Source organism: Uloborus diversus, chromosome 8 (assembly GCF_026930045.1).
Source record: "Uloborus diversus isolate 005 chromosome 8, Udiv.v.3.1, whole genome shotgun sequence".
NCBI lineage: Eukaryota > Metazoa > Arthropoda > Arachnida > Araneae > Uloboridae > Uloborus > Uloborus diversus.
Window position 1 is genome coordinate 1,937,738 of NC_072738.1, and position 121,896 is coordinate 2,059,633.

At 33.5% G+C, this 121,896-nt stretch overlaps 1 long non-coding RNA gene across 1 annotated transcript; it reads right to left on the reverse strand.

The window, feature by feature from the left end:
• Positions 1 to 63,550: 63,550 nt before the first annotated feature.
• LOC129227385 (uncharacterized) lies at positions 63,551 to 114,441 on the reverse strand. Its single transcript, XR_008580833.1, has 3 exons — positions 114,223 to 114,441; positions 96,819 to 96,936; positions 63,551 to 63,833 (listed from the first exon to the last, which is right to left on the reverse strand). It is a non-coding gene; the product is annotated as an uncharacterized LOC129227385 (long non-coding RNA).
• Positions 114,442 to 121,896: the final 7,455 nt, after the last annotated feature.

Sequence of the window (121,896 nt, forward strand, 5' to 3'; positions counted from 1 at the left end):
CCTTAGGCGCTAATGTTAAGAGATTTGAACTGTTCAAAATTGATCGAAAACTTGTTCAAATCGAAAAGATATTTTCGATACATGTTTTTCATCAAAAGCTTTTCCCTACAAAGTTGGTTTGGAGCCACTTCGCTTCTAAGTTCAAGATTTATTTTTGATTTGAATTTCCCCATAGGCGCTAATGTTAAGTTTTTTGAACTGTTCAAAATTGAATGAAAAATTGTTCAAATCAAAAAATGAATTATGGGAATGAGAAGTCCTCGCCGAGATCTTTCTAATTTTTAATTTTTCAATATTTATCTAACTATTTTATTTCTTTTTGATTTTTCTTTTGTTTTTCGGGATATTTTTAAGATGTATTAAGCTTTCTGTCATGCTTTTTTCTTCTTTCTCTGACTTTTACTGGGAAAGTAGGCTAAAAAAGGAATTTGAGCAATATGTTTTTCTTCATGCAAAACTTATTGCTCAAATTTCAACATAAACTTACCCTTTAATTGCGTCTAAACGAATTATAATTTTAGTTTTTCAGGATATCAGCCCGTATTTATGTGCTCAGTTTTAAGCAACCAAAACATCACTTTGACTGCACCTGTTACCATATTGATGAGTTGTCTGTATCTATCAGAGTGTGTATGTACAAGGTGTATCTTGCATAACACAAAAACGGTTAGTCGTGAAAATTTTCCTTTTTGAAACTCATGTTGCATCGAGTTGTGCAGCTACTTTTTTATTGCAATAAGATACTCCAAACGGGATGTTAACACGTTCTTTGTCAAAAAAGATTGTCAATTTTGCGTATCAAGTTATTATCTCCAAGGCATCTTTGAATACATATCTTGTAGTCGTAATACATATCTTAAAGTCAAATATTTCGTGTCTCTTTGAGAGTTGTTGAAACAAACTTCTCAATGTCTTTTCCTCATTACCTGTTGGAAGTTAATTAGTTTTACAGAAGCAAAGTTTCTGTTTTCATATTTTAGTGAAAATATTTTTTGAGCTACTAAAACTTAAATTTAAAATATGAATGAAGCACCACGGATTAAGCAGAACCTCAAATACCCTTGATTTGACTAAGACTGAAATAAAGTTCTCTTAAATTGTATGTATAATTTGACATTGAGGGAAAAAAAGAAAACACAAATTTTTGCTTTATTGAATCACTAGTGGCACCCGCACGGCTTCGCCCGTAATAGAAAAATGAAAGGTCTTTCGGTTCGCTTGTATATTTACAAATAATGTATGGTGAATTTTCTCGCCAATTGGCTTGTACCGACGTTACAGTTCCACGTTATGATAATTTCGTATCTCGCCAATTGGCTTGTGCCCATGTTACGGTTCCACGTTACGATAATTTCGTAATTTATAATAGTTTTTTTTCTTAAAATTGGAATAAAAAAAGAACCACATCGAATTTTCGAAAAATCGCTTCGAGGTGCACACCCCCATGCTACATACTAACTTTGTGCCAAATTTCATGAAAATCGGCCGAACGGTTTAGGCGCTATGCGCGTCACAGACATCCTACAGACATCCAGACATCCTCCGGACAGAGAGACTTTCTGCTTTATTATTAGTAAAGAAAACTGTTTGAAACAAACATGATTCAAATAAACGGTGGTCACTATACTTGATACATATTATTTTAAGCATTTATCTTGTTTTAAGATTTTACTTCAGAGAAAGTAAGAGAAAGATCAGAGAAAACATCAAGGTATATTTTGACCATTGTAAATGTTAACAATGAAAGATCACATACATGCAGTAAACCAAGAAATAACTTGTTGTTACTAACCTGCCAGCTACGATCAGCTAATTTAAAATATGCATAACGTGCTGCTATATATTTACAAATTTCTGAAGGAGTCATTTCCATATTTTCAACCGATGAAAGTGCTTGCACAATCAATTGTGAATACTGAAAGCGGGGTTTTGTCGCTTCATCAGGAGAAAACTTAGCAACTAACTCTTTAGCATAAGCTTCTTCTTCCCCAACATGAAACAACTTTGAGAAAGGTTCTTCTTTGGGATCACTGGAAAAAAAAAAGTTGTGGAGACTAAATAACAAAATAATAGAACCACAAAATGTCTTTTTTAAACAAACGCAAATGAAATAAAGATAGATGAAAAGGAGTAACCGAGGATAGATAATTGAAAAAAAAAAAAAAAAAAAATGCTAGATAGTCTACACTGCAGATTTATATTTAAGATAAAATAAGCATTATCATTTTGGAAACAACTGTCGTCATTTTGCAGCATATTTTGGAATGGAAATTCCCATTTTATCTTTGTTTTGGACAAGAAACTTTTCTACGGTGAGGAGGTTTAACATTAGCACATTAGCTAAGAATGCTACTTTCCTAATATGTTAGCAAAATTAAAAATTAACACACTTGAAGTTTGATTTTACTAACAGTTCACTAGTCCCAAAAAAATTTTGATTGAAAAATTGTAATATTTCAGTCCTTCTTGACATGTCTTTGAAAATGGCTAAAATATCTTTTTTACGAACTCAAAGTAAGGTTAAAGTAGTCTTCCTTAAATTTCTAGCACCAAGTACTAGAAATTTCAGGGAAGAAAATAGTTCATTTAAATTGCAGTTTCATCTTTCTCAGCCTTTACTTTCATTTCCATAAAGAAATTATTTTAAAAGAGGTCCACAGACCTTAATCTTACAGTCTAAATTTCTAGGTTTAAGTGCTTTTTTTGTATGATGCAAAACTAAAAAAAAAATATCCATAACTATTGACAGAACTTGGCATGGAAATATGTATACCATGCATAGTACATAGTATTAAGAATTTTAAGATACAAATCTCTTTATCTCAAACTTATTGAAGTATTATCTCCTATTTTTTTTTCCTCATCATTACTGATTAGCATTGAAACAAACTATTCAACCTATTATTATTCATTAAAAGCTTTTCGTGACAGTTGGAAGTGTTAAAATACAAATGTGACTCACACTACATGCAAAAGGAAGTGATATTTTTGTGATGTTTATATCTTTGGATATCTTCCTCTTTAGCAAAATTAAAAATAAACCATTTATGTATCCAGAAAGTTCAAAATTAAGAAAAATATGCAATATTTATTAATATTATCTATTTTAAAGTACTAGGGGGCTTTTCCATATGTGACTCTCAAAAATAAAAAAATCTTTTCCCAGGGGAAAAGTTTTTATGACAAACATTACTGATGTGGGCAGATGAACGGCAGTATTTGCAAAAATAAGTTTTCGAGAAACAACTTTTGAATTCAATATTAACAATAGGAAAATTCTGGAATTAGATTTTTTTTTTTTTTTTTTGCACTTTTTTCAGCTGAAATCAAATACAATGGCTTGTACAATAAAGCTAACGTACAATAGGTGATAAAAATGCAAAAAGAATAAAAAATTTGCAGTTACGACTTTTACCTACCCGTGGCTGATTAGTCTTAGTTAAGTAATACACAAACCTTGGAACAGGCTTTACAATATACTGTTGAAATGAAAATTTGGTATTCATCAAAATCTCTTTGTATTGAATAAAATTATTCAAAGTGTGTTTAATGGAAGAAGGATCATCAGAGGTGGTTGAGTCCATCATTTCTTTCGGACCTAAAAGAAAAAAAAAAAAGGATAGAGTAAGGATTTGTTCCATCGGTTAATTTCTTTTCAGGAGTAAAGTGTTAACCAAAGATGATCAAAGAAAAATGTTACAACTGATTGGATCACATTTCTTGAGTCACGTTGCACTTGCACTATTCTGGTTCCGCAAAGATATTACAGCTACCACGTACTTTAGTCGACAAATATAATCACAATTATAATAACTTACAAATTAGTTTGTTGAACATGCTTATCTATTGACGAAAGGTATCAGGAAAGGAAAAATATTTAGAAAGTATTAAAGGAATGGTAGTACTTAAAATTATGAAAAATATTTTAAATGTACTACCATACTATTAGTGACAAAATATTCGAAGTGTCCAAAATTCGAACTTTGTCCACATGAAAGTTTCAACAGTAACAAAAGAGGAATCAAGCACATGCGCACACACACACACACACACACAGACACATTGTTGCCTCAAAGCAAGAGTAGGATATTTTACTGTTATTCCTGGAATAAAATTCTTCACTGTTGTAGTGAGACAACAATATATATACCAGGGCATGCTGTCTATGGACCAGAAGGACTAGGCTAGTCCCTTGAATAATTATCCAGTCAAAAAGTTCAAAAAAAATTTCTTTAAATTTTTTTTGAAAAAAAGAACACAAGTAAAAAAGTGGGTGGGATAGTTTTCAATCAAATTCTTTTAAAGCTTTTCTGATTGCTCTTTTCCTTTTTTGCCCCACATTATTAGCTGGACTTGCTCAAGGGACTAGTTCACAGAAGCCTGTTCCTACGAACTCAATTGCAAATCAAGACAGCTTGAAAGATCCTTGGCACTTGCTTTGAAACTTATAATTGATCAAATCATCCAGGCAATCTTCGCTTTAGTACCTTTTGTACTGGTTTCAAAGTCAGTTTTAAAACCTGCAAACCAACTTCGAAAAGACATTTTCTCTCTTCATTCTACCCTTCATTTTAATTTATGGAAGGGGACTTGCTTGTAGAATCAAGGCCTCTGCCCCAAGTCAATGACAAGCATGCGCAGTACAATACCAGGAGTTTTGGCGAAACTTGCAGTGTTGTGAAACAAAGCTGTGAAAACTTTCTCTTTCCTTTCTTTCTTTTTTGAATTTCCACGTTTTGGACTCCAAAAAGAAGGCAGACAATTTAGACTCTTGATCAAGAAACGTCAATTGAATTGACAATTTCAATTGTCGAATTGGCATTTTAAACAGATTACATAAAATTGTTAAAAACTTTACTACTTGTAGCACAAATCGTTGTGATCTGTATTTTTGAATTTCTACATGACTATGGCACCTCTCCCCTCATCCTGTTTCCTTTGCTTTTTTTTCTTTATTGCGTGTAAATAAAAGACCTCAGAATTATTAATTTTGTTATTACATGAGCAAATAATGGTAATAATAATAATAATACTTTAAGTTTATTTTCACCTCATTTAAGACGAAACATTTTTAAATCCAGCTCAAACTGCATTTGATATTCAATTATAAATTTATTCAAAAATAAATAATGTATGGGGGTTTTGTTTGTATCTTGATTCATCAAGTATTTTGAATTTTTTGTTCAGTCCCAACATAATAAGTAATAGGATAATTTAAAACTGTTTAAATTTACTAACTTCTAATTCTAGTATGTGCTCCAATTTTTTTTTTTTTTTTTTTTTTTTTTCAATCCTCTGAAGAAGTTTTAATCAGCATGCAAAAATATATTACATGAAATAAATAATTTTTTCCCGGTTAAATGGTGTCTGAATTTCTTTTCCTTGGTTTTTAATAAAATTGCACTTTTGGTGAATAATAAATGCAATGTTGCAATGTAACTACGAGGGCAAATCAAAGTCTTTGCACCTGTATTTTTTATAGCCAAAATACGGCTGTGAATACGTAGTGAACATATACATTGTCAGGAGTGACCGTTCCTTGAATCGTACCAGCTGTATCTGCCTTTTGCTTTGATGAGCGGAGCTGCTATCAGTCATTTAAGATGGCAGTTGTTCTTTAGACACCCACAGCTTATGAGCAGCAAAGCGTTATTCGTTTTGTATGAAACAAGGTTTGTATGAAAAAAACCAATTAATCAATTATTAAATAAAAATTAAAATAAGTTAAACTTTAGCAAGATACATTGAAAAAACTTTCCATTGGTTGAAATGACATAATGTTTACAATTACAAGATGCAAAAGTATTGAATTCTCAAACCCAGGAATGTGTTCAATGCTCGAAAAATGATATAATTTGGAATGACAATGAAACAGAAAAATTGTTTGAAAAGGATCTAAGAAAAATAAAACAATTTATACACTTTTTTCTTAATTTAGTTTTTTTTTTTTTTTTTTTGTATAATTACAACCAATGCTTAGTTTTTGCTTCAAGATGCGCAGTAGGGTGGAACGAAAAAAAAAGTTTTTGATTTTCAATTTGCCGTAGTGCGGAAAAGTTGCCTTTTCATGCAAACAAGATGTAAAAAAAATATGAAAAATATTGAAGCACGTCTTGAGGTGCCGCAAAGAGCATAAAGTTTTGCAAAATTGCAATTTTTGCTACATTTTAAATTTAAAAAAAAAAAATTTCAGATTTATATTTATGCTTCAAATGCTGTCGAAAAGCAATTTTTATGCTCAACAGGTCTCACAATAACTTTTTTTTGTTGTTCGGACTATGTATTGAGGTGCCGCAAGAGCAAAGTAAGTTTCGCAAAAACGCACTTTTTGCCGAATGCACTGGCATCTGGGAGCTTGAGTCATTGCAGCAGCGGATGTTTAAATGGGTGGGGCTGGTCAGCAGTGATTTGTGTGAGCGTGGCCAAGCTCAGATCAGGTGTCGAATTCTTTGTCGAGTTGAGTTAGTGAGTAGCATAAAATTTCGTTAGTTGAAAAATACTTCATTGTTGTGATTTGCAATGGCTCAGTCTAAACAAGTGCAGACGAGACAAACGTCAGAATGTCCTATTTTTGGAATATTCAGCGATTTCAATGAAGTTTTACTACCCACTTACGAAGATGTAATGAAATGCTACTGTTTTATTAGACATGGCCTAAAAAGTGCGGCTGGAAAAGATCTTTCTGTAAGTGAAATATATATGACTTTTCAGTTTCCAGAATAGATTACATTTGGTCAAGAGCTTCTTTGAGACAACAGGAATAGAAGCCTAATGGATTCTTAGATGTAAAACAAAAGAATCAAACGAATTTAAAGACAAACTAAGTCAACAGCTGGAAACCTGTTCTAATCTTCCTGTGGTTACTTCCTTACCCATTGAAAATAACCTTCTTTTTGAGAACATACAGGACATAAGTACCGATCACAAATATGTATTGGATATGTGTTTCACTATATCAAGTGGGACTTGCTCACTAGATTTATCTTCAAGGAACCTGGGAAAACTTCCCCACTCCAGATGACTTACATTTGCAAACCGTATATTTCGATTATACGTGGCATCTAAAAATCTGACTGAAAATCTCAAGACTCTGACTCAGTACATTGTTAAAGTGTAGTAAAGTATAGTTTCCTTTATATGGGCGTGGCATTTCGCTAAAATTGTTTAAAACAAATAATAATACTGAAATATATTAATAGTAATCATTATTCATTCATACATTTTCAAGAAAGGATCCCTTTCTTGTACGGATCAAGTGGGCAATGCGTATGCTCCTGTGTGGTTTAACATCAAGTTAAAACCTACTCGTACTTACGGCTCTAAACATTTATTTGAACGTATCTTACATTCACGATATCTCTCTCATGATTTTAAGAACATTATAGACCAGGTTACATAAAGAAATGTGTATTTTGATGCAACAGAAAATCTCCATTTGGCTATGTTATGCAAAGAGCGTAGAAATGTAAGAGAACTTGGATTACGACGTGTGTTGAATGCAAGAACAAAAAGTAGAGGCGGGACTAAGAAGTTTAAAGTTTAACAAATTAATTTTTGCTGCCAAAGATTACATCGATTTGATTTTATGGGGTGAAAATGAAATAACCGAACCCCCCTTGGTAAAACATTTGTCTAGTGAATCCCTCAAAGTGAAACTTGTAACCCGTAAGCGGCTCTTAAAAAGTATGGTTCAGTCGCAGGAGACGAAAAATTGACTCAAGAGTTATTTGGAAGAAAGAGTTATTTGGTACAGAAAAAAAAACACTTTAATGTGTCAAAGAAGTAGACACAAACATCATACAGGTTTAACCATTTATTTACAATCATTAAGAATACTTTGAATGGTAAAAATGGAATTGTTAATGTCTTTTATAGTATATTAGTGATACCCGCACGGCTTTGCCCGTTGTAGAAAAATTAAAAGTTCATTTGGTTTGCTTGTATATTTACAAATAATGCAAGAAGAATTTCTCGCCAATTGCCTTGCACATGTTACGGTTCCACGTTATAACAACTAGGTAATTTACTCGCCCATCTTATAATTTTTCACGGGTAAATATGATTAAAATTGGAATAGAAAAAGAACAAAATCGAATTTTCGAAAAATCGCTTTGAGATGCACCCCCCCCCCCCCCATGCTACAAACTAACTTTTTGCCAAATTTCATGAAAATCGCCCGAACGGTCTAGGCGCTATGCGCGTCACAGAGATCCAGACATAGATCTAGATCCCAGACAGACTTTCAGCTTTATTATTAGTAAAGATTGTGATTTTTTTTTAAACTGTATTTTTTAATTAGTATTTTTTTCCTAATGTAATGCTTAAAAAATATATTCACTGCCATATTTTGTGCCGTTATATACAGTAGGAAAGCATAAAAAGGAATTTCATTGTTAAATGGAAATTTCGGTAATTATCGAACTTTAAGCTCGTTGCGGCACCTAAAGATGTTGTAGTAAAGAAATGAAATTTCTTCTGCTTCTTTTTAAACGTAAATGACAACTTTTCTCCCCTACGGCAAACCAAAAAAATTGAAAAAAAAATTTAAGGTCATTTTCGTTCCACCCTAATGCGCAGTGCATAATAAGCTAGATAAATATAGTTTCTATGCAAAATAAGTACTAATTGGCAGCCCTGACTATCCCACGACCATATTCGTTTTCATTAAAATGGTTTAATGTTCTCTTAATTTAAGTAACTCTTACCTTCTACAGAAACATTTTTATCCACATGAAAGTTGAAGTAAGTATATAGTTGCAACAAAACAGAACTTTTTATTTGCTGATGCTGAAAAATAAAACAAAATTAGAAAACTAAGTAAACACTACATTAAATTTGAAATAAACATTATCATTCTTTTCAACCTTTTATCAAAACACTAACTTTTCATCAAGTGCACATAAGTCATTTGTTCTTACTTGAGCCACCAAACACCTAAATTAAATCAATAATAATATTTAGGCCTTTGTTTCTGCTGTTATTTTAACCTTTACTTATACCAGTAGCGTCACTATGGGGGGTAAAAATGCTAAAAAGCTCTTATATAAATGGTTTTTTTTCTTATATTAAACCAATTGAAGATTAATACATTTGCACAGGCCTACCTCTTAGGCAATCAGAACTGGAATTTTAGAGCCCTTCATTCACTACAAAGCTGAAAGGAGCTTTTAGAAAGTTGAAGAACCATGAGTGCAGGAATTTACAAAAATTGCTTTTAAGCAGTTTATAATTTTTTTTTATTAAAGGTGGGTATATTTAATTTCTCTCGTGTTCAACGATATTAATAGGATGAGAAAAATGAATGATCGAATTCTCAAACCAAAAGTTGGTTTTGATCAGCACCGAAAACTTGGGAATTCAAGGGTTTTTTTTTTTTTTCAAAACACTCAACAAAAAAATGTCCTCTTAGAAATTAATATTAATTAGTCATAAATGGTCTGTAGGAAGATGCCAAAAAGGAATTCGCTGCGTAAACCTGCAAACTTTGCACCCTGAGCCCAAAAACAATCGAGAAAACTCAACATGCCTGTGTAAACAAACGAACGAGAGAGGTAGGTTTAAAAACATTTTTAAGCGCTTTTTGGCATTTTTTCCCCATTTCGGGGCGGTCCTTCTCGGGTTTCACTCATCTAAGGGGTGAAACCCGAAGTGGATGATCCACAAATGGAGTTGTTTATGAAAACTGGATGAAAATTTCATGTTTTTATGAAATTTTATTATTTTTTTTCTTTTGCGTTTGTGTGTGTGTGTGTGGGGGGGGGGGGGTGACACCACAAATTACCGCCCTAGGTGCCACCCATGCTAGGTATGCCACCGAATATACTAAATGTTTATATGCCCTTTACTTACCTTTTAGTAATGAGTTCTGACAGCTGAATGGGAAAAAGCATTTGTTGACAGTTGGACTAGGTTGAATGACAGTGGTTCAAGTGAGAAAATTAAAATGATTTGAATCAACATACATTTTTGTTCCTTTTTAGACCCTGTAATAAGTGTAACAATGGCTAGTACGAGAGTAAAAATTGAGCACTAACCTGAACTGCTGTTGAGAATAGCACAGGTGTATTTTCCAGACTCTGGTGGGTATTTACTAATAAGTATATTTACCATTAGCATCCCTTTAATGTTTTGTTTGTGAGGTTTTTTCCCCCATTACTGGAAATTTATTATGGTAATTATGCCTAAAAACGCTAGTTTCATTCATTTAATCTGCAATAAAGTTAATTATGCACTACACTACTAATGTTATGAGCTTTATGACCTAATAGAGCATATAACATTAATATAAGTTACTACATCTGAAGAAATAGCCCCCGCCCCCCTTTTTTTTGCATAATGAACTAGAATCAAAGAAAAACTACTAATTACACAACCCTGCAAATTTAAACTTTTGGAAAAATACAAAATAAGTTTTTGCTCATCTTTACATTATTTGGGGTGCTGATTTCGAAAATGACCTCCATTTTCTACATCATGTCAAGATTTTTTGTAAAATGGATTTTTATTTTTGCTCAAATCTTCCACCAAAAAGTAATCCCTTAAACAATCTATCGGGCAAAAGTGGGTTTTTTGCCAATTAAATGTATAGAAAATATCCTATTGGTGAGACATATTGATTCTTCAGCAATCACTTACTTTTTATTGGTCTAAATGGAAGAAAAAAGGATGAAAAATTGCCAAATTTTACTCATGCACGGAGCAAAAAATGGCTATATCAGAGAAATAAAATTTTTTCAAGGAATTTTTGGGGTGGGGGGCGGGGCTGCGGAATACAGAATACTGATTCAGATTGACTACAAAATTTCATCAAAATCAAAAATGGTACAGCAAAAAAATTTTTTTTTATTTTGTTGATTTTGTATGGAATGGATCCTGTAGCCAGATTGCACTAACCTCCTCTGGAAGAGAAAAAACTCTAAGTTCTCTTGAGTTTAAACAACAGTTGGCTTTCTGTTTAATGATGCTCTACTTAACGACTATCTCTACTGAAAGACGGCTTTTTGCGGTCCCAGATGGTCCAATATAGTTTTTAAAGCATTCTATTTAAAGACACTTTCTACTTCAGGATGATATTTTGTGGTCCCTTGAAAGTCGTTAAACAGAGAGCCAACTGTATTTACATTGCATTATGGTGCAGATTCTTTTAAAAAACCACCAACATGCTATTGTAATTTGTTTTTATTAGGGTGTAACACACATAAAATGGACCAAGAGGAGCAAATATTGTGCATTAAAGTTTGGAACAAATTTGAAACAGCAAAAATTAAAACAAAAAAGTTTCTATTTACATATATTTCTATTTATATACATAACTTGATGTAAAATTTTTATACTCAAAAGAACTTTGAGTTTATCTCTCTGAGCGGAGATTCGTGCAATCTGGCTACAAGGTCACTTCCATATAAAATCAGCAAATTTTTAGAAAATTTCGTGCCATACCATTTTTGATTTTGTTGAAATTTAGTAGGCACTGTATGAACATTCTGCACTCCCAAATGGTTTCATTTTTTTGGTGAAAATTTTTTTTTCCAGATATATAGCCAATTTTCCGATTTGTGGAAAAGTCAAGTTTGGCTTTTTTTATCCTTTTTCTTCCATTTTGACAAATAACAAAAAAATGTTTTAGAAAATGCTTTTTGATGGAAAATTTCAGCAAAAAAAAAAAAATAAATTTAGCAAAAAATCCTGACGAGATAGAACTGTTTCCATTATTTTTCCTGGAATCAGCCCCAAAAAGTACATAATATTCAGCCATTACTTTTTGTGTATATTTTTCATTGCAGGCCTGTGTTATTATAACTGATGCTCAGGATATAATCATCTCTTCATTTTGGTGCTGAACAAGATGTTGAACAGAACAGAAACTGATTTATGGTAGTGAATCTGGTAACTATAACCAGTGGTGTTCCCATCAATTTTTCTGAGGGTATATTCCCGGTAATCCATTACGAACAATTTGTGTATGTGTTACATAAAATGCTGTATTATGTTTCTCACTTCTTACTGTTCAATCTGCATTGTATAAATCTAGTATCAGTACTTTCCTACATCGTATTTTTCACAGATTCCTAATCAGAAATTTATGAGATGTTATCTTGCTCCCTTTTCACCGGCACGTGTGAAGGTCAATGAAGGGTGTGGCATGAGTGTGGTGCTGTAGAGGTGTGGCTTATCTCCTCATAGCTGACTCGAGCCAATTGCATTAGACATGTGTAATGGGCGTTGGCATCTGGTCTTACATGGCTTTAGTGAATGATATAGTAATTAGGTGGAAGATAAAAGAATCTTCTCTTAGGTTTTTGGCCACTTGCACTCAGCGACCTGATACACGATGTTTGTGTAGTCAGAAGACTACTCTTTTCCCCTCACAATGGGATTGTATTAAAAACTAGTTTAACAGAGCTAGTCTATTAAATAATAGGAAATGATTCTTACCGGTGATATTCATTTTATCCAGGCAACTTGTATAAATAGTGCAATAGTTTTTATAAAGCTTTTTACTTCAGATTAAGAGAAGAAACAGGTTGATCATAGTAGAAATATTTATTTAAAATGATTATGTTTTTATTTTAAGTGTTGATAGCAAATAAAGCTATTTCTTCCTTTAAAAAGTTTAAAGTCATTTAGTATACTATGCTAATTTACAAAATTATTAAAAATGGGTTTCATCCCATCATCAGTATGTGATCATACACATAGTATGTCATAATATGAAAATTTATGAAGCTTGAGGATATACGCTATATGTATAAGAAATATTTGAGAGTATACGGCATATATGGAGTATACCCTATGGGAACACCACTGACTATGACTATATTTCTACTTTATAAAAGGCTACAAATTTGAAAGTGTTTATTAACCATTTTGTCTCTTGCTCTCTTTTTTAAATAATTATAGAACTGGTAAAAAGAAAAGGTAAAAGTTATAGAACTGGCAAAAAGAAAAGGTAAAAGTTGAAAACAGGGAAGTTATTTAAAAAAAAAAAAAACTAATTTCAAGGGGGGAAAAAAGCTACTTTGAGATGTGTCTCTTCAGCATTAGAAATCTCAAAGCATCAAGCTCTACTAAGTTACATTAAAGAAATAATTATGCCAAAGCACTGAAAACCACTTTAGAGAGACAGCTAAAATTTTGAAAATAAAAAGAAAAGAAATTATTTATTTAAGTAATTTTAGCTGTCTCTTCAAAGTTTACATTCTTTGGATTTTCAGTGCATAAGTTTAATTATTTATTTGATGTAGCTCAGTAGATCTGGTACTTGTTACTTTGTGATTTCCAATGCTGAAGAGTTCAATCTCAAAGCACCTTGTCCTTTTATTTATTTTTTTTTTTTTAATTTTTCGGTTTTCAACTTTTATTTTTTTTTTGGTAGTTTTATTATAAGTTTACCATCATTTATATATACACACAGTGAACTCACCTATAACAGTTTCTCTTAAGTGAAATGGATAATGTATACGAATGTTTCACATGGAGCATATCTCAGAAATTATAAATTAATCTGAGGAAAGTCTAAAGTCAGAAGTTTACTTACGTACACAAAAAATGAAAAATCAACACTAGAAAAGTTAATTCACATACTTACTGTCAGAAAAGATACTAATGCTTCCATCGACTCAGGAGTAAATGAAAACATTTTTTTTAGCCTAAATATACAAATAAAATGTTAACAAGCAAATTTTCAACATTTTAAAATACTTTAGACAATTGATGCATAATAAACTGAACTTCAAATGAGCTGATTATGATGATAACATGTAATGAAGTAGAATGTACAGTTAAACTAATTACTTTAAGACAAATTACAGGAAAAACTTCTAATGATTAAAACACAAATGCCTTAAGTAAAAAACACTAGCTTTGCATAACTTCAGTAATGCATGCACAAATTGTATAATAATGAAAAGTAAATATAAGCAACATAAAGGTTCATTAAATAGAAAATTTTTTTTGAATAAATGAAATCTAAAATGCATATATTAACAGTAACACTGTATAGATTTCAAACTAACAGCTGCTTCCAAATATGACCACTGGAATCACTAGTTAGTGTAAAATTATACTGTGCGGCAAAAAAAAAAAAACTCTCAAAATTTGTTAAGGTTTCTGACAACATTTTTGTGAATTCTTACATGAAATGACTACTTGAGTTCAAACATGATCACTGTTTTTCCATTAAATGCCACTTTTTGGGGATCCCCCCCCCCTTTCCAGTTTCAGAGTCATTGTTTTTACTTGGAGAGGAAGGGAGCATTTACTTAATTGAAAACATTTTTCTGGGGGAAAATTTGTAGAAAAGAAGGAAACTCATTGGAGTATGTCAATCCCAAAAAAAAAAAAGTTTAAAAAAAATCATCAAAAACGTTTTTTATAGATCCTCCACCCCTCTTATTTTATTTTTTATTTATTTATTTATTTTTTTTTTAAGTAAAATCAAAGTATTGGTCTCACTCCTATGAGCCCCATGTCTGAAAACATTGTAACATTATTATTATTTTTTTTAATTAAATGTTAGGAGCATTGCACCTTGCATACAAGTATCTTCAGTAAAGAACCTTTCTGCATTTTTATATTAATTCAAATTACATTCCCAGACATAATTAAGATTAAAAATGAACTTGCTCAGAATGTAGCATTAATATATATTTATATTTTGGGGGATGCATCGCCCCCTCGCTTATTACTTTTCAATTATATCAAGAAATGATAAAAAATCAAGACAAAAGCATGATCCCAGCTAAAATGCATAAATTGTGTAGGATTTTGCAGATTTCAGGCCATACACAAACTAACTTTAAGTGCTATCTTAAAATTGAAGAAATAAAACAATGAAAATTTCAAAGTATTTATGAATTGCCTCATAAGACTATTAAATAGTTTATAATCATTTTAAAAAATTAATTTTAACTAATTATTTCAGCTGTTACTTAAAAAACTTTTAAATACAAAAGTAATAATTGTTCTTGAAGCAACCACCACCACCACCACAAAGAACCAAAAACCAATAAACGGCGCCAATTTGGTATGATTTTCAATAGTTAGCTAAGTCTTGTTTCCTATTAAAATGTCCGAAATCATCCGCATTTGGTTTTTACAAGCTGAAAAGTTTGTATTTTTGTGTTTCTATGACGCCACGTGCCAAGCGAAATGTAAGCATTTTGCACTAACACTGCAGCAATCTTTCAGTATTTGCTTTCAGTTTACGATATTTCTTATTATTTCTTCAGTAGTATACAGTATCAAGCATATTCAGCAAAAATACAAATGGGTCATTCCATATCAAGTGATCCAAAGTTTTTTCCCTCACCTTTTTGTATTTCTTTGAAATTTGGCTCATCAATTGTACCCTTTGAGGTAATCAAAAGTTCAAATTTTTAGATTTTTATCCCTATTATTTTTTTATTTATGACACTTTGATTTTTCGAAAAACCCTCTTTTTTTCATGGATGTTTGAACATAAAATGGACGATAACTCAGCGCCAAATATAGATAGAAAGATTTGGTAAAAAGCATTTTAAAGTACATTAGTTGCTGTTTAATTGGATATGCAACATGACTAATTTCAGAAAATTTTTAATTTTTAAAAAATGAAATTTAAATTTTAAATTTAAATTTCTCATAAAAGGTATAATGAATTTTTTTAAAAAAATTCTCAAAAATTTGCATGTATTTTATCTTCATTTGTGCAAAGTTTCAAGTTGGGATCTCAATGGGATCATATTTTTATGCATTTTTAAATAAAATTTGACTTATGAAATAATGACATTTTTCAGATTCTAACTAGTTAAATATAGGGTTCTCTTATTAAGGATGGTCTAGTAAGTAGTAATTGATCATGACTATGCTTGAAATGAGCTGACATGAATTTGTGGATTGGTACCCCCCCCCCCCCCTGCCACACAACCACTTTTTATCTTTTTTTTTTCAAAACTGTATTTAAAAAAAAAAAAAAGCTGGCACGTAAGAGTTATAATCATAATAAACTGGGATGCACGCTGCTAAACATCAGCAGTGACTAAGGCTTATAAATGGTGGGGGGGGGGGGGGGTCATAAAACTAAAAGTCAGAAAAACGTTAACAGACAAATAGAACCACTCATTTGCAGCTTTTTTTTTTCTTTCGAAAAGTGGGACGATGGGGGGAGGGGGAAAGGGAGGGGGGAGAGCAATCTGGAATGAAGCTTAACAACATGGAAGGTTATGCTCAAACTAGCAAAATTTGTTTGATCTATAACTGCTTATAACATATGCATAAATAGAACTCGCTGCATTGCTCTCCTTTACAACTGAAACTAAAAAGAAAACTAGCATTAAAGAAAAGAAGACCGCCGCACTCCAAATGTTGTAGAAAGACAGTTTTATGCGGAGATACATATATGCTCTCTTTTACAACTGAAATTAAAAGAAAGCTAGCATTAAAGCAAAGAAAAAAAACAGCTGCACTCTAAATGTGTGGGAAGACGTTTAGTTTTATGCGGACAGACATATGATCTGATATTTAGATTGATTTTTAGTTTAGTGTGAAAAGAATGAAATAAAATGGGGGGAAACACTCCTATTTTGCTATGATCTTGGGGCAAACTATTTCTTTCCTCCCTCCAAAATTGAAAGTTGGCGCAGGGGTAGGGGATGAAATGAATCATAACTTTCCTTATCAGATAGTGAATTAATCAAGTAAATTTTGTGAAGTTCGGATTGAAAAAGAAACACTTGGTCCGAAAAAAAAAAAGCGTCAGGTGAGGCGTGATACTATTATAGTGTTAATCGTATGTGTGGGTGGGGGGGGGGGGGAATGTACTTCGTCTTGCTTTAAAGGAGAACATTTACCAACTTTTATATGCTTTCTATTCATTTTGTTTTATTTTATTAATTTATTTATTTTTTGCGTTTTGAAAATAGTTTTGAAAAAAAAAAAGTGGTGGTGCTGAGGGGAGGGGACTTTTTCTTGCTTTAAAGAAGATTATTTACCAACGTTTAATAAGTTTACCATTTATTTTGTTTTATTTATTATTTTGTTATTTATTATTTTGTTTTATTTATTTATTAATTTTCGAAATGTTTTGAAAAAAAAAATAAAAACGGTGGGGGGGGGGGGGGGGGCTTACCAATCTACAAATTCATGTTAGCTCATTTCAAGCATAATCATGATCAATTACTACTTACTAGACCATCCTCAGTAAGAAAACCCCATATTTAACTAGTTAGAATCTGAAAAATGTCATTATTTCATAAGTCAAATTTTATTTAAAAATTCATAAAAATATGATCCCATTGAGATCCCAACTTAAAACTTTGCACAAATAAAGATAAAATACACACAAATTTTTGAGAATTTTTTAAAAAAAATTCATTATACCTTTTCTGAGAAATTTAAATTCAAAATTTAAATTTCATTTTTCAAAAATTAAAAATTTTCTGAAATTAGTCATGTTGCATATCCAATTAAACAGCAACTAATGTACATTAAAACGCTTTTTACCAAATCTTTCTATCTATATTTGGTGCTGAGTTATCGTCCATTTTATGTTCAAACAGCCATGAAAAAAAGAGGGTTTTTCGAAAAATCAAAGTGTTATAAATAAAAAAATAATAGAGATAAAAATCTAAAAATTTGGACTTTTGATTACCTCGAAGTGTACAATCGATGAGCCAAATTTCAAAGAAATACAAAAGGGTGAGGGAAAAAATTTCCCAAATTTTGGATCACTTGACATGGAATGACCCAAATGTATTTTTCGCATAAATGTCTTTCTATTTTATTCCATCACTCAGCATGCATAATAATAAAACAGAACAATTTATCTGCAAATTATGTGTAAAAACAATTGTTTGACCACTGTATCGCAATTTGGATTATTATAAACTGAAATAAAACAAGAATGGAAAATAAATTTGTAGTGTCAATAAAAATTGGAAAAAAAAATCAGGAAAAATCGATGCGGATTTTGAACGTTGGTGGATTTGTGGCGCTCCACCGCATTTAATATATTTAACAAGAGTACCTTTGATATTTTCATTGTATGAATCCACATTTCGTACTATGTATGATTATAAAAACCATGTTATCCATGGATCATACGCAGCTCTAAATTGCCCTCAAATTCATTTTTTTGCACTGTATGCTATTAAGTGTTATATTCCGGAAAATATGGCTTAAAAAAATTTTTGTTTTCCTTCACAGAATTCCAGCAGAATTATGCAATCTGCAGACTGTCTCACGAATGTTAGTCAGTCATCGCAGCATCACCCCCGTTTAGCTTAACCAAAATGAACTCGAACGATAACACACAACTTCCTAGGATTGAATACTTTACCTATATACGGGCAAGGATGGCTCTCTTTATAATTAGCTCATTTACTCAGTTGACTCTTGTGATAACTCTTGCCATCAAATAATGTTATGATGATTGTTCTCAGTGTCTTCCATTGTATTTGAAATTTACACAGATAATTATATCAGATTTCAATGGGTTAAGAAACATACTTGAATACCCAAATTTATCATTCCAACACTCATTATTCACGATACAAATACGATACTGTAACCAGCAAGTATATAAATGAATTTAATGAGAAATAAATGGCTATTGATAAAGAACAAAGATTTACTTTATCAAGTACCTAACAGAAATTAGCATCCAGAATTCTTTTTCGGAACTTAACTTAGAACATAAATACATTGAGAAACAAAATATTCTTAATATTATACCTAATATACTCTAATATACAAGTACAATGAAACCTGTGAATAACAATATCATCAATAACAATAAACCTGTCTATAAGAATATCATCCTTGGTCCCAGCAAAATTTTAGCATAAATAATCAAACTGTCTATAACGACTAGCTGCATCGCCCGGCTTTGCACGGTCCATCTTGAAAATAAAAGTTATGCCAAGTGACGCAAGTTCAACACTCAGGCTTGAACCAAAAAAAAAGTCAGTGACATTTTGCGGCAGGTTGCGGAAAACCCCCAAAAAGTAAACATTTTAAATCCCCTGATTACAGGAAAAGCCTCAAAACAAAAACAAGAATTTTACCCGTTCATATTCGAGAAAAAAAAATGGCAACAGATCTTTCATCTCAATGATTTTCTTCACCCGCTATACATTTTAATAAAAGCGTTGTTGCGGAAAGTTGAGATGAAGCACTGAATAATAATTTGAATGGAAGAAAGCCTTCGAAAAATAGTGATTTGATTTTGAAATCTAACAGTCATAATCAATAGTTTTTAATTGATATCTCCACTAATTATTATCGGAGGATTATGTTAAATAACCAAACATGAAGACGGGAAGATTACACATCCATCGATACCTGGTTCGATGGTCAGTTCACTGTCGTTCGGAAGGAGAAGCTTGGACATACATAGATGCATAGATACACTCAGTGTTTAATTATATAAGAGATAACCTATATCAATATTTTTTTAGGTCCCAAAAGTATCGTTGTAGACAGGTTTTACTATATTTGGATTATAATTGATTAGTTAAATTTAAGGCAAGATTCTTAATTATGAACAGAATTTTTAGTTGCTGTTACAAAAAAAAAAAGGCTTGTATTCACTTGCCTGAGGATGATCTTTAGCAGTCATCACAGAAATCAGTCCTTTTTGAAACTTTCAAAAAGTAAATACATACAAACCAGTTCCACAATGCGCTCTTTATTTCTTTATTTTCCTCAAAAGCACTTACCTTGTAATGTATTTTCTTAATAGTATGCATGAGTTGATTCTTTAAGCAAGGTTCTTCAATGACCAGAGACCCACCCAATAAATGAAAAGCACTCACACATGCATCTTAACCATGGATGTAAAAAACAACTCATTATGTTCTTAGATACAGGAGAAGACATTGGGTTTGTGGGAATTTGAGGTTGAAATGTGTATGTTTTCTCTTTTTGCAACAAACAATACAATTCAAATTTAAAACACCATTTGAAGGAAATAGATAACAAAACCCAAATCTCTTAATAAATTTTTTTGACGAACTTTCTTGATGTGTTTTGCAAAGAGCCCAAAAAAAGGATCTTGATCTTGGCTTTTCAAGGTTCAAATTAGGGATGCACTGATTAATCGGGCATAATCAGTCAGCCGGCACCTAGCCCATTATTTAAAATTGGACAATATTTAGCAATTAATTAGCTGAAAATTTATGAGAATTTAGAACAAGAAACTGCTGAATGAATTTATTACATCTACTAACCAGGCTGCAGAGTTGGAGTCTGATTGATTTTGGAGTAAAGGAGTCAGAGTCGGAGTCAAAGGCTCAAAAATTCCCCAAGGTTAGTCATTTTCCTCCAACTTTGCAGCCCTGCCTACCAATAGATTCCAATTCTTGCTGTTGTGCCCGAATTTGATCTAAATTTAGGAATAATCATGAAGGAGTGTGAATAACACATTTCTTTTCTTTTCGTTTTTTTTTTTTTTTGGAGAGGGGGGGGGGGGAGAAATACAAATATATAAAACATATTTCTGGGAAAAGCGAAAATGAAACCAAAATTGTAAAGGGAAAAAATGAATCTAATTTTGAAAAACCAGACTTTCAGCAACTTAAAACAAAAAAAAAAAATCTCTTAGGGGAAAAAAGGGACCAGTTGCGACCCCTGACATATATAATAAATTCCACTAGCAGCATAACTTTAACAGTAAAATTCATATTTTTCCTGGAAAAATTGAGATCAAATATTTCAACCTTTAATAGTGTTTGACATATTTAGGGAAAGTAATAATTTAAAATTCAGCCTATATGTAAAAGTTGTTTTGGGCATTACTTTAAAGATATGCTTCACACCATACATTCTCTTTTGAGTTATTTGTCTTTTAACTTAGTAGCTACTTTCCAAAATTTAAAATTTGCCTTTTAGGAATACAGAATGGGGATGTTTCCATCAGTCAAAAGTACTATTTTTGGTAACTGAAGTTGATAGAATGAGCAAAAAAAAAAAAAAAAAAAAAAAACATGGAACAAGAAAATCTTTTATTTTCAAAAGGTTTAATTTTTAATTATTTTTTTGAATGTCCAATTTTTCAAATAAGGCGTGATCTTTATGACGTCACAAGTGATGAACTTTGGTGCACTACTCCACTGGCCCACAGAATGCTGATGCTTGCCATCTACAGCATTTTCAGATGATGATAATAAAGAAGTGAATTAATATTGCACTCAATGCTTGCTATCAACCATATCGTTGCCAGTACATGCAAGTAAAGAAGTGAATTAAACATTGCGCTCTGCACTAATAGCATCAGTGAATAACATTTCATCACTTGTGATGTCATGTGCATAAAAAAGGAAATTGAATCTGAGCACCGATTAAAATAATTTTTTTTTAAATATTAAACTTTGTCAAATTACTTAAAAAATGGTCAACTCCTAAGTTTTTAAGCATGCTCTTTCAGAAAAAAAAATACTTTTAAAATTTCGGAAACAACCTCATTGTTTTTGCATTAAAACTTGATTACATTAGCATATTTTTGGAATGAAATATTAATTTAAAAAATGTATATGTATACCTAAGTTTTTTCAAAAAGTGCTGCTGTTGAAGGATATCATATGGTTCATTTTGTTTCGACTTAATTTCACAAACAGATGCAATCAGTTCTTCAAAGGCAGATTTTATGCCTGTAATTTTCTTGTCTTTTTTACCATGGAATTTTTTTAACTGTTTGAACACTATTGCTACAGATTTATATACTTCTTTCATTCTTGGAAATATTTTCTCCAAGTAATCCAAAGATCGTAAACCTACAAAGAAAGTACAAATATTTAAAAAATGGTTAAACTGATTATATGAACTTTTTTCATTGATTAATTGCCAGCATCGTTAACATATTCTGAATCTGTACATATTTTAAAAAATATATTCTAATACATTTTTAAGTCATTTCATAAACATGCAAATGATTTAATAAAATCAGCAGTTTCACAAAACTAATTTTGGAAATTGACACAGTCACAAAAACAATATTAAAAAATCGGAAGCATCACAAAAATCTGCAATTTAAAATAGAAAATTTGTTTCTGTGTTTAAAATAAAATTTACAGATAAAATAAAATGCTAAGCTCAATCACAAGAACAATCACTTAAGTAGCAACTTTTATGCTATTTTTTACCATATTGCATTTTCTAAATTTTATTGCAATCGTTTAGCATCTGTTTTGAGGGGCACTTTTCTGACAATATCCTGAATTGTCCGGAACACCAAGCCTATTGAGCTGAAGTACGATGAAATTTTCCATACCTCTTTAAGTTTTTAGCTTCTCATCCCCTCTTCCCTTGCATCTCCAAAAATAAATCTATTAGAAATAATAGTAGATGATACTTACACTTTTCAAACTAAAATTAAGTTGCTGTAATTTTCTGTAACAAAAATTAGAATGTGCCTTTAAAAAATCACTAAAACAATGCCAATAGAAAACAAGAAACAATGTCGATGCAATGCTTTCACAAAAATAGGTAGTGCGAAAAAAAATTCTGTATTGGCTCCTGCTAACAAGAGTTTAAATTTACAAGTAACGTCAACAGCCCAGGCAAACACAGAATTGCAAACAAATACCAAACATGTCATTACAGCACACAGAGACTGCAGTTTTTCTCTTTTTTTTGGGGGGGGGGGGGATCACCAGTCTGGAATACCGTAAGAGAGCTGAAAACGAAAAATGTCTTAAAGGAAGTTGAGAATATTTTCACATTGATAGCTAAAAAATATTTCAACACAAGGCCTGATGCTAAGGTGTGGGTCTTTAGTGATAGACGTCGGTAAACAATATTCAACCGCATTCTCATTCCTAATGTAATGTAACATCAGCTTTATTCAAATGAGATTGACTTCTCAACTCTTTCGGCACATGTAAAGTCGCAGTTTTAGGTTGGCATCCTCTGATGCCCAATCATATGCTAATGAGGCATTAAAGTACAAATAGTGAATGATTCCAATCATTCTCTTTCTTTTTTGCTCAGCCTCTTAGGTTTTAGGTCTGGTACTCTGGTAGGTGTTGGGGAGTTATCGAACTCCGCCTCCACTCAGGGCCGGATTTGGAAGTGTGGAGGCCTTGGGGCAACGAAGGAGTGGAGGCCCCTAATCAGAGTTTGAAAAGATAATCATATTTTCGAAAATATCCGATACTTTGATATATATTTGGATATTTTTATATATATGTATATACAGTAGAAGACCGTTATAACGCCGACCTATATAACGCAATTCTCTATAAGAAGCACAACTTCTCAGAAGTAAACAATATGTTTTGAAGTTTAAAAAATCCCTCTGTTTTGCTTTGCAAGCATTAAAATTGTAAGGCAAATCAAATTTTTAAATAGTTTCTTATACTTCCATCTTAATTCAAAGCTTTTAAAGGAAAATTAGTACTTACAGTAAATAGAAAATACCAGATGGCTCTTGAAAATGCAGTTGTTATGCAAACCATGAAGCTAGCAGAAGTGCAGGATTTTGATCGTGAAACATATTTATTTGTGAATAACTAATTTTAATATTGGTGCTTTAATACTCATTGCAGATAAAACTCATTCTGAAGTGTTAATATATAGATATATTCTGGATATTAATTTCAAAATTTGTGAAATGATCTATATAATGCAAAAACCTGTATAACGCAAAAGCTCTGGTCCCAAGGCGTGCGTTATAATGGTCTTCTACTGTATCCGATATTTACAACCCGTAAAAGTTAGGATATTTTATTAAAAAAATCTGGTGTGGGGGCCCCTTTGTTGTGGAGGCCCCGGGGCAGTAGCCCCGCCTGCCCTCCCCTAAATCCGGCCCTGCCTCCACTTATGGCCAGGGTTAATTCTTATTAGTTTATTTGTTCGCTTATTTATTTTAGTTTCGGATGGACCAATAAATCTTTGGTAATCTTTTAAACAAGTTTCTAATGTTCATTTCTTCACACTGACATTAATTCTTTATCTTCTACTGTGTTTTATCATCTCTGCTTGAATAAGCATGCAATATTGTTGACTGACTTCGGCTTTCCGGTTAAACGTAAGTTATCGTTTAGGGTTCAAACCCTCTTTAAAATTTTTCGATATTGTTCCAAAAATTTCGTTTCATCGCACTTTTTCTTTTCTTTTCCTTTCTGCTGAAAAATGAAACTGTTATTGTTGAAGAATTATTTAACCTCAGTGCTTTATCTGCAATATTTATTTTTTATGTATTTAATGCGAAAATCATTTCTTACAAAACAATTCAATGTTTTCCTTCAGGTTTTGAACACCTAACGCCAATAAAATATTCAAATTCTTTGAGTTTGAAAGTACCAAACTCTCATATGACATTTTAAAGGTATCAAATATTAATTCATATCAATATTAATTTAAGAGGTCTGAATATCTGAATGTGCATGCATGAGTACACATTAACATTTTTTTAGTGAGAAAAAGACATCAAATATTTAGCAGGGGTTATGTGCTGTAACCATCAGATTTTTTTTCTCGACTTTTACATTTGCTCACGTTGATGCCTTAAAGCGGCCCTCCTCATTTAAATAAACAATTGCAACAAAAATCATTAGAATATACGAATGAAATAGAATTTTAATTGTTCATACAGATTTTCTAAGAAATGTGGTTAAATAAAACCCTCCCCGAAACAAAATTCTGGTTACGGCCTGGTTTCAGCATATAATCAGTGATGATCATTTTAATAAAATGTTATGACTATTATTGTACAAAACATTATTCTGAATAAATTAATGTATATTTTAGTTTGTCTACATTATTCTGGATAAATTAATGCATTCAGTGGCGTAGCTAGGGTGGGGAGAAGGGGGCGGTCCGCCTCAGCAGCATATTTTTAGGAGCGGGAATTCAGCAATTTGATGTGGGGAAAAAAATCGAAATGAGGAAATCATACTTTTAATCTATTACTGGAGGCAAAGAAAAAATCCCTTTAAAATGTAAGGTATTGTTGTGACTACAACTACGCTTCTCAGCGTTCAAAGTTGAAATATTTCCATAGTGAGCTCCTGAACGTTCCTCATTCCCTTAACGTCCACTAAGGCAGACTTGAATTGCATTTTTAAAACGTAAATTTTGGAAAATACTTGAGAAAAGACCCTGACGTCACCAAAAGCTAAAACTGACTTCACTTTGATGAAGATTCAGGAGAGAACTCCATCCCCCTAAATAATACTCTTAACTGCGATTTTTGATGAAAATTTAAAATATTTCTCCGGGATAGATGCCTGACATCCCCCTCCTCCTTTTTTTTAAAGGAAGAATACGGATTGAATCAGTTTCCCTTTTCTTCCTTAAATGAAGTTTTCAATGTGTTCAATAAATTTGACAGTTTAATAAATTAGAGGTGTCTCAATAAAAGGGCGGCAAATAGAGGAACTGCCTTGGGCGGCAGAAACTAGCTACGCCACTGATTATTATATGCCTTTAGTACAGTGGTGGACATAATTATACAATGCCTATCCAATTTGACAGATACTGGAAGAAAATATTCAGAGCTTAAAAATGTTTTATCAAATATGTCAAAAACATCAATTTATTCTGTTGTCATACATGTTAATATTATATTAATGATATTTTCATACAATTTAACAAAAAAAAATTAAAAACATAATGGACAAAATTATAAGACACCGAAATTTTTTCCAAATACTGTTTCAACATAATTAACAAACATAATGGTCATCATCTAACATGGTTATTTAATATTTGCTAAGAGCTGCTGTTGTTTTTTATAACATGAAAGATGCGATTTGGCATCAAATCTATCAATTTTAACGAAATATCGCAAGATAGTTCTTCCCAAGCACATTTTACAGCATTCTTTAGTCTTCGACACATATAAACTGCCTCCCATTTCGGTAAGCAGCACAAGCTAAATTCCCCCTGAGATTTTGATGTGATTTAAGTCTGGCGAGCGAGAAGGCCACTGGAGAATATTGATACTTCGCGCTGAAAGCCACTTTTTTGTTTCGTGTGATACATGAATTGGCGTCTTATCGTGCTGGTTTTCTTTAATCTTTTATGTTTTACATTTGAAGCATTGTGCAACACACTGAGAATAATTCTCCTTGAACAAATCAGTTTCAATGCATTTTTAATGCCTGTTGTAGTCTGTGTATTCTGTGTAGCGAGTGAAACCACTTGGCGTTTGTCTCCCTAAGACAAGCAAGGAGTACGTCCAGATCTTTTACTCATTGATCCATTAACTTCTTTATTCAAAACATTTCTAATTGCACATCCAGAGCGTTAAATAACTTTTGAAATATTACTACAGTATACTCCCGATTACCCGTGTGCGGATTATTCGGTTTGCGGATTATCCGTGCATCATTTCGGAATCACACTTTTCTAAAGCTTTGATGATGTTATCGATAATATCGATAACATCATTGAGGAAGTTAAAGAAATCGAAGGTTTCGAATCAGTTGACGCTGAAAATGTCAAAGAGTGGTTTAAAAGCGACGAGTGTGAATCAGGATTTCAATGTCTATCTGACGAAAATATCATTGAGTTTGTTACTGAATCAAACGCAAGTGATGCTACTGAAAACGAAGATGAAGAACATGAAGATTATACAATTTCACATTCTACTGCTCTAAAATCTGTGGAACATTTACTGGATTACATGAGGGAAAGAAGTTATTATTACGGAGAAATAATTGCAGTAAGAAAAATTCGTACGGACATACGCAACAATTTAAACAAATAAAGAAAACAAAAATGTATCACCCATTTTTTTAAGCAATAAATTTCGAAGAAAAGTTCGTGGTTTGTGTGAGTATTTAGGTTTTTCTAATTTCCCCTTAAAAAGTTACCCTGCATATTCCTTAAATGATTTTTTGGATTATCCGTGTTTTTCGATTATCCGTGCTACGCCGCCCGGTGATTAGCACGGATAATCGGGAGTATACTGTAATTGAAGCATGGTTGCATTAGATCTCCGAATTTCACTTTCTTTTAAATCTGCACCTTGTGGAACGTTTGTAATTCGGTTATCATCTGCTTTATTTAACTGCTGACGCCACAACAGTGTGCAGAAAATTAGAATAATGCACAGTATTTTAGAAAAAAAAAGCAGTTGTTTTAATTAAAATGTTAAGGTGTCTTATAATTTTGTTGCATGGTATTCTTATTTATTTTTATTGAACTCCATCAAAATATTATTTCCGTGAAACAATTACGTGTGATAACAGAATAAATTTATGTTTTTGAATTATTTGAATAAACATTTTTAAGCTCTGAATATTTTCTTTCACCATTCACCAAATTAGATAGGTGTCTTATAATTGTGTCCACCACTGTACAAATAGTACTCAAACAAGCAGAAGTTTTTTTTTTTTCCTTGTCAGGAAAGTACCTTAATTTTTCCAGACCCATTGCATTTTCCATCTTCAGATCGCATCACATATGGTTTTGACCTTTTATGATGTAGACATGCACATCAGCATGTGATTTTGGCTTTAACTTTTACATAATACATAATAACAAAAAAGCTTTATATAACTCAACTGAAAACTTGCAGAAATGAAAACGAACATTATCTAGAGACTTACCATCAGATATACATCCATTTTTCAGGAAATGGTAAATTATACAAGTGAACAAAGGGAGCAATAGCACAGCTAAGTTCTTTTTTGAAGGGTCATTTGACTCAACGAAGCTCGAAAACCTTGAAAACAATAATAAACAATCATATAACCAACTGTGTGCATGAACATTTAAGATTAATGCATAAAAGATATAGATTGCAAACAAAATACTTTACCTTTCATACTCAAAGATAGCGTAATCATAACTAATTGGTGTTAATAAAGACTTGATTTTGTCGTTTATGGAAAGAGGGAAGAAGCCCTGGGAGTAGAATGAAAATTCAGTGGCGTTCCATTTAAGGGTCGTTGAAAATTTGTCATTTCGAAGGTTCAAAAGTTCCTCCAAGGACAATTCAAAACGATCTTCACCAGATGTTTTAGTATCCTGGAAAAAAAAATTATACTTTAGAAAAAGAAGTTCTAAATCTCTCCTTTTCATACAGATTGAAGTTAATACTGGAACATCTTTATCAAACATTTACACCAAGGATGTGAAATCAGAATATGAGGTAAACTTGTGGAGTTTGGGGGGAAAAAATTGGAGCTGTTGAATTTAAAAAATACATCAACTCCAAATCCTGTTTTTGTTGGACAGTTTGAAATGAAAATTAAGTAAATTGGAAAAAATATCTATTAAATTTACAAAGTTAAATGTTTTCATTTATTGACTATATACATTAATAAATATTTATTTATTTTCTAGTTTATTGATAGGTTAATAAATAAATATAAGGGAGACTTTTTAAATATAATTTTGAGCATTGTTTCTCGACTTCATAATGTTCAAAAAATGAATTCTTGAATGATGAAATGAATCACTTCGTAATATTCATTTTTTTACATTTATGTATTTATTTCAAATGTTTAATTCCCCAAAAGTATCATTTGAGAAAGCTTCTTTTTTTTAATATGTGAACACTGGATTTTCAAACTTATTGCTTCTACTCAAGTCAACTACTCAACTTCTACACAGATAAAATAAATAATATTGTATACATATTTATGCCTCTATTTATTTATTTCTTTTTTAAAGTTTCTTATACCTATATTATGTTTGAAAAAGTAAATAAATATATAAAGTTGTATCCCCCCTCCCTTTACTTGTAATTAGTTTTTTCCAACAGTTTGTTCCCTGTTTGCAGTTACTATATTCAGAGTCCAACGCTTCACTGCAGGGTACTTTAAAGGTTAACTCTTTAATTGTTTCTTTATGACAGGGATGCACAACCTATGGCTCAATAGCCAAAAGTGGCCCTTGAAGCCTGTCGAATTGGCCTGCGGCCAATTCTGAAAAAAATATTTAAAAAAAATGTTTTTCAAATTTTTTTTCATTAAAAAAAAATAATAATAATTTTAGAAATGCTACACTCTCATTTAGAAATGTTCATCGCTGTAATTTACAATTTCAAAGTCCGATATAAGTTGATTTTACTCCCATTCATAACTACTACTTTCCCAAAACGGAGATTGGGTCAAAGTTACAAGGGAGAAAAAGGGGAGACTTTTAACACCGTTGTTTGAGGAAAATACATGGTTTCATCAAGTATTTCTAGTTTAATATACTAGATAAATTTTATACTATCTTCGGGTTCTAAAAAAATCCTTGCAAAATAACAAATACAATTTATATCAAGGTCAGTAATAAGAAAAATTACAACTTCAGTAAGGTTGTGGGTACTTAGAACAGCTTACTGGAAGAGACTGTAGTAAGCAAGGGGGTAGATAGCCTTTTAAAGGGCCAATGATCTTCATTGGAGACTAATAAATTGATTAGGACAGAAGTTCCCAAATCTCCGCGAACCCTCTCCGTAAAAATTGATTGTTCTGTATATTTTTCGGAGCTCTTGTCTGGTTTTCATTTCTTACATTATAATTATTTTGAGTTATGGAAGTAAAATTCTAATTGAAATTCAATTAGGAATAAAAATGTTTAATTTGAAATATAATATTCCAGCTGTAAAAATGTGCCTCAATGTTTGCATTTTACTTAATATAGTTTTGCAACAATATGAACTTCGTCATGTACATAAAATTAATTAATGTGCTGTGTGTTTACAGCCAAGAATTCCGACAGGGGGGGGGGAGGGGCTTCCTGCATAAGGAAGAACTTCTTTATTTTTCATAAATGTGCTTTCTTTTTGAGTTAAAATATCGTTACTCGTCCTTTAATCTCAATTATATTTAATTTAGCTGGATAGCACCGCAGACGTTTTGGCATGGCCTTGCGGACCCCCGGGGGTCCTCGGACCACTTTGGGAAACTCTGGATTAGGATCAGCGTAGCTGGGCCCAGAGCCTGTTGCTGATCACATTTGTATTTGTATCATATTTAGCATTACTGAGACACTCCCTTTGATGCTGATACAGTTAAAAGGTGTTATACAAATTACAAAAAAAAAAAATATATATATATATATAAAGTAAATGCTCAAAGAAGAAAAAAGTCAAAGAATATTCTACAGCATTTGAAGTAGAGTATTGAAAAAAGGGGGGGGGGGGCGAATCACCCAAGAACAGGGAATGCAAGAAACACCTTTGTATTTCAACTCAATAGGCTTTGCAATGCATACAATTCAAGAAATTATCATGAAAAGTGCAAATCAGAAACAAATGCTAAAAGATTGCAGTCCAATTACATGCAATGCGCTAAAATTGTGTAAACTTATTTTCCACATGCATACAATTAACTGTTCAGATCAGTAGTGTTCTCATGCCTTGGAAGGGTCTATAAGGCTTAGAGGTATTATTTTCTTTGTACAAACAATTCTCAATAAATTTTCAAGAAAAAAAATAATAGTATAATTTTAAAATCTAGTGAAAGACAGGAGAAAGTGATACTTAAATGAAGCCTGGGAGAAACGGGCAACAAACGGAAGAGCTGGCCATACATGGGGCAGGCCTGCTGCATGGGGGAAGAGTTAGGAGGATTGCAACAGCCAGGGTTCGAAAATATCATATTTTCAAAAGTATCCGACATTTTGATATATGTGTCGTGTAGTTGCAAAACCGGCCAACTCCTCAATGTTGGGAAATATGTTTTTTCAGTGTTTTGGGTACTAAGATACATGTTCCACCTATAGGATACCTAAAGTCACTGCAAAACCAGCAAAATCCTCATTTAACATGCATTTGAAAGTCATGATGTGCTGCAAACCCGGCCAAATCCTCTCCTCTGTGAGTTTCAAAACCGGCCATGTCCACATCCGCTAGATCTGGAATGTTCCTTTTCAGCTCGCATCAGTTTCTTTACCTTTCCCTGTGCTTTATAGTCGTCGTACTTAATATTGGTCAGTGGTGCGCGTTGCTTGACGGCTGGGGTGGCCAAAAAAAAAAAAAACCAACAATGATGTTCATGCTTCAATACTGGATGACTCGTTAAGCCCCAACCCATCAAAAAAAGTGGAAGTCATTTTCCCCATTCCTGGTCATTCTTTCATTCCTCCAGATTGTGTTTTCGCCCAAATTGAGAAGAAGTTGAAAAAAAATGAGACCCTCATTCAGCCTTCAGGATTTGACGACATTCTCTCGAAAAGTGGAACAGTGCACAAGCCAGGAAGATATTACACTGATCTTGATTGGAAGAGAACCAGCAGTACCATCCTAAAACCCACAGCACAATGGCATTTCTAATTCGCACCGATGAAGAGATTTTTCATAACCAAGCAGAATAATAAGGTGCTGGTTCAAGGAGCGATTTTCTATAGATCCTTGGTTGGAGCAAAAAAAGTCTGTATTTCCAGGTTTAGTGGTGAAGCCTCAGAAAGTGCGCAATGTCCAAAACTTACTGACCAAACATTTTGGGTCAAACTGGGAGACTGACTTTTTACAAAAACATCTTGATGGCATCATCTGCTCAAGGTGATGAAAGCACAGGCGAAAAGGAAGAAAACAGTAGTTATAAAGAACATCAGGAAGAAATGTGTGAGCCTGTTGAAGACTATAATGCTGCAAGAGTATAAGACTGTAATTCTTAAATGTTGATATTATTTTATTTTTTATATTATTTTATTATACTTCAAAATAATTCTGGTCAGCTGTTCTGGTCTGTTTGATTTTTCAAATTATATTGTCTTACTCTTGAGCAGCAATTTTTAAGTACAAATTAGTAGCAAAACCGGCCAACTCCAAAATGAGTTGAAAAAGCGGCCAAATCCAAAATGAAAATATGAATAAATACCCCCCTCCACATACCACCATCATTTACATAAACGTTTTCCAACACCCTTCCCTAATATCACTAAAAACCAAAGAGATTTAGTTTTGACCTCGATCACGCTTGATGTAATAATAAAATGGCTTTCCCCAAAAATTTAGCTTTTTGGAGGTGGCCGGTTTTGCAACTGCACGACACATATATCGGATAGTTTGATATACATCCAAAATTTTCAATCAGCACAAACTAAAGTCTTCAAAATAGTAAATATATCTTCAAATTACTCTTGATTTTCTTACATTCTAATTGCAATATGAAGACTTAAAATTAATGTTTCTTTCATTATTTATATCTAATATTTCATTTTACATTTCTATCAATTTTAATGGAGTTCATTTAGCATTAGCTGTTTTGTTCATTTTTCTTCTGTTAGCTACTTTTACAGTTATATAGTTCAGAAATAACTAATATGCATTAGTCAGTGCACAGTCATAAGACATTTTCCTTTTTTCTGAGCAACGTCTAAAATTTAATTAAGCACTTTCAATATGAATTGAAGTTGTTACATTGCTAATAATTTTATGAATATAAAATACAAGTTAAAAAGGAATATCATATTACTTTGTTATATTGATGATGTGATTATACATTGTAAAAATATAGTACATAACTTTTCGGTTGTTTTTAATAATAAATGAACAATTTTACTATGATTAATGTGCTTTTTAAATTGAAAATACCATAGTGGAAAATATAAATATCCAAAATATCAAAATATCATGATATTTTCAAAATAAATATTGTATACTAGCAAAAATACCCGGCGTTGCCTGGGTCAGTAATAATTATTAGAAAAAATCGTTACTTGCTTTTGTTTTCTGTTTTAAGTAAAAGAATTTAAAACACATCTTTTTGACGTGATTAAAAATCGAGTTTCTTCCTTACCCATAAAATAAAATAGCAGTAAGTATAAAGAACAAAGTAGTATTGATTTAGAAACGAAAGCACTATATTTAAGCATATGCAAATTTAAAAAACATGAAATTAATCTTCTCATGTTTAAAAAGATTAATCTGTTGATACTTTTTTTTAACATGGAGTCTAAAACCTTCTCTGTATGGCTAATGAAGTACGAAGTGCTTAAAAAAAAGTAGCTGCGCTCGTAATCCCCTTATACTTGCTTTAGTTATTTCGGGAAATTTCAATCATTGTGGCTCTTGGTGCGATTTTACCGAATTTGCGAAAGTCGTTTCGAGGTACCTTCGATGATGCTCCCCCATTCTTTCCTTACTTTGTAAAACGATATGATATTAATTTTCGTTACAGAGATATCGTCGCCAGATGCTGAGATATTTTTGGTCACCATAAAATGGCGCTAAACAGTTTCATCCGAAATGTTACCAAAATAAGTAATAAAATTTGGTGATTGTTTGAAATTGTGCAAAAAGGAAAATTAATGGAAGTTTTTGTGATGTTTATGGATTTGCCTAATTTAGTTGCTGGATTATTTAACACAGTAAAAAAAGTCTTTTGAAAATTATTTGATTGGCGATATTTTGTTTACATGGTGAAAACTGAGAAACATTATGACGTAGTCTTCGGCTTCAAAAACAGCAACGTTGAAAAAACTGCCAAATGCATCAGCTACGGAAATCTTTCTGCAAAAATTTTGGCGATCTGCTGGTTGTTTGGATAATGAGTAAGTGTTCAATTAGCATAAATAATAATAAAAACCATTAATTACACTAAAGTTCCGTTTAAATGGAAAATCATCAGCCAAATCATGTATTATTTGCCAATCTTGTGCAAAAATCTTACTTTAAGATTTGACTTGAGAAAAGCCTTGAACAATCACGAAAAGCAAAGAAAGTCAACAATACAACAATTGTCGCTATCGACAGGGAGTTGAGATGATGCACTAAATACTGTATTGAGTTGAGGAAAGCCTTCGAACATGGATCTAAAAAGCTCATAACTCGTTTTTTATTCTACTTAGAAATTTCGAACAGGTGCCATCTTCAGCAGAAAAATCAGAGCTTTCGATGGACATATAATGTAAATATGTGCAAGTATTTTTCATCCCAATATTAGAGAATTTATACAAAAATTGTGTTTTATTACCCCCCTAAGGGGGTTTTCCCCCCCCATAACGGGACGAAAACTACCCTATGTGTTATTCTGATGCATAAGCTATATTATTGTAAAGTTTCATCAAAATCCGTTCAGTAGTTTTTGCGTGAAAGAGTAACAAACATCCATACATCCATCCATACATCCATACATCCATACAGACAAACTTTCGCATATATAATATTAGTAAGATATATCGTGATATATATATCGGTGAATCCTGGCGACACCTGTGTTCTCGTCTAATTAAAAACAAAAAATTATTTCTAGCTTTTGTAGTAGATGTAGCTACTTTTAGACAATTGTTTGATTCTAATTGTTGCACCAACAACAAGATTGCTTGTGTTTAATACAGAAAACCTTATTTTATACTTCAGAAGTAAATATAAATTCTGATTTCCAAATGATTTTTTTTTTGCAGTCAAATTATTTGTAAAACAATATCATGGATGTATAATTAACTCGATGGTATTTGTAAACAAACTGTCAAATAAGCCTGAATTTGGCATACTTTAAGTGATAAGCATTTTTAAAAAAATAACCTGCAGCGTGTTGTATGGGACAACATAAAATGAGGACTTAAAAGATTGACGAAAGCCATAGCTAGGAGCAGTTAATTTACTGACATAAAGAGCTTTTTTTAGAAACTTTATAAATGTTGCTATAAAACATACCAACAAAGTTTTTGCATAATAAATTCTTGTAATCAAGAGAAGATAGTACAGTGAAGCCTGTGCAAGTTGAACCTTGTGGTGCACTACTTTAGTGGTCAACTTAAGCAGGTGATCAACTTATAGAGGATGAATTACAAGATCTAATTCTGCGCCTGAAAATAGCAGTCAACTTAGACAGGTGGTCACTTTTACAGGTTTTACTGTATAACCAGGGGTGATTGTGAGTTCCTCAAAAAATCCCTGAAAGTTTCAAAGCGAGAACGGGGGGGGGGGGGGGTAATCTTTGGCCCCTATTACTTAAGTGCACCTTTGCCATAGTATTAAATAGTTCTGAGTCAAAATATTGTGTGTACATTTGATTAAATTTTTACTGGATTACAAAGTTACTTTTGAGCTGGTGTTATGCAAATTATCTTGACATTTGTCCATCTTAAGGGATAGGTGTCCATCTTAAGGCTCTTGCAGGTATATTTGATGAGTATTATATAATTTTAAAAAATTGCGGAGATAGGGAGATAAAAAGCATAAGTTAAAAAAAAGGAAACATAATTCCGGTATTTTCGGACATAAAAATACCGGAAATACGTCCAAAAATACCGGAAATTCGGTAAAATACCGGAACACAATCACCTCTGTGTATAACCATCCTGCATGTGTAAACCATATCGATAGCTTTTTTGTGATTTTGCAATTATCATATGGATAATACTGCAGAATCTTTAATTTAAAAAAAAATAAATTTTAAAAAAATGAGCTAAAAAACGAAGAGCTATCTCATAGCAAGAAAATTTTCAGGAAAACTAAAATATTTGAAAGCAGCAAATGTATCTTTTTTCTTTCTTTTAAATAGAAAGAACTTTATCAAAAAAAAGGTAAATAAAAAACTTTGAAACTCAGCTATTTATGCACAGTCAATACAGAAATATTGCTCTTTCAAACCATTGCAGATAAAATTTGTTTCAATTGAACAAAATATGAAAATGAGATTGAATAAATTTATACTAAAACTGAGCAAAAAATATAAAATGAACTATTAATCAATATTGATCACTTCAACTTTCTTTACAACACTTCTAATAACTTTACTATATTTGCAATAGGCAAGACATGATAAAAGAAACTCTAAATTCCTAAAACTTAAAATTCTTTTTTTCCATAATACTTACTACAAACAGTGAACATGAGGCCCCATTAATATCATAATCATTTTCCTCAGGAGATGATTCTGAACTGGAACATAACTCCTCCTCAGGCAACTGAAATATTTCTCTTGTAAAATATATGCACATTAAGTTCTTTGAAACAAACGATAAAAAAATAGCAACAAAAGTGAATTTTTAACGAAATATGAAAAAACTGGAATAATGCATTATGTCTACAATACTAGTATACAGTCGGATCCCGACTTACGCGAGGGTTGCGTTCCAAGACAGCTCGCACAAGTCAGAATTTCGCGTTGTGGAACAACGTATGTTTAGAAAATTTTTATAAGCATACCCAATTATTTCAGACATGTGTTAACACCCCTCAAATTGTTTCAAATCATTTCTTAACTATATATTACTGTATCTTTTAGTTTTAAAAAAAACTGACTTTTTACTGTATTTTAGAAAAAGCGTTATGATTTAACATGATTACTGTTATAAAGCACAAAATCTATGATCAATAAGATACATGTACTCAAACAGTAGGGTACTTACATTAAGTACATTACTGCATTATAATAGCACTGAACAGTAGATATCGCAATTTTAATTATATTTTTCAAAATTATGAGGATGATGGTTTATGCAGTGTGGGAACACCCCCTTTTCTGGCCTCGCTTCCATTTTCATGTTTGCATTTTGCTCAGACACTACTCTGCGAGCTTCACTATTAAGATGAAAGTGCTCGTTTGGGAGCCATTCTGTTTTATCAACGTTCATATGTAGAAGGGGGGAAAAAAATGTTAAGAATTGGAGCGGTTATTTGTATAAACTAAAGCAAGCGTTGTTTAGACTAATACAGTGTGTAAACTTCAGCTTTCAGTCATGCTAAATTAATGAAAGTCCATTCACGAAACCAATATTTAGTGTCAACGAAATCCATCCTAACGCTCCTCAAAAAAATTTCATGTTGCAAGCGAGCAATAAAAAATTCATTACTCATGAAAAACTCGTGTTATAGCCATTTCGCGCGAGTCGGATCGCATTGTAGCGGGATCCGACTGTACCCCAAAGCAGAATACTTGATGATGTTCTGCAACGTAAAAATATTTGACTAAAATTGTACTGCAATGCTTCAATACACAAGCAACCAACGTGACCTTTCCCACAAATCGGGAGCCCTAAATCAAGATCGTTTCAGACAGCAGGGTCCCCCCCCCCCCCCCCCAGTTTTTAAAACTTCACTGTTCTATGCATTTCCGTGGAACCTAATCCGATTGAGATTCTCTAAAAATATCTTATATGCTTTCTAAAAAGCTTTTTCAAAAGAGCAAACATACAAAATATTATAAAAATCCAAACCCAGTTTTCAAACTATGTTAATTTTACATGGCATGAAGGAGCAATTAAAATAAGCTTAATAAATGAATATAAATTACTTAAAAATGAAAATAAATAAAATGAGTCAAGTTAGGGTAGCACACAATAAAACACTTCAAAACTTTCTAAAATGAGAGTAAAGTTTTTAAAAAACTTTAATCACTAAACTATTTTACGTTCACTACTTTATGTTCTAAAGTCTGTCAAATTTCTGCAGAAATTTCAAAGAAATCTGTAGAATTTCTGCAGAAATTTTGTCTGCGTTTTCCTCTCCCATTTGAACAGAATTGTTCTGCAGTTCAGGCATCTGTTCTGCGACATACGTCGTAAATTTGGTTGTATTCTACTCTGGGGGTAGTATATAGTATTACTAATGTATGTACTATACTTATGTGCTAGTTATCCGTTCTCAAACAGCTTGTTTCTTCACCAATCAAAACTATTTTTGCACAATCTCTATCAACGGATCTTTTCAGAAAAATATTAGTACAGGGTTTTCCAATAAGTAGACTTGTTATGTAAAGTAAGCCAAAACAACGTTAGAAGAAGCACAAATTTGCAAATCAGACTTGTTATGGTTATGAAATTGGGGTGTTATTTCCAAAAAGTAGGGGCTGATGGGGGAAAACGTCAGTCACATTTGGATTCAGGGGGTTATTTCACATGAGAATCAGCAAGATGAGCGTCCAAAGCATTTTGAAGGGGGAGAGGGGTTGCTGTGCAGTGTTATTATTTTGTTCTATTGGTTTTCCTTAAAGAAATTCCCGATCTAGTAGCCTTATATTTGACACGGATTTATTACCATAATAAAGACAAAATTTGAAATATTTATGAGTAGTCCACAAAATAAATAAATACTTTAATAATTGTACCAAAAAAGTTTAAAAATGACCATTTCATTAAAAAAAATCCCATTAAGTGACCCAGAAAGGGGGGAAACTACTTTTTTCTAATAATAGCAACCACTAAAAAAACCTAAAAACTGGTGCAGGCATGTGCACAGTATTGGCTAGTGTTCAGATGAAAAAAGAAAGAAGAGTTTTAAAAAACAATAAATAGGAATATCAGGACAAAAGGCTGAAAATCAAAACAAAATATTTTTCATTACAAAAATCAACAATATCAGGACAACTACACATTTGCCACTGCAACTCTGACTAAATTCTCTTGGATCTGGATACATTGAACAAAACAGACAAGCATTTTTTTTTACTGAACCGAAAGCAATACAGTACAGCACCGTTTATATGTTTCTCTTTTATAAGTTTTTATCAATTATACGTTTTTTCATTTATATGCTCTTTTCATACAGTCCGTTCAAAAACGTATAAACAGTACTTCACTGTAACTGCATATCAATCAATGAGGACACATTTCTCTAACAGGGTTCGTACTCAATTTCAGTAAGAAAATGAAAGAGTTTTGGAGGAGTTTTGAAGGAGTACTTTTGGGCTGTCCTTAATGATGTCACGCCTTTTTTCAACACATTTGACCCCCTTTCCCCTTTGTCAAAGTATCACACTTCACCTTACTCCCCATGCCACATGTCATATTGTTCATAAATATATTGTAATAATAACTGCGTGATTTCGCTTTTTGTAACCCTCTCTTAGCCTCTTGTCACAATTTCATGAACTTGTCTCCCCCTCAAGGCACGACATCACTTGTAGATGACCCTTTTTAAAAGTCAAAACTTTGATTTACAAAGCAATTGTTCTTTTTCAATCTATTTATGTATTTTTAAATATTTAAAATAACTAGAGAAATTGAGTTTTGCTGCTGAGGTGGAAGGAAAAGCAAAAATCATAAAACTTAAAAACATAGGTAAGCACAATTAAAGCATGTTTTACTTCACTTATGAAATGTCTTAGTCACCTAATACTATTTTCACCTTCAACTTTTATGACTTCTATGATCAATTCGCAAATAAAAAATCTACGAAATTACTACATTAAAATTGTCTTTTTACCTTGGCCCTTGTGACGAAATTAAGTTGTCAATCGAAGGATTTTAAATTACTGTCATAGAGGAAGCTGTAAAAGAAGGAGTTAAAACCAAAATGAAGGAGTTTGAAGGGCCCTTCAAAAAAATTTCCTGAATGAAGGAGTATTGGAGGAGTTTTGAAGGAGCGTACGAACGCTGTCTAACAGTGCTGTAGCTTTTAACATGAAACCTTAGGGTTGCCACACAGCGCGGACGTTCTTCCCAAACCGGAAATTGAGACCAGGTCATCTGGTGAAATACATCAGCTCACTAAATCCACAGAGGAATCAAGCAGAAAATTTCAGCTTTTTCCCTTACACTTTTACCAGACTTATGCAAAGTATTTGGTCATTCTGTATGAAGAATGAGGAGCATATGTCATAGACAGTTTATCTCCAAATTGAAAATTTTCAGAGATAGCCCAGGTACAGGTAGAAAATGAATAGTCAATGTGGTCAGAAGGAGAGCAGCTCTCTTTTATCCAGATGACCCAGGCTTCATTTCCACAAGGGAGAAATCTACCACGTCCCTCACCTCATGGCAATTTTAAAGCATCATGCTAAAAGGCGCGGAGTTAACAGAGAAAAGTAGAAAATAATAAATTTAGACTACATCATGGGCACCCATATGCAAAATTTTAAGGGGGGGGCTCAGATATTTTCCCCATGGTTTAGCAGGATATTTTTCCCATAGAAACCGATTTCAGTACAGATAAGAGTTATTAAAACCAATAACTTATTCATTAATGGATGGAGAATAAATGTTTTTACATTTTTGCAGAGAAAAGAGTATTAAAAGCAAGGAAGTTCTAATTTCTAGGAAGGCGGGGCTTGAGCCTCCACTCCCCCCCTCCCTATATGGGCACCCATGGACTACATGCGATATACTGACAGCCAAGTCATCCCTTCCAGAGACTGCAGTTTTGTCCTTGTTTATGTACTCATCAGTTTGGAATCTTTACTAATAATAAAGCTGAAATTCTTTCTGTCTGGATATCTGGATCCCTGTGACGCTCATAGCGCATAACCGTTAGGCCGATTTTCAAGAAATTTGGCACAAAATTAGTTTGTAGCATTGGGGTGCGCACCTTGAAGTGATTTGAAAGAAAATTCGATTTTGTTCTTATTCATTTCATTTTTAAGAACATTTTTCCTCTCAAATGATCATAACCTGGACGAGTAAATTACCAAATTATCACAACGTGGAACCGTAACATGGGCCAGCAAATTGGCGAGAAATTCACCATCCATTATTTTTGTAAATATACAGGTGAAACAAATGACCTTTTAATTTTCTACTACAGGCAAAGCTGTGCAGGTACCACTAGTAAGGAATAACAAAGCTGGAGGCAGCTTTGTCAATAACTTACTACTTATAAATAGACTTGAAATTAAAATCCAGTGGTCGACATCCAATGGAATCTACTTTTAATTTTCTTTAAATCCTAACCTTTGTCGGACAAATTTCACAACGCAAAAACATTATTCAGTTAGATGTCTTGTAGTTCTAAGAAATAAAGGTTACTTAGATGCATATTCTTCAATTAAGAGTTTTTCTCATTAGGTTTATTAATGCATAAAACTAGAGACATACCGAGTACTCGGTAACTACTCAGTACTCGGCCTACTCGGCCAAATTCTGATCAGATACTCGGCCAATACCGAGTAGTTGCAAAAAATTGAATATTGTTCAAGACAGATACTAAAATTTATATAAAAAAAAGAGCAAGCATTATATTCTGCAATCATTTACAATTGAAATTTATAAGTCAAATTTAAATTTTGAGAATAATGAAGTTTGTAATGCTTCAATGAAATAAATCTTTATTTTAATGTCCCCAAAGTTAATAAAACTTATTTATTAAAAATTATGCAAAAAAGTTAAGTATAGAAAAAATGGAATTTTTATATTAAAAATGGATTTTTGCTTACAAACAAAAATTAGTTATAAAAAATATAAAAATACCGCTGCTTAAAAAATAAAAGGAAATAAAACAACTATAAAAGCACAGTGCAGACACGTGTTTTGGCGTTAGAAGGAATTCCTTTTGCAATGCACAAAATGGGAGCTCGTGGATTTAAAAGCATCCGACAAAAGTTGGATTTTTTTGTTGAATGTCTTTACATTCTTTAGCTCACATGTTATGCACTGAAAAAGAGGTTCCTTGTAAAGGGGGGGGGCAGAAACACGTGTCGGCAGTGTTCCTGCACATTCGTTTTATCTGCTTTTAAAAATTATTTATGTTTGGCGGACTAGAACTATAATTGATGTAATTTGCTTTAATTCCAACTTGATTAATCATACCTTTTATTTATTTATTTTTAATTTTAAAAACAATTCTTTTGTAAAATTTTTGACACAAACAAACTTGTTTATATAATGCGTAATTAAATTTCAGCAGGAATTTAGTTTTAAAAACTAATATATGGACAAGGAGGTCTATACTACTATTAGGGCTCGACCGATGGCCTTTTTTGGCCGATGGGCCGATGGCGATTGTTCAAAGATGACCGATGGCCGATTGTTTTACTCTAAATGGCCGATTGCCGATGGCCGATGCCGTTGGCCAATGGCAAAAAAAAAATCTAACGGTAATAAATTGATAACATTGTCAGGGAGTTAAAGGATCATTTATTCATTTCACTTTACTTCCTTTCTACGAATAAGGACTTGTAATCAAAAAAAAAAAAATCAAATTTTGACCTAATTTCTATTTTACGATCCCCCAATTTAAACTTCAAAGTTTTTTCGGCACATCTGTACACGCATATGTACCGAGAGAGATATATAGAGAACCAAATTATCCATTTTGAACACCTCCTCAGTTAACTATCGCAAGTTCTCTTGTGATGTTTTCATACGCGTAAACTTGCGTCACTTAAAAACGTTATGAAATAGTAAGTTGAAAACTCATATGTACGTAGTATGATCTAAAAGCTCGAGGACAAGTTGTATGAAACCTTACCCTGAATAGTTCACATTACCGAAGCACATCTATCTACAAAATAATCACCTTGAAGGACTACGCACTTCTGCCAACGTTCGTATAGCTTTTCGAAGCACTCCTGGCAGCCATTTTTCGCAACCTCCGGTAAGATTTCTTGCGCTGTTGCTTTAATTTCATCGTGGGGAAGAAGGCGACTTTCATGTTGAGGATGCACGGTTTGATTGATCAATGTTCTGATATGACAAACAAATAACATAATGTTTCGTCGGATTTAGCTCCGTGTGACTCTTACCTGTTTCAAGCAAAAAACATTTGCATGGACGTCGCTTTCTTCCGTCACGAGAAGATAAAGCTGCATCATAGTAGATTACGATAAAGGCTTCCAGGGAGTGTTTCCAAAAGTTATATGAACACTGGCAGAAGTACATAGTCCCTCAAGGTGACCCTTTGAAGGTGGACGTGCTTCGGTAATGTGAACTATTCTGAGTAAAGTTTTATACAGCTTGTCCCCGAAATTTTGGATCGTACTACGTACAATCTATATAGGGTGCAGTTATGCTTCTCGTTTTTGACTGTTGTATGATGATAGAGAAAGAACAACAGCCAAAAAAAAAGGAAGAAAAACAAAGAGACAGTTTAATAATCAACTGATTTGTTTTTTTTAATTGAACATATAACTAAGATTTCAGCAATATTGTTATTAATGTATGGATTATGTACACTATATATAGTTAAAACACTTTAAACTATGTTGTTTAATCATTAAAAAAAAAAAAAAAGAATAAAAATATGAAACCGTCAACAAATTAAGCAATTAAAGTGGAAAGATTGCACGTAGACATTTTTTAGTCATGAAATTAAACTAAAAAAGTAACAGATTACAATATTAAATCATAATAGGAACATTTTTATACTTATTTAAAATTTTTGAATAGAAAAAATTGCATTTTTCATAAAAGCTATAACAGTGACATAATTTTTTTTCTGAAAAAAGAAATAGCCATGAAAAGAGTGAGGTTCTTATGACGCAGCTATAATAAAAAAAACTCGATATTTACTCCAAGTTAATAATAACTGAATGCAAATACTACTTGATATGATGTTAGCACACCTAATATTGAACAATTTGATTGGTTAAAATCTTTTATGAAGCACTACAAACAAGTTAAAATTAAATTTTTCAGTTTAACAATAATTTGCTGAAATTAAAATCGCTTAATAGAAAATCCTTGAAACTTTCCTATAACATATTATTAAAAATATGATGAAAACGAAAATAACTCGTTCATTGATTTTATAAAAATACATGAAAATAGTTACTTACAATAGAAAAAAAATCGATCGCTATAAATGATGCAAAAAAGATGGCGCATTACGAAATAAAGATGAAACAAAAATGAGAAATACGCAAAATGATATTTCTTGAGCAAAATAAATAATCGCTAAATATTTAAGAAGTGCTTGAAACGACGAGGAGGGCGGGGGAAGGGGGGGGTCACCCGCTGATTTTGGAGTAAATCACAACATTAAACTTCTTTCCCTACTTCGGCCTCATTTGTTTAGTACAGAACTGCTATCACCAACGTCTCGGAAGAGTTTCTGAGTCGACTTCAGCACTTCCGAAGAAAAAATTTCAAAAGTCCCTTTGATTTCCGAATTATGTCACCATTCAAAACGTCTTTAGTCAATTTCTTACATTAATGCTTTAAATTCTGCCTAAACAATAGATTAAGTTTGAAAAAAAAATCTCTAATTTTATGAATGGTGTTAGTTTTAAACAACTTGGATGTGCAACTAGAGTTTAATTTCAGAAATACAGAGAGGGGGAGGGGGGGCATGCAAGAGTTCTAAAAATTACCGTCGGTTCAACGAAAATCTAACAAAATGACACAAAAACCGGTTTTGCCATCTCATATTTGTTTCCATGGTATCCAATTCAGCAATATACACTCTATAACAAAAAAATCCACGCATCAAGAAGCAATCATCCGATTGCTTTGAAATTTTGTATGCATGATTGTTTTGACCAGATCTGCAAATGATTAAAATTTGGTGTCCGATGAATGAATAGTTTGATCTCCAGGGCATCGAAACTGTGCTTCCAGCAGATGTATATAAAGAGCAGTTCTTGAACAGTTGTTAAAACTTTCAGTTTGATTGCAATTCAGATTACCTTTCCACAACTTAAAAATGTCTCGCCTCATGGTTCGTACTCATTACGAGCAACTGTCAGAGTTTAGACGAGGTCATATCATTGGATTGAAAGAGGCCGGTTGATCAAATTGGAGAATCGCTCGTCATTTGAGTCGAAGTGATGCGACGATTCGAAGATGCTGGCAAGGATGGGTAGAAAATGGCAGAGTTCAGCGTCAGGATGTTAGCGCTCGACCTAGGGTCACGACAGATCGTGATGACAGTGATTGTCCGATCAGCTGTCACAGAGCTTTCTTCATCTCTATGAACCATCAGACGTTAAACCTAAACACCAATGTCCATCATGACCATTTACAGACGACGGACAACGAAATTTACGCTCGCGCCGACCATTACACCACCTGCCACTGACGTGTTGGATATAATTTTAGATATTATAGAGCTAATAGCCTACAGCTAAGCTGAAAATTAGGCAACTCATTTCCAACTGAAAATTTGAGGGAGTGGTCTGCCCGAAGAAAATAAAACATGAATCATTCTTTACACAGAAAAACATTTATTTAACATATATTATAAAATGGTTACAATACAATAATTTGGTCCTCCGAAGAAAATTAAATTATGTTAAATCAAAAGATCTTACAATAAGTCCATGCAGGTGTCAAAAAGTCCTGTCGATGTTCCATAGTGAATCCCCACAGGTAGAAGGACGGCATCGCAATCTCCCCAGAATTGCACGCTGGTCAGTTCACACCTTAGGAGCCAAGTTCACCATATCAAGGAAAAATATCGAAGATGGACACGATCCTTTTTCTTTGGAGACCAAACGACCCACTTAAATTTAACTATAACTTTTCACTTTTATGGACGTCATGGCAGCACGCGCTTCCAAAACTGAAGACATCAATAGCGAATCATTCAGAAAAAATCAGACCTCACCTGAGAGGCCAGTAGCAAAAACTTATGATGACATGAACGAACACATTTACAAACACAAACAACACAAAACGAGGAGACAAGTGAGAGAAAAAGTAGCCGTCGAGCTACGGCCGGTCCAAGTATTTATAGCCAGATCCGACCTTGCTCGTAACAATGTGACGTTACCTTATTTGCATATTGCAAGAACAACTCAACCTGAGAAAAACGCAGCTTGCAGGTTGCACAATTCTTATTTAATTTGACATTCAGCACCCAACACCTCAACATGGTTACCTCATGTGATCGACATGTGCTTTGTCGGAAGTTTACCGACATCTGCCGAATGACGGCAACCAATCATAGCGTGCCACATATTTTTCCGAACACTTCCGATTCAAACTCGGACATTTGAGTGTCGGTGGCAGGTGGATGGGATTTCCCGTGCAAGGTTTTTCCTGGAATGGCAAAAGGTAAGTTACAATTTTTTTTTTTTAAACAATATTGGTGAAATCCTTCAAGAAACAAAAATAAAGGCATTTAGCCCAACATGACGCCTCCACACTGCCGAGCTAGATTACAGTGGTGCATGACTCGATCAGGTTGGAATGGTGCCGACTGGGGATGTATAGTTTTTAGCGACGAATCCTGCTTCCATCTGTGTCATGACGATCATCGAAGACACCCAGGGCAGAGGACGGATCCTGGTTTCACTTTTGCACGCCGCACTGGCCCTCAACAAAGCATTATGGTCTGGGGTGCCATTTCCTTTGATAACTGGGCCCCTTTGGTCGAAATTAGAGGTACACTTACTGCACAGTGGTACGTCGAGGACATCCTAAGACTTGTTTTGTTGCCGTTCCTTTTGCAGTACCCTCGGCTGGTTTTCAGCAGGACAATGCAAGATAACGCGCGGCATGTGTTGCTATGAATTGTCTGCAAGCTTGTCAAACTCTTCCGTGGCCTGCCACATCGTCAGATCTTTCTCCCATCCAGCATGTCTAAGATATGATGGGATGGCGATAGCATCTGGCAAGGAATGTTGGTAACCTCGTCCGACAATTAGAGCGAATTTGGCCGGAAATACCGCGGGAGAACTTCCGCGAGCTTTATCGGTGTTTCCCACGTCGTGCTTCAGCTTGTATCTAGGCTAGAGGCGGGTCAATACCTTATTGAACTTGTTACTGTAACTCTAACATAAATTATTCAATTTTTCTAAGAATTTAATCATTTACTATTCTGTGCATTGTCTTCCTATCCACCAATTTTCGTCTCAATCTAATCACTCCTTTTTGGTGCGTCGATTTTTTTCTTATAGAGTGTATCACCAAATGATCGTTAGTCTAAGAGGCTATATTAGTTTTGTATTGAAATAAGTAATTAATAGACACAAAAAATGAGCAAATAGGCTTTTTAGAACACCCGATCGAAAACAAAAAATGAAGTGCACAACTGGAACGTACGCGCACCCCACATGCGAAATTTTAACCTTCTACAGCTTACCATTTTTGAGTTATGACTTATGAGAGATACATACGTACATCCAGCCGCAAGAAACAACGCAATAATTAACTTGTTTGCTACCTGAATGCAGTATTAAAAACTCTTTCAGGGGTGGATAAAATAGAAATTCATACTGAAGTTTAAGTAAAAAATTTTATATGAAAACAATAACTCCGTTTACTTTGCATTAAAAAGTAAAACAGCAAAAGTCTTTTTTTTTTTCGAAAAATTGGCTAATTCCATCGGCTTTACGACGTTTTTAAGGCCGATGGGCTGATGTTTCCTGCAAGTTAGCATCGGCCGCCGATGCCGATGGCTAAATCGTTGAGCCATCGGGGTCGATGCATCGGTCGAGTCCTAACTACTATTCCAATAAGATCAAAATTCATCACATGTGTGTCGGTGGTCCTTCTTAAAACATAATTGGTACTTGATAACTCGGTCGAGTAGTGAAAGGCCGAGTACACAGTACTCGGTCAAAGTGCTACTCGGTACGTCTCTGCATATAACAGTATGGAACAGAAAAGTTTAGCTATTTTATTAGAAAAATCCTCAAAATACTTACTATAATAGATTCATCTTCACTCATACTTTCAGGTTTATCTGTAATCGGAGATATTTTTGGTATTTTTCTCAAGCAATGGTTGAAATCCTGCAAAAACACAAAATTGAAATGAGATCATCTAATAAATGTTCATTTTCACATTTTTGCACACTGAATCAAAGAAAAATTTCGAAACCTATTTATTAAAAAAATATAACATTCAAACACTCAACTTTTCCTTAAAAAGCTCAAATCAATTTTTAACTTTTAAAAACTATGTCGGACTTTAAATGGAAACATAAAATGAATATCAAAAAATAATAATAATAACTTAGTTCTAATGGGTTATCAGAAAGTGAGTATACATTTGAAAAATTAATAATACATGGAGTAATGTATTTAGACGGGCAAAAATTGATACACATGTTTGAAATGACATAGGGTGTTTTTGCAACCACGAAAAAAAAATATGTTGAGACATTGGTGTTGGATGTTATCTGTTAACATCTTTATTGATGTTGGTCTATCAATGTAGACTATAGACTTAAGGCCTCCTCAGAACTAATAATTGCACAAAGAGAGATATGGGGACCTGGTTCCCATATGGCAGCCGCTGCCTGTTCCCAACCTTTTTTCTCTTGCGAATCAATTTAAATATCCGAAGGATTTTGGCGAACCCCTTGAGTAATAATTAATAAGTAACAAGCAAAAAAAACTCTCTCTTTCAATAACGTTTGCGAGCATTTTTTACTTTAATGCTGCTCTATAGTTCATAACAATTACGAAAACATAACTGCAAAATAAAAAAGTACAAAAATTGCTGCAAACTAAAATTATACCTAGAAAATGAATGCATAACAAATTCAACGAAAAACAAACCCAGTGATTATTTTTCATTCGGCACTGCATATAAGTTGAGCCCCTAACTTTGAACCTCATTTTCTGCAATAAATTTCTCAACTTATATGTGAGTACCTCTACCTATATATGGTAAGTGAAAAATTAAAAAAAAAATTCAAAGATGGGAGTCCTAATCATCCCATTTAGCCATCCAAATAGCATTGTAGTGTCCACTGTACTGTTTTTATCCTCAGCCAGGTGGCTCCAAAATTCACAGCATAATATTAATATTACTTAATGAACACAACATAATGTAAAATTAGGTAACAAAACACTAATCATAATAACATCCAAGTTCAATTATGAACTCACCACTGATAAATCAGATCTTTTCTTGCTGCGTGCTTTCCAAAATTTAAGGGATTCACTAATTGGATCCTCTGATTTCTCCTGATAAAAAATAAGGAAAAAAAATTAAGGATACATTATAAAAATGAAAATAATGTAATTTTGGCAAATATTTAAGAAACACAAAGCAGATAGGAAAGATAAAACTTACAGGACGTTCAGTCATTTTTTCAACTTCAACAGATTCATCCTAATAAAAAAATTTAAAAAAAAGAAAGGAAGAAATTGTTTAATATGTCTAACTAAACAGCATAATGAGGTCTTACCAAACTTCTATATAAAAGCATGGAAGAACCTTCTAACATTCGTTTGAAATAGATCTACTGATAAACCCATAAGACATAACATCCAGTTAAGACGAGTCTATCTGAATGAAGGGGAAAAGTAAAAATTTGATGTGCCTGCTCCGCTCGTTTGAATATGCCTCTGCTTAATTTAAAGGCTAACATACAATCTGCAAAAGCTGAAATCCCTGAAAACTAATAGACCTATCCATTTCTGCTTGTACACTATTTAATTGGTGATCAGACTGTTTATGGCGATATTGTGGTTGTCCAAATTGGTATTAAAAAATAATACAGTAGAAGACCGTTATAACGCACACCTTGGGACCAGAGCTTTTGCGTTATACAGGTTTTTGCGTTATATAGGGGAGATTAGGGATGGATGGGACAGTTTTCACAAAAATATTTCTTATAAATTATTTTCTACTGATATAACACTGAAAGTTTCAGAATAACAAATTGAAACATTTTAATATATTTAAAAAATATAAATTTCACGGTAATTATTAAAATGGTCATTTCTGAAGACAATTACAATAGCAGTAAAAATGTCCCATCCCTCCCTCATGTAAGGGAGGGATGGGACATTTTTGGAAGTTAAAATGCATATACATAGTTTTCAAAAATATTATGAAAAATGACAAAGACAGCATGTCATTTATTTATGTAAGGTTTATTGAACATTGGGAACATCTATTTTATCTAACATTATACTTTAATGAATCAGCATCAAATGAAAAATTTCTGTGCTCGACTAGTTCCACCAACCATATTTGGTGGGGGCAACTTGGCAATAATGTCTGTTTTATCAATCACAGAACTATCTGTTGTTTGTGGAAAGATAAAGTTTCCTTTTTCATTTTTCCTCATAAAGAGTACTTGAAAGGTCTCATCATTATCCTTGCTTTTAACTCTTCCAACATAATTGAAATTCCTAGATTTCTATTATCAGGGCCCGATTCAATTCATAAAATACCTTCATCAATTATTTTTATTTATTAATGTTTTAAAATGTCTAATCAGAAAAACAAAATTAATTAGTCTGAAACTTTAACACAAGTTATTAAAAAGGTACCTATTAATTTTATGGTTTATATTTGAGTAACTGGATGTTATTTTCCAATATAAAATTTCATTTTACAAAAATCTACTACATTTTCGTAAACAATACGTTTTTTCTTCGCATAATGTGCTTCATGAGAAAACAACCTGTAATGAAACCACTGTTATACCTCTTACAAAGAAGTACAGCTAACCAATTGATTGAAAGTATATTATATAGTACATAAAAGTAATAATTACATTGATAAATATTACAGGAGTAAGGAAAACTTAGTCATACTGCTGTAAACTTTCAATGTAAAGAAATTAGTTTCGAAAAAAAATCATAGAAGTTGATACAATTGTTATACATCAAGTTGATAACTTCAATGGCTTTTTATTCTGCAATTCAATTACAAAACAAGATAGTATGCCAAAAATAAAATATTAAAAAATTTGGACAATCAGTATAATTATTTAGCTGCAGATATTAAAAGGGAGGGATGGGACATGTCCCATCCCTCCCTAAACCATCCTGTCCCATCCCTCCCTTTACACAACATTTCAGTAAAATAGCTTGTTACTAGAAGCATGCTACTTTTAGGTTTAACTTAACTATTACTTTATAAAAGCTGTATTATTAGGTGCATAAAACAGCAAAAAGAATTATGTTAACATCAATAAATAAGATTGAAAACTTACCTTGAAAACAAAGTAGTTATTTACTTTTGGTGTTGTAAAATAGCTTTTTTCTGGTATACATTCATAGAACTCTGCAACTAAAATGATTTATAGCAACAAACATTGTTTTATGGTTGCTCCATTTAGTGGAAGAGTCAGAAATTGAAAACAATGTTTATTTTAAGAATAATTGAAGGAGTCCCATCCATCCCAGTGTCCCATCCATCCCTAATCTCCCCTAGATCATTTCACAAATTTTGAAACTAATATTCAGGATATATCTATATATTAGCACTTCAGAATGAGTTTTTTCTGCAATGAGTATTAAAGCACTAATATTACAGTTAGCCATTCACAAAAAAATATGTTTCACAATCGAAAGAAAGTGCATTATCCTGCACTTCTGCTAACTTCATGGTTTGCATAACAGCTGTATTTTCAAGAGCCATCTGGTATTTTCTGTTTACTATGAGTACTAATTTTCAATTTAAAAGCTTTGAATTAAGATGAAAAGATGAAAAACTTTCAACATTTAATTTGCCTAACAATATTTATGCTTGCAAAGCAAAACAGAGGGATTTTTTCAACTTAAAAATCTATTGTTTACTTCTGAAAAGTCGTGCGGTTTATAGAGAATTGCGTTATATAGGTCGGCGTTATAACGGTCTTCTACTGTAATTAAAAACACTAATCTCCACATTGCTGCCCTTATTCTACTAAGCAAAATAAATTACCAAATCAAAACTTTGATGAGTTATTGTCTGTTTAAGAGTCGTGACAAATTGAAAGTTTTAAACCTTTATTGCTTGTTTAAAAGCTCAGTTTACCAGGACCTGATCAAGCCAAAGTGATGTCCAGGTCCTGGTAAAATTTTGGTGCCCCTCTCACAAGAAAATTCACTCATATTCAAAGTGGCTGTTTCTAAAAGAGGGAACAAATGAAATGTTAAACTGTGAGCTTTTAAAAAGTGCTCAGCTTATTAACTTTAAGTGGAAGCTCAACCAGGACGTATGATACTTCTTGAAAAGACATATTTATCTTGTGCAACACCATGAAGAGCCAAATTTAAAAAGTAACTTGTTTGTTATGGCTATGATATATACAATGACATGTTAAAGGAAATATTGAGAATACGCTCTTTACAATATTAAATAGCTCATAATACTTTAAATGACTTCTGAATCTAACATTCTAAGTCAAAGTATGAAACGTTATTTTTAACATATAGAGCTATGATATTCATGTCAAGAGCAGTAAGCCGAAACTATAGGCAAAAACGGACAGACTCAACTGAGCTGCCGAATAAACAACCAAGTCTGACTTGGGTTGCAAATTGAAAAGGGAAGAGAATGAAGCAAAGTGCCGGGAGCTTAAATGCTACCGGCAATTTGCATATTCTACTGACGCGATCTTGTTGCAAGAAGGAATGAACGAATGAGAAAAAACCTAATGCAAATTAAGGTTGCCAACACTTTTGGAAAATAATTTACTTCCTTTCGTAACATGAAATTTACCCCGTTTTGGTGCCCCTCTCATAAGAAAATTCACTCATTTTCAAAGTATCTGTTTCTAAACGAGAGAACAAATGAAAATTACCCCGTTCTGGTACTATTAAAATTGTATTGCCGAGGTCCAGGGACCTGTAGGACGTGCGTTAATAAGGCTTGCAGTTTGCGGGTTACTTTGCAACAAATCCATTAACCATTACAATTCACCAATTTGAAATGAACAATAGCACACTGACCTAGGACCACAAAAACATCCATCGCATCACTAGAATACAAATTTTATTGGTCCTTGATGCCAGTGAAGTTTTATTTCCATTTTAATTTTAAGCATCATCATTTTTTGAAACTGTCAAGGAAAAGTTTGCATCTTTATTTAAAAATTATCGATTTTTTTCACTAGAAAAATAGATTAAGAAATTTCTGCAGTATTATAGCATACTGTTTTTGCTACCCAACAGACTTTCTCCTGCAATATCAACTCAGATAAGATTTTATTCACTAATGCCTCCGCCAGTATTGGAATAAAAAATATGCTTGTTGTTGATTTCTTTCCCAGTAGATGTCTATTGAAAATAGCTAATTGATTCTATTAGTTAATTTTGTTTTGTTTGTTTTCTTTAATTTGTCATCATTTTAAAGCAGGATGCAAGACTGGACCATTAAAAGTATGTACGGACCAGTGAAATTTTGCAATTACTGGTATATACTGGACCAGTGACTTATTTTCTAAATTTCTACTTCTGAAATTCCCTAAAATTTCAAAGAGATGTCTTGTGAACACCTTCCTCAATTATTTTTACCACACTGAAAAAAAAAAATTCAACTCCCAAGAAGTTGACGCTAAGGGCTGATCAGATTTGCTTAAACATTAACTTCAGAAACCTGTAATATGATGCTTGCAAATATAAAATACCTCTTCCACAATAGTTCTGTGGTTAATTCATACCCAATAATAAAAATTATTCACCAAAACATCGGTACTTTTGTAAAAACCTCACTTTTTCCGCGCTAAACTAACATCTTTAAATGTTAAAACTTTGTAATCTCTAAATATTGACCAATTCACCTGTTTTTTTCTTCTTTAATCTATAACACCATATGGAACAAGGGCAGGCTTGTGGAGTATAAGATTTCCAAAATTTTTATTTTTGGACAACCCTAGGCGACATTTACGATGAAATTATTTTTAAAATTTTATATTAAACTCTATTTAGAGTTTAATATAAAATTTTATTGCAATATTGCAACAAAATTAACCTACAGTTCCTTGAAATTTGTTTCAAAAATGAAATTATACTGTTTAGCCATGAACTGTTTTATAATCGACCCAAGAACACCTTATCAATAAAAATTAATTTCACTTACTTTTTGTTTCTTTACTTTTTTGTCATCCTCATTTACAGCAGTGTGTGATGAAATTTGAAGCGAAGACACGTTTGTCTTAACAGGAATATGACTTTCGACCCCTTTATCTTTTGAAGGTCCCGCATGTGACAATAAAGAATCTATGTTTTTACTTAAGGATATACTGAGTGCTTTCTTTTCACGATATACAGGAATAATGTCCCCTGATTCTTTTTTTTCACAAGCATGATCAGAAATATCATTGGATGGAAAGGGAACAAAATCAGTTTTTTCAGATCCTGAATTCAATTTTAGAACACAATCTTCTTTGGCTGATTTTGGCAATGCTATCTCAGTTTCTGAACCTTTAGTCGATTTTGACAACCCTGTCTCATTTTTTGAAATGCTCGGTTCTTCCTCTACTGTTTTATTCCTTTTCTTTAAATGGTACTTTTCCTCCTCATCAGAGTTTTCACTTTCACCCGAAATACACTCAGATGTACTTGAACTCCCAGGTGCAAGTTTCGGCCTTTTCTTACTCTGCTTTTCTCTTAAAGGTTCAGCAGATTCCTTAACTTTTGAGGTTGTATCATCTGTTTGCTGCTGTGGGAGACAAGAAGCAGGCAGTAACATAGAAGGAGCCGGAGCGTCTGGTGCAGTAATACTTGAGATACTCGATACTTTATTTTCACCGGAAATAAGTGGGACAGGTGTATGAATAGAGAAAGCCTTTTCTTTTAAAGGCTCTGAAACAAGGCTGGAACTGGCAGTTTCCCTTGAATCACTCAATGTAGCAGAATCTTTGATACCTACTTCCAAAATGGATGCTACATCGAAGTGCTTCTGCTCATTTTCAAGAGGAATCACTGCCATTGGTTCCAATTCATTGACTTTTTGTGTTGTAATACTTGTTGGTTGTCGTTCAAGACCAGGGGCAGGCAGTAACGTAGAAGAAAGAGTCGAAGGGTCCGGTACGGAAGTGCTTGGTTCTTTATTTTTACTCAAGAAAGGGGAAACAGGTGCGAGAAAAGAATGAGCAAAATTTGTTTGATTGACACAGTCCGGTTCAGAGGAAGGCTCTTGTAGAAATTGTTTATCCGATACACATGACTGGCTTTTGTCGGCAAGGGTATTAGCATTCTTCTCTGAAGAATTTGATCTTTTCTTACAATACTTTCCTCTTAAACGCTCTGAAAGCTTAGAACCACTTTCAGCTGAATCGATCTGATCTGGTATAATTTCAATAGTAGCACTTAAAATCCCTGATTTTTTATTTTTCCATGAAAAATGTAAAACCGGAGGGTCTGGCATCATTGAAATTGAAGCGTGGAAAGAGTCTTCTGGAACTGGGGGAAAAGCAGGATATTTCTTTCGAAGTGTCTTATAATCAAGTTCTGGTTTACATGTCATCCATTTCTTCCTTTCACTGAAGGTTAACACTTTATATAGTTCAGGATTACAAGAAACCGTTTCCTCACCCTTTAATATTATACGTTTATTAAAATTATCCGCTAAAACATTTTCATCAAAAACAAAAGGGCTTGTAGAACGTTCACTGCATTCATTTTTCTTTTCTTTTGAATGTATTAGACCTGGGTTTTCGTTATCCTTTGAACCCATTGTGTGGGACAGGATTTCAATTAACTACTATCAAAATAAATCACCTCAATGATTTACTGATTGAATGAGTCGGAAAAGATTTTTCACATTTTTAAAAATTTCGCTTTCATGCCATCTTTGTTTACACCATCACAGAGTTGCCAACTCACAATAAAAATATTACCATTAAACTCAAAAACGACGTCTTCCTCTCACAATGACGTCAGACATGGTAGATAAAAGGTCACGAAACATGACATTCACCACCAGACTTTTCGAAAAGGCGAAAAGACTTTCCACAATATTATTTCATGCTCATAAATCTGGAATATCCTGGAACTGTATTATCGGACTATTACCGTATTTTGGTTGTTCATCGAATAAATCTGAATCTTCCTTTCAACTGGTTTTTACTGGGTATTTAAGAGATTATATAATGACAAAGCTTAACTAGTGACACCTAGAGTCCCTAGCGTTTTCATATAGGGACTCTAGTGAAACCCATCCCACCAAATGCGAATGAGACTGAGATCCTTTTAAAGTACCTTCTGTGATACTTTCAATATTGTCGTCTGTGTCATTCCCCCCCCCCCCCCCCAATTGATGGCAACTCAGCGCGTCCAGCTCTTATTTTTAGAATAAATTACTAGAATATAGTTCATAAAATAGACAATGGCTGTTCTCTATTGCAGATTTTAGTCTGCAGAAGCTTTAAACCCCCTCCGAAGTTTTTCTTCCAAAGAAATGCTTTCCATTATTTATTTATTTTATTTTATTTATTGATTTATTATTATTATTATTATTTATTTTTTGGCGTCAAAAATAACATTGTTGTTATTATTATTACTTCAATTTTGTTTGGAAAATGAAATTAGTATGACTGAAAAATTGTATAAACTCATTGGGTGTTTATGGTAGTATGGTTGTTATTGAGAAATTCATTCATTATGTAACAATATGGCGTTTTGTAAGAACTGCCCCTCCTTCCATTTAGATAATTTACATAACATCAACTGCAAAGGAACATTGGAAATCATTGAAAACAATTTTAAAAAAGAAAATAAGAATATTAAAGTTATCTAACTTGTCAAATCAATTCTGCCATGGGTAGAATTACGGTAACCTGGTCGCGGCGATAAATATTCATTCTGGCAACCCGCTACCTTACCTTGGCGACGGAGCAATTTTGGTAACCCTACACCAAAGCTGATTTGCTATTCGTTTGGCCAATCAGCCATTTCAGAATTCACCTTCACAAAATTGTAATTTATTTGTCCAATAAATTCTTTTTTTTTTCTTTTAATTCCATAGAATAATATTTTAAATTTTCACAAAGGTGATTTTTTCTGAAAATTGGCAACATATTCGCAACTCCAACGAACTGTAGGGGGCACTGAAGTCACTGTCTAATGGCGGAATTGAAAACTAAAACAAACGCACATGGTAACGAAGAAAATGCTAAAAGTGTTGTGATTTTTGTTCGTACGTATGATTTTTTCGCTTTATTCTTTTTAAATTAATTTTCAAAGTCTTGTGGATATTCTGGCCCACGTAGAAAGAAATGAGAATTCAAGAAGCATTACTAAACGTCAAAGATTAATGCAAACTACGTAGTTCGTAGTTCTAAGCAGCTATTTCCACGATGTTGAATTCGATATTTATCAATTCTTGATAAAACTAAATAATAATTGTGGCCTGACAAGAATAACAATTAATGCTAGAAAATTCAATATGACATTACAAATTATTATCGAAAGAAGATGATACTTTTTTGCCTTGTTTGGCTAGCGCTTATTTTTTTTAAATTTGTAGCTGAGTTATTTCTCTCGAATTCCCGAATCGGTTAATTAAAATTTTTTCTGTGTCGATTTTTCTAATTTCTGAGTTACGATTTAATTGTGTCATGTTATGCAAATCATCAACAAAATTCTCACGGATATATGGTGGTAGTTTTCTTTTCAGTTAATTGACCATTATTTCTTTTCACTTATCGAATTCTGTAATCTTACTACCATTTTATTCCACTCATGATAAAAATTAAAAATGGTTTAACTAAAAACGCGAAATCTCGCCAAGGCTACTTTGCTCGCACAATACCAAAATTATAACCCTAAACAAATTTGGCGAAACCTTTCAGCTGAGAATAAAAGGAATAAAGTAAATTCTTTCTAGGTTAAACATTTTTCATTTTGTTCTACGATAATAAATCCAAGAAAATATTTTGCATACTGTCCATTCCAACTAAATGCTGCTGTAAAATATGATTAGTTAAATTAATTTAAGATTAATAAAAAAAAACCCATATTCTTACAAATTCATACAAAACAATAAAATTTTTTACCTTGTATAACGTTATCCAAGTTTGTTTATCCAGAATTTTCGCTTTCACCATTTCTCAATCAACTCATATTTTAGAAGGAAATAATGGAAACTAACATTATTTTGAGAAGCTCAAGAATACTACTAAGGGACGAATTAATTTCCGTAGCTGAAAGCAAACTAAGACACATCGATTGCGTTAATTAATACTCAACTCAACTGCCTGTACAAACTGCCTGTGTTTACGTCAACAGACACACGTGGAACGCAACGTGGCAATGTTTTAGTTTTCCCGGCAGTTTTATAAATCACCGCAAGGTAGCGTATTCGAGCGCTGGAGTTGCGAATTGTGTTTTTTCAAAATTTAGATCTTCGAAACATTTTATAAAATTTTGCATGGCGAAATGTTTGTTACTTTTAACTCTTTTAAGTTTTAGATTTAACAATTAGTTATTCATACATTTTGGATACGTTTTTGGAATGTGTTCGCAGTAAGTTATTTCCTTCATGTTTTATTGTTCTATCTGAAATTTAAAATTTAGTAATTATCCAAATCACTTATTCAGTAAGTTAGAATTCTAATTTTAGTTATGATAACGTTCTCTGAATGAATATTTTGATATGATTTAACTTATTTAGTAGATCGTTTTAAGTCTTAATTAAACACAAAGTATTTTTAATGGCTTTTTCTCAGTTTATTTCAGACTAATGTCGTGTTCTATCCAACATTTACTGTTGTTAAATTTCGGTAAAAATTTATGTTTCATTTTAATGTTCCTTAGCAAATTAAACATGTTAATAGAAAGTAACACCATATACGTCATGAACCTTTTCATTCACATACATCATTCATGATATTTTATTTCTTTTCCTACAGAAAAAAATGAGTTCAATATTACTGCAATGGGAAAGTAAAGAGCAGTATCGGCAAATTTTTATTTAAATTTTTTTTTGCATTTTTGTTATGGGTTGTATTTTAGTTTTCTTGTACAAGCTTGCTTACTGCTTTCCACTGAAAAAACAAAAAGATCAAATTCCATCATTTCGCTATTGTTAGTATCGAATCTCAAAACACGTTTCTTTGTATGTCTTAAATATTCAACTCTGTAGATACTGCGCTTTATCTTCCCACGTTTAAGTTAACATCTTGAAAAAAGTTACCTCTCACTTGTCTTTTCTGCAACTTTTATTTCAAAGTAAGAAAAATAATATAGTTCTATAAAAAAATAGGCCTTATCATTTGTTTCTTTCCATATTTTGCAATATTTTAAAAAGGAAAAAAGAATTTTAATGCCTTTTTTTTCTTTATGATTGCAATCAGAGAAAGAAAAAGGTTAATAAACAGTTGTAGTTACTAAGGTGATAGTTTGAGTAATCCGAAGCTCCGCCCCCTGTCTTTGGGTCAACACTCATTGGATGATTTCTTTTGTTTACATTGTAGTACTTTGTTTACATTGAGTCGTAGGTGCCAAATTTGGCAGTTTTTGAAAAATTACGCCAACGCGACCCGGTTACCGTAATTCTACCCTGCCATGTGCAGGTAAACGGCAGTATCTGCAGAAATGAGTTTATGAAATATTTGGAGAAAGGTGCGTCGGATTCAATTAATTCCGAAATAAAATAATTCTACAGGGAAATCTTGGAATTAGACGTTTTTTTGCGTCTTTCTTTCAGCGGAATACAAATAAGCAAGCTTATACAATAAAGCTAACTTACAACAGGTGACAAAAATGCAAAATGAAAAGTTTACTTGCCCACAGCAGAATTAGTCACAATGTCCCCCCCCCCCTCCCTCCAAACAAAAAACGCTGAGATCACAGACTCAGCTGAGATCCTCCGGTGACTTCCCATCGGAGCGACCTTGGGGGGGGGGGGATATCTTAACTTAAGACATACTCAATTTGTTCGAAGATGCATCCTGAGGTGTATGATCCTGAGGTCATAATGTGTGTATGGAGAAGAGACAAGGCACAGCTCCAATAAAGAAAAAGACAAAATCAACAATATCAACAAATTTAATAACCAAAAAAATTACAACTTTTAGAAACATCAAAGAAATATAAATAAATCTATTGAGTACATTTACTTTTTTTTTTCACTTTTATGAAAAATTTATCTAATTTTTAATCGCATACTTGATGCGCGTATTATTTCAAGAATGAACAGCTTGGAATAATTTAGGACTCTAAATTTCATAAGCATCTGAATTTTGAACATGTTTTTCAACGATTGGGGCATTGGACTATATGAATCGATTCTCTTTTTAAAAAATGTATCAACTAATATAACCAACCACACAACTTTTTCACTCCACGTTAAAAGCAATTTGAGTTTCAAAAAAGGATTCTTTTTTTCTGATGCTTTTAGTTCGATCATAAGGTATTGAATTATCGACTATTTCTAGGTATAAATTAATTGAGAAAAGTGTTAAAAAACACATATGTATCATTATTAATGTTAATGATTTTCTAAACATTTTTAAACTAAGAATTACGTATATTGCACGGACATTGAAAATCCCATTTTCCGCGCAGAATCATCCTTCAACAGTTATATTTATTGTTTAACTGTGTCATGAATTTTAAAAAAAAAGTCTTGTGGAATGCATTCGTGTAAATTGTCACATTATTGGCCTTTAAATATTATGCAAACAAAGTTCAGGGAAATATTTTGACAAAATTATTCTTTAATGGGGATATTGTAGGCCTGGAAAGTTTCTCACAACTATTGTTCCTGTTGTATTAAAAAAACCTCATATTCTTACAAATTCATACAATAAAAAATTTTACCTGGTATAACGTTATCCAATTTTGTTAATCCAGAGTTTTCTTGTTTACGCGTCCACCATTTAATACTTTTTTGAAAGAAATAAGGAAAACTAACATTATTTTGAGAAGCTCGAGAATACTCTTAGGGGACGAATTAATTTCTGTAGCTGAAAGCAAACTAAGACACATCGATTGCGTTAATAAATACTCAGAACAAACTGCCTGTGTTTAAGTCAACAGACACACATGGAACTAAAACGTGGCAATGTTTTAGTTCCATCGGCAGTTTTGTAAATCACCGCAAGGTAGCGTATTCGAGCGCTGGAGTTCCGAATAGCTAAGGCAGATTTTTTCAAGAGTCGCTGTTTTTGAAGCTAAAAACTACGCAGTACTGTTTCTCAGTTTTCACCATGTAACCAAAATATCGCCATTAAAAGAATCTTTAAAACTTTGTCAAAATGTAAATAATCCGCCAACTAAATTAAGCAAATCTATAAGCAGCACAAAAATTCCACCAATTTGTCATTCCGCGAAATTTCAAACAATCGCCAAATTTTACTTCGTATTTTGGAAAAATTTCGGATGAAAATGTTTACTGTCCAGCTCCAGCCTAGACTACAATGTTCAATTTAAAAAATGGTAACAATAACTGATAAATCTTTTTCAACGTTCGAAGTTTAATTTCATATTTTGAAAATTCCTCAAAATTTATGTATGCTCAAATATTGTTTTTTCGTTTCTAAAAAAAAACTATTTTGTTCTTCATACTTATTGCCATTTTACTTTTATGTGTAAGAACAAGCTCGATTTTTATCATGTCAAAGCGATATGTTTTGAGTTCTTTCAGTTAAAGCAGAAAATGAAGGAAAGTAGCGATTGTTTCTCATAATTATTACTGACCCAGGCAACGCCGGGTATTTTTGCTAGTGGTACAAAAAGTTAACATTACTCATATACAGGGTACCAATTTCCCTTAATAAAAGTCAGTATTAACAATATCAATATGCTTGAGATTAGAGTTTCATACATCTCTTTAGTATTGAGACTTTGGGAAATATTTCAGAAAAGCATTAACTCAAATGTGGATTTTCGGTTGCATAGACCTTATATCTGTACCTCAAAGCGAGACTGAGTAAGTCTAAAAATTGCAATTTTCCATTTATTGGTGCATTGTATGTAGAATCCTATTCTACATTAAGTCATATTGAACGTAACTCTAAAAAAAAAAAAAAAACCTTCGTAACAATTTACCAGTGTTAAAAGAGCAAGACTACAATCGTTTTTATGCACCAAGCAACTGTTTTTCCGCTGCCCTGCAAGAATGCGACTTATGTTAGTCTGACTCCAGGTACAGAAATGTACCTTTAAGAAGAACAAAATACAGGGGTGCCCACCTAGGGGAGGGAACTGCGCCATTGAAATTTTTTTGGGCAAAACAGTTGTTTTGAGGGGTATTTTTCTTATTTTGGGGGTGCTTTCGCTTTGGGGTGTCTTTGCAATATTTGCGGGAGGGGGGGGGGGAGTGTTCTCCCTTAGTCTTGGGAGCTGTGGCACCCCTGCAAAATAACTTACAGAAAAAATAATTGCAGTATGGTTCTGGCAGGGATTTTTGAATGACTCATTTGGCATGTAGCTGAGGAAAAACATTTCTGAACATACATTCACACAACTATGGTTTTGTACCAGTCAGGGGTGCCCACAAGGGGGGATTATGGCGCAAGTTGCGCCATCAAAATTTTTGGGGAGGATTTTTAAATGTTTTTTAACTTAATTTGTTTAAACTTATTTATTGATTTATTTTTTATTTAAATTATTTATTTCATTTTTTTATATTTTATTTTATTTTTTAATTTAGCTTGTCTGTGTGTGTGTCATTTGCGTAGCACAGAACTTTTCAAATAAAATAATAATAATTAAAACTAAATAAATAAAAAATATTTAAAAAAAAAAAATTAAACAAAAAATGTTTTAAAAATAAATTAAATAAAAAAATATTTTTTAAAATAATTTAAATAAAAAATGTTTTTAAAAAATTAATAAAATAAAAAAAGAGAAATAAAAAACGGAAAGAGATTTGAGAAAAATTTGGGAGGGGGGTATTTGCACCATTGAACTTGGGGGGGATGGGCACCCCTTTTACCAGTAAACGTTCTCATAAATTATGCCAGCACCGAAACAACAGAAAATGCCTTTAGAAGGAATTTAAAAGAGTCGAGTTGCTGCCATTGTGGACTCTCATGTGTTGCTTTAAATTTGAAGCCTGAGAAAAAGCCTTTGAACAACACTCACAAGAGTACGGTTTTTCGCCATTATGCACCCTCAAACGTCTCTTCAGCTGGGAAAGATCGAAAAATGTCTTGGCACAACTTTCGCAAGAATGTGCTTTCCTGCCAGTGTGCACTCTCATGTGTAACTTCAACTTCGAAGCTTGAGAAAACGCCTTTGGACAGCATTCACAAGAATATGTTTTTTCGTCAGTGTGAGTCCTTGTGTGCTTCTTTAACTTCGAAGCATCAGAGAAGGCTTTTGAACAGAATGTACAGGAGTAAGGTTTCTCGCCAGCGTGAAGGCTCATGTGCTGTTGCAATTTTGAAGCTTGAGAAAATGCTTTTGAGCATAACAGGCAGGAAAAAGGTTTCTCGCCAGTGTGGATCCTCATGTGCTGCTTTAAATTTGAAGCCTGGGAGTAGGTCTTTGAACACAACTCGCAGGCATAAGGCTTTTCACCAGTGTGCACTCTCAAATGTATTTTCAACTGCGTCGAGTTAGAAAAGGCCTTTGTACAGCATTCGCAACAATAAGGCTTTTCGCCAGTGTGGACTCGCCTGTGCAGCTTCAATTTTGAAGCTTCAGAAAAGGCCTTTGGACAGCACTCGCAGCAGTATGGTTTTTCGCCAGTGTGAATTTTTATGTGCTTCTTCAACTGTGAAGAATTAGAAAAAGCCTTGGAACAATATCCGCAAGAATGTAGTTTTTCGCCACTTCCACTGTGCACCAACAAGTGTCTTTTTAGTTGGGAAAATTCTGAAAATGACTTTGAGCAACTTTCGCAAGTGTATGGCTTTTCGCCAGTGTGGGTTCTCATGTGTAGCTTAAACTTTGAAGCGTGAGAAAATACCTTTGAACAACTTTCACAACAATGTGATTTTTCGCCAGTATAGAATCCCATGGCTGGTGTTACCTTGGAAGCTTCAGAAAATGCCTTTGAATTCTTATATGTTGCTATAATTTTGAAGTATCAGACAAGGCTGTTAGGTGGAATTGACAAGAATCGGGGTTGATTCAACAGCGTGGAATCTCATGCGCTGCTTTGAATTAAAAGCCGAGAAACTGCCTTTGGATGACATTCAAAAGAATGCTTCACCTGCGTGATCTCTCAGACATGTTTGCAATTGGGAAGGGCTCTCAAAACCATTTGCAAGAATAAGATTCATCATCAGGGTGGACTCTTATGCGTTGCCTTAAACTTGTTGTTTGATAAAACAGCTTTTAAACAACAGAAAAAATGTCCTTTTCTGTTGTTTAAACTCTCATGAAACGGCTGAAACATTGAAGTTTGAGAAAATGTCTTCAGAGAACATTTACAAGCCCAATCTGGGCGACCTTAAATTGTTGTTTAGGAAACTTCAAACGAAGAACATAACAGTGTAAGACAACAATACTTTATTTAACACGTTTTTTTACATGCCAACTGTCCAAGTCCATCTTTGAGAATAATCCATAGAAGATCCTGTTGATCACTTTTTGAGTGGAATTAGATTACCACTCATTGCTTCAATATTGATTCATTGCAAGTTATGCAATACTCCTGGGGAGTCACGATGGATTCCTTTGAACCTTAATCAAATCATCCGATGAACGTTGATAAGAAAAGTGTTTATTAATGCGAGTTAGAGATCTGACATCGTTGCATGTTGATATTCAGTGTTTCAGCCCAGATTATTGCTGGAAAAAATTAAAAAATAAATTAAAAAGTACAAAAAAAAAAAAAAAAGAAAGAAAAGAAAACAGTGTACTTAAATGATGCACAAAAAGAAAAAGACAGTAAGGGGGGGGGAGCAAAAATTCTGTAGATTTAAGAAAACTACAAAACTAGTATGTTGCGGTAATCATGAAACTCTTTTTTTGTTTCTATCTTATGAATTCTTGGATCTAACGTAACCTGTTCCTGTAATCGCTACGAAAAAATTCTGCTATTCGCAAAAGCGAGAAAGATTTGATAATTGAGAAATTGGCGATCTTAATTCATTGGTATTAAATTTTTGGCATCAGTGTCTGCATGAGGAATGCTTTTCCTTTGCATACATGAACAAAGAGTAGGGGATTGTCTATTTGCATGGGATTACCGTAAAACAACAGGAAGTTGAAAAAAAAAGTTCTAAAATAAGCATTATGTTTCATCTGTGATTTTGTGAAGATAATCCACATTGCTGAAAGTTAATTTATGAAAACAAATACGTTGTGTGTGTGTGTGTGCTTCATTCGTAGTCTTACGAACTTTTTGTCTGCCAATAAAGATGAACAAAAAGAGTCGGAAGCACAGCCAGTCCCTCCTTTAATATTGTGTTTAGGGGCTTACAAATACTATAGTGCAAATAGTGAAAGACTTATCTTTCTCATAAAGACCAAGGAAAAAAAAACTTTCGAAGTATTTCATTCCTATAAGATGCTGCATTTTCTTTGAACTCAATGGCTAAAAAACAATCTACTATTACAGACTATTTTCAAACTAAAGCCTTAGATTCTCAACTAAATGTGTTAAAATGAACTAAAATATTAATGATCTGTATAATGATGTTAGTAGTAAGAGCCGCGGTATAAGGGTCAGAAGGAGGGAAACAACTCAACAGTGGGAAGGGGGCGTGGTCCTCCGCCATCTTGGATGATCACGTGATCATCTTGTAATCTTTCAGGAGGGGTATTTTCGGATGACGTCATTTTGCGTCAGTTATTTTCTTTTAATTTTTTGAATATTTAATTTCTTGATTATTAATTTTCTTAGTTATTTAATTTCTAATTATTTCTTAATTATTTAATTTCTAATTATTTACTGAACGTGATTCATGAGTGTAATCTAAAATGCTACGGCCGGGAATCGAACCCTCGGCCTCTGGATTACGAGCTTTGCATGCTAACCACTAGACAAGACAAGTTATTACCAATGGAGGAAAATAAAGTGTTAAATGGAAACTCATTTGTGGCGCCATCTATCGGGGAACATCTCTGAACGGATAGTCAGAATTTTATCCAGTGCTGATGGCGCCATCTAGTGATGTTAAAAATGTTTAATTGTGAATTCTTATTTAAAAAAAAAATATTTTTGGAAGGAATAATGCTTAGCTGCGAATTAAAATGTTATGGAGTGGATTTGAACTCGTGACATAAAGATTCTTCAGTCGGCGGTATGGTCAACGCATTAGACCGCTCGGCTGAAGAATCTTACAAAGAAGTAGCAATTTAAAGTTCATATACTCACACAGGGGATAATTTTTCAATTAAATGATGAAAGTCAAGAGTAGATGAATCAGACAAAGGAATTTTAATGACAAAGAGCCTAATCAAAGCAACGTGATCTAATAAATCCTTCAGAGAGAGATAAAATATTTATTTTTGCTTTTAAGAGGGGTGATTGCTACATGATTAAAAAATTTTCTTGTTTAAATTTGTTCCAAACAGGATGACCAATTCAATGAGACTACGTCACAAGTCTCAATTACTGGACGAATCAGAGTTCAGATTTTTATCAGCTTATCTGAGCAATTCTAGCTTTATTTCAGTAAAGACATCAGTTTGAAGTGTTCTGCTGTCGGGTTCACTAGACTTTTACACCATGAGCTTCAAGGGTCAGAAACGAAAATGCGACAGTACAAGCAACTCTGCCAAGTCGGCAAAATTTGACGAAATTAAAGTAAGTATTGCTCCTTTATTCGTTTTCGAAAATAAAAATAGTGTATTTGTTTGAAAGCTTTTTGGTTTATTCTAATTTTCTTTTGCTTCTATTGCAGCCGGGAGACCCATTTTTGGAGAAAGAAGTGCGAGAAGGACTTTTTCCGATTGGAGAAGAGGTGTTCGTGTATCCAAATACTTTCCAGAAGAACGTCAGCCTGTAGATACGAAAATTTCACAAATATGGAGAAAAGTACTATCCGACGAAGGAAGGGATCTCCTTGCGGCCTTGGTGGGCTACAGATATCATAGGAAGGAAATCAGTGCCTCAAACCAAGCAACAACTGCGTACGATATTTGAACATGAACTCACCATCGAGAGCAATGACTTTGCTCATTTCAAATTCACGCGTTTAGCACCAAATGGAGAGCCCCGATCAATCACACTATCGGCAGAGCAATGGACTGAAATGATCCGACGACAAAATGCTATTACGAATGCGTTGCTAGAGCATGTATTCCGTGAAATGGACTTTTTGAACGCGTACAGTACCATAACGAATACCCCAGTAGCAAAAAGCACCTTGCCTGCTTCGTTGGATACAAGTTTGGGGACGCATTACCTTCACAACGTGCTAGAGAGTGTTCTGTGTAAAATGTTCAAAGACAAGGGACTTAAAGATCCCGAAATGTTAGCTGAAGAACTGCACGGGAATCGCATTGAGAATTTTAATTCTCTTGCACTAGCTATGGACGTTTTAGAAATGGCCGAAGAATTTCGGGAAAATTTGTGGGAAGACCCCACATTTTTGTGTATGAAGCCCGCAATGTATGTAACTGAACATTTTGTAACTAACATTTTCAAAGTTCTGTCTTCTGTCCGTGAAAAACTATGTCCATCAGACGCATTTGAGTATTTTGAATAAAAATGTGAAAAAAAAAATGTACACAAATGAAAATTTGATATTATGTTTGTAAATTGCTTTAAGAAAAAAATAAAATGTCATTGCTAAGAAAAAATTGTGCCGTTATTGTAACATTTTTCAAGAAGGAAAAAAGAAGTTCTGCATTAAAAAAAAAAAAAAAGATATTGTTACATTTTAATAACACATTCTCGGGGGAAATATATGCGAAATACGTTGCTTATACTAAATTTTGTCTTTGTTGTATTAGTTTGAAAGAAAAAAAGTTATTCTGCATTGAAAAAAAAAAACTTTACAGACAACTCAGATTAAAACTTTGGAAAAAAAATATTTTCCGTAATATGTTATTAGGAAAAAATAATATGTTTGTTAAAATACAATAAAACTATGATTTAGTTTTCTGGATTGTAGAAATGAGGCAGAAAAATAAAATTTATATCAATACGTTTTTCAAAATTTATAATTTTCTCTTTGTATTTTTTCCATATATCCGAGTTACATGAAGCGTATGATGTCTCGGAAGCAAAGGGGGAGGAGAACGGTTCTAGTTCTGTGTATTGTTTTCAATCCATTGACATGTTTAAGCTTTATTATCTAATTTTAGCCTTTCTCTTAGTATTAGTGGAAGTCCTTGGCATGTACTAATCTATTGAAATATCACAAAAATTATATTTTCATTCAGACTTAATTACAAAACCGTACAATGAGACGAAGAAAGCATCAACAGTATAAGTATTACTTACAAGAAAGTGCATATAGAAAGATATGAAAGAGTGATGTCGAAGTCTAATCCATCAACTATATTCAACAACACAATAAAAACACAAGTTTCTTTTAAAATGATAAACATCATTTATTCACACACAGTGAAAAACAATTAAACAAACTTACACCTTTAAGGGAAAACTCTTCAAAACTTTCAAGCATATTCTTAACATCGATTACATTGAATAAATCAGACACAAAACATTTTAAACATGGACTGTCAACATTCAGAGTAACGAACTCACGAGCCAAGGCTTCCCAATTAGCATTATAAAGAGCCTGTTCGAAAAAAGTGTCGAATTTTCGTCCCCTTCTTAATGATTCACATTCATGCACTCTCATGTAAAAAATGAATATATTTTTACAATCCGTGCATTCTTTTTTAGAAAGACAGTTTATGTTTCGTATGAGTTCATTAAATAGGCACTTACGTAGAGAATCAGCTAATACATCAATTCTTTGTGCTGTGCATGTGTTGATTTCATCACATCGACTACCACAGGGATATTTTTTCTCAATTTCCGAAAGGATGTGCTCTTTTAGAGTACAAGTCATAAGTTTGTCTTTGACACTACGTGAGATACAAGGGGACGCGTAACACAATTTGTCAATCTAGCTTTCCATAAGTAGCACTCTCTCTGGCATCAACTGGAACACTTCTCGTTTTAGTTTGAACAATCTTTGCACACAAACACAGATGTTACCATTTGCACTCTCGTTGAATACACAAACGTTCTTTTCTACAACAAAAGCGAAATCACGGTCTTCGATTAATTTTTGATTTATATTTTTACGTAGACTTGAAATAAGCGAACTCCACACATCTGGTTCTAAGAAAATACCATCCTTAGTTGGACGAAGAATACCATCTTTCCCACATGTGTATCTTCTAATCTGCACGCGTGTACGTTTCCGAAAAGAATTCACTAAAGTGAAAATATTATCACCCAAGTGTATCATATCATCTGGCTGGGGAGTAGGCTCAATGTACATTTTCGTGCTCGTTGCATCCATCTGTTCAACTTCAAGCTTCAAAGTTTCAGAATGATTTCCAGCAACGTCACTCATTCTTAACTTTTTCATAGGATTAGAAGTCTCAATACCAAAATATTTTTTCTTTGAACTTAAAAGATAAAGCAAACTAGGTTTTAACACTAGCGTGTTAAGAAAAATCCTAAGTATATAGAGCAAAATTACACGACGTCTTTCCAAGCACAGAATCACACTGAAAATGATTCTCCAAACATCCACTATAAACCAACGCATATTCACTTTAACCAAAGAGAAGAAGTGTACATATGTTTCATGCTACTGACGTCATAGAATATCACATGAACTTTTGAGTAGAGTTGAGTTGTTTTCCACAGTATTCGGATTTTTAGAAAATGCCATGCGTGCGATTTCTCGGAAGCAAAGGGGGAACTGTGAGGGTGGCAAATCAAGGGTGTAGTAGCAATCCTTTACTCATTCCTGGTCTGGTGAATCACCTTGCCGGGAACGATGATTAATCAATGGAAGAAAAGGATCCGAACACATGCAGCACCGAGTAATAAAGCGGTTCAATGAATGAAGTTTCAAAAAAAAAAAAAAACTGATCTTATAATAAATGCTTTTAATTAAAAAAAAGCTTTCTTAGTTTCCGAAATCCGTCTCTTAATATCAGAAAGAATATCGTTCTGAATGAACATTGATCCTAGTTAAATGAAATTTCTTAGCGTTTCAAACTTAAAGTTCCCAATCACAAGATAATTTTGGAAGTAAACAACTCTAGTACAGGACATTTTTTTACACTTTTTATTCTAAGCTTAGTTATATGAGTCTATGATTTATTTAGTTTTCAATATTTAGAGCATGGAAATTTTAAATTCTCATTGTTTTCCTATGTGAGTTTAAGTTTTATCAGTCCTTGATTTTGCACTTCTACATTTCTTGCAAAAGTTTACCATTATGAAACTTAGTTTATATCATTTTGACTTTGCAATGGTTACATTTTAATAAATTTTGCGATGTGATTAGTACTTTTAAATACTGTCTCTTCATTTTTAACTAGGGAAATCTTAGTTTTTTGGTAATTTAAAATTAGAAGTTCTGTATTTTCATTTAACGTTTTTGTTATGTGTGCGTAAATTTCTACAATTCATGATTAATATTGTTATATTTTTTTGACTAAATTTTATTATAAGAATAATAAATGTTTTTGAACTCAGAAATTCTTACAATTTGACAAATACAAGTGTGTCAAAAGTTTATTAATTCCTGCTTGATACTTTGCTTTTGCTATGTGTTTAGTACTAATTTTCTCACTTGTGTTTAACGAGAGAAGTTAAACACAAGCGAAAATGCAGAAATTCTAAGTTTTTTCAAATTGCAAATTCTACGTTTTCACCCAACGTTTTTGTTGTTGCATGCAAAAATTTCTCGATTAGTACTATTTATGTATAAGTACTAGATATTTTTGTCTAAAATTTACTATACGAATATTGGTTGTTTTTGGGTTCAGAACTTATTGCACTTTTTCTTTTAAGTTTTGCTATGTGAGTCTAAAGATTTTTGGTCCCTACTCGGTACCTTGAGTTATATTTTCAAAGTTTTACAAGATGAATCTTAATCTTTTTGACTTGGTTTTATTATTTTACTTATTTATTTGCATTTTGATTAAGTTTTGCTAAGTGATTAGTGCTTTTACAATCCCATTCACACTCTTATGTTTAACTAGAGAAATCTTAGTTTTTGGTATTTTGAACTTAGAAATTATAAATTTTCATTCAATGTGTTTATGTGTCAGTAAATATTTATCATATCATGATTAATTGAGCAAAGTACTCATGTGCAAATAAGATAATGCAGGTATATCAATACTATAACTCTTTTCTAAATTTACGTTTTAGTAAAAGTTCTATAGTTCCTGGTAAATTTAAAAAGGTTATCTTTATAACAGGCAAACACAAAGTTCGTTTTCCAATTTAAAAAAAAAAAAAAAGTTGGTGTGTGGGGAGATGTTTCTTTACACTCGATGTAAATAGATGATATAGTGGTCGAGATCAGATCAAGATTTCAATTTTCTTTATGATGAGTTCATAACTTGTATTTTTGGGCGGGGCGCAGAGGCATGGGATTTATTTCCCATTGACTCTCGATGAAATGTGCTTGTGCTTTTTAATCCCGCGCCTTTGTGCCCCGCCAAAAAATACAAGTTATAAACTCATCATAAAGAAAATTGAAATCTTGATCAGATGAAAACGTAGAACTTGCAATTTGAAAAAACTTAGAATTTCTGCATTTTCGCTTGTGTTTAACTTCTCTCGTTAAACACAAGTGAGAAAATTAGTACTAAACACATAGCAAAAGCAAAGTATCAAGCAGGAATTAATAAACTTTTGACACACTTGTATTTGTCAAATTGTAAGAATTTCTGAGTTCAAAAACATTTATTATTCTTATAATAAAATTTAGTCAAAAAAATATAACAATATTGATCATGAATTGTAGAAATTTACGCACACATAACAAAAACGTTGAATGAAAATACAGAACTTCTAATTTTAAATTACCAAAAAACTAAGATTTCTCTAGTTAAAAATGAAGAGACAGTATTTAAAAGTACTAATCACATCGCAAAATTTATTAAAATGTAACCATTGCAAAGTCAAAATGATATAAACTAAGTTTCATAATGGTAAACTTTTGCAAGAAATGTAGAAGTGCAAAATCAAGGACTGATAAAACTTAAACTCACATAGGAAAACAATGAGAATTTAAAATTTCCATGCTCTAAATATTGAAAACTAAATAAATCATAGACTCATATAACTAAGCTTAGAATAAAAAGTGTAAAAAAATGTCCTGTACTAGAGTTGTTTACTTCCAAAATTATCTTGTGATTGGGAACTTTAAGTTTGAAACGCTAAGAAATTTCATTTAACTAGGATCAATGTTCATTCAGAACGATATTCTTTCTGATATTAAGAGACGGATTTCGGAAACTAAGAAAGCTTTTTTTTAATTAAAAGCATTTATTATAAGATCAGTTTTTTTTTTTTTTTTTTGAAACTTCATTCATTGAACCGCTTTATTACTCGGTGCTGCATGTGTTCGGATCCTTTTCTTCCATTGATTAATCATCGTTCCCGGCAAGGTGATTCACCAGACCAGGAATGAGTAAAGGATTGCTACTACACCCTTGATTTGCCACCCTCACAGTTCCCCCTTTGCTTCCGAGAAATCGCACGCATGGCATTTTCTAAAAATCCGAATACTGTGGAAAACAACTCAACTCTACTCAAAAGTTCATGTGATATTCTATGACGTCAGTAGCATGAAACATATGTACACTTCTTCTCTTTGGTTAAAGTGAATATGCGTTGGTTTATAGTGGATGTTTGGAGAATCATTTTCAGTGTGATTCTGTGCTTGGAAAGACGTCGTGTAATTTTGCTCTATATACTTAGGATTTTTCTTAACACGCTAGTGTTAAAACCTAGTTTGCTTTATCTTTTAAGTTCAAAGAAAAAATATTTTGGTATTGAGACTTCTAATCCTATGAAAAAGTTAAGAATGAGTGACGTTGCTGGAAATCATTCTGAAACTTTGAAGCTTGAAGTTGAACAGATGGATGCAACGAGCACGAAAATGTACATTGAGCCTACTCCCCAGCCAGATGATATGATACACTTGGGTGATAATATTTTCACTTTAGTGAATTCTTTTCGGAAACGTACACGCGTGCAGATTAGAAGATACACATGTGGGAAAGATGGTATTCTTCGTCCAACTAAGGATGGTATTTTCTTAGAACCAGATGTGTGGAGTTCGCTTATTTCAAGTCTACGTAAAAATATAAATCAAAAATTAATCGAAGACCGTGATTTCGCTTTTGTTGTAGAAAAGAACGTTTGTGTATTCAACGAGAGTGCAAATGGTAACATCTGTGTTTGTGTGCAAAGATTGTTCAAACTAAAACGAGAAGTGTTCCAGTTGATGCCAGAGAGAGTGCTACTTATGGAAAGCTAGATTGACAAATTGTGTTACGCGTCCCCTTGTATCTCACGTAGTGTCAAAGACAAACTTATGACTTGTACTCTAAAAGAGCACATCCTTTCGGAAATTGAGAAAAAATATCCCTGTGGTAGTCGATGTGATGAAATCAACACATGCACAGCACAAAGAATTGATGTATTAGCTGATTCTCTACGTAAGTGCCTATTTAATAAACTCATACGAAACATAAACTGTCTTTCTAAAAAAGAATGCACGGATTGTAAAAATATATTCATTTTTTACATGAGAGTGCATGAATGTGAATCATTAAGAAGGGGACGAAAATTCGACACTTTTTTCGAACAGGCTCTTTATAATGCTAATTGGGAAGCCTTGGCTCGTGAGTTCGTTACTCTGAATGTTGACAGTCCATGTTTAAAATGTTTTGTGTCTGATTTATTCAATGTAATCGATGTTAAGAATATGCTTGAAAGTTTTGAAGAGTTTTCCCTTAAAGGTGTAAGTTTGTTTAATTGTTTTTCACTGTGTGTGAATAAATGATGTTTATCATTTTAAAAGAAACTTGTGTTTTTATTGTGTTGTTGAATATAGTTGATGGATTAGACTTCGACATCACTCTTTCATATCTTTCTATATGCACTTTCTTGTAAGTAATACTTATACTGTTGATGCTTTCTTCGTCTCATTGTACGGTTTTGTAATTAAGTCTGAATGAAAATATAATTTTTGTGATATTTCAATAGATTAGTACATGCCAAGGACTTCCACTAATACTAAGAGAAAGGCTAAAATTAGATAATAAAGCTTAAACATGTCAATGGATTGAAAACAATACACAGAACTAGAACCGTTCTCCTCCCCCTTTGCTTCCGAGACATCATACGCTTCATGTAACTCGGATATATGGAAAAAATACAAAGAGAAAATTATAAATTTTGAAAAACGTATTGATATAAATTTTATTTTTCTGCCTCATTTCTACAATCCAGAAAACTAAATCATAGTTTTATTGTATTTTAACAAACATATTATTTTTTCCTAATAACATATTACGGAAAATATTTTTTTTCCAAAGTTTTAATCTGAGTTGTCTGTAAAGTTTTTTTTTTTCAATGCAGAATAACTTTTTTTTCTTTCGAACTAATACAACAAAGACAAAATTTAGTATAAGCAACGTATTTCGCATATATTTCCCCCGAGAATGTGTTATTAAAATGTAACAATATCTTTTTTTTTTTTTTAATGCAGAACTTCTTTTTTCCTTCTTGAAAAATGTTACAATAACGGCACAATTTTTTCTTAGCAATGACATTTTATTTTTTTCTTAAAGCAATTTACAAACATAATATCAAATTTTCATTTGTGTACATTTTTATTCAAAATACTCAAATGCGTCTGATGGACATAGTTTTTCACGGACAGAAGACAGAACTTTGAAAATGTTAGTTACAAAATGTTCAGTTACATACATTGCGGGCTTCATACACAAAAATGTGGGGTCTTCCCACAAATTTTCCCGAAATTCTTCGGCCATTTCTAAAACGTCCATAGCTAGTGCAAGAGAATTAAAATTCTCAATGCGATTCCCGTGCAGTTCTTCAGCTAACATTTCGGGATCTTTAAGTCCCTTGTCTTTGAACATTTTACACAGAACACTCTCTAGCACGTTGTGAAGGTAATGCGTCCCCAAACTTGTATCCAACGAAGCAGGCAAGGTGCTTTTTGCTACTGGGGTATTCGTTATGGTACTGTACGCGTTCAAAAAGTCCATTTCACGGAATACATGCTCTAGCAACGCATTCGTAATAGCATTTTGTCGTCGGATCATTTCAGTCCATTGCTCTGCCGATAGTGTGATTGATCGGGGCTCTCCATTTGGTGCTAAACGCGTGAATTTGAAATGAGCAAAGTCATTGCTCTCGATGGTGAGTTCATGTTCAAATATCGTACGCAGTTGTTGCTTGGTTTGAGGCACTGATTTCCTTCCTATGATATCTGTAGCCCACCAAGGCCGCAAGGAGATCCCTTCCTTCGTCGGATAGTACTTTTCTCCATATTTGTGAATTTTTCGTATCTACAGGCTGACGTTCTTCTGGAAAGTATTTGGATACACGAACACCTCTTCTCCAATCGGAAAAAGTCCTTCTCGCACTTCTTTCTCCAAAAATGGGTCTCCCGGCTGCAATAGAAGCAAAAGAAAATTAGAATAAACCAAAAAGCTTTCAAACAAATACTTTATTTTTATTTTCGAAAACGAATAAAGGAGCAATACTTACTTTAATTTCGTCAAATTTTGCCGACTTGGCAGAGTTGCTTGTACTGTCGCATTTTCGTTTCTGACCCTTGAAGCTCATGGTGTAAAAGTCTAGTGAACCCGACAGCAGAACACTTCAAACTGATGTCTTTACTGAAATAAAGCTAGAATTGCTCAGATAAGCTGATAAAAATCTGAACTCTGATTCGTCCAGTAATTGAGACTTGTGACGTAGTCTCATTGAATTGGTCATCCTGTTTGGAACAAATTTAAACAAGAAAATTTCTCAATCATGTAGCAATCACCCCTCTTAAAAGCAAAAATAAATATTTTATCTCTCTCTGAAGGATTTATTAGATCACGTTGCTTTGATTAGGCTCTTTGTCATTAAAATTCCTTTGTCTGATTCATCTACTCTTGACTTTCATCATTTAATTGAAAAATTATCCCCTGTGTGAGTATATGAACTTTAAATTGCTACTTCTTTGTAAGATTCTTCAGCCGAGCGGTCTAATGCGTTGACCATACCGCCGACTGAAGAATCTTTATGTCACGAGTTCAAATCCACTCCATAACATTTTAATTCGCAGCTAAGCATTATTCCTTCCAAAAATATTTTTTTTTAAATAAGAATTCACAATTAAACATTTTTAACATCACTAGATGGCGCCATCAGCACTGGATAAAATTCTGACTATCCGTTCAGAGATGTTCCCCGATAGATGGCGCCACAAATGAGTTTCCATTTAACACTTTATTTTTCTCCATTGGTAATAACTTGTCTTGTCTAGTGGTTAGCATGCAAAGCTCCTCTCCAGAGGCCGAGGGTTCGATTCCCGGCCGTAGCATTTTAGATTACACTCATGAATCACGTTCAGTAAATATTTAGAAATTAAATAATTAAGAAATAATTAGAAATTAAATAATTAAGAAAATTAATAATCAAGAAATTAAATATTCAAAAAATTAAAAGAAAATAACTGACGCAAAATGACGTCATCCGAAAATACCCCTCCTGAAAGATTACAAGATGATCACGTGATCATCCAAGATGGCGGAGGACCACGCCCCCTTCCCACTGTTGAGTTGTTTCCCTCCTTCTGACCCTTATACCGCGGCTCTTACTACTGATGTTCTTTTCGCAAAAGATAGACCTCTTGCCCTTTTGAAAGAGTCATCCTTACTACCTTTAGTTTTTTTCCATTTGATTTTTGTTTTCTATGTATTTCCCATGTTTTACATCTTTTAACCCAATCCCATGAGAAATGTAAAATGGGGATTTCACTGCATGTAGATGCGGTTTTTGTCATTTCTTGATTAAAATTCATTGAGTACCTTTTGCCCTTCTCCACCCGGGAAAATTTTGAAATAACAGGCCTGTTTACACGGCACGCTATTTTATTCCTAATAAACTTTGCAATCTGATTTAATTGTGAACAATTTTAATGTCAATATAAACAAAGTTAATATTAAATCATTAAAACAGTTTTCTTATAAATACAAATCCTATAACTAATATTCATGCAACAAAACACACATATGCATTGTATATATCCAAACATATTAGTGCAACTTTGAGTAGTACATTTGCAGTCATCTGTACTAGTAAAATCCAGTTTTTTCTAGTGACATGTCACAATTGTCGCCCCATTTTTTTTTTTTTTTTTTTGTGAGAATTGAATTTAAATACAGGGTTCAAACTGATTTTTAAAAGTGAAAATTAAGGACTTTTTAAGGGCTTGTAAAAAACTTTATGGACTCAGCGGAAATATTTAGAGAAGTTTAGGTACACCATTTCAAAGTTTTCCAGGGGGGCAAAGTACTTGATACATATTATATATACACATGCACAAATATATTGTTCCCAAAATGCAGAGAAAGGCCCAATTGACTGCAATGCCCCATTATCAGTGAATTATATTTTAAAATTTTATACATCACTGGGATGAGAGTGGGCAGAGAATTGAAAAAATATGCAGAAAAGGGATGAGATCAAAATAACCGCTAGAGTCCATGACATTCCAAAATTCACCAAAAATATTGCAAATTTACCAGTTTCAATACAAGATTTTTTCCCCCATTAATTATGTGTAAAATAATTACGTAGTAATTAATACAATACATAGCACATACTGTTCTAAAAATAGTGTTTGTAAAAAAAATATCAGGAAAATGGGGATAACCAGGGGTCTGTCCAGAATTTTTCACAGGGTCCATTTTTTGTGAAAAATTAAATAATTTTGTGAAAAATGAATAAATTTTGTGAAAAATAATTAATTTCGAAAAAAAAAAGAATTTTTTTGTTAAAACGAAATTTTATAATTTAGAGATGGCACAAACTGCATCAATTAAACTTAAAGTTGAGTGTTTTCCTCTTCTATATCGATCATTCTGGAGTGTTTTTCTGAAATTTGGCGGGGGGGGGGGGGGCATCGCTCTCTCAAGTATCAATATTTATCTACCATTCTACATTTTGTTAAATTATACTACAAATATTTCTGTCTAGTATTTAAAATAATTGTAACAAAAAAAAATAAATAAATAAAATTCAGAATAGGGTTCAGCACTTAACTTTGTGACCCAAGACACTCTTAAAAAGCACAGAATTTCGTTTAAAACGTATAAATTCCGTGATTTTAACAAAAAAGTTATTTTAATTGTTTACCTCTTAACAAAGCGTAATAAACATCAAAAATTCGAAAAATCGGATTCCGATAGCGGATGCAAAGAGATCGCAATTCTCAAAGTAAAGGCATCAAAAGTATAAAAACGACTTGTAAAAGAAATATTTTTGATAAAATTAATTTAAAATTGCATTTTAGAGTCCTATGATAAACATTTCATTAACATCTGTGGACAGAGTTGAAGCAAAAAAAATAAATAAATGAAATAAAATAAACCATCTATTCAGCATTTTAATTTTTGACTCATAACAGAAAATGGAATTTTGCTTTAAAAACTTGAAATGAGAGTTCTAACAGAAATAAAGAGACTTTTCATTTATTTGCATCCTAATAAAGCGAAGTTAGCTCGAAAAAAGAACAAAATATGACTCTCATATCAGATTTAAAGGATTGCATTTTTCAAAATGTAGACATCTAAAGAAAAAAAAGGTAATTAAAAGAGTTTATTTAAAGTTAATCATCCTTGTTAGCATCGAAAAATCAAAACCCATACAATTTTCTCCCAAAAATAACAATTAAACATCGCACCGCACTGTAAAAACGCAAATATTGACTGACAAGCTAGTAAAATGAGAATATTTTCTCATCAAGTCATTATAAAGGTTCAACGCCAGATGCTAAGTGGTGATAATTTTGAAGTTGGTAACCCTATCTGAAGCGATCATATTTTTTCCCCACCCTTACTATCCTTTTGCAGTTCTAAGTTCATTTCGCAGATATATATTATTATTGTTATTGTTTATTAAATCATGAGCAGGGAGAAAAGTGCTTATCAATGCCTTTTCAGAAAAGTTTACAACAACACCGCTGCTAATTAGCTGTGATAAAACAAACAAACAACCATTATATTTATTTGGCAGTAGCAATTATTTATCGCTTGCAGGAGCTTCGTAAGAGTGCCGATTTTTTTCTTTCAAAATTAGCCGATTTTGTATAAGCTGATCCCTCTAATTTGACTTCAAAAAAGGTTCCAAAAATTATCGGTTTATACACAGAAATATGCATTGTTTTGCTTTCAGATTTGCTCTTTCAATTAACAATTCGTGAAAGATCCGATCTTGTTTATCAGAATTTTGTGAAGGGTCCGTTTTGTTTGATCGGGATTTTGTGAAAGGTCCGTTTTGTTTGATCGGGATTTTGTGAAAGGTCCGTTTTGGTTGATCGGATTTTTGTGAAGGGTCCGTTAACGGACCCAAATATCCTCTGGCCAGACCCCTGAAATAGTTGAGAAAAACTACAACTAACATCCCATTTTGTACAAATTTGCTGCTTTGCACCATTTCCTACAAGTTTGTTTATCTCTACATAAATTTAAATTTTAAAAGAGAGGCAGCAATGTCTAATCCCCCTCCCCCAAGTCCTCAAATAAAGGATTGAGAGAACTAGAGTTCAATCTTGGCTGCATCACTCAAATAATATCAGTTTTTCATATTTTTTAGAGAAAAATATATTTTTGTAGTCAAAAACATTTGAATTTAAGGTATTAAAAATGAGAACGTAAATTTTGAAATTAGGTTTGTTAGCAAAGTAAAAATTTACAACAGAATGAAAAATCTAAGTTTTCCATTTGTGGTAGAACATGCTATTCACAGCGAGACTTGAATATATACACATAAATAATTGGTTTTACTTTTTGGAACTCAAAATTTGGTTTAAAAAACAACATAATAATATTTCCGGATAAAAAGAACAACCTGAAGTTGCTTCATTGAATCACAGGCCCGGACTGGCTCCTTCTGGGGTGGTCGGTTAGGTACTGGAAAGGGGCCCCCTGGTATGAGGGTTCCGGGGGCCCTCCCCGCTAAAATGTGAAAAAGTTATTTTTTCCAAATGTGCTTTTCCTTTTTGGACATGTTAAATAATAAAACAAAAGTTAAATTCATGTATAAAAAACATGTGTTTGAAGTTTTACTTGACTTTACCTTTAGTAGAACGAAATTTCATACCATTTTTACAAAATCTATTAAAGGTGCGTTATTTTATTTATTATTATTTCTGAATTGTACGTTTTTTTTTTCTTTATTTATTTTTATTTATTTATTTACTTTTTTAATTTTTTTTTTTTTTTTTTTTGATTATTTACCTTGTAAGGGGAGAGGGTGTGGAGAAGGAGTGTGATGCAGAGCAAAGGTTGGAAAGGTTTTTCCCGCCACCGGTACTTACCGTCCTGGGAAATACTATGTTTTTCCCACACGAGAAAAACTGATTATTAAAAATATAAATTCAGAACAATCTTTTAAAATATTAGAATTTAGTTCTAAGTAAATAATAGCTTGAAAAACAATACACAAATTACAAATCATAATCGTGTTTATATTCTTCGTCTTCTACTTCCACATTGGATCTTAGCATCATATAACGAAACACTAATTAAGAGACTTTTTGCAAATTTTATTTAAATTTAACACAAATTATTTGTTGCTTCTCTTGATGACCCTGGTATTTTAAAGTTTAAAAATTTTAGTTTATTGTGATCAAAAATATTTATTTAGGAAATTAATTATTGATAAAAGAAATTGTGAGCAAATTTTATGTTATTATGCAATAATAGGGAAGTTTTCAATTTTTCAATTTTATTTTTATATGATAGGGTAACATGTATGAACATCATAGGTGAAAAAAATTTTGCGATACGATAAGTAGTTTTTTTTTAAATTAATTTTTAAGTTCAAGCGCTTGTGACGTCAAATGGCATAGGAAGTGACGTCATGCACTCTTCCGATAGGGGAGAAGCCGAAGGTCACGCATTCGGCTTCGAAGATGAAACGTAAAAGGCTTATCTCCTAGCATTTAACTCCTCGCGTTTCTGGAACATTAAACCTCTCATCCTCTCGTAAATATTCGAATATCATCATTGATGTTACATGAGGAAGATTATTTAGATTATGTTTTAACGAATCCGGTATCCATAGTGTGTTCAAAAGGATTATTGAATTTCTAAAAAATAAAAATACAGTGCAGAACCTTTTATCCGGGAACCAAAAAACAGGGAAACCAGAAAACCGGCAACCTTTTGGCGATTTTCCCGCCATTCTTTAAAAAATGCAATATTTTATTGAAAAGCCTTCAATATTAAAACCGTTTACAGCAAATTCTCTCATACACTATAGTAGAAGAATCGCACATTTACGTTCAAAAACTTGTTTCTTGCCCCTCCCTTCATTCTTTCATTTTAAAACATCAAAAATTGGTGTTTTTTTTTTTTTTTTTTCCTTTTCAAAATGAATGTGAGGGTCTCAGGTCTTATTAAATAACTTAAGGTTTTTGGTGTTTAAATTATTCTCTCACAAGTAGTTTTTAATGTTTCGATATTGATAAGCATTCCTGAACTGTTTTCTTCTTATTTCAATACGTATTACTTTTTATTATAGTAATTTAAGTTTCATAAACAGTCGGCCAAAAGCTCTTTTTAGCGATCCAGAAAACCGGGAAATGCAGATATCCGGGATAGCTATGGTCCCGAACTTCCCGGATAATTGGTTCTCTACTGTATCAGCACGCTCAAAATTTCCCTAGCGAAAACAAGGGATCTTCGGCGGAAGGCTGCTCATTAATGCCCTGTGACGTAGGCTCGTGACGTTTCAGAAGAGCGCACTTTTGCGCATGGATTTTTAAAAATTCATAAAAAATCACGGTGGTTTAAAATTCGGCGATGGTGAATTTTTCAGTTTGGAGGGTCAATTAACAATATCCAATAGCTAAAATATGAACATTTAATAGGTTGCAACTTCCCTATTCTTATTTATTTATATTCCTTTCTTACACAATAATTAAAAACCCAAGGAGAATTTGTAATAACTATTTATTTCTAACCTTCATTCTACACATCAGATTCAGATAGTCAAAATATTTCTCACATATTGTTATTTAGAAGTTTTTTCCGGTATTTACCACTTTTGAAAAGCGATAGCTTTGTGCAAGGTAAATTAGATAAAAATAGAACAACATTTAAAAGCACAAAAAGGATAAAAAGTTTTTAAAAACGCAGACATGTTTCGGAGGCAATAGCCTCCTTCCTATTGCCTCCGAAATATGTCTGCGTTTTTAAAAACTTTTTATCCTTTTTGTGCTTTTAAACGTTGTTCTATTTTTATCTAATTTACCACTTTTCCCGGTATTTCTTCCAAGTATTTCCCAGCGGGATGAAAAAAAAAAAAAAAAAAACAAGTTTTGGACGGGAAAAAGGCAACCCGGTGTAGAGCCCCCTCTTTCGGTGGATCAGGGTAGACCGGGGCACGTTTACAAAACGAACTTTTTTCAAAACGAATTATAACTGGAGGACTGATTTTGGGGTAATGGAGTTGGAGTCGGAGTCGTTACAAAACATGCCGACTCCGACTCCGGGCTTCTTTTTTCCTTTCCTTTTCACTGACTCTCCTTGCATTTTTTAAAAACTGACTACCAATTGGTTCGATTACATGTATAAAAAGATACTAATGAGAAAATAACTGCCATTATGGCAATCAGCTAGCTTGAATGCTTACCGAACTTTCTGTAGCCGTCCCCTAGTTTGCTAGCTTTTTAACTTAACTAATAGCAACTGTCAGCAAACGGTTTTGTTGCCTAACATTTTCAAGTAATCACTTTCAAGTGAAAATAGAAATATAGTGTTTTGTTCGATCTCAGTTATAAAATAGTAAAAGAAACGTAACAAATTAGTAAGTCGAGGCCCGTAGCTAAGGTTGAAACGTTTAAGGGTGATCGGCAAATTCAAAGAAGTTCTGGCGAGAAAGCACGAATCCAAAAGATTCGATGAAATAATCTAATGTTTTTTTCTTTATTAAGACTATTTCTATAAGCTTGGTTCTCACTAAAAAGTATGGAACAAAATAAGTGTAATTGATTTCCTGATTACAACACTCAATAATTGCAGTTAATCTCAACATTTTCATATTAAGGTTCATTCTAAAGCGGTCAATAAAATTTAAATTAAAAATTTAGCGAAGAAGAAATATAGGTACAGTAAAAGCTATTCGTACAAATTTGTATACCGCCAGGAGGGGGGGGGGGGGGCACACCACTATGGGTCCCACAGCCCGAGAAACCAAAGAATCTCTTTAAAAATAAATCGAACACCTAAACACCTCCAGGATTTTATTACTGAATAGGCCAACTAGGCCGTGGCCTAGGACCCACGATATTTAGGGGCCCTCAAATGACTGAAACTACTTTAGTTTGCGACTAAAATTGTTTTAGCCAATGGAAAAAGGTTGGAAACGCCCCCCCCCCCTCAAAAAAAATATTGGTCTATGACCCCTCGATATCTTAATCGGGCCCCGAATACCTTTGCTGAAATTTTAAACGTTGAAAATATTTTTTAGGAAATGTTTGAAGAAAAAACGAAACTCAACACATATTAACCCAGAAGCAGCTAAACTTTGCAATTGTGACGTTTAAACACATTTTTAAATAGACAAAAAAAATATATGTACGTAAAGCATGAAAAATCCACAAAGTTTTAAAATCTCTCTTCAGGGGTGGCCACCTGGGGGGGGGGGGTTACGGTGCAGACTGCGCCATTGAAAGTTTTAAGGGGGTGTTTTGAGGGGTATTTTTCACTTTTCTGGGGGGGGGGCTTCGTGATATTTAGGGAGGTGCGCCCTCGCTCTTAGGGGAGTTGGGCACCCCTGAATCTCTTTATGATAGTCTCATCAGTTCTAAAAGGGTGAAAACAAAAATTTAACTTGATCAAAGGATTGATGTTAATGTTTTGTATATCAACTTATAATAAAAGGCACACAAACCTCTAAACATCCAAGTTAATAGAGGAATAAAATGAAATTCAAAAAACGGATTCAAAGCATTCAAAAATTAACCGAAAATGCCGTGAAAACTGGTCAAAGTATTCTCACAAAAAAAAAATGTTTTGACCAGCTCAGGTAAACAAAAATTCTGTGAATTTCGGTTCATCACAGAACAGAACCTTAAATAGCATCAACATCAACATAAATGAAATAAAATAAATTAATGAGACAAAAACGAATTCAAAGAAAATTTCAAGCAGAGAACAGAAAATAAAATATTTGAAAGAAACCCTCAAATCGAAAAAACATGCCTTGAACTTATAAGAAATACAGAACGAAAGCTAAATCATTTACCAAATCAATATGAATTCCATACAATGTGAATATTTTTTTCAGAACCAAGATTTACAGAGGAGAACAGTTATTATTAGAATACTGTTAAGTCCTGAGAAACTCTTGTTTACTTGCTTATATAACTTAAAAATAAAATGGGCATCCAAAAAATTAGGATTTAAAGTCCCACATAACCACAAAAAACCTTAAAATAATAATAAACTTGTAAAAATATTTAAACAAATGAATTTAAAATTTAGGTAGAAATATTGAAGCATACAAAAACAAACAACCACTCGTTAAATTTTTTTTGAGAGGGGGGGGGGGGGGGGCAATTCAATTTAGTAGGTGGTTAGGGGCCCTGATGATTTTTTGCAGGAAGGCCGAACATTTCTGTTGGGGCCCGTAGGCGATTCCTATGTTTCTTATTTGGTAATCCGGCCCTGTTTACGGGACAAATTCAGAGAAATTAAAACCCTAGGGGGCCCTAACCAAAAGTTAATGTTTGCCCCGGGGCCCTACCTGGCTTTTATTAGGCCCAGTGTGCTATTTGTATAAAACTAGAAAGAGTGATCAAAAGCATCCCGGACAGGGCCTGATTAAGATAACGGAAGGTTCTAAGCAAAGATTTTTTGGAGCCACTATGCAGTCAAATCTTACTTTTAGTCATTAGCTAAAACAACTTTAGCCATTGGGGGGGGGGGGGCCCTTAAAAGCAAGGGCCCTAGAGCACAGTCTAGCTGGTCTATTCAGTTATCAGGTCCTGATCCTGGCAAAACGTATAAGGAAACAGATTAAAATAGTTATAAGGAAATCAAAGAATTGTAAAATCATTTTTTGCTGAAAAATTTTTTTCGCTTCATTTTGGAGCCCTTCCTAGCTTGGGGGCCCTCGGCGATCGCCGACCTGGCCAGTCCGGGCCTGTTTAATCATGAAATTCCAAAAAATTTTACAGACTGTAAAGACTAGAACCTATTACAGATTCACCATCAACACTTTGAACGTTTTCTTAAATAAATTTAAAAAATTAACCATGCCAAGTTTCAATACAGTCCGAGAGTGTGAGGAGTTGGACCAGGGATAGAAAAATCTCAAAAATTTTCCACGCCCTGCCAGACATGTTTGTCGAAAAAATACATGCCCAAATAAAACATTTACATGATCAGTTTTTCATACTCGACTTACGGCAAATTGGGCAATATAATTTTCAAGCCCTGGTTGGACACATTTTTTTGACTGACTTTTGCTCTTTTTCTGAAATAAATTTAAGAAATAAAAATGTTATTGAAGTAATGAATAAAATAAGCAGATATAAAGTAACATATGGTGAAAAAACCTTCGAACATCAAAAATGATACAAATATTAGCAGAATGCAAAAAGATTGAAATCTCAAGCAAGGCATGCAATTTTTGACGAAAAAAGTGTTTGACATTGTTGGCATGTTTCCCAAACATACGTTTTCGGCAGATATCAAGGAGGATGAAGATTCAGAGGAAGGAAAATAGAAAAAGAAAGAAAATGGGGACACGCGGAACATAATATATATATATATATATAGTATTTTAAAAATTAAGGAAATTTTCAGAAAATTAAAGACTTTTTAAGAAAGTTTGACTTCTGAAAAATGTACCTGTTGCCAAAGAACAATAAAAAAACTCAGCCCTTTAAATCATTTAAAAATCGAAGCTACGGATCATGTCTCCTAAAAAGTTCCTGGACCTGTGCAAATGGCTTATTGCACAAAAAATAAACATTTTATTTGAAACTGTATATGATCAAAATTTTTGCTGGTTAACACTTTACTCGGTCATAAGCGACAAGGTGATTTAACCATAATATCTGTGACATTTTCTTTCAAAGTCCTTTTTCATTAGCTTAGCCTCAAACAAAACAAGCATTGGTTAATATTAGGTACCTTGTTTTTACGCCATGCAGAATATAACTCTTCTCAGTTTTTTTATATTTAATTATTAATTTAAAACTTGTAAGGAGAGTGACAATTTTAGTATTTGGTTATCACATTACAAGTTTTATAAAATTATAAATTAATCATAAAAAAATTGAGAATAACAAAATGTGATAGCAATTGATTTGTAAAAGGATTCGAAATAAGGTAATATTTAAAAATGCTTTTTTTTTTTTGATGATGAGTTAATGAAAAAGAACTTTGAAAAGAAAAAAGACTGCAAAAATGTCAAACACGTTACGGAAGAAATGCCCAAAAACTTAAGATGTGGATACTTTTCCGTTCAAGGTAGGTCATTTTAAATTTTTGCCAATATTATTATTTATCGCTATTGCAAACTAAAAGTTTCGCAATTGATGACATTCAAAAACTTCAATTTTTAAGTTCTAGAGTTGTCATTATAATTGCAGATGTCGCCAATCCCTTTAAGTAATTTATTTCTATTGTTGCTAAAGTAGAAAGTAAACAACTCACTAAACCAAACGACGTTCCTTTTACGGAAAAGTACCATTATGTCAGGCCCCTGATTTCAAATTTTTCCGGGGGGGGGGGGGGCGGGTTCAAAGGGTATATACTTGATGGAAATTGCCAAAAAACAAGAAAAACTGTTCCTACTTAGATATAAATGCACTAATTTCTTAAAACCAGGGAAGGGGGTCAATTGCCCCTTAAATTAGGAGCCTGCATCATTTGTTCTGCACTTCAAAGTAGCAAGATATTGGTAAGCTTACAGCGATTATAAAAAACAAAAAAAAAGTATAAATGAGTGCATTATAAGTCAGCTTAGGTCCCTTAATCAAATACTATATTCATTAAATGTAGCAAACACCTAAATTACCAATGGTACTTTTTAACAACAGCTTTTAAATTACTGTAAACAACAGCTTTTAAATTAAAAAATAGCAGGCTCGGATCTACATATTCGTAGACCCCGTAGTGCAAGGGGGCCCAGGGCCTAAAGGCCCGTCAACAAGTTGAAAAAACTAGCACTAAGACTCATTACAGTTGCAACTATACACTGCTGGCCTCTGCGGGAGGGGGGGTGGGCTAGATTTTGTTGCGGTCGGGGGGGGGGGGGGGACAAATTTATAGGTCCCGATCTGCAAAATAGTATATTTAATACCAGAAATCAGGATTCATGTATTGTAATTGCGTAATTACTATACAGTGTTTGTGAAAACACAAGAGCACGGCAATTACCCAAGATCTATCGTTACAGCACAACATTTTTTTTGCAGAGTAGATCATAAACTTGTTTTAAGTAGTGTACAAATGATACTTTTACAAGATAATAATTTTGAGCAATTTTTAACATCATGGCCTGTTTTGGGACACATAAAAATTAACTGCATTTTGTGTTAGTTTTCGAAAGAGTATAAATCTTACCCGATGCTTGAGTTGCATGACAATTACGTACGTACGTATTTCTAATCGGGGCAAATTTGTTAAGGACACAAGTTCCTCAGCCCAATTTCAAAATATTTCCCTTTTTTGCATTCGGATTTCCTACAGAATAAAGCAAACAAACAAAACAATCTGCACCTACTGCGCCGGCCAACACGCTTCAAAGTTCAAACTGGCTGAATAGCTCAACTTTATTTTCGATGGCGCTAGTGATCATAAATCATAAATGACTAGAATAGATTCAGAAACGTATTGGAATAAACCAATTTGTCGAGTATATTTAGCTCGAAACTGCAGTCCTCGGCTGGAAATGACTGAGCTGGCGGTGTATTTCATGCAATTTGTCGAGTCTCGACTTACGCGAGGGATGTGTTCCAAGACCTGTCGCGTAAGTCCTCCGAACACACACAGGAAATAATTACAACGCTAGAGAAGGCAATTACACCCAGGGAACAGGCTGGCATCGAGCCCACGACCTCCGAAGCTTCTACCAGAGCTATGGATGCTTCAACTAAATTTCGCTTTGTTGATCAGGCCGAGACCCACGTGATAACAGGCCAGACAACTCCTTCCCCCCCCCCGCTTCGTTACGCCACCAGTCGTCGATCTTTGAACTAGGCGCGAAACTTTGAAAGCAGTGTGTTTTACCAGTAAACATAGTGCTCTGGCTGAAATAGATGAAATGGGAAATATGTAACTTCGGATGCATATTTTTGAATACAATACTGTTGGATTTATCTCATCCTTTCCACGTACCGGAATGTAGAAGCAATTAATATATATATATATATATATATATATATATATATATATATATATATATATATATATATATATATATATATATATAATATAAGTTTGTAAGTGTGCTGAGTGAGATTTCCGCTTCTGAACAACCTGCATGCGAAGAAAAAAGTTGGACTCCTTATGGAATAAATTTTAAAGTTCGGAGGTAAGTAATTTTCTCAGATAAACAAATTGCTTTTGAGTTCATGCAGTTAAGGTTACTTAACTTTTCCTCTATTACACAAACAATTGTCAGTTTCCTTTCTGATATCTTTGTCTGTAATTTGTAATTTCAGCGTACTGCTTTAATATTTGAAATAGTTACTTGCAACTTTTTATTTCTTTATTTTTTCAACCTTGTACGCGCATTTATTCGAAATGGATTTTCCAAGCTGACAATATACATATGTCAAAATTTTCTGCAAATATACTTGTTGCTATCAGAAGCAACGTAACTTGGTGTAGATATTCAGTTAATATGTATGTAAACAAGTTTATTGAAACATGCTTTTAACTGAACTAATCTTATATTTTCGGTTTTGATTAAATTGTTTCATACGCTAGCATGTGTTATTTTGATCGAAAAACATTCCTTGATGGGCTTCCGTAGTTCTGAGGTAGAAGATTAGCTTTAAACGCCGGAGGTCGTGGGTTCGATACTCAAACATTTCCCCCCAACTACGCCCCTGCAATGTTATTCAAACAAGCTGGTTCTGTGCGTAAATTAAAAAAAATATATATGTTTTTTTCCACTGTTGTCTTTAAGTTATATGATATTTATGCACAAATTGTGGTTGAGTTAAAGGTATTCATAATTTCTGGGCTTACGAAAGATTACTTTTGAGCAGTGGATACGCAACGTGTTTTTGCCAAATACTCTATGCTTGTTTGTTTATGCTTAAAAAGGGCAAAATGTCTTGAACTACATATTTTTTGAACTCCTTGGGTTTTCTGTTAATAAGCTTTCAGGAACTCTGAAACTGTAACATAAATTGAATTAAGGGGCTGTCCATAAAGTATGTTGCGAAATTTTGAACAAATGTCCCCCCCCCCCCCCTCCTTGTTACATGTAACGCTGTTCAACATGAGCATATTGTTATAAATAACGCGTGATGTCACACTTCTTGTTATCCCCTCCCTTCCCCCTGTCACAAAACTGTCACACTGAATTCCTAAAAGAGCATACTCAGCAAAATGTTGATCTAAATTTAACATATATGAGGTTTTATGTATTGAAGAAAGTTGCTAAAATGGTCATTCTATGAAAAGTTTTTTGAAAAAGGTTACTTTGTCATCAATTAATGCTTTTTAAAATAATTTTTCAAAGCCTAAAATGATGAACTATTGAAGGCCCCCCCCCCACAAGAATCATTAGCAGCAGAAAAAGCTGAAAATGAAAAAGTAGCCAAATTTCAAATTCAAAAAAAAAAAAAAAAAAAAAAAAAAGGCTGCTTAGATATTGAATACATTTTTTTGATGCACAACATACAGTATTCATGATGTTGCATAATTCCTTCTTTAATTGACGTTTTTCAAGTTGAATTCCTGTGTAATTTTTCGAGAGTGCCCACCAAAGGGGGGGGGAGGGGTCGGAATCATAGTCTCATAGTAATGATAGCTTTTCAACGGCTATAGTTAAATAACTGTGCCCTTGAAATTTTAAGGGAGATGGGGAAGATGTTTTTGGGGTATTTTTCTTGAAGTTTTCATAATTGAAGGGGGTAGGGCAGTGTTTACTTTGGGGGTTGGCACCCAAGCATTCATGTCTTTTTAAAAGCATAAATTTGCTCAGCTAAGTTAACATTAATAATCTGGTATTATGTACTTTAATTTGATGTTATGTCTTCGAAACATATTCCAGTCATGTTTCCCATTTGCTTAAGTAAAAATGATTATTTATTTTTTAAAATTTCATTTAATTCTTATTCAAATACAATGGTTAAATTATTTTTTGTTTTGATGTAATTGTAAAATGAAAGTTCATTTATTTATTTGAATACTTCTTAAGAGTTAATGTTTCAATACAATATACAAATAGTTAAAATGCGATTAGTTAAAAAAAAAAATCAAATGAAAAATAAAACTGTGTTTATTTATCACTTCGTTTTAACATGATTGTAAAATAAAATCGTGTTTAGTTATTTGAATACTTTGTAAGACTTATAAATGTTTTTATGTAAAATACTATGAATTAAGCTCAGTGTATTTTTTAGTGTATGATTATCGGTTCCTTTTTATGTTTTCAAATGCAAAAGTAGAACTTTTAACGCTATTAAAATAATAGAAGACAATAATAAATAAACCAAATAGTTTAATTAAACCAAAATACTAATCGAAGTGCTCATTTACCAATATCATTGTGGATCGACGAACGATGACGTCATTTGCTAGTTGGATGACCTTCCTATCTCGAAGGCCTCGATCAGGCCCGGATCTATAAATTTTGAACCCCTCCCCAATGGCCATCAGCAGTGTATATTTGCAACGTTAACAAGTCTTGTTGCTAGTCCCCCCCCCCCCCCCCAATTTTTTGGACTATCGGCCCTTTAAGGGCGTGCCTCTCCCCTCCTCCTCGCGTTGCGGGTACGCTGCATCGGGCCTGTTGTTAACATATTAAACAATTTAAGTGGCGGCGATTCGCCCCCCCCCCCTTTTTATGGTTTATTTTTTTATTTTCCAATTTAGAAACCAAAACTAGAAATTATTAAAAAAAAGGCAGAAGTGTCAAAATTTTCAGACCGTAATTATTTATTTTACTTTGTATATCTGTTTACGAAACATTATTTAGCACAATGCAGTATCTTTTAGTTTACGTATTCATCGTTCAGTAGTAAATCAATTGTTTTACTTAAACAAGCCATACTTGCTTAATGAAATTATTATCAAGTGTTTGTGACAGCTCAAAATACTTTGGGGTAAACAAGCAAAAAATTAAAAAAAAAAAAAAAAAAGACCGACTGAGTAGCAACTGTAAAATTAAGAAGGAAAATTGAAACTCCTTTTAAAAGCCTTATATTATTAAAAATCAAGGTCAAGTATTTTATTTGCTATTAACTAGAAACTGGCAACAGATAAAATTTTTAAATCATTGCTTTTAATTTCCTTTCGGCCAACAATGAATTCGGATCTTCGTTAATTAATGTCATCCAAAGATGCAACCTAGCTAAGAACACTCTCGATCAACTCTCCTTTTTTTTCAGAATCGGTCAATCCGTTTAAGCGCTAGAGTGCCACAGACAGACACACATATACACTGATACGTCAAACTTATAACCCCCTTCCTTTGTGTGTCGGGGGTTAATAATGTAAGTATAATTCATGTCTAAATGTTTCTTCGGGGAAAGAGGTATTGTGTACATAACTAATCAAAATCTTAAGAAGAACGTGAGTTCAGCTGTTAGATTTGTATCATGCTCTCAAAACCAGCCTTGGCAAAATTTTTACGTTTTTTTCTTTTATTTCCATTTTTTTTGCTGCCGCTAAAAATCCTATGGCTTTTGCTTGTCGTTTTTTTTTTTTTTTTTTTTTTTGCGTCCCCTCCCCCTTTATAATCCCAATCGCCGCCTCTGTTCAAGACTAAACCTAAGCAAGCATATGTTTGTGGACTTTAGTTTTAAACTATTCAAATAATGTAGATTTTCGAAGATTTCTTTGATTCAAGCCATCAGTTTAAAAGCGTAATCCACCTTGCTTTAAGTTCAGCCATGAAAGCATCTTATTCACAAACAGTTTTCGGCAACAGTTAAAAAAGAATTTCGGGTACGGTTTAGTTTTCTCGTTCTTTAAAATCTACTTTCTTTATTAAAACATACTATTTTGCAGTGAATATGCCTAAGTTAAAAGCAGAAAGAAGAGCGTGACGCGAGAGAACACTAGCTAGTGCAGTAAGCTCAGCACTTATATCGCGTGACTTGACGACAAACAATTTTTTTGCTCAACTTTTAATTGTACGCACTTACGATTCCCTCATATGTAATTTGACTCGTTTTTAGTTGTTCAAGAACATCCAAGAATCTTTTCTTTTTCTTTCTTCCATTTTTTTAATTGTCAGAAACTTTCTCCACTCCCCTACCCCATCTGCACTAACTTTAGACAAAGTTAGGCTCTTTTTTTTTTCGTTTTGGCTCTTTTTCAAAACAAAAAAAAAAAAAACTTAAAAATTTATATTTTACAATGAGGGACTAAGTGTTAACTTGGTATTATCCAGGAATTTATTTATCTCAACCATCTACTAGACAAGAAATGAGCTTTGTCAACCACAAAAACAAAAAATAATTTTATTTACAAGCTTCTAACAGAAGAAATAAATTACACAATTTAGTAATGAAAAATCTATTACAAATATACTTCACATTGAAAAGATTGAATGATCAATTTGATTCACGAACAGAGAGAAAATTGAATAAAAAAAATAATATGTAGGGCCACCTTTTAGCCGCTGGAGGAACATTGCAAATTCGGTTTAACTGACTGCCATTTTGGAGCCCAAGAAAGCCGATATCAGTAATTAGAAGATCCCAAAAGAGTTTTGTTAGAATTCGTGGTTTCTGAAGAATTACAGAAGATGTAACATTGGAACAAACACAGCAATTTTCGTTAATTAACTATGACATCTGTTTCTGTGATGACTAGAGAGAATGTTGTAAAAAACAATGTATAGACAAGGTATGATTCAGAAGTTTCGAGACTGATTTTTTTCTGATAAGGGGAGCGCGCGCGGACTGGCGCTGCCGGGCTGAAGAAGTAGTGGCGGGTGGCGGCGACTGAACGGAAGCTGCGGCAGTTGGCTTCGGAACACTGGAGAGTGCGCATCGCTTGCTGCGTGAGTGCGTGTCATTGACCTCAATCGAAAAGTGGGAGATACGAAAATGGAGCAGCACTTAGAGCACACCACCGCTTGAGGGATCGACTCCGTCGCTTCCGCCCGGCGATTGGATTCTCCTCCACGACAACGCACCCGTTCATACGTCGCGCACCGCCGACGAAGTTTTGGTAAAGTGCAACGTAACAACACTGCCGCAGCCACACTACAGCCCCGATTTCGCTCCAAGTGGCTTTTCCCTCTTCCCCCGAATCAAGAAAGGCCTAAAAAGGAAGCGATTCGACTCCATCGACGGAAAAAAAAAAAAAGTCCAGCGGGCTTCGACAAAAGCCCTTGACAGCATGTCGCTCGAGGACTTCTAGAAGGGCTAAGAACAATAGAAGATGCGCTGGCAGCGCTGTGTTGATGCTGAAAGATCATATTTCGAAGACTTTTAGTCTGCTGTACTTAAATGTAAAATACATTTCAAGTTCTGATATTAGTCTTGAAACTTTTGAATCATACCTTGTACATATGTGTGTGTGTGTGTGTTCTGTAATGAGTACTATTTGTTGAGAAGTTTCCGACCACGAAAAATGGCAATCAAGTATCAAGACATTTCACTAAAACATACTTGCACACTTTTTAAACACACTACTACAAATTTCACTAAAACGTATGCAGCAGCGGCAGCGTATTGCTTCACGTTTTCTGATGACGGATTTGTTGGAAAAACGTTTTGAACCATAGTCACACCGGATGCCACTTTATTCCCACTATGGATGCTCACACTTCTCTTTAGTGATAAAGATGTTGTATCAAATGGTTTCGAACAATATTCACACGATCATCATTCACACTTCTTCCCAGAGTGTTTTGCCAAACGCATTAATGAGGCTAAAAAAAATATTTTTAAACGAAATTCTCGTGAATATAGCTTTTTCCCAGCGTGGATTTTCTTAAGTCTTTTTAACCATGAAGCATCAGAAAGCGCTTTCGACTAATATTCACACGAATACTATTTTTAGCCTACTTTCCAGAGAAAGAAGAAAAAAGCATGAAAGAAGGCTTAATACATCTTAAAAAATCCCGAAAAACAAAAAAAAAAAAAGTCAAAAATAAATAAAATAATTAGATAAATATTGAAAAATTAAAAATTGGAAAGCAGGGTATTGAGATGGGGAAAAATGTCTGTCGGTCTGTCTGCCCCCCCCCCCCCCAATAACTTTTGAATGAATAGTCCGATTCGAACAAATTTTTTTTTTGTTAGAAAGATCTCGGCGAGGACATCTCATTCCCATGATTCATTTTTTGATTTGGACAATTTTTCGTTCAATTTTGAACAGTTAAAAAAAACTTAACATTAGCGCCTACGGGGAAATTCAAATCAAAAATAAATCTTGAACTTAGAAGCGAAGTGACTCCAAACAAACTTTGTAGGGAAAAGCTTTTGATGAAAAACATGTATCGAAAATATCTTTTTAATTTGAACAAGTTTTCGTTCAATTTTGAACAGTTCATATCTCTTAACATTAGCGCCTAAGGGGAAACTTAAAGTCAATATAGATTCCGAAGTTAAAGGCGGATTTACTTCAAACAAACTTTGTTGGAAACAGCTCTTGACGACCTACTCCCGACTCCGACTCCGAGAATTTAGGAGCACCTGACTCTGACTCCTGTGCCCGACAATTAATCGCACTCCGACTCCCCGACTTCGACTCCGACTTCGTAGCTTTGGCAAACATTTATACACGGAGGACAAATGACTGACTCCGATTCTTGGATATTCGACTCCGACTCTTTTATCCCAAAATGAGATTGACTCCGACTCCGCTGCTGTGGTTTTAACTGTGAAATAATTATTGTTGATATGACTTGTTTTTATTTTCACGCTGGAGTTTTAATTTAGGTATTCAGTTTTCGGCGAATAAACTCGAAGTCATTTATGTTAAAGATATGCGCAGACGATTTTTTTTTTTTTTTTTTTTTTTTTGACAATGAAAATTATTTCTTTAAGTTGACATTTTATTGTTTTTATTTATTTTGGTAAGTGCATTAATTCGTTTAAAAAATTGTTTTTGGCAACAGGGGAAAAAGAAACGATTTTTTTTATATGATGTATTTATTTTAATGAACTTTATTATTATTATTTCGTTTTGAAAGCTGTTAAAGATTATTTTTTTAATGGAAAGAAGTGTATTAGCTGCTTTGTTTAAAAGGTTCTGCTATTTTATTTGTTCGTTTTTTTAAAGAAAAGTAAGGAATATTTTATTCCTAGAAATCAGCTTAAAATATTAAAAAAAATACGTTTGAAAAAATTTGCGATTTTAGCTATTTTTGAGAATATTGATCAGGTACTAGAAAGTAGTATGGGTATACGGGAAAGTAGGCTCGTCTAGTTCTAGACAGAACTTCTTGTTCACATGAGCGGACTATCAAATGTCTCTCCTGGGTGAAGCTTGAGAAAATGCCTTTGAACATAGTTCATATGAACGAGATTGTCGCCAACATGGAGTTTCAAATGATTTTTTAAACGCCAAGAGTCAGAAAACTTCTTTTCGCAATATTCGCACGAAAATGCTTTCTCACCAGTATGAACCATCAAATGCCTCTTTAAGTGAATAGCTTGAGAAAATTTCTTTTCACAATGTTCGCATGGATATGGTTTTTCACCAGTATGCGTCCTCAAATGTATCTTTAAGTCTGAAGCGTGAGAAAAATCCTTGGAGCAGTGTTTGCAAGAATGGGGCTTTTCACCAGTATAAATCCTCAAATGCTTTTTCAAGTCTGACATGTTAGTAAATGCCTTTAAACAATTTTGACACACATACGGTTTTTCACCAGTATGTACCCTTTTATGTCTTTTCAGCAGTGAAGGGTCGGAAAAAGCCTTCAAACAGTATTCGCACGAGTGGGGCTTCTCGCCAGTATGAATCCTCGAATGTTTCTTCAGGTCTGACATGTAGGAAAATGGCTTCGAGCAATATTCACATTGAAACGGCTTTTCACCAGTATGCACGTTCATATGCCTCTTTAAACTTGCAAAGCGAGCAAATGCCTTTAGACACTGTTCACACGAATAGGCTTTTTCACCAGAGTGGACTACCAAATGTTTCTTTAAGTTTGAAGAGTTAGAAAACGTTTTTGAGCATTGTTGACATAGATACTGTTTCTTACCGTTAGGGATTTCTAAAGGATTCTCCATTGCTGAAGAGAATAAAAAAGTATTTTCGCAAAATTCACGGTGGATTTAAGATGACTCTCAAAAGAATAACTTTTTACAAATATGATCTCACGAGAAGATACTGTTTCTTACCATTAGGGATTTCTAAAGGATTCTCCATTGCTGAAGAGAATAAAAAAGTATTTTCGCAAAATTCACGGTGGATTTAAGATGACTCTCAAAAGAATAACTTTTTACAAATATGATCTCACGAGAAGATACTGTTTCTTACCATTAGGGATTTCTAAAGGATTCTCCATTGCTGAAGAGAATAAAAAAGTATTTTCGCAAAATTCACAGTACTATGGATTTAAGATGGACTCTCAAATGTCCTACAGCCCTCATGAAAAACCACAAGAATATTTTTTTACAAATATGATCTCACAATCACATTATGGTTTTTTTATTAGTATATTTTGAGCTTAATTTTTTTTTAATTTTTACATCGCTGCTGATTTTATGCCATATTTCTGCCAGCAAGTCAATGCTCAGTATTTTCAATGCACCAACAATCATCTTAACAAGATCAATAGAGATAAAGATGATAATAAACACACATTTGAAATTTATAGCGTTGATGATAACTCAAAATCTAAAAATATTTCACTGACATTAACAGAAAAGTTTCTTTCAGGCAGCAACTAGATGTGTGGTAAAAAATCTTCAAAACGTATAATCCTGCCAATTAGGAACGCCTTTTGTCATGTAAATCTCCATTTGTAGGTTGGTACAAAATATTATTGTTTAAAAATAAGCAGACTTCTTTTCCCGATGTACCCAAGGCCCAATTAAGAATTAGGCCTTATGCTTTTTTGGGGCACCTGTGTAGTCAATCCTTACAGTTTCAGCCATTGGCAAAAACAGTTTTAGCTATTGGTTAAAAGAAATTAGCCATTTGAGGGCCCCTTAAAAAGTGGGGTCCCTAGGCCACGGCCTATTCAGTAATCAGGCTCTGGATGTACCTACTTCCATTAACTACCATTTGAATAACGAAGGAAAAATTGAATTATAGGGAAGCCAAATAAACTAATGTTCGTACTTGATTATGGGTGGTTTCACTAATTTGCATTTTACATTCTGATTCACTATATTGCACTTGATGGACTTATCTATGGAGTATACAATAGATCCTTTTATGTCCTGAATTAAAGAAAAATTTTACTTGGTTGTAAGTTCTTCAGACGTTCTCTTCGACAAATGAGGACATGTTTAATGAACACAGATCCGAGTTTCGATATCATTTCTGTTCAAATCTGACACCCTAAATTCCAGGATGCTTCCTGAAAACATAAAGAATTAGTTCACGTTAAAAAGTAATAACTTTAAGCAGAAAGCACACAATATTTGGGTTTGAAATTTAAAAAACTGTCTATAGGACAATCTGCAAAAAATGTAAATACAGTCGGACCCCGATTAAACGAATTCATCGGGACCGAAACTTTCGTACCTTAAATCGAGGTTATTCGTAATATCGGGGTGTGAAAAAAAAACTAAAAATGCACTTACCTTATTTAAAACCCCTAATAAGCAACTGCGCAAAAATATCCAAAATTAGAAAGTTCACACTTTTTATTTAGCATTTCATCCACGGCTTATCACTCACTAGTTAATTTGAAATTTAAATTACTGAATAGTAGATGTTTGGACAATGTCCTTGATACTTGACTCGAAATAGTCAGTTGTTTTCGACTTTATGGAGAGAAAAAAATACTGTGTCTTTTGCAGCCTGCTGCATGAGATATAATTTTACAGTTTTGCAGGCCAAGTGAAGCATTTGAAAAAGTAAGTTTTAACGGGAGTTTCACTATTGCTTTCAGCATCAGAATCACTATTTGTTAGTTTGCCCCCTCGTCCTCGCTCGTCAAAAATTACTGATTCCAAAAAACAAAAAAAAAAAAAAAAAAACTCTTTTTCTGTTTCGGACAATATGGATGTTACATTTAGAAAACAATCCTATGGTTCCTGATTAAATTAACAAAAAAAAAAAAAAAACATTTTTTTTTTAGCTGTTTAAATAATTTGTTATTTCGGGGTTTATTATTCGGTAAATAGGGGGTTTTGCCTCCCTTTTCGGCGGGAAAAAAGAAAAATTCGCTAAATCGTGCAATTCGTTAAATAGAGGTTCGTTAAATCGGGGCTCGACTGTAGTAATTAATCAAGTTGAAGAGAAAAAAAAATTGAAAAAAACTTTTTAACAAAAAAATTGAACCGCCGAAAAAACTGAAAAGCAAAAAATAATAAACCATATTAATTAAACCTTAATAACTAAGTTCTTAAACTGATGTAAGTATACCTAAGTATATATTTTTGTAATAATTTAGAGTTTTTAATTAACCTTAATAACTCAGTTCTTAAATTAATGTAAGTATACCTAAGTAGTTTTGAGTCGGTGCCAAACAAGCAAATTAATTATTTTTGTAAAGCGTGAGGCGCAGCGGTGGCGTATGGCGACACGCCCCTTCGCCGGAAAATGCCGAGCGTTCACGAAGTTAAACCCGAACGTCGTCGAGTGGTCTCGAAGAAGCACGTGTCGAGTATTTGGCTACTACTGAGCTTTTGCCTCATATACAACAGTCAAAATGTTTATATCATTGTTCATCATACTGAAGAAGGATTTCTCATCTTGTTAAAAGCTCAAATAAATGGTTTTGTGGGTCAGCGTAAGTATGGCATAACAACTGTAGCCGTTAATTGCATCCATGATCCTGAAGTATTTTTCTCACTGGTTGTTTGCCTCCCTCGTGCGAGGTCCCAAAGGTTTCAAAGCTCCAACGAGAGGTACTTTTCGTTGTATACGATCTACTAGTATTCATGATTTAATGATGGCGTGTGGAGGGAGCATTTTTTGAAACATTTATGTTTATCGCCGGACATTTCACATAACATTGCTAATTTTATTTGGTTATTTCTTTAAATTTAGGTAATTAAGGGATCTTTGTTTATTTATTGTTTGGCACCGACTCAAAACTACTTAGGTATACTTACATTAATTTAAGAACTGAGTTATTAAGGTTAATTAAAAACTCTAAATTATTACAAAAATATATACTTAGGTATACTTACATCAGTTTAAGAACTTAGTTATTAAGGTTTAATTAATATGGTTTATTATTTTTTGCTTTTCAGTTTTTTCGGCGGTTAAATTTTTTTGTTAAAAAGTTTTTATTTTATAATTTTTTGTGGCTATAAGCTACTAATGTGGTTATAATCTGTATGCTTATATTTTTGATTACTTTTAAAATAGCTACCTACCTTACTTTAGCTATTAACATATATATATTATATATATATATATATATATATATATATATATATATATAATCGTATTTTAACAATTATCTGTTGTGTTACATAAATAATTTTAAAAAAGCAGGCTTTATATACTAACATGGGTAGGCCTACAAAAAATGCTGCTCGGATGAGGAAAAAATGTTTAGAAGAATCTATTAATGAGAAAGAAAAAAGGTTGGAAGCAAACAGAAAGAGTGTTCTCCTGTGAACATTAACACGTTCACAGGAGAGTTTAGGTCAGCGCGAGGAAAGACTGTCGAGAATGAGAAGCTACAATAACGATAGTTTATTGCAAGAAGGTGATAAGCAGCGCGCTCGTCGTTTAGATATAAGAGAGCGACTTTCAAATGAGAGTGAAGAGCAACACGCTCATCGTTTAGATCTGATAAGAGAGCGACTTTCAAATGAGCGTGAAGAGCAACGCGCTCATCGTTTAGATCTGATAAGAGAGCGAGTTTCAAATGAAATTGAGGACGTCGTGTCTATACAACCCATTCCATAGATGAGTCTCGTGAAATTGCTACCTATGGAAAGAAACCTCCAGATAATGTTGTCCCGAAAGATGTGAACAATTGTGGTGGACTTTTATCAGAGGTAAAACTTGCTGCCGAATCTCGTGTGATGTTGAGACGTAACATATCAGTATCTGGCGGCCTCGTCAATGGCGAAATGGGTATTTAAAAAAATAATAAAATGGCCATCAATACGTAGGGATCAACTAGAGGAAGGAGAATTACCGGACTGCATATTAGTTAAGTTTGACGATGAAAGCATAGGAAGCAGACTAAAAGATAGCGATGGTTGTGTCGCCATACCTCCAGTGGTTGCAACTTTTCAAGGAACGAAAGGTTATGGTGACATTGAGCACAGGATGTTGCCAATAATTCTATGCTGAGCCGTCACGGTACACAAATTGCAAGGTACGACCCTTGATAAAGCTGTAATAGACCTCGGAAAGAAAGTGTTTGCTAAAGGACAGGCATATGTGGCACTGAGTAGAGTAAAAACACTTGAGGGTATTGCTTTATCTGATCTAGAGCCAAATAAGTTACTACACAAACCTCACGATGAACAAGCTTTAGCAGAAATGCAGAGACTGAGAGCTCTAAATCAAGAGACTGACAAATCTAAAGCTCATTCATCGTGAGTTGTTGTTTTTTTTTTTTTTGTAATACACAACTCAGTAATAAAAAATCTGTGAGCGAACAATAAATCACTCCTAATATCTCACCTTTAGATAAGGAATTTTTCCAAATTTACATGGGACCAAATTCTAGGTATACTCTTTCCAATAAAAAAACAACTATCGAAATCAGACTATTCTGTAAAAGTTATGCGTCGTCTTACACGAAAAAAAAGTAAAAAACCTTTGAGTGAACAATAACTCACCCCTGTTTTCCATCCTTTAGGATAGGAAATTTTTTTCCAAATTTATATGGGAACAACTTCTGGGAAAATTCTTTCCAATGAAAAAAGAACTATCAAAATCGGACGAACCTGTGAAAAGTAATGCCTGGTCATACATGAAAAAAAAGAACTTATATATACGGGTCGACTTGAGAACCTCCTCCGTTTTTTCGTCGGTTAAAAAACTAATCCTAATTACAAATACCGGAGATTGAGAGGTCTACACTGCCGTGGGCAGGTCAAAGGCAGTAACTGCATTTTTTTTTTCTTTTTTTTTTTTTTTGTCATCTATTGTACGTTAGCTTTGTTGTACAAACTAACTTATTTGGTTTCCGCTGAAAAAAATATATAACTCCAACATTTTCTTATTGTTAATACTACTGAATCCAACACACATTTCTTCAAATATCTCGAAAACTCATTTCTGCAGATACTGCCGCTTACCTGCCCACGGCAGTACACACGAGAGACATACAGGTCTGAAGCTCATTCATTGTGAGCTTTTTTTTTTTTTTTGTAATACCCAACTCAGAATCAAAAAATCTTGGAGTGAACAACTAATCACCCCCTCTTCCCCCCCTTAGGGTAGGAATTTTTCCCTCAAACTTATAGGGGAATTACTTCAGGCTATACCCTTTCTAATAAAAAAAGAATATCCAAAATCGGACTATTCTGTAAAAAGTTATGTGTGGTCATACATTAAAAAAATATATATACGTGTCGACTTGAGAACCTCCTCCGTTTTTTCGTCGGTTAAAAATAGTATGTCACCATCACTAAACTTCGCCCTGTTTTTTCATACAAATCCTGAATATAAAAAATGTTTGACGACTGGCACTGAAAACTAACCCTAATCACAAGTACCAGAGATTGAGAGGTCTACACTGCCGTGTGCAGATAAAGGGCTATAACTGCAATTTTATCTTTTTTTTTTTTTTTTGCATTTTGTCATCATTGTTTGTACGTTAGCTTTGTTGCACAAACTAACTTATTTGGTTTCCGCTAAAAGAAATATAATTCCAACATTTCCCAGTTGATAGTACTGAATCCAGCGCACAATTCTTCAAATATCTCGAAAACTCATTTCTGCAGATACTGTCGTTTATCTGCTCAAGACAGTACACACGAGAGACATACAAGTCTGCATCTCATTCATCGTGAGTTTTTTTTTTTTTTTTGTTATACCCAATTCAGCATCAAAAAATTTTAGAGTGAACTACTAATCGCCCCCCTTTCCCCACCCTTAGGGTAGGATTTTTTCCCTCAAATTTATATAGGAACAACTTCAGGCTATACCCTTTCCAATAAAAATAAGAATATTCTAAATCGGACTATTCTGTAAAAGTTATGTGTGGTCATATATAAAAAAATTTGTGAGTGAACAACAAATCTCCCCCTTTTCCCACCCTTAGGGTAGGAATTTTTTCTTCAAATTTATAAGAGACCAACTTCAGGGTATTACCTTTCCAATAAAAAAAGAATTATCAAAATCGGACTATTTTGTAAAAAGTTATGTGTGGTCATACATTAAAAATCTGTGAGTGAACAACAAATCAACCCCCTTTTCCCACCCTTAGGGTAGGATTTTTTTTTTCAAAATTTTTATGGGACCACCTTCGGGGTATACCCTTTCCAATAAAAAAAGAATTATCAAAATCAGACTGTTCTGTAAAAAGTTATGCGTGGTCATACATTAAAAAAAAAAATATATATACAGTAAACTCTCGTTAGTACGCCCCCGCTTAGAACGACTTCCCGCATATATCGACGTTTTTTTCCGGTCCCTGGGACCAATATGCTTTTAATATTAAAATCTATCCGCTTATAGCGCCCCCGCTTATAACGACTTCCCGCTTATTTCGACGTTTTTCTAGAGTCCCCACAGGAAAAATCCCGTATATTGCGTCCGTATATTGCGTCGCTAGTAAACTTTTGTATCTTCGCGTTAAAACATGAGTTCTGTTACCGGAAGGCAACCAGTTCGACTACTTTATTCCGACCCGTGAAGTACGCCTCTTTGTCCCTGTTCGCATTCGTTATCTCGGAATTCCAAGAATTTCTCACCCCCTCCCCCTCACCTAAGGAAAAGGTCCACCTTGTAAAAAGTCAAAAAATCATTGATGGGGAGCTCTCAGATCAAGTAAGTATGCTCTGCGAAAATACTCAATTTTATCTTAAATCGCCTCCAATGTTGACCATTTTTAAATGAGGCCTTCTAGTAGTATGGTTAAATAATTTTTCACATCAGTTGAAAGATTAAAAGAAATTCAGAAAAAATACAAGCTGGGAAAGTTTGACAAATTCTCGTAGAAAAGCATTGCGCGCCCCATTTGCCTGTGCCGATACGAAAGAGCGAGGAATGGCAGGAAAAGGCAACCCGGATTCGTTTGATCTTCGCCGCCGCGTCATCTCCCCTCGATTCTAGCTCCATGACAGGAAACAGGCTGGCGCATCAGCCATTCTGGTTCCAAAGGGTTGTAAGGAAATTTGAATTCGCCAAAAGAGCGGTGCTTTTATTGGTGCCAAGAGAGCGATAACTACGCCATCTACGCTACGTGCTGTGAGGGTCCATTCGGTTACTTGTTCACACGTTAAGAAATGGCTAAAAGAAAAGCTCTTAGTTTCGATGAGAAATTAAAAATTATACAGCAGTATGATGAGAAAAAAGGAGTTACGAATAAGCAGCAATTTGCAAATGAAATAGGAATACCTGTATCTACATTAAAAACTTTATTAAAAAAACGGGAAGAAATTGAATCCAGCGCCTTTTCAGGCATCAGTAAAAGACGGAGGGTACGTAAAGGCAAAAATGAGGATTTAGAAGAAGTGCTGTACCAATGGTTCCAGCAAGCTCGAGGAAATAACTTGCCGATCAATGGACCCATTATGACGGAAAAAGCCAACGAAATAGCCAAAGGCTTGGGCATAAATGATTTCTCTGGATCAGCTGGTTGGCTGGATCGATTTCGAAAAAGATATGGCATTAAATATCGTCAAATTAGTGGTGAAGCCGAAGCCGTAGACGACGACAGCATTGCTCCCTGGATAGAAAATCTCCTCCCTAATCTACTAAAAGACTATGCACCTGAGGACGTATATATAACGCTGATGAATTTGGATTATTTTTTAAATTAATGCCAGACAAATCCTTAGTTTTAAAAGATGAAAAGTGCCACGGAGGTAAGCTAAGTAAAGACAGACTGACTGTATTAGCATGTTCTAATTGGACTGGATCTGACAAGTTGAAGCTGATGGTGATTGGAAAATCTAAGTCACCACGGTGTTTTAAAAATGTGCGAACTTTCCCGTGCAACTACAAAGCACAGAATAGAGCCTGGATGACTGGGTGTTTGTTTACTGAATGGGTGCAACAGTTGGACCGAAAATTCGGTAAAGGAAAGAGGAAAGTCCTTCTGTTTGTGGACAACTGTCCCGCTCATCCCAAAGGAATCCCCCTCAAAAACATCAAGCTCGAGTATTTCCCCCCCAACTCTACCAGCAAGCTTCAGCCATTAGATCAAGGAGTCATTAAAGTTTTGAAGCAGAAATACCGTAAAAAGCTGGTACAGCGTTACTTACGTGAAATTGAATCAGGAGAGGACTCTTCCTGTAAAATAAATGTGTTGGATGCTATCCATTATGTTTCGGCTGCGTGGGATGAGATCGCGCCAGATGTGATAAGAAATTGCTTTCGAAAAGCGCATTTTGAGAGCAAATCTAATGAAAATGACCTGAATGTTTCGGATTTTCTGGACATCGAATTTGAGGAACAGTATCTTGGATATTGTTCAGTTGATGATGATTTGCCTATCACGGAAACTCTAGAAATTCAGGATATGATTGACATGGCGAAAGGTAAGTAAGTTAACTTTTAGCGCCTGCGATTCCGTAAGCGTTTTGCGGCAGGCGCTCTCTTCTACCGAAAACTCGGAAGCGATGCTGAGAGAACTTAACAGGATTGAAAGTTTTATAATAAGAAATTTTAGGAAACCAACTTCTTATGATGGAGGAAAGCAACTCCTTATGGAGAATTTTCTTACAAAAAAATAATAGCATAGATGTAACTAAGATGTAATAAAGTTGTAGAGGTTAAAATGCATACGCGTTTCTTTTGCTTTTAGACTGTTATTTTTATTTCAGCGATTAAAAACGAGTCATCAGATTTTTGTAAGGTATGTTTTTTTTTTCCTGTTATCTTCCAAAACGGCATTTTAAAGAGTTCTGCTTATAACGTCGTCCCGCTTAATACGACGTTTTTCAGAATCCCCGTCAACGGCGTACTAACGAGAGTTTACTGTATATATATATATACGTGTCGAATTGAGAACCTCCTCCGTTTTTTCGTCGGTTAAAAAAAATAAAATGGCCATCAATACGTAGGGATCAACTAGAGGAAGGAGAATTACCGGACTGCATATTAGTTAAGTTTGACGATGAAAGCATAGGAAGCAGACTAAAAGATAGCGATGGTTGTGTCGCCATACCTCCAGTGGTTGCAACTTTTCAAGGAACGAAAGGTTATGGTGACATTGAGCACAGGATGTTGCCAATAATTCTATGCTGAGCCGTCACGGTACACAAATTGCAAGGTACGACCCTTGATAAAGCTGTAATAGACCTCGGAAAGAAAGTGTTTGCTAAAGGACAGGCATATGTGGCACTGAGTAGAGTAAAAACACTTGAGGGTATTGCTTTATCTGATCTAGAGCCAAATAAGTTACTACACAAACCTCACGATGAACAAGCTTTAGCAGAAATGCAGAGACTGAGAGCTCTAAATCAAGAGACTGACAAATCTAAAGCTCATTCATCGTGAGTTGTTTTTTTTTTTTTTTTTTTTTTTTTTGTAATACACAACTCAGTAATAAAAAATCTGTGAGAGAACAATAAATCACTCCTAATATCTCACCTTTAGATAAGGAATTTTTCCAAATTTACATGGGACCAAATTCTAGGTATACTCTTTCCAATAAAAAAACAACTATCGAAATCAGACTATTCTGTAAAAGTTATGCGTCGTCTTACACGAAAAAAAAGTAAAAAACCTTTGAGTGAACAATAACTCACCCCTGTTTTCCATCCTTTAGGATAGGAAATTTTTTTCCAAATTTATATGGGAACAACTTCTGGGAAAATTCTTTCCATTGAAAAAAGAACTATCAAAATCGGACGAACCTGTGAAAAGTAATGCCTGGTCATACATAAAAAAAAAGAACTTATATATACGGGTCGACTTGAGAGCCTCCTCCGTTTTTTCGTCGGTTAAAAAACTAATCCTAATTACAAATACCAGAGATTGAGAGGTCTACACTGCCGTGGGCCGGTCAAAGGCAGTAACTGCATTTTTTTTTTTTTTTTTTTTTGCATTTTGTCATCTATTGTACGTTAGCTTTGTTGTACAAACTAACTTATTTGGTTTCCGCTGAAAAAAATATAGGGTCTGGTGGGGGAAAGTGGTCAATGGGGTAAAGTGGTCATACGTCAAATAAATGGCTATAGCTTGGAAGTAAACGTTCGAATGAATGTGAAACTTTTATTTTAGAGTAAAGCAGTTAGAAACTACATTTTGAATACAAAATTTTACAACTGGAAAAATTTTATTTGGTAAAAAAAAATATTTTGCGTGAACATGAAAAATTTTAAAATCTAAACACCTATTTTAACATCCTTGGGAAATTTTGTTTGTTAGAATTAGGAACAGATTGACTGTACAAGAAGCTTCCTACATTTCTCAAGAACTCTTACTCATTAGCAGTTAGCTGAATCTATTTTAGATAATTTTTTAGAACAATTTAAGTAAGATGGGGTAAAGTGGTCATAATATTAGGCTTAACGAATATTGTTCTTCTAATGTCACTTAATCTTTAGGTATAAGGCAGATACAAATTAAATATTAATTTTACTCAATATGTATTGTTTTTACAGTAAACGGGGTTAAATATACGAGTATATGCGTATATATATACGCATATATACTCGTGTAGACATGTACATAGACGTATTCACATAAATGCGCCAATAAATACATATATGGGTATCTGCAAATATTTTTTATCCACACAGCTATACATTCTACTATACACGTATATGCTCGCTTATACTCGTATATATAAGGACACTTATATACTCAGGTAGGCACGTATATACGCGTACGTACTCGAGTAGACACTTACATACAAGCATATGATATAAAAGTGTACAGGTTGAGTTTGCATTCTTGAGCAAATTAATAAAAGGTGTTAGAGGAGAGGAGAAGAAGCAAGAGTTAATAAGGAACATATGGTCACAAACACAATGCTGACGCGCTACATGCACGCAAAGTGAGAAATTGATGGATGCAAAAAAGTCACAAATTTCTATATATATATATATATATATATATATATATATATATATATATATATATATATATATATATATATATATATATATATATATATATATTACACAAATGCAATTTTACACAACATCTTAGGACTTAAGAAAGTTTTAAACCGATTGATGAAATTTACGGCCTTTAGCTGAAAAACATCATGCGTCGCATTTACAGATCCCTCTCTGTTGCAAAAACGAGACTTTTGAAAATTTTTCATCAGCCGCTGCGCCTTTGTTGCGATGCGTGTATTAGAGCTACTACGGACCGTAACTTTCAACAACTGCTCTAAATATTTCTTAAAAACTAAAATGTTAGGTAAAATCATCTGTGTGCAACAAATTTGTGCCCTGCTTTGCCTCCTGGCTTTGTGTGCATGTAGCCCGTCAGTGATTATAACTTCCTTATGATTCTTTGCTTCTTATCTTTCTTCCTCTTATCTTTCTATCCTCCCCTCTCACACCCCTTTGATTTTTGCCCAAGAGCTTAGATTCACTCTGTAGGCCGACATGTATATAACCGTATATTCTCGTGTGCACATACATATACTGGTGTATACACGATAATGTACGTATATACGGCTATACAGGTATATAATCGTGTGTACACGTGTACATGTGTATATACTCGTGCTTCCATATTATATATACGTGAGTAGACACACAGACGCACTGGATGTATCCACGAATTAACTCGTGTACACCCGTATATGTATGTACGTACACTTATATATGCGTATATACTTCTAATATACACATATATACTCAAGTATGCACGTATTTTCTCGAGATACAAGTGCATACGCGCATATGATGTTCGTTTATACGCGTATATACTCGTATATACACGTGACACGTACATATACGTGACACGTATATACATGTGATACGTATGTACTCATGTAGACACGTATAGACTCCTATAGGTAATCAAGTATACATGCTTATATACTCGTATTTATACGTATATACTTGAGTAGGCACGTGCATGCATGTATCTGATGTATACATGTATCTACTCATATAGGAACGTGTTTACTCGTGTATAACACAACACGTATATATTCGTGTACACATGTACTCGTGAATATACTTGTAATTATAAAAACAACTGAAAGATACAAGTATTAGGGTTTTTTATAATGGTTTTGCAACTATTTTTAACTATGACCACTTTACCCCATGCTATGACCACTTTCCCCCACCCCATGGGGTAAAGTGGTCATAAAAACATAGGGAAAAGAAAGTTCTATAAAACTACTAAAATCAATATTTTTCTTCCTAAAATTTAATGTACCGTGTTCTTTAATAATGCAATGTAAAATAACAACAAAAAAAGTTGAAGTGTTTAAAGAATTTGTTGCATTTATTATCCACCTAAATTGAAAACATACGATTTTATGACCACTTTACCCCACCAGACCCTATAACTCCAACATTTTCTTATTGTTAATACTACTGAATCCAACACACATTTCTTCAAATATCTCGAAAACTCATTTCTGCAGATACTGCCGCTTACCTGCCCACGGCAGTACACACGAGAGACATACAGGTCTGAAGCTCATTCATTGTGAGCTTTTTTTTTTTTTTTTTGTAATACCCAACTCAGAATCAAAAAATCTTGGAGTGAACAACTAATCACCCCCTCTTCCCCCCCTTAGGGTAGGAATTTTTCCCTCAAACTTATAGGGGAATTACTTCAGGCTATACCCTTTCTAATAAAAAAAGAATATCCAAAATCGGACTATTCTGTAAAAAGTTATGCGTGGTCATACATTAAAAAAAAATATATACGTGTCGACTTGAGAACCTCCTCCGTTTTTTCGTCGGTTAAAAATAGTATGTCACCATCACTAAACTTCGCCCTGTTTTTTCATACAAATCCTGAATATAAAAAATGTTTGACGACTGGCACTGAAAACTAACCCTAATCACAAGTACTAGAGATTGAGAGGTCTACACTGCCGTGTGCAGATAAAGGGCTATAACTGCAATTTTATCTTTTTTTTTTTTTTTTGCATTTTGTCATCATTGTTTGTACGTTAGCTTTGTTGTACAAACTAACTTATTTGGTTTCCGCTAAAAGAAATATAATTCCAACATTTCCCAGTTGATAGTACTGAATCCAGCTCACAATTCTTCAAATATCTCGAAAACTCATTTCTGCAGATACTGTCGTTTACCTGCTCAAGACAGTACACACGAGAGACATACAAGTCTGCATCTCATTCATCGTGAGTTTTTTTTTTTTCTTTATACCCAATTCAGCATCAAAAAATTTTAGAGTGAACTACTAATCGCCCCCCTTTCCCCACCCTTAGGGTAGGATTTTTTCCCTCAAATTTATATAGGAACAACTTCAGGCTATACCCTTTCCAATAAAAAAAAGAATATTCTAAATCGGACTATTCTGTAAAAGTTATGTGTGGTCATATATAAAAAAATTTGTGAGTGAACAACAAATCTCCCCCTTTTCCCACCCTTAGGGTAGGAATTTTTTCTTCAAATTTATAAGAGACCAACTTCAGGGTATTACCTTTCCAATAAAAAAAGAATTATCAAAATCGGACTATTTTGTAAAAAGTTATGTGTGGTCATACATCAAAAATCTGTGAGTGAACAACAAATCAACCCCCTTTTCCCACCCTTAGGGTAGGATTTTTTTTTTCAAAATTTTTATGGGACCACCTTCGGGGTATACCCTTTCCAATAAAAAAAGAATTATCAAAATCAGACTGTTCTGTAAAAAGTTATGCGTGGTCATACATTAAAAAAAAAAAAAATATATACGTGTCGAATTGAGAACCTCCTCCGTTTTTTCGTCGGTTAAAAAAGGTTTATAATCTAACCATCAACAGTTTACAGACAAACTAAAGTCCTTCTCTAGTTTTTCTCATACTTAACCTAGGGTTCACACCGAGGAAAAAAAAAAGTTAAGATTTCGCACCTCAAATAAAATTTTAAGAGGATTTTTTTTTTTCAAAATTTACAGAAGAGTGTTTTTTTTTTTAATCTGATCATTCATTTTTTAAAAGAAAACATTAAAAAAAACTTATGCCAAAAGTGTCAGGCACATTTATAAATTGATATTTTTAAAAGTTCTTGAGAGATACCTGACAAAATCTTCTGCGACTTTTGTTGTGTAAACATAATGCGTATGCTGGAACTCATATTTTCCATCAGTCAAACTCAATCGTGTGTATTTTTCAGGACCAGCAAAAAATGGGGAGGGGGGGGGGGGGCGGAAAAGTTTTAATCATAAAAAGATGGGAATACGCTGTAAGTTCTATAACTTACAAAGAGTCAAAAAGCAATTATTTTTCTAAAAAGATTGATGAAGGTATAATTAATATTCAGGCATCACATTAGACATTTTAGCTTTATTAAGAATACTAGATCTATAACATTACTCATTTTTTAGAAGTAGTAAGTTTAGGGTGGTCCACAAAACATGAAAGTATTGTAAGTTCATGATGTTTAATGCATCGATATAAGTACAATGCTTCCATAGTGTAATAACACATATGGGGTCATTCCATGTCAAGTGATTCAAAATTTGAGAAATTTTTTCACTCACATTTTTGGATTTCTTTGAAATTTGGCTCATCGATTGTACCCTTCAAGGTACAATAAAACCTGTAAAGTTGACCACCCTTGTAAGTTGACCACCTGTCTATGTTGACCGCTTTTGTCAGGAACGGAATTAGACCTATCTCATATAATGAAGGAAAACCTCTGTAAGTTGACCACCTCTCTATCTTGACCACCTGTCTATCTTGACCACTAATGTACGCCAAATTTGGTTTGGAGTATTGTAAAAAACCCTTTGTAAGTTGACCACTTGGTTTATTTTCTTAAACTTTTTTCAGCAAATTATTTTATTTTATTATCTATTTATTTATTTATTATAATTATTATTATTTTCTTTTTGATAGCTAAGAATGTTTTTAATGCTTTGATGATGGACTAGCATTTTACTAACTAAACTGCAGCATAAAGCTTATGCTGCTCTATATTCTCCAAACTTGTTTTTCATTTGTTGTTCTTTTTGAGATAGCTTGTTGTTCTCTGTTCAATGAAAATAGGTATCAGTAGAAAAGTTCATATCAAAGTCTTTTCTTTCAGTTGCAATATGTTATGCCAACATAGGAATTGTGCTACAAAGAGCAGGCCCGTATCTATACATTTTGGGCCCCCTACTACAAAATATGTAGAGGCCCTCCCTAGTGGCCAGCAGTGTCTATTTGTACAGTAAATAAGTCTTAGTGCTATTTTTTTTTCTATTTTTTCTTCAATTTCTAGGGCCGGTTTAAGGACACGGGCCCCTCGCACTGTGGATACGCAGATCTGGGCCTGCTAATGAGTAAAGTTACATATTTCTGGTGCAAGGGATTAAGAGATAGGATATTTTAATTGTGCCTTTATGAACTGGGAGAGTCGAGCTTGTTGCTCTTTGTGCTATAAGTTTTACATAAAAAGGCTTCAAAAAGAAAGTTAGTTGAACTTGAGATTAATAAAAAGTATGAAATATTAAAATTGATTTAAAATGTAGAAAGCCAGAGAAAATTAGCTACCACTTATGGAATTTCTAAAACTACAGTGTCTATTATAGTTAAAAACAAGGAAAAAGTAAAAAAAATATTTGGATAGTATTTTTAATAATTGTTTCACTTTCAATGATGTTAAACAATGAAAGTGAGTTGAACAGAAATAGTAAGGGTGAATTACTCAAAAAATGAATACATGGTGCAAGAAATGACAAAAAAAAAAAAAAAAAAATCATTACCACCCTTTACAAGTTGACCACCTGTCTAAGTTGACCGCCAAAGTTCTGCACCGCGAGTGGTCAACTTACACAGGTTTCACTGTAGTTAAAAGTCCAAATTTTTATATTTTTTTATTTATGAGACGTTGAATTTCGGGAAAACCCTCTTTTTTTCATGGACGCTTGAACATAAAGTGAACGATAACTCAGCACCAAATATAGATAGAACGATTTGGTAAAAATCATTTTAAAGTACGTAAGTTGCTGCTTAATATGATATGTAACAGGACTAATTTTGTAAAAATTTTCATTGAAAAAAAATTAAAATTAAAATTTTTCAGAAAACAGATAATAATTTTTTTTTTTTTAAATCCCTAAAAATGTTTTGTATTTTATCTTTATTTGTGCAAATTTCAAGTTGGGATCTCAATGTGATCATATTTTCATGAATTTTTGAATAAAATTTGACTTTAGAAATAATGATATTTTTCAGATTTTATTTAGTTAAATATGGGATTCTGTTACAGGTGATGGTCAAATGAGAAGAAAGTAAACGTGACTATGCTTGAAATAAACTGGCATAAACTTGTAGATTGGTAAGCCCACCCTCCCCCCCCCCCCCCCAGCACTACTACTTTAATTTTTTTTTTTTTTTTACATTTTTTTTAGTTTTCAAAATATAAAAACATAAAATGAAATGAAATAAAACAAAATAATTAGTAAACTTATTTAAATGTGGTAAATGTTCTTTAAAACAAGGCGAAGTACATCCCCCTCCCCCGACCCATACCTACGATTAACACTATACTAGTATCATGCTTTCCCTGGGATTGAATTGAGAATTATTTTTACCCCAAATGTTTTATTTATTTTTTTTTCAGACCAAGTATTTCTTTTTAGATCATAACTTCACAAAAGTGTACTTGATTAATTCAATCCTGTGCATAAATAATTCCTGTCGCTGTACAGGATTTCAGGTCCAACTTTGACCTCAAGTCGGCACAGGTTCCCGTCATTTTACTGCAATAAATTTTTTTTTTCATGTTTCTGAGGTGAAATGGAAAAAATATGGAGGGTATGCGTATTCGATTTCACAAATTTTTTATTCGCCATTATATCTTCGGACACCTTTTAGTGTGTATGTGTTCTCTTTTTTTACTAAATTGTGAAATGCTAAACAAGTTGTTTTTCTTTCTCTGTAAAAAGTTTGGTACATGCATTTGCATACAGTGTGACTTCGATTTAACGATTTCTTCCATTTAATGATACATTTTACTGGTCTGGATTTGACTGCATTGAATGTCTATGCTTCTCGATTTAACAATATCCTTTATTTAACGATAACTTCTTCCGGTCCCTTCACAATCGTTAAATCGAGGTTATACTAAACACAGAGCTGCCAAGCTTTCAAAATCCAAAATCATAGCAGCATTTTGCGGTGAGGGGGGGGGGGGAGGTGGCCGCTTCGACAGAATCAAACAGTGATGAATTGTCAATAGTATAATGAACAAAATAATGATACTTAATGAATTTCAAATTTGATAGAGAAAATATAAATGCGGAATAAAAGATTTTATACTGAATATTTTAAACCGATGTTGGCCCCTGAAGAGCTAAAGCGATTTTCTCGCTCTCAACACGCGCAAATATTTGTAAAGGAATCGTGATGCTAAGTTTCGGCTTTGTTATTGACTACTAAACATTGACTTCGTGAATGTACTTGCATCCTTTCAGCCTCACTGACTGTACAAGTTCTGACACACCGCACTATAAACAGGGTATTACCACTGCTCATTTTTCATTTATTTATCCTAAACATGAAATGTGATGAAATATACTGGCATCTAGACACGCTGTTGGGTCATTCCATGCGAAATGAGTGAATCAGCTGTGGCTGACATGTCACAGATTTCAACGAAAATTTTTATTCAGGTAAACCATGCATATCTATGAGGGAATGCAAAGTATGGAATATGAAATATGATGAAATATACTGGCATCCAGACACGCTGTTGGGTCATTCAATGCGAAATGAGAGAATCAGCTGTGGCTGACATGTCACAGATTTCAACAAAAATTTTTATTTAGGTAAACCATGCATATCTATGAGGGAATGCAAAGTATGGAATATGAAATGTGATGAAATATACTGGCATCCAGACATGCTGTTGGGTCATTCCATGCGAAATGAGCGAATCAGCTGTGGCTGACATGTCACAGATTTCAACGAAAATTTTTATTTAGGTAAACCATGCATATCTATGAGGGAATGCAAAGTATGGAAGTTTAAAAACTGTTTGTTGCCCCTGTATTGAAATTAGAAGTGGATGCTTATGCTAAGCCTAAATTTTCAGAGTTCATTGCTGCCAGCTTGTGACTTAATAACTCCGTAAGTTATAAACGTAGACCTGAAAAATAAATATTTTTGCATTCTATAAACAAATCTCTATTTGGAAAGAGCAAAGTAAAATTTATTCGGATCTTGTTTTGAATCCGAGATATTAACAAAGATTGAAATTTTGCCAATTCACTTCAGATTTCAAATCACTTTTCTAGCTCTTTTAAAGAAAAAATAACAGTAAAAATGATTCAGATTGAAAATGTATGGAGGTGTTGGTATTATCAATAAAAATGATAAATTGAAAAAAATCCTTTATCAGTGACTGCATTGAAGCAAAATACATAAAAATTACAGCATTATTTCTTTTCGAAAGAATATTAAACTTACCTACGAAGTAAGTTAATACTTGAGTGCATAAACACAGCTACACGCGAACAACTTCTTTGGTAATTTGTCAACCAGGCAAGAAAAATATTGTTCCACAGCAGAAATTCAAAAGCTTCCCGATTTTGAATTCAAAACACTTGAAGAAGAAATTTCAAGCTCGTTTTTTTAATCCAACCTATTCGTAATTCATTACACTTACAAAACTCATCCACGAAGTAAACAAATCAAGTTTCTCTATTTGACAGTTGACAGGCAGTTAAGCAGCAAAAAAAGGGAGCGGAAGAGGTCATATATGTACGGAGGAAAGACTACCTTCAGGTAGCAGTTAATGGACTTCCTTCATATGACGTCACTTGCGGTATCAACCGTCACTGAGGATACTCAGACGAAAATACGATTCTCTGCCGTTCATGCATTTTCGCAGCAAAAAACTCAGTTTTTGAACTCTGGTAATTTTTCCACGTAGATTCAAGGTTTGAAACATAATTATCAAAGTTTTTTTCAGATGATATCATTGTTACAAAAACGAGCTTATTTCCCCCTATACCAACTAGTGATGTTCCGGATATCCATATCCGTATCCGCGGATATCCGAGGAAAAATAAAGATCTGTATCCGTATCCGTTACCTTTTTGACGGATCTTAAACGGATCTTTTCTATTCAAAAATTTTTTAAATATTTGAATAAAAGACTCTTAAATTCCGTTTAAATTACGTTTTATTCCCTATTTAAATTATAAGGTATCATTTCAGAAGCCAACGGCCCTCTGAGACATTTTTTTTTTTAATTTTTAGTTTAATAGTTTTTCTTTATTGATATGGGGTTACTGTTTTTCTTCATTTCGGTTTTTCCCGGCATCCTTCAAAAAAAGTGAGACAAAAGTCTCTATTTACTGTTTGTAAAGGTCTTCCCGGCTCTGTTATTTCATCGGTCGGAGTAATTTGGGTGGAATGGGTCAGCGCTGCATTTATGCTGAAATAAAATGCGAAAAAATATTTCTAGCCTATCCAGTAGCAGCTTTACATTCTTGCTCCCGTATCCTACATCTACCGAGCAAGCTAGAAATAGTTTTTCACATTTTATTTCAGGATTAAATGCTGCGCTGACCCGTTCCTTCCAACTCTCCATCAATTTTATCGGAGATTTCTTCAAAGAGTAAATCATAGTCTTTATTATATTTCCGCCGTAGATGACATTTTTTGAAGAAACAGTGTTATTATAGTGACGGGAATACCTTCCGTAATAAATTTTATACTTGTATGGTTGAATGGGGAAAAAACATTTTGAGATCCGTATCCGTATCCGCGGATCTTGACACTAATGATCCGGATCCGTATCCGTGCATCTACTTTTATAACGATCCGGCACATCACTAATACCAACATCGACTTTCAGCATCTGATCAATGTTTTCTTAACTAGTTGAGACTGCAAAATAAGTCAAAATTTAAAGTTGACTTCTAATAAAACTCTAAACTGATATCTGAAATCTTTTCTTATTCCACATGAACCTCTCATGTGATGAAAAAGTTTAGATACGTAAAGAAATAAATAAACGAACAAATAAATAAACCGCATCTTTTAAACAGTGTAGCTCATATATATTCCATGAAAAAAATGATCGAGTCGTTTTTAATAATCTACACATAAAATAAAATAAGATGTGTGTGCGTGTGTAGCGTGCTTCTCGGGAAAATGGTAAGGCCTAGAAAGATAAAATTTGGTATACTGGTGCAATTTTTGCAGAAGGTGTGCAGGGGTGCCCAATCCCCTAAGAGCAAGGGCGCAGCCCCCTAAATATCGTGAAGACGCAAAAATCGTGAAAAGCAAAAGTCCCCCTAAAAGAAGAAAAATACCCATCAACCCCCCCTAAAAAGTTCAACTCCTCAGTCTGCGCCATGACCCCCCCCCCCTTAGGTGGACACCCCTGAAGTGTGCACCTCGGGCTTAAATTTTTGATATTTTAATTTTTAAAAAAAGTTATTTAATGTTTTATATGATTTTTAGCAGTTTTTAGCGTTTTTTACACTTCAGACCCCGAATCAACTGCTGCAGAAAATTATTTTTTGTCTAAAATGTAGGATATTTAATTTTGAATATGATGAAAAAACCATTTTTGCAGATAGAGCATTTTTTATGAATTTTTGGAAAAACCTTAAGTTTGCATTTCTTCTAGAGCTTATTTTTTGTCACATATTTGTGCGCATTTAATTCAACTAAAATAATGAGGGTGTTTTTTTTTTTTTTGTTTTTTGCAAACGCTACTTTTTGCACACTGCGGGGAACAAGGAGAATTTTTTTTTTTGCGCTAATTAATTAAATGAATATACTACACAGTTTTTTTTTTTTTTTTTTTGAATGATCTTTGTTTAGGTTAAAAAATGGGCGGGGAGGTTAAAATAAATTTGCGTAAAAAGTGAATGACACAAAACGCAACTGGAAATAGGTATAGAAAAAATTTTATTCAAATTAATGCCGAAAAAGATAGATATAGATTAATACCGCTGTCAAATTTATTTAAACAGAAGTAGAACAGAAAGGCGAATGGCGCAAAAAGGCGAAGCAGCTAGTCGCCGCACGTGGCTAAAAGGTGTGTACGCATTTTAGTTCAAGAAAAATTATCATTTAACACCGGGGGGAGGGGGAGGCGTGGATTTTTTTTTTTCATCATCGGACTTCCTTTAAATTTTTACCTAGGGCATCGCCGTGCGGGTACTTCTAGTATTTAATAATTATAAAAAACATATCAAAATAAGAACATTTTACAAAACAAAATGTAGCTCCCTTTGAGTAAAAATAAAGCACCTCGGATTTTATTTTTCCAGGTTGCCAAAAATTAAAGTAAATAATTGAATAAATGCACTTTAGAAAATAAATAATGAAACGCTCTATTAAGTGAATAATTTTCCTTAATAATAAAATCGTCAGCACATCTCTTTCCTTCTGTTAAAAAATAAAGCACACCATTTTTTTTTTAATTTTCTCGCTGTGAAAAATTAAATAAATTAATTGAAACTCCAAAAAGAAATTAAAAAAAATATTGACAATTATTTCACAGTAAAACCAGGGTTGCGGATTCGGAGTCGAACTGATTTTGGTGCAAAAGAATCGGAGTCGGCCATTTCTGCCAAGGCTGCGGAGTCAGAGTCACCGTCAAACTCATTTTGGAGTACTTAGTCCCTAGAGTACAGGATCGAAGTCGGAGAGAAAGATCCTAAAAATCAAGGAGTCATAGTTGGTCACGCCCCCCCCCCCCCATCCCCGGGCCAACATTTCTGCTAAGGCTGCTGGATTAGATATTCTGGTCCATTTTGTGGTACAGGAGTCAGAATGGCAGTAAAAATAAAGGAGTCGGATTCGGTCACTTTTCCTCCGAGTCGACGTTTCTGAAAGGCTGCGGAGTCGGAGTCGAGGACTTTAAAATTCTAAGAGTCAGACTCGGGCGTTGGTCGTTTTCCCCACCGAAAGGTACCCCGTGAAAAACATTTCCGCTTTGAACTCCTTTCATTTTGATTTAGTCATATTTATCTCTGAATTGCGTAATGTTCAGTATACGAGATATGATGCTTCGATTTTTATTAATGACTTTTTGCTATTTCTTGAAACCGAAAATTGAGATATATAAATCAGAATCTGTACATTTTTTTCGGTGCTAAAAAATCATTTTTCGCATTGTCGTTAATGTTAAAAAATTTTTAATAGTTCAAAAAACACCGTTAAATTGAAAAAAATGTATAACTATTATGTTCTTCCTGAAGAGTTTTTTTCCCAACAAAGTTTGTTTGGAACAAATCCACCTTAAATTCGATATCTATATGAGTCTAAATTTTCCTCGTTAGCACTAACGTTAAGGAATTTTGAACTGTTTAAAATTGCACGAAATATTGTTCAAATCAAAAAGTAAAATATGGGAATAAGTTGTCCTCACCGAGATCTTTGGAGCAATAAATAGTTAGAGTTGAATAAATACCTGAAAAGTGAAACAAGAAATTACAACGTTTACTTGCACAAATTGCAGATTACTGCGGGCACATGTTTCGGCTTGACAAAGAACGCCTCTTTCAATGCCAACGATATGAGTTTATGGATGAAAAGACTTCCGACAAAAGTTATTTCAAAAAGACGTTCGGTCCATTCACTCAAAAGTTGTCGGGGGGAGGAAAACAGACATTTTCCTCATTTCAAAACTCTTATTTTACAATTTTTAATTTTTCAATATTTATTTTATTATTATTTAATTTATTTTTTTGAACCCTAGTTCTGTTTTAGCGACATTTTTGGGACGCAGTAAGACTTTTCTCATGCTTTTTGAGCAATCACGAATTGATTATTGTTTTCACTTGAATGACGTCCACGTCATTTTATTTTTGCCCCTGAGTCCTTTCCGAGCACCACCGTCTCCAGGTGCTGCTCCTCTGGTCTCTCCACCAGCAGCAGAATACACCGGGATCAACTCTTCCTGCAGAGGTGCAAGTGGACTCAAGTAAAATTTTCTGAAGACTGAAATTTTCGGAAACTGAAACACTCTTCAAATATGCAAACAAAAATCAATGAAAAAAAAACTAAAAGTTTTTTTAAAAATAATTTTCAGTTTTTGAATGTTGTCACCCCAAAATTTTCGAAATTATCGGACCACAAACACCCTTAGCGGTCGCATCCATGTCCGACACACACACTTGTGATTGCGAAACGCATAATTTAAATTCAAGATTTCAAAAATTCTTTTTTTTTTTTTTTTTTTGCTTTCTTTGACTTTTACGGGAAAGTAAACTAGCAAAAATGGTAATTGTTGTAGATTTTCAGGGTAAACTTCATTGTAAACAAATCCCTCCATTAATAATGGATTTTTTTACAATTGCATAATGATTATGTCAACTACGCTTCCCTCTGATAAAGAAATATATTTTTAAGCCAACTTTTAATGAATTACGGAAAATAGGAGTTTCTTTTCCTACTAAATACATAGAACAAGCTTTATTTTCTGTAACAATTACAGAAAAGATGCCTCTGCAAACATTTGAACAAGAAGGTTTTTTACCACTATGGACTCGGATGTGTGCTGTCAGGTTTGAAGCTTTGCAAGAAACCTTTGATCAGAATCGAAAAGAATATGGTTTTTCGCCTGTATGAATTTTCAGACATGCATTCACTTGTCTGAAGAATTAAAAAATGCATGGATTCTTTCTAGACTTGAAGCCATGGAAAAGGCCCTTGCACAAACTTGGCAAGAAAATGGTTTTTTCCCCAGTATGCACCCTTATATGGCGTTTCAGGCTTCCAGTCTTAGGAAATTTCTTAAAACAAATGTCGCACGGATATGGCTTTTCACCAATATGGCTTCGTAGATGTTGTCGCATAGGTGCATTCCTAGCAAATGTCTTAAAACAAAGTTCGCAAGAATATGGTTTTCAGCAGTATGAGCTATAGAGTGCCTCCTTATATATCTGAAAGATCGGTAAATGTCTTAACAAAAACTTTACACGAATACGGTTTTCCGCCGGTATTAATTCTCACATGCCTTCTCTTGTCTGAAGAATTATAAAATGCTTTTGCACAAACTTCGCAAGAAAACGGCTTTTCGTCATCAGTATGAATTTTTCCATATGGCGTTTCAGGCTTCCAGTCTCAGAAAATTTCTTAAAACAAATTTCGCACGAATATGGCTTTTCGCCAGTATGGCTCCGCAGATGTTGTGGCATATAGTTGAATCACCAGAAAATGTCTTAAAACAAAGTTTGCAAAATTATGAATTTTCTGCAGTATGTGTAACATATTATTGAAGTTATGAATGGCAACAGTTGGAGTTGTCAAATCTTAAGAACAAAGATGCTCGTGATAATTATTCAGTTGTATTTCTATAAATATGGATGCTGATATTGGATTCAGTTTAAATTTCCCTAGGTGGTTGACTGTGGGGGAGAGGAGGCCAATATTCAGTAGTAGGCTCCTTATAGCTGAAATGATTATAATGCTGATGAAGTGTTTACATGTATATCTGTCGTTTCTCGGAAGCATCGAGAACCTTAATATTTCGTTAACGTGATGCTATTCAAGTATATTTGAAAAAGCATCGAACCTTAGAAAAACACGAGTTGACAAAAAATAAATCTTTTAAAGCCGAGCGAGGCTCGGTCGTCCAGGTACTAGTTGATAAATTGGTAAATGCCTTAAAACAAACTTCGCACGAATATGGTTTTTCACCAGTAGGAATCCTCGCATGCCTTTTCTTACTTGAAAAATGAGAGAATGCTTTTCTACAAGCTTTGCAAGCAAATGGTTTTTCGTCATCAGTATGGATTCACATGTGGCGTTTCAAGTTTCCAGCCGTAATTTTTTTTTCTTTTTTTTAACACAAACTTCGCAGGAACATCGTTTTTCCGCAGTACGAGTCAAAAAATGTGTCTTCAGTTGAAAACCCGGGAAATTTCTCAGCGCAACCCTCACACACATATGGTTTTTCGACAGTATAAATTAACACTACAGTGAAACCTGTGTAAGTTGACCATTTGCGGTGCCCTATTTTAGTGGTAAACTTAAACAGGTGGTCAACTTACAGAGGTTGAATTGCATGATGTAGATCTAATTATGTGCCTGAAAATAGCGGTCAACTTTACAGGTTTTACTGTACCAGTAACAAAGGGTGCTGAGTGAATTGATGAGTTTTGAATATTATTTTTAACCCTTAGTAGCCTGATTTACGAAAGTGATTTATTTTTAATATTACTGTGTTTGCTTGAGGGTCTAGATGAAGGGAAAAATAGCTAAAAAAATCACAATATTTATTTTACAATATTTACAATACACAATATTTTGTATTCAATAAAACTTTTAGTAAAATGTGTTTACTTGTTCACTTTGCCGCGCGAGTAATATGTCATAGATAAAATAAAACAATAATGACATTTGATTTTTTTTTAAAATTTCGTTGGAAAGAATATTATACAACAGTAAAATACACACAGCCAACCTATAAAAAAAAACTAATAGTAATGTGAACATTCAGTTTAAAAGATAGGTATCAAAATTGAAACTCTAGGTTATTAAGGGTTAAACTTTCTGAAATTATCTACATAACGCTAAAACCCAAGGAAGAACCTTTGGTCCTTATATGTATCCTTCATTTCAGTTAATTTTAATACGGTAAAACTTAGTACATTAAGTACTTCTTGAACGTTGTATAAGTTTTACATACCGTATTAGCCGGCATGTCGGGAAAAAGCAAGGTTGACTAGCATGCCGTATAATTTAAGGTGTATTTTGCAACAAAACAAATTTCCTCATTCAGTTCAATCAAAAAGCACACCACTGTATGGAAAAAAATAAATAAATCCCGATAGTAACCTTCTTCCAAAAATATTGTGTACTAGTGGCACCCGCACGGCTTTGCCCATAATAGAAAAATGAAAAGGTCTCTTGGTTAGCCTGTATATTTACAAATAATGTATGGTGAATTTTCTCGCCAATTGGCTTGTACCCACGTTACAGTTCTACGTTATGATAATTTCGTATCTCGCCAATTGGCTTGTGCCCATGTTACGGTTCCACGTTATGATAATTTCGTAATTTATCATAGTTTTTTTCTTAAAATTGGAACAGAAAAAGAACCACATGGAATTTTCGAAAAATCGCTTCGAGGTGCACACCCCCATGCTACAAACTAACTTTGTGCCAAAT